The sequence below is a fragment of the Phycodurus eques genome, chromosome 13, assembly GCF_024500275.1.
Source record: "Phycodurus eques isolate BA_2022a chromosome 13, UOR_Pequ_1.1, whole genome shotgun sequence".
In the NCBI taxonomy this organism is placed as follows: domain Eukaryota; kingdom Metazoa; phylum Chordata; class Actinopteri; order Syngnathiformes; family Syngnathidae; genus Phycodurus; species Phycodurus eques.
Window position 1 is genome coordinate 10,963,419 of NC_084537.1, and position 127,273 is coordinate 11,090,691.

Here is a 127,273-nt window from a genome sequence, read left to right on the forward strand (position 1 = left end):
AGTCCACGGCAAAGGATATTTAGCTCGCCAAATACCACCATAACATCAAAATACAGTAGTGTAAGTCGGCCCTTAGTGGGTATAGTATTCATCAAAAGCAAGGCAAGTACAATGAATATTATTGTAATCCACTGTAAATTGATGCACATATTGAATATTACCAATGTGCTTGAATACAGGACAAAATGAAATAACCCTTGAATGATTCAATTAAATTATACTGTACGTTAAAAATTGTCCGTGAAAAAAATATTTGGAAACAGGTCGAAAAGATTAAATGCAAAATTATGGTACTTAAAAATTAAATACAACTAAACTTAAAAAATTACTGTACTGATTAAAAAAAAAGAAGTTCAAACCACTGTAACACAGCAGTTTGAACATTTAATTCAGTGATTTTTGTGTGTGTACCACTAGAGGGAGCCTTCGTACCAGCAGTGGTACTAGTACTGGAGAATCGCTAATCTCAACACCCATCCATCCATCCATTTTCTGAGCTGCTTCTCCTCACTAGGGTCGCGGGCGTGCTGTAGCCTATCCCAGCTGTCATCGGGCAGGAGGCGGGGTACACCCTGAACTGGTTGCCAAGCCAATCGCAGGGCACATAGAAACTAACAACCATTCGCACTCACAGTCGTGCCTACGGGCAATTTAGAGTCTCCAATTCATGCATGTTTTTGGGATGTGGGAGGAAACCGGAGTGCCCGGAGAAAACCCACGCAGGCACGGGGAGAACACGCAAACTCCACACAGGCGGGGACGGGGATTGAACCCCGCACCTCAGAACTGTGAGGCTGACGCTCTAACCAGTCGTCCACCGTGCCGCCAATCTCAACACCATGAGTCCAAAAAACACAACTGAAAGAAAATCTTTTTTTGTTGTTTATTGTTGCATATTCAAATTTCCACAACAAATCCAATTTGCATCCAAAGAACGATGAAGCCGAGGAACACAAAACACATCAGAGGTCACTTCCCAATACTGGTTTAAGGTGAGCTCTTCACTAACGTGCCCCCACAACTATACCATCTACTGACAAACAGCAACTTGGAAGTGTTCAGTCTTTCAACAACTCACGTCTAGTTACACCGATTTTAAGCATTATAAAAAAAATGTCTACAAGAAAATCAGAAACAGAAAAACGTTATGATGCTTTTACAGGGTCGTTGAGAAATTTGTGACTTTAAACAGACTTTAGCAGGAATGTAAAAATGCAGAGTCCAAATACATACAAATATACATTTCACCACTAATATTTTTTTCTCATCTTCATAGTGATGCCCATGATGTGTTTGGTTGTAAAATCCAACTTTGTGTTCTTACTTTTGTCATTACCTAATTTCTTATTTTTGTCATTACCTCCTTAAAAAAGGAGGCTCGTGGAACCCTAGAAAAACAATATGGCAGAGAGAGTGACATAAACCATCAGGGTTTATGTATATTTTAAGCTGTCCCTTTAACTATAGAAAACAAATTGAAAGCTGTGTTTATATCCGCTCTAATTTTTCACTCAAGAACTCCTCCACGCTGTCCGTGTTCCACTTGAGGATGCTGAGTTCCTCGGAGATGTTCCCGTTATCGTCCAAAAGCTTGAGTACAGGATCGGAGCCTCGCACGTACTGACAGAGAGTAGGCGGATATGAGGGGGGAAAGAAAAAAAAAAAAGTAAAATAAAATGGAGGAGGAAAAGGACCAGTTAGCAATAAAAAAATAATTTGTAGGAATTTCCTCAGGAGCTTGGTTTATCACAGAAGATTACAGTCTTCCTCCAACTATTTACGAATTTTCGTAGTCACAGATTTCTCACCTTGGACTATTCCAAAATAATAGTCCAACAAATGAAAAGTCCAATTTGATTATTTGAAAACTATCGATTGAACCATTAAGAGCGTACCTTGGGATGTTTTGACTTATGACTGACGCCGTTCCAGGTGGATCACGATACAGAATTGTTTTTCTTTTTTAAAATTGCTTACTTTAACGAGGATCCTTCACCTTAGCTTGGCCATGGGTAGAATCCCAAGTCTGTTTTATAGCTCATCTATGCCATAAATCCTCACCACCCGGACCAAACTGCTGCCTTTCTAGCTAGCATGGTGGCTAGCTCCACGCTGTGTTGGATCCACGTTCTCCCTTTCTCGCTCTTAAATCTGCCACCATGCCACTGCCGCCCCTCTCCAGCGACGGCTTCTTTTTTTGGGGTGACGCTTCCATGGTATGTGTGCCTGACTCCTTCAGCGGAGAGCTTTTTTTTTTTTTTTTTTTTTTAAACAAACATCATGGAGCCCTTGGTGAAGCCACAATGCGCAGAAGCTGTTCACAGTAAATCAAAATGGCGAAACAGAAGCATTGCAGTGCTTGTCAGAATAAACAAGTACATTGACACATTTTCATGTGATGGGAAAATTCAGATTCTGTGTTTTTTGTTTTGTACTCGTGAATTAACTCGACTTAGTCATTAGTAGCTATAATAATTACCATAACATCAATGCTGATTTTGTTAGCCCGTCAATGGCCTTTTGCTTTATATGTTGGCATTAAACTAGTGGACATTTGAAAATATTTGGTTTGGTTGAACATTTTGTTTTTTAAATATGCAATGTGCAATTCTCTTGTGTCAGTTTTACAGTTAACTTCAACTGGGAGTTACATAAACTGCTTAAAGAAAGGACGCTTTGCCTCTTATTTGGACAACTACTAGCAAGAGAGTGAGAACAGGTGCTAACAGTACTTTTAAGTGTGTTTTAATAAGTTTAAGTACTTCAATAAGTTTACATGTTTAAAGCACATGAGAGGGGCAAAACTATTTAAAAAATGTTTTCATATGGTGTCTATGTCACAGATTTTCAGCTATCGTGGTAATATTGCAATATGAGTGTGAAATGATAAAATGTTTTGGGATCATCGTTTGTGATGTATTTATGGTTAACCATTAATATAGGCAATTATAAACTTTTTTTGGTGGGGCAATTACTCGTCTTTTGGCTATGTGCAGGGGGTCTCGGTCCCTGTCACGGGATTAAATCATTAGTGTGAAAAGTGAATAGGCATCATCAATACTAATACTCACCTTGATCTGTAGACCCTTGAACATCTTCGGCTTGTCACCCCTGACAAAAGCTACAGAGATTTATAAAAAAAAATTAAAAAAGTTGCGTTAAGCATGTACCCATTAGTTGTTCTATTTTAGCACAGAGGACTTTAATTATTGACAGCTGCAACCCATCCTGAGAAGGTTGCATAGCGAGAAGACAGTTGAGGACACAGGATGGCCACAGCTGAAGTAAACAAACGAAACAAATGGCAGCCATATGGCACACGCAACGACATGGGCTTGAGATGCAGTTGATGATCAGTGTAACGAGACACTGAATGAAGCACAACCGTATTGAGTAGAGCTCGGGTGGTCCTCCGTTTAGAACAATGTTCCAAGCAGGGGTTTGAAAAGCAAGACTGAGGTGTTCAAGACCACCTACTGATCAATGAGTTTACAATAACAGAGACTTAGATGAGAATGTACAGTATATACTAACAGTATGCAGCTTTGTTCATCTATCTAAGCCTCAGACGTATAGCGACAGGCAGAACAGTTGACTGCTCCCCCACTAGATGGAAGAAGGTAACATTAACCTGTGTATTCACCTGTTGTCATTCTTACAAAAGAAAAATAACTTTGTTCAACAAAACAGTCAAAGAATTTACACCCAATAAGTAAATTTTGGAGTAAATTGAGATGAAATCATTATTTCAGCATATAGTGTTGCCTTGAGATAGGAGTTTAGTTCCTTCCATGACCACGCTCGTATCTATAACACTTCTCAAATCTTATATCCCCATTGAAGTGACTGAAAATGCCTTTAATTTGTTCCAGCCTCTGTAAATAAGAAAAAACAACATTTTTATCATGTGTATTTTAATAAGAAACTAGAACTGTATCATATTGTACTTTATAAAAACATACAGTAATTACATAATTAAATAGAATGTAATGAATTAAATATTTTTGCTTCAATTTGATGTTCATTGTGCTACTCCTGGTGTGTGTGTATTGGCCACCAGGGTAACTTATAATAAAGGCATTCATAATAAAGAGTTTCACAACTAAGTAATTCAGTAAGATGTAGTAATAATCGTCTTTTTTTTTTTTTTTAAGACGATAAAGAACATACGCATGTGAGTACAGTATCGTTATATTATCTATCTACGTGTTCAAATATCCGTTGCTTAAAGGGTTACAAGCACCGCAACCTGGATTCTAGTTTCGTCAGCCCGTCTATGATGTTTTGCATTATGTGTTTGCATTAAGCGAGTGAACTTTCGTAAGTTAAATGATCAGGTCACTTGTAAGTTGAAGTGCCAGTGTATGTTTAATTGCCATTAGGGTTATGGAGGCGTCTTTTTTTTTTCCCCTTCCCTCAGAGAACACATGACTGAACTAATACAGGGAGAGAGAAAAAATAAAGTCTAAATATGGTATACAAGTTTGGTCATGTTTCAAAAGAGAACTCACCTTGGACTTGGGGGAACCTCCCCAATTTTCATCCACACACCTCCAGGATGGCCCCAGCATAGAGCTGTTGGTAAAGAAAATAAAACATGAGCTGGTCGTTCATGAGGAGAAACACACAAACGCGCACGCACGAGGCACTGCCCACACACAGAGATAAGAGGTGGCCCTGCTGGTGGCAGGATGGCTGGCCTGCAGGCGTCTCGTGGCGATTGCTTGGAGTCGTCAAGCTGAGTGAGTGAACATGTATCAGAGTCAACAGATGGTAGCTTTGTTATGAAACCTCCGGAGGCAATGTTAAGCAGGTTGGAGGAAAATGGAGACTCACAGCTGCCCTTTGGAAAGGAGATGCTGTTACTCAAAAAAAGTTTGGGATATTGGGCTTTCGGGTGAAATTTCAGGATGAACATAAAATACACTCTACCCTTTACAGTTGAACTTTATTTGACCTCTAAACTTTTGAATCATTTGAGACTGGAGGAGTCATAGAAAGGCAAAGAATTGAACATCCTTGGAAGGGGGGAGAAAAACCAAAAGAAAAAAAAAACACCACCTGTTGTGAATTCTGACGTTCAGTTCCTTGAACTTCAACTGCTGATATTCTTCTGTTCAATTCAATTCTTATATTAAGTCAATTGGGTGGCGGCACGGTGGTTAGAGCGTCTGCCTCACAGTTCTGAGGACCGGGGTTGAATCCCCGGCCCCGCCTGTGTGGAGTTTGCATGTTCTCCCCGTGCCTGGGTGGGTTTTCTCCGGGCACTCCGGTTTCCTTCCACATCCCAAAAACATTACCTGTAGGTGTGCATGTGAGTGCGAATGGTTGTTTGTTTGTATGTGCCCTGCGATTGGCTGGCAACCAGTTCAGGGTGTACCCCGCCTCCTGCCCTATGATAGCTGGGATAGGCTCCAGCACGCCCGCAACCCTAGTGAGGAGAAGCGGCTCAGAAAATGGTTGGATGGAAGTCAATTGGGTTATTTACACACACATTGCCTTTTAGTTCATAGGTTAGATATTGATATTGGTAATAAAGAACCCCGAGTCAAATGTTCATTTTAGTCTATGTTGCGGGCTGCTAAGAAAATGGATGTTCATAATTTGTACAGCCTTTATTTAAACCATGCAAATTATTTTGACCCAGCCCCCTAGAAGAATCGGAATCGAGAATCGTTTGGAACCGGAATCTAAATAAGGAACTGGAATCACTCAAATTGAACGATGCCCAACCCTAGAAATGACAAGCATTTTGATTGGCCGTTACATCTGCGACGCTGTTCACCAAATTTTGGATCGCAGCAAAACTCGTAGCTGATGGTCATCACTCATGACAACTAGTTAAACTATTAAAAAACGTATTTATTTTTTTAACATTACAGATATTCACCTATTGCGGGTGGGTCTGGCACGTATCCCCCATGTAAAACGAGATTTCACTGTCGTGCATTTTAGCTTCATCTTGAAATTTCACCCGAAAGTCCTATATCCCCAACTTTTGGTGAGTAGTGTACACAGATGTTTAAGTTCTAAAGTATTTCTGTGAAAATGTAAAAATCTAAATTTTCCATCAATACAGAAGATGCAGAGAGAAAGATTGCAGCTAATAACACACCATTCCGTTGGGGTATTTTAGAATGTTCCTATATCTGTTGTTCACCAATACTGGCCACTCATGCCAGAGTAGCATCCGACCCATTTGCACACTGACTGAGGAGTATCTGCAACGTTTACACAATCAACGTTGTCCCAGATTATCGCAATACTCGTCACTTTAAAGTGCATACACTCCTTGAAGTCTCGGCGCCCTTTGCACAATGGTCATTGCACCGGACTATTGCGAGATTAGTCATTCGAACTTCTCTAAGTGCTAGATGACTGCATCTTTTTGCACAATTGTCAAAAAATAAATAAATAAATAAATAAATAAAAAATATTGTACCGGCATTACCAGATAACTAGCAACCCTTTATAGCTCAGTGACTGTTTTTCTCAATGTCTTTACGTCTCAAAAGTGTTCTGTCAATTGACTGTCTGTTGTCGTACTAGAGCGGCTCCAACTACCGGAGACAAATTCCTTGTGTGTTTTTTGGACATACTTGGCAAATAAAGAGGATTCTGATTCTGATTTCCAAAGACGACTCGATACACACCCTGTGCCTCAGCGCTTTTAATAGTCAAACACATTAAGAGTATTACTTCCTCATTAAAACCAGCCAAGTATAACATTCATGCAGCTAAGAAAAAGGTACGCCTCCAGCCTTCCACCCAGGGACAAAAACATACATCCAAGGCAGCCTGGTGATGTTAAATCTGTACCTCGGGTCCGTTGAAGAATGAGCAACACGCTAATTATCTTGATAGGAATCACATGTTTTGCCCTAGATCTGGGAAGTGTGCTTGCAGAAATAAGATCAACTTTAAATAACATAGATTCCATGGGCCTTAAATTTAAATCTCAAAAGATTTCCCCGATTTGTTGCTTGTAGAAAAATCAATTATTCAAAACATGCTTTTTGTCCAAAAAATACATTGAAATAACAAACATTGAAGCCATAATTAATGATTACAATTAAAGAGTAATGATTTTGTTGTGCATTTGAACAGTATGTAGAATTATTTTTATCCTATTACATAAAATACTGCCATAACTGTCCTCCATTAATGTTCTTGACATTTTAAAAATATGGAAATTTAAACAAATTGTTCTGGAAGTGAATCTATAAAGGTTGGCAGCTTGGGTTCCTCAATTTTGCCAAGAATTTTAATTTCAGTGCATCATTAGTATTTCTACCTTGCGCGCATCTAACTTGGCCTCCTGCTGGCAGCAGTGGTTGCAGTCTGGCTGGATCTTGGTGAGGCTGAATTCCCCAAGCAGGTCACAGGAACTGCACAGCAGGTTGCTGGAGAAGCCCAGCTCCCTGCACGCCTCCGACGACAGCTCAGAGCCATACGCCGACAGCTGGAGGGAGGGAGGAGAAGATGAAATTGAATATTTAAGTGCCCAACACTTAAAAAACAGGTATGAGAAGCAAAAAAAAAGAATGCAGCACCGATGTCATTGAATATTAAGCTATGAAGTTTGTCAAAATTAAGACAGAGGCAACAGTGGTACCTTAACACACGAGTGCTCCATCACGTTTTTCAAGTAACAAGCCATCACTTGATTTATTTTTTTTGCTTTTGTGATGAGAGCCCAAATTTGAGTTACGAGCGAGCCTCAAATACGCCATTGCTCACGTGAAGTGGGAGGGAATTTTTTTTTTTAGCAATTAACGTACTAAAATGTCCTTGCATGTGGCCAAGGAGAGCTAGTCACCAATGCACTTTCAACTGTTTATTGAATAGGACAATCAAACACACAAATACAAAATGAAACTACTCAAGGAGCTGCTCTCGGCCACAACTCACACCAAGATGCTCACACGCAGAGTAACCGACTCCAGCTCCTTACGTCACTCACTAGGCCATGCCTTTTAAAGGCGTGGCCTATTGAGTGACGTATCATAATTACACTTTATAAAATCAGCTGATTTCTTTAAATACTCGTTTATCATGTTTTATACAATACAATTTTTCTTTATTTAAAAAAAAAAAGTAACAAAAAATGGCTGACTTGAACGGATTAATTTGAATTCATTACAATGACAAAAATTGATTCGATATAGTGGGATTACTGCACATTTGCTTTTAAACGAGCTAATGTTACCTTGTATTCATGTCATTCATATTTGTGCTTTTTCCCTCATTGACAATGTTATCAAAATTTGACAATATTTGTTTCGCTTTGCTCAGTTAATTAATTCAATCTTAGACAAGTGGAAATCGTTTCGCTATTTAGTCAATACATTTGCACAGATTCATCAAATAAATGACTGGAGTTGTCGAGATTTTGAGTTAAAGCCACGTCATATCGGCGCTCGTACCGGTAACAACAGGATACGATATAAAACGTGAGAATGTAACACTAAATTGGGTAATCCGCCCATATTAAAAATACTTACTGCAATTTGGCGAAAGGACAAAAGCTTATATTCAACGTTATCTTTTTGAACTCACCGTTTGTAAAAGCGAAAGCAGCCACAAGAGATAGACTTCTCCCGACATTTTGGAGTCTGCCTGAAAAAACTACAAAGATGGGCCCCTTAACCTAAAGGAAGAAGTGCCCCAAACCCTGCTTGATATAAATTTAAAATAAAATGAGATTTAACTCATGTAATTTTGATGAAAAAAACATCAATTAAAAACTTCATTCATATTACAACTAGTCAATCTGTCAGGGACATTTATTTTATTTTCAATTTCATGGTGAAAAATGCTCGCGGATTAGGCTTTCAAAGGGACAGCATTATTATTTCTTCTTCGCTTGTAATTCTCATGGGTTTTACAGTGCAGGGAAGGAAAACAGCAATACTACAGGTCGACGTTCGCGCTCGTTGGTTATGTTCGTCCAATCCGGTGTGGACAGACAGCGATCGCTGACGAATAAGAGACTGCTTTACGGCGGGGTTCGTAGACATAAAAAAAAAAAAAAAAAAAAAATTAAAAAAAATAAATAAATAATAATAACCCCCGTCTTGAGTGTAGAGGCCCGTTGCTGCGTTACGTTAAATGCGTTCGCCATATTGGATGTGTCAGATCTGCCCGTAGACTAGGCGTGTCAATGGATTGAAGCGACCAACTGCAAAGTGCACAAAGTTAATGACACACACACGCACTCACACCTGCCAATATTTAGGGAAAATAACATAAGTAACGTTTGTTCTGTTTGTTCTGGTGATTCCAAATGTTTACTCCTTCTATTTTTAGGATGTTATAGGTATGCATGTGCCTTGACAACTTATGTGTTTTTGCAATGTTTTCACGAGTGTTTACAGCTAAGTAAAACTGTTACTGTGATGATGAATATTATCTGTCTACAATAACGTGGCACTAAGTTCTGATTTTGATTAATCGTATTGACATTCAATGATTTACATCAATTCAACGACTAATCATGTCAATCACTGGAGAGGGACTAGCAGAAAAACTTTCCCTTCTCACTGTTTCCCACTTTCTCAGCCTTTTGGCTTTTGACATAATATACACAATGAGAAAACTAACAGCAATTAGTGACGTCAGGACAATTTAATTGAATAGGAAATATTATGTTTGGAGGCTTGGTGTTGTGTGCATACGGGACTTTATAGTAGTAGCCATAAAGTCAATTCTGTTGTCAAAATAATGTTATAATAGCCAAATGCAATGGAAAGTCATTGATCTGACTTTGATTTTGAGTATGGGACTTTGATTCTTTAAAAAGTATTATTTTGATGTATTAACTATAAATAGAGTCGGGTAGTAGTAATGCGCTACACTTACTCTGTTACATTTACACAAGTAACATTTTCCATAAACTGTACTTGTCAGAGTACTTTAAATGCACCGTACTTTTTACTTTTACTTGAGTATTTATGTGAAGAAGAATCGATACTTTTACTCCGTTACAATAATAGACATGCCATTCGCTACTTGTATTTATTCATTTTAGCGTGTGCATGTCTATTTTTAGACTCCATCTTCGACTTCTACGTAGGTTGCCTGTTGCGCCAATCAAACGGGACCACCAATGTCATTTGACTCCAATTCACCAATCAGACGACATAAGGCAGACGCATGAACGCGCACGTAGCCTTCGCGAGCCAATCAAAATGACTCTTTTTTTTTGGGGGGGGGGGGGAAATCAGCCCTGCGACTGTTTATTTTACAGACTCCAAAAAACAACAGCTTTATCATGCAGCTCTTAAATTGTGACTGCTCAAAGGTGGATATTTCAGCCCACTTCTAACTTGAGAAAACACCGGGCGGTAAGTTGCAGATGTTTCTATTGTTGTTTTGGCAGTGGCAAATAAATGGCAAAATGAGCACTATCCCTATGGTGTCGCACACACACACACAATCACTATGTCAGCAAACAGCTTCTTCATGAAGTCATTTAAGGCAAAAAAGCAAATAATGTTTCTGTAGGGCCTAATGTATGTGTTGTTGGTTTTTGGAGAGTTAAAAATTGAAATGGTGGCAGGTGTGTGTCGACTCCCATATATTATTATTTTTTAATGCATTTGATGTTCATGTTCTGATTTAAAAAAAAAAACCATCAGAAGTTACTCACAAGTTGCTCTTTACTTGAGTAGTTTTTTTCATTGAGTGCTTTCTAACTCTTAATCAAGTAAATACAAGTACTACTTTTTACTTTTACTTGAGTCGTATTATTCTAACGTAAAAGTACTTGAGTACAATATTTGGCTACTCTACCCACCTCTGAGTATAAAATGTTTCTGAATTTTATTTATGTATAACTAATTCTATAACCGTGTGAATCATGTTGTACTCTCTGTGAAAAGTACTGTAGTACATAAATAAAACTGACTTACGTTTGCTAAATCTTCAAGCAACACATCAATGAATGAGGCATTTTCACCACTCATTTGCTCCACTCTGACACATCCAATATGGCGGCGGAATTGACGTCTCTTTCGGCGGCAGGGAGGGTGTAGCGGCATATTTCAATGTCTATAGTGGACTCTTGTTACTGTCCAACGGTCTGGGGGCTTTTGACAGTGTGGTCCGTGGAACCGTGCAAGTGAAGACGAGACGCCGGGGAACACTTGCACAGACGACGCATCGACGTTCCGGGGAAACCTTTTACGTAAACCGTGAACGTTGCCGTTCAAATGATGGGATAGCAAACAATGGGCATTTTGCATTGGGGGTGGATTTAAATATCCACGCGCGCAGCCGCTTTGTGCTCGCCGGTTGTCTGTGCGTGTTTTTCAGCGTCTCCTCTTAGCCGCCCCCCTCTCCTCTCCCCTCTTTTGGGCATGGACTGAACGACTCGTTCTCCGGATGATTTGATGGGGCTGCTCAGAGTCATGATGCCGCCTAAGTTGCAGCTGCTGGCTTTGCTGGCGTTCGCCGTGGCTATGTTCTTCTTGGAGAACCAGATTCAGAAGCTGGAGGAGTCCCGAGGAAAACTCGGTAAGTCCAAAAACCGAGGTACTGTGCCGTACCTCCAAGGTGCATGGGCATGAAGGTTTTAAGGGCGCGCAATGAATTGGTTTTGCGCAGCAGCGGTCACGCAGCACAAAGCGGCACGCTCAATTACCACCGTACTTACTGTTAAAATGTTGTTGTTGTTTTTTTTAAAGTGATAGGGTGCATACGAAAAGTCTACACACCCCTGTTCAAACACCCATTAGTTGCGATTTAAATTTTTATTGACTAAGCTAAATCATTTTATTTAACTTTCCCCACTATAATTATGACCTATAACCAGTACGACTCTATTTGGGAGGGGGGGGGGGGGGGGGTCTATATAGAGGGGAAATTCTCTGATTTCTATGAAAGCTCTCTGCAGACCATGGTTTTTGCTGCCTACTAGAAAAACTGGACTTCATTTGGGGTTATTCAGAGGCACTTGAAATAGTCGTAGGTCTGCTGGCTCCCATTGTACATGACTTTTAATGCGAGTGTTTAATTCTGAACACAGCCACATCCAGAGTTATAAGAGGGTGTGCACACTTGTGCAACCACATTATCTCCGCCGTTTATTTTTACTTCACCTTTTTAAAGTATTTAATTTGTTTCAATTGAGCTGGACAGGTTGGCTATATCACATTAATGGTGGAAAAAGGTTTTAAATTATGCATCTTATCCCTTTTTTTTATCTCACAAAAACCTGGCATTTGAACAGTGGGTGTGTGCAGATTTTTTAATATCCACTGTTGACAGAATATTCATTCCATGAGGGAAATGAAAGTGTCACAAGAGCAATATTCACATATATACATGCTATTAACAATATAGAAACAACACAACCATTAGTGAGAGTGAAATGTGCAGGGTCAGAAGCTGTAATGCTCTACCACGTTCCATCTGGATCTCATCCAGATTGTGCATTTGGCAGCGTTTTAAAGTGAACATGAAAAAAATTACTTTCACAATTTCAGGCACATTGATCTCTTTTGTGTCTATGTAGGATCTTTACAACATTTTGTTCCCTTGGAAATGATGGATTTGAACGAAACTGTACCTCTATTTAGCTATGAAGCGCTGTTTGAGCATTTATTCAATATCTTTCAAGATCGTTGCACTAGTACACTCTTTGTCCTCCCTAGTAAAACAATTCAGCTCACTAGTCACATGACTAAGCCACATTATTAGAGCAACTCTGTCTTACAAATAAAAAATGTTCCACTTCTCTATGACTTTTCTCCACAGTAGTAGGACACCTTTAGCATACTAATAGGACAATTGCATGTTACTAGTGAGGAAAAACTGTGCGCTAAGTTGACGTCTGCGTGCTACCCGTATGGCTCTTGAGCCAGTAGTAGAATTTTATATCACTGGTAGTACTAGTCGCACCCATTTGTCAACTAGTGCACAGTTTTGTGTCACTAATAACAGTAGTAGTTTTCCCACTAGTAAGGGCAAATAGCAGACTAATACATGAACCATCTGTGTCTTGGTAAAAGTCTGCAAAATTGAATTCACATTTATACAGTCATGCATATAATATAATACAATAACATAATCACAGCATATAATCAAAAAATACAATCACTCAAAGTGATTCTTAAATTTGGTCTGTGTACCAGTCTCAAAGACAACAAAATGTTTAGATCCATTCTAAATCCAAATTTAAAAATGTTCTGATCAAAAATAACCTGTTCTGCAGTGACGACTTATCAATTAACACGTCTATGGGTGCATTAAAAAAAAAAAAAAAAAAAAAAATATATATATATATATATGTGCCCAAACTCACACACTCATGTAGTCAAAGCAATGTGTTGGCATAGCAACCAGACAGACATCTGGTTGTGTGGCCTTGGAAGTCTTGAAACTGGAACACAGGATAGTTATCATAACTGCTAATGCTAATATGTGACTTTGTGAACCTGCAAACCAATCCAATGAATAGGGAAGCAAAACAATTACTATAATCAGATTATAGTGCCATTCATAGAATAGTGACTACGGTGGTGCCTCAAGATACAAGTGACTTAAACTTAACTTTTAACCGGATATTTGAACACAAACAGTGCAGCAACATATGTAGAGATAAAATATAACAATACTGTACCTAAAAGTACATTTTCTTTATCCTCTGCGAAAAACAGCTAATATTACTGCAGCTTATCGAGTCACTTGCAGTAGTTGTGAAAGTCTTCGTTTGTGTCTCCCTGGCTGTATGATAGATACTGGTGGGGAAGGGGGGGGGGGGGGGGGGGGGGGCAGAAAAAATGCAATTAATCATGATGCACAAACTTTTTAATTCTTTATATTCTATTTAATGATGTTATTACTACTGTATATGATTTATAAATAGATATACTAGTGCTATTTTCCTTATTAAAACAATTTTTGTTGTTGTTGGTTTCTTTGTAGAGGCTGAAAGGGATTGAAGGCATTTCCATATATTCAAATAGGGATGGCTGATTTGAGTTACGAGCGTGGTCACAGAACGAATTGAACTTGTATCTCAAGGCTGTACATTGTTGCCTTGGACGTATGTTAAAGTGATACATCTCAACTGCTTTCAAATCTTTGTATGTCGGGAAGGAGCTAAGTTTAGCCTGGTTTGTTAGCATCAGAACAGAATTTTTGCTGCATGTGTATGTTTTTGCTCTTCCAAGTGGCTATTAAAAAGTGAAATCAAATAATCTTCGATCCATTCATTTTTAAGGGTAATATATAATGAGATTGAAAGAAAGTGTTTTGGGATCATAGTTTAGGGTATATTTGTGGTTTGAACTTCATATTAACATAAACATTTTAAGTGGCTGTCAATCAATCACATTCTTTTGCTATTCGCGATCCTCATCCCCTGTGAATAGTTAGGATTACTTCATAGAAAATTATATATTTCCCATTTTTAATAATAGTGTAGTTAGTAATTATTTTTCACATGTGGGTATGCTATCATCATCATCTCAGACACATCCAATTGAAAGTTAGCAGACACTGCGTTCAAATCTCCCTACCACCTCCCATTAGGGGTCCAGCCAGAACCAATAAAGATCTGGGACACTGCAGGATTATCTCTCTGATGCTTCCACTGTGGCGGATTTTAAGGAACAGCAGACGCCCCAAGGGTTTGGCTGCCACTTCAGGGGTCCTTTTGCCGGGTTTTCCAACATTTCATAAGTCCGCCAGCATGGCAAGGACATAGCAGGGTAAGGACAGGTGTGCTCTTCTGACCATTCATGGAATTAAATAGGTCACATGGTCATTTTTATTGGGTTACCAAAGCAAATGTTTATTTCCCCCCCCCCCAAGATGCGACATTTCCTGTGTTTTTTTGGCCTGTTTTGAAGATCTTTGTATGTGGGCGAGGAGCTAAGTTTAGCCTGGGTTGTAAACTTGTGAGTGGAAGTTACTGAGCGTCTTCGTCAAATGTACAAACACACTTTGAGAAGCGGTTGTGGGGATTTTGACTACTTTCAAATGATTCGTTGCATAAGAAATGATTGAATGGATGAAAGGCTGAAACAATAAGCGAGATTAGGTTTTATTTTATCGTGTCGAAGTTGTGATCAAAATGATTAACTGCCCTTTTTAATTGAATACTCTCTTAAAGTCCCCGCTAAGTAGCTGGAGAGTCCAAAATATTGGCTGGGATGGACACGCACACACACACAGAGAGAGAGCGGGAAAAGCCTTTCCTCTAAACTTCCCATTATTTTTCAAATTTGTCAACTTTGCAAAGAAAGAAAGGGGGGGGGGAAAAACTCCATGATGGATGACAGGATGGAGCACACGTCTGCATGTTGGAGCTCCAAATTATTTGCTGCGTGGCCAAATAGTTGTGACAGAGGATTTCTGGAGGCATCCAGCTGACAGCCAGCCTCAGCTTGATGGTCAGGTGACCACCTGCTGATGCCCCTTCTGCCGTTCCATCCCATCAATGAAACACTAACAGTGGTGAAGAAAACAGGTGCCCATTTCATTGTCTGGAATCAATGTCAATTATCGATTCAATAAAATAATGCTTCATCTTCTCATAGCTCTTATCGCTATCACAATGAATACATATTTACCTCCAACCACCGCATTGTGTAAAAAAAAAAAAAATTGTAAAAATCTGTAATTTATGTACATGTTTTTAATAAAAAAAAAAAATGTAAACATTTTTTAAAATTAATTACATTTAAAGCCCCCGGCACGGTGGGCAACTGGTTAGCACATCTGCCTCACAGTTCTGGGGAGCGGGGTTTAAATCCCGGCCCCGCCTGTGGGGAGTTCGCATGTTCTCCCAGTGCCTGTGTGGCTTTTCTCCGGGCACTCTGGTTTCCTCCCACATCCCACATACATGAGTGGTAGGTTGATTGAAGACTCTAAATTGCCCGTAGGTGTGAATGTGAGTCCGAATGGTTGTTTGTTTCTATGTGCCCTGCGATTGGCTGGCGACCGGTTCAGGGTGTACCCCGCCTCTCGCCCGAAGATAGCTGGGATAGGCTCCAGCAGCCCTATTATAAAAACATGGAGTCATGAAATAATTAAATACCATTAAAAAGAATTAAACAGTTTTTGTCACACTTTCTCCTTCAATTGTGCTGCTCATTCTGTTGTGCAGGCCTTGGCCACCTGGGGGCAGTATACACCAGACGGACAGATAAACTGTTTATTGAGATAAACTCCTCACAGCTCATCAGCACAGCACTAATATTAGTAATATTATACTTCACATAGGATAAAGAATATATGACTGTTATTTTGTCTACATGTTGCTGCACTGTTTGTATTAGTCGAGTCACTCGTATCTCAAGGCACCTTTGTATTAGCATAGAGTCTAATCACTATTGACATCTATTTACGATTAAAAAAAAAAAAAAAAAAAAACATATTGCAAGAGTTAATTTTGGGCGAGCTGCTACGACCGCTCGTCCCAGCGTGCAATCCTGTTGGCGGCCACGAAGGTTGCACCATTTCCACCCATTTAGAGCCTTCCCTGCAGGGCAGACAAGCTGCGATTTGCTTCCAAGCTAATCGCGCTCCCGAGGTTTGGCCGAGGAGTCTCCTGCATCACAATGATGCTGCCATGCAGCTGTGCGTCCCGCTGTGGGCGTCATCCATTATTCTGACAGTAGTTCTCTGCGGCTGCTTATCGGCTGCCTCGACGGCAACATAGACTGCCTTTGCGGCAACGACACAATGTTCCGTGGCAACTTTCTCCGGGTCCTGTGCTTGCTTTAACAGCAACTCGGTTCAGCCGCTTTATTTTAAAGCTAACCTTGAGAAAAGATTCACACATGTCTGGTGGTGGTAAAAGCTGCAGTGCGGTAACTAAGCGGGAGATGGAAAAGTGAGTTTTTTTTGCAAAACCTGTTTCACTGGTAGGAAGCTGGGGTAAGTTAAGCATGGAGGGAAGTTGAACCACCCCTAGTTGCTAAGAAACTATTTTAAAAATCACAGTATGAGCTGCAAAATTGGGCATTATAGCTAGCATAAAAGTGCACCATATTAGCTATGGTGGATAATTGATTCAATATGGTGGCGATGCGGAAAGTTGAGCAATATGGTCTGGAGCAAGTTGAGCAGGTGGTGGCACTCATTTATTAGCGTATTTTGGATGTAGAACAATGTAATAGATGTTAACCCTAACACAAGAGAGTTGATCACTGTGCATTGTCACAACACATCGCCTGTCCCGCAGGGGTGCAAATAGATCGATGGGAAAAACCTTTTCATATGATGTGTATTCGGACCGAAGGTCCTCAGTGCTAATTCACGATTCGGTCCCCACTGAAGTCCGTGACAAAGGAGTCAAGGAAGTGAGAGAGGGAAAGCCTGTGTGTATTCTCCTGCAACCTGGACAAGTTGAATGGAAAGTGTTGGCGGCGGGGGTGGGAAATGGATGGAGAGAAGGGACCAATAGATGAATACATATACAATACATACTCCTTGTATGGAGGAGCGAGGGAGCAAGAAAAAGGATGTATGATGAGGATGAAAGTTTTCATTTGGATCATTCAAATGTTTACAATTGATGTGCATATTTACAGGGACACCTAGGACTCAGCTTTCGTGTTTTTGTTCAACCCGCACATCGAAGCATTCTCGAGCCAATGTCGAAAGAAAAGTTAGTAGTTTAGCTAGTAGTAGTAGTAACCTTATTGTTGAATTGTCTTTAATGAATAAATACATGTCAATAAGTGTTTGAGGGAAATGACTGATTTCGTTCAGTACAGACATGTATTGGAATAGCTTGATGTCACGGACGGCAATGCCGTAAGGGCAGATCCCAAAAAAGAGACTCTAGGAAAGAGGTCCGAACAATTTTAATTCAATGACAGCGCATGTGATGGCGAGACATACGAAACTAAAAGGACTCACCAACAGAGAGAATCAAAAAACAGATAACGCAGGGAGACACGACAAAAGGTCCGTGTGGTATAATCATATAGAACCTAACTTTTGACAGCGCTCAGAACGGCGGCAAACACGGGGCAAAACGAGTGAATATTCCGACGCCCACACACTGTCACGGTGCCCCCTAAAAAGGCTGATGATTACAATGCACGACAGGTGCGTCACCGATGTCAACGCCCACCTTTGCTCACCCAGACACTGTAACACAAAGAAAAACAATTTGAAACACAGGGCCATGACACTTAACCCAGGAATGGAGGGGAGGAAGGGAGAGGTGGAGGGAGGGTAGAGGTTAGCGTGGATGGTGGGGTCTTCTGAGTTGGGAGGGGCAGGAGGCGAAGGCTAAGGGAAGTAGGGAGGGAAAAAAGGAGATGCTCAACTTTCCCCGATCCTATGCACAGCATACACGAAAGACAACTTTTTTTTTGGACATGCTATATTACGGTGACACGGTCGTCGACTGGTTAGCACATCTGCCTCACATTTCTGAGGACCTGGGTTCAAATCCCGGCCCGCCTGTGTGGAGTTTGCATGTTCTCCCCGTGCCTGCGTGGGTTTTCTCCGGGTACTCCGGTTTCCTCCTACATCCCAAAAACATGCATGGTAGGTTGATTGAAAACTCTAAATTGCCCTTAGATGTGAATGTGTGCGCGAAAGGTTATTTCTTTCTATGTGCCCTGCGATTGCCTGGCGACCAGTTCAGGGTGTACCCCGCCTCCTGCCCGAAGAGAGCTGGGATAGGCTCCAGCATGGCCGCGACCCTTGTGAGGATAAAGCGATACAGAAAATGGATGGATGGATGCTATATTACCAAAACCTTTCTCGTCGCCACGCAAACCCCAAAAAATCAGCAAAGCGACAGTTTGTAATTGGAAAAAGTTGTTAGTTGGGAAACTTGTAAGTCAAGGTACCACTATTACACTGTGGCCTACTATTCAAAAAATTTCAAATCCAACTAACTTCCAATTTGAAACTTTTTTTTTCTCCTTTTGCATAATTAAAATGCAAATTACATTATTCAAAACAATTTGTACCTTTAGTTTTTTTCCTTGATACCAAACAAGCATTAACTTGCACCATCTTTCACAAAAATCATATAAATAAATGAAAACCTTTTGTTGCTTCCTTTTGGAAAAATGTCCCTTTTGTCAAAACGTACAGTACATGTAAAAACAATAAATGAACATTTCAAAAATATTCAATAATCATAAAATGAGCCATCAAACTGCAAAGCTCAGCTCACGCGTACTGTATAAGGTTAATAAGTATAATTAAATGCATAATAAGTTAATAAATAAGTGTGTTTACGCTGTTATCCCATGTAGATTTGTACAGGCGAGGCAAGGCGGCCTCAGCAAATTATTTTCTACATGGTGGCACATACCTCATACCTCAAAGGTTTTCAACGTGGATAATTAATTGCTTTTGTAATTAATGGGCACAATGTCTTCGGCAATGTTCAGCGCGAATGATTGCTTTCCAACTGGCTCCTATTTTGTCCACAAGAATACAATTATTTATGCTGTTTGTTTATTAGCAAGAATTAATGTTGCTTGTCGCTTTTTTTTTTTTTTTTTAATTGTCGCTAGGTAACTGTAACAGAAAGAAAAGTGATATGACAATGACAAAAACAAATCATGTATTCCCCACATTTCACCATGTCCAAAGATGGGTCTGTTCATTCTAGTCGTGTAAAATGAATTATTACGTATTAAGCTGTCACATATTTGACCTCTGTAACCTGTAATGAGAGCATATGACTCTTCATCCAGGTCACTGATGGTGTAGTGGTACACTCGCCTGACTTTGGTGCAGGCAGCGTGGGTTCAGTTCCCACTCAGTGACGGTGTGAATGTGAGTGCGAATGGTTGTCCGTGTCTATATGTGCCCTGCGACTGACTGGCGACCAGTTCAGGGTGTAGTCCGCCTTTCGCCCGAAGTCAGCTGGGATAGGCTCCAGCGTCCCGCGACCCTAACCAGGATAAGCGGTGTTGAAAATGGATGGATGGATGGACTCTTCATCCTAATGCCCTTCAGGCCATATGAGAACTCTCGTCAAAACTATTGATACTTTCTCCCTCATTATCGCCACTTTTTTATCTGCTGGCGGCTTTTCAACCTCACAGGAATCCAATTTCCAATCTGTTGCGTGGAGATATGCATTTCCTCCTGACACAGACATCTTTACGAGTTGTGTCTAATTCAGTGGAGTGACGGACGGGTATGCAGACGTGACACAAGATTGGAAAGCTTTTTTTTTATTATTATTTGTCACAGTCTGCCGCACCGCGGCTCGGGTTGGAATTGGACTCAGTTCTGCTGGCTACTCTTGTTGTGTGAGCCAAAGGACCCGAGGCAGAAATTTTCACAGGAAAAGAAAATCATTGCTGCCTCCAGTGAATCCTGTGATTCAAAAAAAAAGAAAGAAAGTGTTTCCCAACCTTTATTGAGCCAAGGCACATATTTTAAATCTGAGAAATAACACAGCACACCACCAAACAATAATGTTACAAAACATGTACACAAGCAATTGTATGTATGCTATAATGCCATTGCATTTTCAGCTGTTTATTGAATGCAGTGAAACAGATAAAGACAATGAGCACACTCACACAGGAGCTGCTGTCAGCCACAGTTCACACCCAGACACTCACGCAGACTCGCAGACGTCACACGCCCCCCGTCCCCCCCCCCGCCCCCAGCCGACCTCGCCTATATAATACGTACAGCATTTTGTAAACGTTTTATGCTTGCAATTTTTTGTGCGTTCTAATATGTTTGCAATGTGTTTAAGGAGTGTATTTTTTTAAGTTTAAAAGTTTGAAAGTGTGTGGGAGAGGTAAAATTATTCTTCAAAAGTTTTTATGTGGCCTCTTCCTTCTACATTTCTCGACTGATTCAAACCATTTCAAATTCAAAATGTTCAGTTTATTCAGGAAATATGGAACGATTTATCACATTCCACATTTCTCGACTGATTGAAGCCATTCCAACGTCAACCTGTTTAGCCCATTCAGGACATATATGGCATGATTTATCACATTCCCTAAATTTCCACATTTTCTCAATAAAATTCCCAATTTTTCGATTTTTACCTGCTAATTCTACATTTCTTGACTGATTCAAACCTTCCAACTTGAAGTCTCACATTTTACATTTCAACATTTGAACAATTCAGTTAATTCCACAGCATTTCATTTCAGTGTCAATTTCTTCAGAAATTGCATTCTGTAGTTGTTAATATCATTTTCCTAGCCTCTCTATGGATTCAGTTTCTTCAGTTTGCTTTGACCTCTCCGTGACACCTCACGTCTTCCCCGAGGGCTGTAAAGCCTGCACGAGTCATTTGCTTCCACTCTGCACGTTGGCATCTGCTACTTTAAGCAGCCAGTAGCCCAGATTAGCTCTGTCACTCTTTTGAAACATACCGGAGGAGCTGCTAATGGAGGGGAGCCCACTGTGGCGATGCGTGTAAGTGTCAGCGATAGAGTTGCGACGCAGTGGCGCGTTAACGGTTACGCCACGCTACTGCAGTATTGTTAGAAGCAGGCTTTGATTGGGGGAGCCAAGGATTTATTGCGCAGGTGTAAAACTCAAGACCCGCAGGCCATCCACATCATTTTATGTGGCATGCGAAAGCTTACCTCATTTTTTAATTGGACTTCTGTACAAAACTAAGCAGAACAAATGATAACCAAATGCATGGGCAGTTGTGTAATATGATGGGGAAATTATTGGAATCACTACATAGAACATATTAGGTAGCGGACAAAAAGTGTGATGGTTTCACGCCTAGTCTGTAAATGCAGTGCAGCTCAGTTTCTGGCTAGCAGACGTTATCGCTAGTCATATGTAAAAGAAATAGTGCAGTACTAATGCAACTTCCAGCAAGATTCAAACAGTCTTTCCCGGGCTCTTAGGATGAGGGTAAAGCAATGAAAAATGCCATTATTAGTGTTTTTTTCATTTTTAATAGCATAATAATTCACACTGGTCAGTTGTTACTGCGGCAATGGTCTGCAATGCAAATTTCCCCCCAAAAAGAATGAATGAATGAATTAATAGACTTTATTTGATTAGGGACGATACAGTTTAGCAAAGCAAAGCAAATTTATTTATATAGAGCAGTGATTCCCAACCTTTATTGAGTCAAGGCACATATATTACATTTGAAAAATCTCACAGCACATCCACAAACAAAAATGTCACAAAAAGTGGATACACAAGTCAATTGTACACGTTCTGACATCTAAGAGAAGAGCATTTATTTGTTCTGTCTGTCTTGATATGCCTCTGCCATAGATAGATGAACAAATACACATTATTTGCTGTAAATAAATAATATTTTGACCAATTAAGTGAAATTTGATATTTTCCCACGGCACACAAGAAGAGCACACTGGTTGGGAATCACTGATATAGAGCATTTCATACACAACGTAACTCAATGTGCTTTACATGATTAAAAGCATTTTAAAACAAAGAAAAAAAACAGCATATAAACATTTAAAACAAAGAGGGAAAATAAATGTACAATTAAAAGAGCGTACATTGCAATAAATATCATTTAAAAGTGGAAATGCTCTAAAATTATTTAAAATTATATGGCGCCTAACTGTGTGGTCGCCTCAGTTACGTGCTCGCTAAAATTGTCAATGTTTCTGTGTTTTTTGTTTGTCTTTGGAGACATTACGCAACTCACTTACACAAGGAAAGACTTGCGAAACATTTCACAAAACCGCTCAGTTTTTTTCTCTGCCTTACTCACCGGCACGGCGGCCGCGGTCTACGGCGCATGGAGGCGAAAGCGACGCCACAGAGGGAAACGAGCCGGAGCGCAGGTCAAGCTCTGTAAGAGAGGATTCTGAATGCCGCTCCCATCGATTCACCTCGCAAATCTACGCTCCCTACCCAACAAAACCCTTCTCACAAAGACCAGTAAGGGCTTTGGACGTTCCGCCGCCCTGTGGTTCACGGAGACATGGCTTTGTGAACGCGTCCACGATGGTGCCGTAATACGGCTATCCCGCACGCAGTTTGCCTTTATACTCGAGCGCAACCCATGCACGCTGTTTTGAAAGTGTGCTGCAGTTCTCCTCCAAGTCGGGGGTGTCGCTACGGCTGGTATTGGCTAGGTCGCCACAGTGTGGAGTTTCCTCTGCATTTTGTGGTTGCCGTTTTTCCTTTACTTTCCGTAACAAGGAACAAAACAAAAACAATGGCGACCGTGGAACAGAGTCTGCTAGGACAAATGCAGCTAGATGACCAGATGATTCGTTTAATTATGCTGTAAAATCGATCGAGCAGGTGGTGGCATAGGTGCTATGCGGAACCGGGAGGAACGCTGATTACATCATCACAGCATGTGACTAAAACGGACCAATCAGGAGACATGAGCCCCGCGGCATTCTACGCGCAGCAACTATTTTTTTGCCGTGTGCGCGTCAAGCTACGCAGAGGGGCCGCGCGGGCCAATTGATCGGTCACGTGATGCAATGCGAGTGTTGTTGGCCACGCAACCGTGGGAGTATACAGAGGCCTTAAGGCATTCTACTCGTGGATGTCTATATTCCTCCTCAAGCTAACATAAATACCATACTGTTAACGCTCACTGAACAAGTAAACGAACTTGAAAAAAAAGCACCCAGATTCACCCCTCATTAGTCTCAAGGACTCAACCAGGAACTCCCTAAATACAAGCAGCACATGGACTGTCTTAACAGGGAAAACAACATTCTAGACCACTGCTATACCACGATAAAAGACGCATACCGTGCGATCCCCCGCAAAGCTCTGGGCTCGTCTGATCACTGCTTATTTCACTTAATACCAACATACAGAAAATAACTTACTGAAAATGTGCGAAGCCTGTGGTGAAAACAGTGAAGAAGTGGACCAATGAAGCAAAGGTAGAACAAGACTGTTTAGACTGCACAGACTGGAGTGCCTTTGAAACTTCAACTGGCAGCCTGGATGAATATACGGACACTGTTCCATCCTATATCAGTTTCTATGAAGATATGTGTGTACCAACAACGGCATTTCGCACGTTCAATAACAACAAGCCGTGGTTCACTGCAAAACTTAAGCACTTCGGCAGGCTAAAGAGGACGGGTATCGATGTGGGAATAGAGCGCTAGAAAAAACAGCTGGCTAAACAAATTAACTTCACAAAATTATGCAGAAAAGATAGAAAAACAGTTTACCTATGTCAGTCTGGCGTGATTAACCAATCGCTAACCGACTACAAGCGACCATGGAGGGAACAATAAAGGCCTAGCTGACGACTTGAACACCTTCTACTGCTGATTTGAAAAGGACACTTTCACACCCCACACCCACCCAGCCGCACCACTGACCACCATCACACCTCTGACTCCCCCTCCTGCGTTGACCATCCACAAAGACGATGTGAGACGAATCTTCAAACAACAAAAGAACAACAAAGCGGCAGGGCCCAGACCTTGTGTTCCCATCCTGCCTCAAAGTCTGCACGGACCAGCTCGCTCCAGTCTTCACACAGATCATCAATAGATCTCTGGAACTGTGTGTTGTACCATCCTGTTTCAAACACTCCAGCAGTATCCCAGTCCCCAAAAAACCTACATTCTGGCATCTGAATGACTATAGGCCTATCGCCCTGACATCTGTGGACAAGAAGTCCTTTGAACGCCTGGTGCTGGACCACCACAAGAGCGTCACAGGTCCCCTACTGGACGCCCTGCAGTTTGCCTACCGAGCAAACAGGTCTGTGGATGACGCAGTCAACATGGGACTGCACTTCATCCTAGAACACCTCGACGGCACGGGGACCTACGCGAGGATCCTGTTCAAAACTAGCAGACATTCCAACAGCTTCTACAGTCTTGCCATTAACTTCTTAAACTTCTTAAACAGTTAACTTACAATTCCATTGTAACATACTGCCAATTTTGTCTTGAGCTTGTTGTCACATCTCTGTCGGGCCAATTATACATTATTCGTGCACTCACTATAGTAGTCTTGCCACTCTGCACTATTTGCAGATCTGTCGTTGATCAATACTCGCCACTTATGTGCTTGAGAAGTAGCTGCACCATATGCACAATTGACACTCTTCCAGATTATCGCACTACTTTAAACTGCTTAAATTTCTTGAAGTCTCTGTGCCATTTGCACAATGGTCAATGTACCAGACTATTGCTCTATTAGTCATTTCAAACTGCTCTAAATTGCTTGAGGACTCTGCATCATTTGCACAATTGCCCCCCCCCCCCCCCCCCCCCCACAAAAAAAAAATATTACCACAGAAAAATGTATTGCCACATAAAAAAAAGCATTACCACATTACTGGTAACCTTTCATTGCTCAGTGACTCTCTGTACTGTGTTTTTATGTCTCAAAGGTATTCTTTGTCAAATGGCTGTCTGTTGTCATACTATAGCGGCTCCAACTACCGGAGACGAATTCCTTGTGTGTTTTTGACATACTTGGCAAATAAAGATGATTTTGATTGTGAAAATTCTGAGAAAAAAGAACAGTTTTTAATCTGGATTTAAAAACATACACATTTGGGGCTGATGTCACTTCTGTTGCCAACTTACTCCATTTGTGTGCAACATAACAGCTAAATGCTGCATCACCATGTTTGCTTTGGACTCAGTGCTCCACTATTTGACCTGACTCTGTAGATCTCAGAGCCCTCCTGGGTTTATATTCCATTAGCATTTCTTTCATGTATTCAGGACCTAAACAATTTAGTGAGTTATAGTCCAGTAGAAGAACTTTAAAATAAATTCTAAAGCTGACTAGGAGCCAGTGTAGAGACTTCAGAATTGGAGTAATATACTCTGACCTCTTTGTTCTGGTCAGAACCCGAGCGACAGCATTCAGAATGAGCTGCAGCTTTTTAATGCTCTCTTGGGGGAGTCCAGTCAGAAGACCATTACAATGGTCAACTCTATTTGAGATAAAAGCATGGATGAGCTTCTCCTGGTCTGCTTGGGACATGCAAGCCTTCACTCTGGATATGTTCTTCAGATGGTAGAAGGCAGTTTTAGCAATTGATTTAATATGATTATTGAAAGTCAGGTCGGAATCTATCACTACACCAAGGTTTCGGACTTGTTTTTTGTTTTTTAAAGTGAGTGACTCCAGGTATTTACTAACAGCAATCCTATTTTCTTTATGGACAAAAACAATTATCTCAATTTTGTTGTGGTTTAATTGAAGAAAGTTTTGGCTCATCCAGTTATTTGTCTGTTTTACACAGTGACACAACACCTCAATTGAACTGTCGTCATCTGGAGACAGTGCTAGATATAACTCTGTGTCATCTACATAGCTATGATAGTCAAAATTAAAAGTTCTGAAGAATTTGTCCCAAGGGTAGCATATACAGTCTGAACAGGTGTCCAGGAAACATAGATACAGAGTGAAATTTGCAACTGATGCGTTGTCCGGAAGGCTTATAGCTAATGCTAGTTTTCAACCCTTGTCCTAGTTGGGCCTGCACAGAAAGATGATAGTCAGCACAAAATAATGCAAATAATCAATAAGCAACCATTACATTATACAAGCAAGATAAACTATTGATGTTGGCACTGTAATAAAAGGAAAATATTTAATTTTTAAATGTTTTGCATTTTGTTCTCTTACAGTACGCAGTGGGTATTACATTAAGTATGCTGTAAAAAAAAACAAACATGAAAAATGATCGTATGGACACAAACAATGAACCGTGATATAGCAGAGGAACACAGTATGTGATTTCACCATTAATACTGGCCCCCTGAGGGTATCTTTACCTATGATGTGGCCCGTGATGAATATAGGTTTGACACCCATGATTTATGGTGACCGGCGTGCTCTTTGTTTGACGGGGTGTGTGCTTTTTGTGCAATGTGGTGCAAAAGGCAGCAAGTCCTCCCACTGCTACTGCATTTGGCGGCTCCTGCGGCAGGGATGACAGACACCCTAATCAGAGTGTTACGGACAGCCTGCACCCCCCCACCCGCTTGCAACACCCCTTCTCTAATAGTAGCCGTCACTCCTCTTGGCTGGCATCTCCCCAACCCTTGCACACCCCCTTTCCTCCTTTCTGTCCCCTCTCTTTCATTCATCATCTTGCTTATGTCACTCTTGGCCAGAGGTGGCAGCTCAGTGAGCTCACTCTCCTGTTCGACAATGGACTCCTCTCACCTTGCACCAAAATCTCGCTGGCCTGTATTTATAGCATGCACGTGTCGGGAAGCTTGATTGACAGCTGATAATTGAAAAAAAAAAAACAGTATGGTTGGCGACGGCGTAGATAACGTGAGAAAGAAATGCCAGGAGTGAAACTGGAGCCTAAGTGCTAAAGTGACTTTTCACCCTTTCCTTTTTCTGGCTTCCACAATGTTTCTTTTTTTTTTTTTTTTTTTTTTTGCCATTAACACTGCATTGTCAAAGAGAGCAACCCTTTTTCAACACTTGTTTCCACCTGATAGTGGCAATATGTATGTATGTACGCATGTATGTATGAATGAATGATTTGTAGCATTATACTGCGCCTTGGTGGGCAACGTGAACATCCAAAGGGGCAGCACAATGTCTACTGAATTAAAAGAAAAACATTTTACAAAAGCGGATCAATTCCTTACATTCTATTTATGTTATTACCGTATGTTCTGTAGAGTACAATACTTTTTTAGAGTGCTACTTTTATTATTAAAAACATGTTACAAAAATGTATTGGTGTTTTTTGAGGGAGCTGGAACACATTAATGGCTTTTAAAAAAATATATTATTATTTCAATGGGCAATGTTGATTTGAGATAGGAGTGATTTAAGTTACGAGCGTGGTCACAGAAAGAAAATGCAACTTGTAAGTCAAGGCACACCTGTAACAAAAATACCACTCACCATTACGTTGAATGTAGGTGTGCTCTGTGCTTGTTTCTCTTCAATAAGCCGGTCGGTACCGTCGTGAGGTCATGGGAAAAATGGAAATAGAAGCAAGTTATTCAATACTTTTTATTGCAGTTTTGGCTTCATTGCCTTATTTAAAAGCAGTTTGACGTGTACAGAGGCACAGACCGATATTCAAAATAGAACTTCTTTCAGACTGTGAATCAGTGAATTTGTAAATAGCGAACTGACTAGGCAGGGGTTCACTCTCCATTGTTTTCAGTCTGTCTGTGAAACTTTCTATAAAACACAAAAACTTTCCCATTTTTACTAGACTGTTGCACAAATATGCCCTGAATCCCCACACTTTTTTTTTTTTTTTAACGAAGACAAAAGCTACAGGCTCAATACAGGACTCGCCGAGGCTCACACCGTGCCATGTAAGCCTGCGGCTTTTTGACAGATGATGACGCTCGCTGTTGTAAATACGCGACAGCAGGTGTCTGTTTCCACTTTTCCTCCCTGCTGAGATTGCTTTTTTTCATTCACCTCTTCCACCCTAATCAGCTCCTCATCAAATGGAGATAAACCCGCATCTGATATGAACTTCTAATGATGGCGCGCTCATGCAGCTCCCGCGGGAGTCGGTGGAACCAGCGTCTTCATTTGCATACATTCTCCTTTTACCTTGACTTCAGAGTTGAATTTGTTCCAAAGCCAGGCTCGTAACTCAATTTACCTTTAAAGCTAATAATTTTTCCCAATTGAAATGAACACAAATGCCATTCATTCTTTTCGGCCTCCCCAAACAAAACAAAAACGTTTTTGTTATGCTTTTAATAAAGAAGAAAATAGCACTGTATTAAAAAACATAATAAAACACAATAAAAGAGAATATAAAGAATTATTATTTTTTTAAGTGTAATCACTGTTTACACTATAATACAGTGTTGCCCTACCTGTTCGCAATTTTCTGTTTGCGAATTCACGTATTTGTGAATTTTATGGGGAACCTAACGTGTTTTTGCTCAGCCCAAAGCCCTATCTGATATAAGAGTATTGCTTTGGCACAATCTTTCGGCATCTCGGGGTCGAGGGATTATGTTGGAGTGAGGGGAGGAGCTTCATTTAAACAGGCAAACAGCCTGCCTAATAAAAAAGTAGTGATTTGTCACCATCTTGTGGCATCTGTAGGCAATCATAAAACGCGTCAATTATTTCTGGACTGCATCCATGTGTTGGATGTGTTCCTTTAAGGGGCATTGCCTAGTGTGTGACATCAGGAGCTGCAGTCGGGGTGGCCGGGTTCGTCTGCGAGTTGTGGCCTACAGCTCCTTGCAAGTGTCCTCATTTTTCAGTTGTATTTATCCTGTCCTGTTCAGGAAAGGGTGGTATGTGCATCGGTGACTGTCCTTGCCCACACGCGAGGGCATTACAGTACCTAAATTGCTAAATTTTTTGCCTCGCAGAAAAAAATCAAATGACGGCTTGTAATTCAGTACAACGGTATAGTATTTGCATCCGTCTTGTGTCTTACTAACCCCAATGGATGAGTATCTAAAAACATCCTGCAGCTGGGATTCCAAAATGAAATGCTCTCAATGTATGTAATGTAATGTAAGTCGAAAAAGGGGGAGCTGGGATGGAAATGAAAGAGATGATTTTAATTCTTTTATTGCCGCACACAAACATTTTCAGGCCACGACTGGAGAAAATTACAAGCACTCACAATGGATGGAATAAAGAAAGCAGGCATGAAGCTTTTCCCTGAGCGATTTCACCAAAAAGGATGGAAACATTCTACTTTACCCATGTTAGCCCACAAATTGCCCTAAAGCTGTTTTCTTTTCCTGTAACACTTCTAATCCAAATCCTCAATGGAAATGTTGTCTCTCCCCTCACTGATTGAGGGGGCCCTTTTTCCCTCTTGTTTGTTTTATTATTTTTTTCTTCCTTCCATCGATTTCTGCTCCATCAGTGAAGACACTCATTGATTGAGCTTTTTTTTTTTTTTTCTTCCACAGACTGATTGGCAATATACTGGCGCTGCCCCGGGATCAATATTGTGACCATCCCCATTTCGCCCTATGCAGAGAATCGACTTATTTAGGACTCTGCAAGACTAATCCTCCGGAGGCTTATGTATCAAATATGAAAGTATGCACTCTATGGACAAAAGTCTTCACCGTGCCGCCATTAATTATAATATATATTTATATAAATATAATTGTTATATTTATTATTATGACATTTATTTTTGTATACAGTAAACACCCCCTCCATTGCGGGGGGTACGTTCCAGAACCCCGCGATAAAGCAAAACAAAGCAACGCAAATTTATTTATATAGTGCATTTCATACGCAAGGTAATTCAATGTGCTTTACATAATTAAAAACATTTAAAAACAAAGAAAGAAATAGCTTATAAACATTTAAAACAAAGTGAAAAAAATAAAATAAAAGTACAATTAAATCAGCGTACAGTGCAAGCAATATTTAAAAGTGGAAATGCTCTAAAAAGCATGAGAAAAAAGCAGCGTTTTTAACCTGGATTTAAATACATTCACACTTGGGGCTGACGTCACTTCTGTTGGCAACTTATTCCATTTGTTTGCAGCATAACAGCTAAATGTTTGCTTTGGACTCTGCGCTCCACTATTTGACCTCAGTCTGTCGATCTCAGAGCCCTACTGGTATATATCCCATTAGCATTTCTTTCATGTATTCGGGACCAAAACTATTTAGTGATTTATAGACCAGTAGCAGAACTTTAAAATCTATTCTAAAGCTGACTGGGACAGAAACACTTATAAACACACATAAACACACACTTTTAAAACAATACACACACATTTAAACACAGAATATATTGAGAGAGAGAGAGAGAGAGAGAGAGAGAGAGAGAGAAAGCGAGTGCAAGAGCAATGGATAAAAAAATGGCGAACATATCAAAATTTATAACACATACAGTACAAAGAATAAGGTGTTTGCAACCCGGAGAGACTACCTGTACTATCAATTGCCTTAAGTGGTTTTAAAAAAAAAAAAAAAGCAATCTAGCGCGACCGCGAAGCGTGAACCTCGATATAGCGGGGGTTTACTGAATTATATTGTGTAATTAATGAATATCTATTATTTTATTCGAAATAATAATATTTTATTTTTGTATTTAACCTTTATTTAACCGGGTGAAAGACACAGAAGATCTCTTTTGTTGCTGTACATTATTTTATTTGAATGATGTTATTAATTATTCTTGTATATATTTATTTATGTTCATATATAAATTTAAAAAATAATTAATAATTAAATTATTTGTATTAGTTACCTAATATTGTTATATACAGTATTTATTAATTTTATATTTAGTTTAATGTATTCATGTTTATGAATTATATCATTACAATTATTTATAATTGTTATATAATTTATTATCTGATATGTGTACACATTATATTTTGTAATTAATCAATCTATTATTGTTAATAATTGTACAGTAGTAATAATAATCAGAATCAGAATCATCTTTATTTGCCAAGTATGTCAAAAACACACAAGGAATTTGTCTCGGGGAGTTGGAGCCGCTCTAGTACGACAACAGACAGTCAATTGACAGAGAACACTTTGGAGACAGAAAGACATTGAAAATACCCATACCCATGACCCCACACAACTTGCCATCGCTTTGGGTTAATGGGAAAGGAGGGCTCAGTTGGGGCAATGAGCGTCTTGGGAGTGGAAATCGATCCAGTATCACACTATAACTCCACATACTCCTCCGCAGCATCTTTACTCGATTGCTCGCGTGGCGATGCTCAATTCGATAAGACGCGAAAAAGTAGATGTAGAGCGTGATGGCAAGCGATGAGGTGATGATAACAATTTGAGTGCTTTTGATGTTACGCTGTTCTCTACAAGTGGCTTCTCATTCTGCAGCGTGTCTCTCCTACTCATCATTAACTCCATGAATAGCCGCTGTCTGCTCATTCTAATAGAGTGCCATGTTTCCCCCCCGACTCCTGTATATACATTATTAATCATCTCTTACGGGGCTGAGAGGCAGCGAGCGAGGGGGGAGCATCACGTTTGTGGGTTGTACCTTGCTACCGCATCTGAGTTGTTATGCAAACACCGTTTATTTGGAGCAAACCAGAGCTGCTTGGAAAGATGACGATTGTGTTTCATTTGTGTTCTCTGCTCACCTAAATGCAATCAAAACCACTGACCCATATTCACAATCCAAATCGAATATTTGAAGAGTTCAAAATGGGGTTGCAACTAACAGTGATTTTAATATTCACTTCATCTGTGGATTACGTTTTGGATGAATCGATGAATCAGAATTAAACTTGTTTTCATTTCCGTCCCTTTACTGAAATAAAACAGGACATTGTTCGTAATAGTGCAGAAAATGGGCAAACATAAATTGCTTATGATTCCGTTTCTGGTTTGGTCCGTTATCATGGCAGAAAAAAGGCAAACATTCTGATCATGCTTTACCAAAATAAAAGCAGATTTTTACAAATGTCTTATTTTGAATAAACACAAAGATAATTAGTCTTCTTTAATAGAGCACTACAACCATTTGAGAGTTTTTACTGTTGAGAAGCTGAAATTGCAAGGATATGGACAATTTTAATTTAACAATGGCTCTAAATGATTAATAGATGATCAAATTCGGGGTCGATTCATTTCATAATCGATTAATTGTCAATTCATTGATTAATTGCTGCACCTCTAATTCTGATGCACAAGTTGATGTCTCCATTTTTTAAATTGAGTTTTCCCAGGTTAAAGCTAAAAACATTTGAGTGTTTTCTAAGTTCATATAAATTCAGCAATTAAGAGGCTAATTTGGAAAAAAAATCGTTCGTTGAAAGAAAAAGTTCGTTGGAAAAAAAAAAAAGTTTGTTGAAAAAAAAACTTTTTGTGATTTCATCACAAAACCAGACAACTCCAAGAAAAAAAAATCGATAAAAACAGACAGTTCTAAAATTTTCGCAGAATTATAATATTACACTGACATGGTATGTATTGTGTTTTCTAAATGAAAATCAAAACCAGGTGATTTTGATTGCAACCAACATCGGCGAATGCTTCCTTGTAAAATCTGCAGACGTGGTTACTAACGCCAATCTGACCGATGGGTTTCGTGACGTCATCTCTTTTGGGCGGTTTCATGCGATTAACCATAGGCAATACAGTTGAAAGTCATATTTTACACTCACTTTACAGCATAATTGAAACTACATTACCAGGGGTTAGTGAGAAATCATGGCTGCAGACATTTTTGAGGATGTACGTAATGAGTTTGTGATGACATCAAGTCGTATGGGCTCGTGAATGGGTTTTAAGTAGATGACGCTAGCTGCTATAAAATGTGCGTGGCACTTGTCGGTTTAGTCGATAAAACCTTTTTTTCGACGGTTTTTGCATGGGAGTTGTTTGGTGTTTGCGGAGTTAGGGAAAGCAACATCAAACAATGCCGTGATAGGCAGTCTGCTGGTAGGCGTGGCTCTATTTTCGTCGAAATGGGACTTATCGGCTCGAAAAACTCGGAAGTTGGGGCACACATTGGTCAAGATACCACTGAATTACAATTAAATTGCTAGCCTAATAGTATCATTTCCTGAATCATTTTTAACTTAATAACAACAGCTTTTCATGTAAGTTTGAAAACCCTGCAAAATAATGACCACAATTTAAATAAAATTTTTAATATAAGCTGAAAATTTATGCAATATAGTAGTAACTACATAACAGTCTAATAGCATAAATGCCCAAGTCCTCTGAACTTATTTTCACAATATCAATAAAAAAAAATACCCATGTGTTTGCTTCTTTATGCCTGTGTAGAATCTCAGTCATCCAGGTCATGGTAATCCACAACGGTTGAATTGAGGCAACTGGATTCTTCTCTACATTGGCAATCATGCTATCCAATATACGCGCACCCTAACCTCCGCATTTGGCAAAACGGGTCTAAGCACTTCCTCCCGGTTCGGGTGAATGGCGATGGGGGCTGTGTGTGCTTAAAACATCTACAATGCCTTCTTTTTCTTTATTTTTTAACACATCACCACAGAGCCACCAAAGAGGACAACATTCGATGTTTAGGCTTTGTTCGTGTTCGCATATATCATATTTGTATAAATGATTGATTTCCATGTATTTAACTTTTGGCCGAAGTCACCAACCATTAAAGAAGACAACAAGTTGAGATTCAAACAATAATGTACTCAAACCATAGTCATGCTCATTAGACTAGCACACACAAAAAGTCAGCTAACCTGTTTTCCGGGTTTGGCCACGTGACATTCCACATATAGCGGATTTGGCTAACAAAATATAAAAACTTTTTAAGTCATGTTATTATATTAATATTGATTCTGAACTGCTCTCGATGATGCAGGTGACACAGTTTCGTGCTTTTGCATTTGTGTATACTGCAGTATTGATGGTTTTGATCATCGCGTTGTGATAGTAGTGGTATTCAAAGGCACAGTAGATTTAAGTCCCTACTGAAGGCCCGCAAACTAAATACACTGCCCACCGCTCAATGTTTCTCCCCTTCAAGTTTACACAGTCTTAACTGGGCGCATGCTCCAGGCTGCGGCGATGGCATCGCTTCCTCCTCCATTTAATAGCTCAACTCAAAGCCTGATATTTTCACTTTCCTTTCAAACACAAATGCGTCCCAAAAGTGCTGGCTAATTCCTGCTGCTTAGTCATGGAGCGTCTTTGCCAACATTGTGTTCAGCCCCTGTCCTGCTGCACAACTTGTCACACCCGCCTTTACTTAGCTCGCACCGGGAGTGATAGAATCTGCCATCTGTGTAAATTGCGCCATAATCTCATCTGATGGCTTGTTTCTGATCAGCGAGACTCGATGTGGCTGTCCTCTTCTCCCTTACAGACAGCAAGCAACCATTTTTCTGCCACGGACCGGTTTTACGTGAAGAAAATATTTGGATCCAATTTGTTCCGTGACCAAGTTCGAGTGGTAACTCAATCGATTTACCCCGTCGAAATGAATGGCAATGCCATTCAGCCGTTGAACAGTGTTTGTCATTTAGGCAGTGCTGCTTAACGGTCGACATCCAACGTGAACACTACGGTATGTATAATAATTCACCTTGATAAACACACTCTCACGTGCACTTTCGCTCTCACTCTCTAACATCACACACACTCACACCTAGACTCACACGCACACACACTTGTGCACTCTCACACAGTCAAAGTCACTCACTCACCCATACACTCTCACACTCTTACATACTCACATGATACATACACTCACACACACACACTCTTTCTCTCACACAGACACACGCGCACACAATCTATTTCTGTTTTCCCAGTTGCTATTGGCTCGCCTGTCGGGCAGCTTCGATCGGACAAAAGACGTATTAGAGGAGGAAATGACAGGTATAAGCGGAATGATTATCATCTCCGCCTCACCGGGATTCTTATCATTAGTCGAGAAACACGTCTTGCATTTGGACCAACAATTATTGATGGGCCGCATGCGCAATAGCTTAATTACTCCCTTTTTTCAACTTTACTCGAGCGTGCGTATATGAAAGTCACTAGTACTGTCACTCCAATTTTGGCTCGCAACACAAAGCAAAAAAATCGAGCAAGTGATGGCTCGAAACTCATAAGTTGGGGCACCCCGAAGTCAAGATACTTTTGTAGTTCATGAACCTTGCAGAGCAACTCAGCCAAAGCGTCCCCTTAGGAGACTTTTAACTCGAAAGAGGGCATTACAAAAACAACTACAATAGCATCTTTGTCCTTTATGACCCTCAATTAAGTAATTGTGGTCTCCAGGCCTGAACCGGCAACCACATGAACACTCCAACAGTGTTGTCAGTCAGCACTGACAAGACCAGCTTTGTCTCTTGTCTTACCAAAATGAAATGAATGTTTTCCCCAACCAATATGCTCTTGTTACCAGCATGCTGCATCTGTCAACAGGATAAAGTCATTTAAAAAAAAAAAAAAAAAAAATGTCCGTCAGTTGACCTTTGCATAGAATAGTGTTCCCTCGCCATAATCGGGATTCATCATTCATGCCTCTGCTATGGGGCAAATTTTTAAACACTTCTTTTTGTATGGCATTGGGAGTTTTGTTGTATGCTCTGTTCGTACGTGTTGCTGCGCCGTGTGTAGAAAGTAAAGTAGCAGTTGTTTAGCCTGTCTATGGTGTTCTAAGATAGCAAACTTCCATTAGACGAAATTATATGGTTCGGTTGTACATTTTCTCTTTTGTCAGTTTGTGTCAGTGAACTTCAACTGGGAGTGACAAACAGCTTGAAGCAGAATAAGAAGCATAACAAAAATAAAATTTCACCATATAACAATTTCTAATTGCTGTGAATTTAAGTTCATGATTGTGTTAAAAAATAATATACCCTTCTACACACATGATTGTACTGTAATATTACTATGTATGTAATGCTGCTGAGCATTTCATATTTGGGTGACTGTGCCCACTGCTGTTGTATTTGAGGGTCGCATTGAGTGGCGCACAGCGAGGTTAGTTTGTCAGTTAGTTCGAAGAAAAAGATGAGAGCGTGAGTTGCATATAGCAGAATGTACACTTTCTCCTAACTCATCCTAATGTTGAGTTCAGAAGGCGAACTGGTATGTGACCGTGTTTAATGTATATGTTATGTTATTGGGCTGTATTATATCACATAATTGTGTCGTATATTTTTTCATTTTTGGGGCTGGCTTTAACCAAGCACAGTGTTTAGGGGGGCGGTGGAACCGTAACTGTGGAGGGTGGTAGTGAACACAACTCAAATAATTTCGCAACAAGCAGCAGTTTGGCGGATAACAAACAGTTCCTCAAACAAAGGCATCGAGCTCGTCATTGCAAAAGGATTCAAGCTGTTCATTGCAACTCCTAGTTTAAGTTTACTGTCAAACTAAACATGATACAAAGACAACTACATGTTTTCTATTGAAAACAACAACATTTAGGAAAGTGCGTTCTGCTTAATGCTAACAAACAATGCAAAACTCAATAGATGGGCAAACGGATGGCATCGGTGTCTCTGTGTTATAACCCTTCAAGCAACATATATTTGAACAAGGCAGTGTAGCAACACATGTAGAGAGATAAAATAACAATATTCATAAGCAGATAATATTTATCCTCTGCAATGAATGACTTATTACTTATTATTATTATTAGTACTGCAGCTTACTGTGGAGTTGTGACCGTCTCCATGTACTGTATATCTATCTGTATGTCTGTTGATTGGAAGCAAAAAATGTGGCAAAACGTTTTAATTTACCTTCTAGTAAATGATGTTATTACTTTGTTTTTATGAAGTACAATATTATAAAGTGCTATTTTTCTCATTAAAACATTATTTTTTTGGGTGGTGGGGGGGCTTGAATCGGTTATTGGCATTTCCATTCATTTCCATGCATATAGATGATTTAGGATCTGAATGTTTAGATCTTATCTCAAGGCACCACTGTAGTAGTCGTCATCAGGGGCCTTGGAGCTCAGTGTCAAATGTTTTTCATACATCCTGCAGGCCACTAAAAAAATGGATGACGGGCCAGACTTTCAACACCCCTGCTTTAAAGTGACAAAGCCATTTTTGTGTGAGCATCTCTCTAAATCGCTCCAACAAAACAGCCTCATTTATTTGTCAGTTTTGCGCTGCAGCCGTCTGTTGTACGGAGGCGTCGCTCTCAAAGCGTGTTTGCTTGTCATCACTCGGATAACAATAGTGGCGCAGGTTCTGCTCTATTTCATTGGGCATTAATGCCCGTGTGTCATCGGACTTCACTGCCGCTTCCTCTGCTAATCCACAGACCCAGGATGAAAAAATGAAAAAAAAGGGAGGTTTAAACCACTGTTAGATTATGCCCAGTTTGAACATTTAATTCACAAATGTTTCGCGTACTTCTGTAGGACCATGCATTGAGAATCACTGCTTTACAGTATTTGTATTACTGTAGAAGCTATAAAAACCTATAAAAACAATGACAATTTAGGTAAAAAAAATAAAATAAACCACATATTTCCACAATATATCGTTTTAGGACTATAAAGCGCAATTAAAATCCTTAAATTTTCTCAAAAATCAAAAGTGCGCTTTATAATGCCTTATGTATGAATTCTGGTTGTGCTTACTGATCTCGAACCGATTTGATGTGGTACACGGCACTCAAAAATCTCTCAAAATGTTTTACTATGACTTTGGTAAACTACGAAGCCGGATTGTCGTAGCATTACGGCTACCGTAGTGAGGAGCCTCGTGGAGTAATACCGTAATTCCTCGTGTATAATGCGCACCCCCAAAGTTGACCTCAAAATTCTGGAAAACCCTTCAACCTATGAATCGTGCATTATTAGAATGCATGATTTTGCTTCTACCCATATGATCAAAACATGAAGTATTATCTGTATTTTGTTAGTTTGTTCAAATAATTATTCTGAAGTTAAGCACTTTATTTGAACACATAATACTTTGTTTTTATTTACTTGCTCCTATTTTCAAATTCACAGCCCTACTTTTATTTAGTAAATGAGAAAACACACATTTGTGTTCATATGTTTGATTACCCAGGCAGAATTTGTAAGATGTGTACAATTCTTTAAATAAAACATGAAGTACCAGACGGAACACATTTTATTTTAATGAGATTCAAATACAACTGTCGAGCATTTCAGAAAAGCATTATGATTAAACAAAACATAACCATAAAGTAATTAATGATGGTTGTTGTTCAGTCATCAGTTGTATTTAAAAAAACAAACAAACAATATTTCACAAATTCGGCCTGGGTATGTAAACTTATGAGCACAACTGTACATATATGCAGTCAAATGTACCCCTATTATATTGGAATGAAAGGCTACACTTTTTTCATAACCTCTAGGTGGCATACTAGAATGAATTTGTGCAACTTTTTCATAACATCTGGGGGGGGGGGCATATTGGAATGAAAGTGTACAGCTTTTTCATAACCTCTAGATGGCGGCATACATTTATAAAATGTGAAAGTCGTTTTCATTTTCTCCTATACCTATGTATATATAATGCGCACTATTGACTTTTGACAATTTTTTGGGGGAAAGAATGTGCATTATACACGAGAAATTACGGTACTTCCTGTGCTTCAACATAATATTAGGGTGTGTGTGCGTGTGTGTATGTGTGTAAGTGACTTATCTGACTGTTTTGTTTCGCTTGATGCGCCTTATAATCCGGTGCGCCTTGTGTATGAAAATAAACCCGTTCATTGGCAGTGCGCCTTATAGTCCGGTGAGCCTTGTAGTACGAACAGTACGGTAGTAGTATCTACATAATTTTAGCCTAATGGCAGGATTGCCTATGTCATTTTTAACTTGTCACAAAATACCAGTGTGCTTGCTTAAAAATTTTGTTTTCCTGTTGAGATTCTTAGTCACCAGATCACGGTAATTCGCAAAGGTTGAATTGAGGTAACTGGCCTCTTTTTGTTTGTTGAATTTGTTTTTTTTTTGTTTTTAAGAAACGTTCAAAATTGACTGTAATTGGCAATAATGCTAATGGTTTAATGATAAGTAGATATCTGTTCCACAAAAAAGCTGCCAGACAGCAGGGCTCCTAACACTGTAGCAGCAATTTTCCGACACGCTCCCATTATCCAAATGTTTGTCATGTTTGTCGTATAACAGTCCAAGACCGTGCAGAGGGATCCGCACAACCACCAGCATTCGATGAATGCCATTTTTTATAAAGCAGCCAGCCGGCCGGCCAAGTCTCTTCTATGTCATCCGTCATTGATTTTGCAATCCAGCGGCATCCGAGCAGAACGGGAAAAGCTGTGCACCTCAGTCAGGCCCCTGATAGCCAACCTCTATTACCCACCTAACCCAAGGCCTCGGTTCAAGGGGGCTAACCCTCTCCCGGGAAAGAAGCAAAGATGATAGATTTATGATCTTTTAGTATCCCATCACGAGTGACGCAGCAGCAGTTGTACATGACGGCCTGTCCCATTTTCGCAGATCTGGTGCCAAAATATGAATGATGACTCCAAATGCTTGTCTCTAATCGGCCGCGAAATTGCCTCAGTAAATATGTTCAACTACAAGCACTTTGTCTCCCTGCTGTCTCCGGGTGCGAATGAAAACTGGGGAGGGTAATAGGCTTGTAGTTGTCACAGTGTTTAAGACCCGTGTTGGATTCACGGTTCATAATTGGCTTTTAATGCACAGAGACGGCTCGAGGGGAGGAAGTGGCAGAAATGTGCAATGAAAGGAGGCCCGCTGTGTGGCCATAGTAATTCGGCCTTTTGTCGTCTAATTAAATGACCTCAGATGGGACCGCTAAGCTTAGTTTTGTGCGTATGTGTGCTGCCCCCTGATATGGAGGTTTGTGCCAAGTAGTCTGGTAATGAATGGGGCGTCTTCTACAAAGCCCAAGAAGCTGTCTTTGTCCTTCCCTGTTTGGAAATTTGGCACAAAAAAAAGTCTTTAGCGAGAGCTTTCGAGGCCTCTTAGCATAGTTTAGACGTTGTTGGTAGAGACACGGTTACCCCCGAGCTTTTCTCATTGTTCTTCGTAAAAAGTCTGGGATCCCTCTAAGACCTCTGAGGTTCGTGTTAATATGGATGGTCTCCTGTGTGTCCAGTCAGAAGAAAAGAGAAAAACTCAATTCATTGTGTAAATTATAAACATGAGAAACTTTTGCCCTCTTTTTATCTATGGTGTAAAATTCTTGACCTCTGTTTTGGCCTTTTTAAATCCTTTCCAATGCAAAGAGGCTGAATATGAGTTTGTTCTGGTCAGAGATTTAAATCATCATAAAATTTAAAGTATCTTTTCAAATCACTGCCAGCTGTTTTAGAGCAGTTTGACTGATCTTTGAAGACCCACATAATATTGTGTTCTGTGAAAATACTGTAGAAGAGTAGACTCTCTTCTTTCTTGCTTTTTCTGTGGAACATGGGTTTGTGTTACCAAAAGTCCCAGTTTCTGAACAAATAAAAAACAAAACGGTGAAAATGAGTTTTTTGCGAAAAGAAACGTCAAGCAAAACAGTGACTTTGACACTAATCTACTTGACTTTTCTGACACCTCAAACTAAAACTGAGAAAGGGCTTTTGATGACAAAACAATGGATTTACAGATATACAACTAGGAAACGCGCCGTGAGCGACGCTGACGTACCGCATGGCTCGAGTTGAACGTCAGTGACTTTTTTACATGGTGTTCCTCATTCACTCCATACATCACGTCATCTCTTCTCATGATCACGACACACGCTATCTAATACCTACCATACATACTCTGTTTATACCATGCATATACCATACAAACTGTACTCTGTTCGGGTTGAAGCTGCCTCAACTTGTGCGACTTCCAACGTGTTGGGATTTCTCTCACTCATAATCGACGGGAAAGGCGAGGTTCACCGCCTAATCTTTATCTTCCACTCAAAACCTGTGCTGATCTGAAATCCAATGCAATGCCGCCATCTACAGGGATCTGTTAGTCATCACAGTGGTTTACAAACCCTCTTCCTCGCCTACCAGTTGAAAATTGTACTTGGTGAATATATACAGTACGTGGGTGGCAGTAAACGGTTGGATTCCCGTATACGAATATGAACATCCACGGCAGTGAGTGAGTTAATAATCCCTGAATTACAAAATACACCCATAGAGCATTGAGGGTTAAAAACCAACTCTTCTGTTGAACAGGAATGAATGTCTCACATGTTCAATACTTTCATTTATTTATTTTGTGGTATTTTATTACACCTATGACCTGAACAGGAAGGCTTTCTTGACACGAGCAAACACAGTAAACCTAAAAAAAGCAAGCATATTTTGTCTTTATTTGAGATATTTAATCTTGGTTGGATTTTACTATTTGCAGTGTAGCATTTCCCAGTGTAACAATTTGAAATAAAATTGAAACCTTTCTTCACAGGCTTCAAATAATGATGACTGTGAAACAAACATGGCTATCATTGCGTTTTAATATTATTACATTTAAAAGTCTTTAGATGCCTTGTGCTCAACTGGCATTTAATATTTATTACCAGCATTGTTGCAGTTTAGACTCACTGCTACTCCTTTGACTATCACAGCCAGCTTTCCTAGCACCCCACTCATAAAAATAATCCAAGAAAGGATGCGTGAGCCCCAGGCCGTAAAGTTCGACCATTGCAACTGTTGTTGCTGCTGCTACCGATGTTGGCTGCCGTGTGAATGAATGTCTCCATTACAATTGTTGCTGTCAGCCAGACATCATTTTGCAGCCACCTGGCGTAACTCCACGTGTGCGCCAGACACGGGAGCAGTGCAGCTCCATCTGTAACCAGATACAGCTTTGATCAGGGGCAATATTTATAACTGCACAGGCAGGTGGAAGAGAAGGGGAAGTGAGGCAATTTTGTGCGTGGGGTAAGTGGTGGTAAAGTGATACCAAGTACAATGCAACTTTGGTTTTCATGTGCCCTCATTTTTGTACAATCTGGGCCTGGACTTCATTTCTGGGCTTCCCCTGTCAAATGGGAACACAGTCATTCTCACTGTGGTGGACATGTTTTCCAAAGCAGCACACTTCCTGGCACTTTCCAAGCTTCCATCTGCCAAGGAGACTGCCGAGCTGTTGGTCCAGCACGTTTTCTGCCTGCATGGCATCCCATCTGATATAGTCTCTGAAAGGGGCCCCCAATTCACCTCGTTTGGAGAGCGTTTTGCACAGCTCCTTGGCCATGTCCCCTTGTCAATGCTCCTTAGGCTACCAACCTCCAATGTTCCCATCGCAGGAGCATGAGCTTGCAGTCCCTTCAGTGAAGGCCCCAGACGGCCCCGGAGACCCCGGATGCACAACGTGGAAGTCCCGAGTGAGCGAGTCATCCACGATAAACGCAGACAGCACCCAAGAACGTTCCTCGGGCCTGTAGCCCTCCCAGTCCACCAGATATTGAAACCCCCTCCGACGAGACGACAACAGCCACCTCACAGTGAAGACAGGGCCCCCATCCACCAACCAGGGGAGAGGAGGGGGTCTGGAAGATGGAACCAGAGGGTAATTCCGGGCGGGCTTGAGCAGGCTGACGTGAAAAGCTGGGTGGACCCGCATCGACCTTGGGAGCCTAAGCTTCACGGTGACAGGGTTGATGATCTTTGTGATGGGGAAGGGCCCAATGAACCTGGGAGCAACCTTCCTGGACTCCACCCGGAGTGGAATATGCTTTGTGGAGAGCTAAACCCTGACCCACTTTGAAAATAGAGATGGTTGGTAACCATGCACAACGTGAAAAGGCGATAGACCAGTGGATGCAGAGGGGAGGGAATTGTGAGAGAATTTGACCCAAACCAGTTTCTGAGACCAGGATTGTGGCTCCTGTGAAGCGAGACATCGGAGCCCAGTCTCCAGGTCCTGGTTCAGCCTCTCGGTTTGTCAGTTGGTTTCGGGGTGAAACCCAGATGACAGACTGAAGGTAGCACCTATGAGATTGCAAAACTCCTTCCAAAATTGCGAAATGAATTGGGGACCCCTATCAGATACCACATTCTTGGGGAAACCATGGAACTTGAATACCTTATGTATCATTAACTCGGCAGTGTCTTTAGCTGAGGGGAGTTTCGGAAGTGCAATGAAGTGTGCCATCTTAGAGAATCTGTCCACGACTGTGAGAATGGTGGCATTTGCTTTCGAGGCCGGTAATCCCATCACAAAGTCTACGGAGATGTCTGACCAAGGACGTTGTGGTATTGGCAGGGGTTGCAACTCCCCAGAAGGAGCACATACGTGGCAAGCATTGACATAATTGGTAACATCCCTTCTAAAATTGGGCCACCAAAAGCGCTGTTCGACCACAGATTGAGTCTTGGCAATGCCTGGGTGACATACAGTCCGGTTAGTGTGAGCCCAGTGAATGACTCTTCCCCTTAAGGTCGGAACCACATAAAGCCTGTTTTCAGGGCAATTTTCAGGGCTAAGAGTGTTCTTCAGAGCATCCTTTACCACAGTCTCAATGTGCCAAACAAAAGCAGAAACGAAACATGACTTGGGCAAAATGGTTTCAAGGTCAGACAAATAATTCTCTACGCAGAAAATGCGCAATAAAGCATCTGGCTTACCATTTTTAGAACCAGGTCGGTAGGATAACGTGAAATTGAATCTTGTGAAGCCCATCTAGCCTGCCTCGCATTTAATCTCTTAGCAGACTTAAGATATTCCAGGTTCTTGTGATCTGTCCATAATAAAAACGGAGTATGTGCCTCCTCTAGCCAGTGCCTCCACTCCACCAAAGCCACCTTGACTGCCAGCAGTTTACGGTCACCAATGTCATAATTTCTCTCGGCTGGGGTCAGTTTTTTGGAGAGAGGATGTAACTTACTATCCTTGAGACATTTCTAGGAGAGCACTGCTCCTATACCGGCATCAGACGCATCAACTTCTACCACAAACTGCTGTTTGAGATCTGGCAAAGTGAGGATGGGAGCGGAGGTAAAGCTCGATTTAAGAGAACTGAAATTCCTAATGAACTTTCTGTAGAAATTAGCGAACCCTTAGAACCTTTGTACGTCTTTGCGTGACGTGGGAGTGGGCCAATTAGTAACGGCATCAATTTTGCAAGCGTCCATTTTGATTTCACCTGGAGTCAGCACGAACCCCAGAAAAGAAATGGACGCCTTGTGGAACTCACATTTCTCAGCCTTGACATAAAGTTTGTTCTGCAGTAACTGCTGCAATACAGAGCGGACATGAATGATGTGAGTCTCCTCATCTGGGGAGAATATCAAAATATCATCCAAATATACAAAAACGTATACATTCAACATGTCACGCAAGACATAATTGACAAAGTTCTGGAATACAGCGGGAGCGTTAGTTAGTCCAAAAGGCATCACCAAATACTCGTAATGTCCCGTTGGTGTGTTGAATGCTGTTTTCCATTCATCCCCCTCCCTTATCCTGACTAGATGATATGCATTTCTTAAGTCAAGTTTGGTGAAAACCTTGGCTCCCTCCAGGACCTCAAAGCCGGTGGAGATGAGAGGAAGAGGGTACCTGTTTTTCATGATTATGTTGTTGGGACCCCGGTAATCGATACAGTGTCATGTCCTTCTTGTCCACAAAGAAGAATCTGGCTCCCGCAGGGAGAATAATCACGGCTGCCAGTGATTCATTCACATACTCCTTCTGTGGGGTGGAAGAGATTTGGCCTTGGACTTGGAAAAAACGTCTTTAATGTCCTGGTAACAGGTGGGCACCTGAGATAAGTCAGGATCCCCAGATGGGGTCTGAGGATTGTCATTTGAAACATCGTCCTGAAAATCACATTGAGGCTTGAAACAGTTCTGGGCGCAATTGCTGCCCCATGACATAACCTGCCCAGAGGACCAGTCAATGCGGGGGTTATGTAATTTCAACCATGGATTCCCTAAAATAAGGTCATGATTCATGGCGTCAAAAACATGAAAACTAATGCGTTCCGAGTGGGAATCAGGAAATGTCAATGTGAGTGTTTGGGTGCGGTAAGTGATCTTGCTCATAAAACTGCCGTCTGCAGCATAGGTGTTGCGGTGCCGTTGTATTTGAAAGGTTCTATGGTACATTCGTCTAACGGGGAGGGAGTTGTGTAAGTTTGCGTCAGAACCAGAGTCAATTAATACAGGTGTATAAATTTCTTGATCAGGAGAGCATAGTGTCACTTTAGGAAGAACCCGGGTAGGGTCTTCCTAAATGAAATTTAGACTCACCGCTCCCGTGCCCTTGCTACTGGCACCGGCATCCTTGACATGACAGTTGCTCACGGAATGACCCAACTGCCCGCAGTAGAAACATCGCCCTTCCCTCAGCCGGCGTTGACGTTCCTCAGGGGAGAGACGGAACCTGTCCAGTTGCATGGATTCATCCGTGGTGATGCTAGTCAGTGGGTTGAGACCGGAAACAGGGGATCTGCCTCGGTTTGGCTGGTCACCGGGGCTCGTCCTCCAAGTGCGCGGCAACCAAGCCCTCCACTGAACTCTGTCCAGCTCGCGATCCAAAAGTCTTTTGTCGATCTTTACGGCAAGAGCGATGAGAGTGTCCAAGTTGGTCAGCAGGTCGAGCGGGACCAATTGATCCTTGACGGCGGGGTATAGTCCTTGGAAAAAATGCATCGAGCAGTGCCCTATTATTCCACTGACTCTCAGCTGCTAGAATGCGAAACTCAATCGTGTAATCTGACACCCTGCGCTTGCGCACCGGGTCTGAGTCTGCTGGGTCTATGTTATGGCCAGTTCGTTCTGTCATGAACGGAACAGAGGATAGGACCCAAAAATGCACGACTCCAAAACAAATGGACAGTTTCAAAAAGAGAGGTTTAATATACAGGCAGAGGTCGGTACACAGACAGGCAATCCAAAAAAGGCAACAGTATCCAAAAACGTGAGGCAAAAAGGCGAAGTCGAAAATCGGAACAGGGTCTAGTCTTACTGCGAGTCTGTGACGTGGAAACAAGGAATGCTGGAACGCGATGACAAAGTAGAACGAACTGACGACTAGAAATAATGAGACACGAGGTTAAATGCAAGGGATAATTAGGGTGAACGAGGCACAGGTGGTGAAGATGCTCTCAGGAGCAGGTTGGCACGAGACAGGGGGGAAACAACAACCGGAACACACACCCGTGACAGCGGGAGCAAAACTGAGTTCGGTTGTACTTTATTGAAGTATTTAACAATGTACTCACGTTATTTTGTTTATCAATCCTCATCCACAAATCCATCAAAGTCCTCATCTTCTGTATCCGAAATGAACAGCTGGGCAAGTTCTCAATCAAACACACCAGGTTCGAGTCAGTCTCGTTGCTGTGCGAAAACTCGAACAAGCATCCACAATCCATTCACAAATTGTGGCGTAACTCGCCGGGCGCTGCCTCCTAGTTTTAGTAAAGCTGTGTTCGCTGTCATCCTAGGCTCCCACGGCGCTCACTTCACTTTGAACGCCCTGTTTACACGGATGTCCAGCGGTTCGTCAAGCCTCACGGATTGATGGCAAGCCCAGAGTTATTGCACTCAGTCGAATGGTGACTAGAGACGCGTCTCCCGACTGTTCTTTGCTCATTAATCCTTTGCCCGAGTAGGTCTTCCAACTCGGGCCACCTCGCCTTGTTTCCACGTTTTGTTTTTCTTTTTTTTCCGCAGAAACTCAGCTTCGTCTTCTTGACTTGGCGAAGCTCGTTTTCCTGCTTCCTCCAGTTGTGAACCATGGATTCATTGATCTTGAATTCTCTCGCGGCTGCTCGATTCCAATGTTCCTCCGCGTAACTGATAGCTTGCAGTTTAAACTGTGCTTCGTAGGTGCTCTCATCGTAGATTACATTTTCGGGGGTCCTTAGCCAAACCGATGTCGTTTTGCACAATGCACACCCCGGAAATGCTCCCAGTCCGTCAAGCGGTTAAAAGAAAAAAAAACACCCTGGCACGGGGTCGTGGCTTTACCGTCCTCCTTCTCGCACCCTCCCCACGTCCGCTTTTCCTCTGTGTAACCAGCGTGTCAGCAGGAAATGCTAAAAAAAATAACAAAATAAAATTTAAAAAAACAAGTCAAGCGGAGCGCTCATCACACAACAACATTTATAGATGTTGGAACTCGGTGCACACATAAGGCGTGCTGCATTATAAGGCGCCCCGTCCATTTCGGAGAAAATTTAAGACTTTTAAGTGCGCCTTATGGTCGTGAAAATACGGTACATAAATGTACCACCACTAAGTTTATGGAGACCATTGCTGTGCCACAAACTGTGAATGCTGAGACAGTTGATGAACTTTTGGATAATTTCACCTGTAAAATCTCAAATGTCATGAATGCTGTCGCTCCTATTAAGACTAAGACAATCATGAGGCGACCTAGAACAGCGTGGAGGAGCACAATGATCGTAAAGACCTCTAAATCAAAGTGTAGGAAAGCAGAATGTAAGTGGAGAAAAACTAAACTCCAAATTGACTATGACCTTGACAGTCTTTCTAATTTTAACCAGGAGTTAGTCAGGGCTAGACAGCAACACTTTTCTGAAATCATCAGTAAGAACTTCAACAATACTTGCAATCTGTTTGCTGTGGTTGACAAGCTCACAAGCCCCGCCCCACCTCCCCCCGAAATCAGATTGCTACAAAACTCTGAACAGCAGATAAATGCAATGAATTTGCTTGTTATTTTAGTGAAAAAATACAATCCATCGGGTTAAATATCAGCACAAATCAGCACAATGATAAAATGATACTACTTCTGAAGCCACCCAGGAAATACTCTATTACCATGTCAGACTTTGATACAGTTGACAAAAAACTGTAGAGAAAACGGCTCAGCAGCTGAAACCATCAACGAGCTGTCTTGACCCAATACCATCTAACTTTTTCAAAGCTATTGCGAAGTCTATGCGAGCTGATTTGCAGCAAATAATCAATTGCTCACATCAGTCAGGCGAGTTTCCTAAAGCTTTCCTAAAGTTTCTAAAAGTAGCTGCCATTAAGCCTCTGCTAAAAAATAGAACGCTGGACGCTTCCATGTTAGCAAGCTATAGATCCATCTTAAATCTCCCTTTCATAGCCAAGATTGTTGAGAAAGTTATTTTTAATCAACTCACGAATTTCTTTAACTTAAACGGACTTTTTGACAAATTTTAATCAGGTTTCCGAACTCATCACAGTACAGAATCTGCTCTTATTAAAGTGCTAAATGATATAAGGTTGAATACTGACTCAGGAAAAGTGTCAATTCTGGTCTTGTTGGACCTCAGTGCGGCTTTTGATACGATAGATCATAATATACTGCTGAACAGGTTGGAAATATGGGTAGGACTAAATGGAACAGTCCTTAAATGGTTCAGGTCTTACCTGGAGGAAAGAAGTTATTTTGTAACCATTGGAAGTGTTCAATCTCCTCGAATGGCAATGACCTATTGGGTCCCTCAAGGGTCAGTTCTTGGACACCTTCTGTTTAGCCTGTATATGCTACCCTTGGGTCAAATTCTTCAGAACTTTAATTTGGACGATCATAGCTATGCAGATGACACACAGTTATATCTAGCAGTGTCTCCAGATTACTACAGCTCAATTGAGGTGTTGTGTCACTGTCTAAAACAGATACATAACCGGATGAGCCAAATGTTCTTCAATTAAACCACAATAAAACAGAGATAATTGTTTTTGGCAATAAAGAAAAGAGGATTGCTGTTAGTAAATACCTGGAGTCACTCTCTTTAAAAACCAAAGACCAAGTTTAAAACCTGGGTGTTCTGATAGATTCTGACCTGACCTTCAACAGTCATATCAAATCAATTACTAAAACTGCCTTCTACCATCTGAAGAACATATCCAGAGTGAAGGCTTGCATGTGTCAAGCAGACCAGGAGAAGCTCATCCATGATTTTATCTCAAGTAGACTTGTCTATTGTAATGGTCTTCTGACTGGACTCCCTAAAAAGAGCATTAAACAGCTGCAGCTCATTCAGAATGCTGCAGCTCGGGTTCTGACCAGAACAAAGAGGTCATGGCATATTACTCCAATTCTAAAGGAATCAATGCGCGTTTACCTGAAGCATTTCATACATTGTGTAAAAGGCTTCAACAGATGACAGGGCGAATTCCACAATGCAAGCTTTCATTAACAACTCAAGGCAATAATTCCTGCAGTCTGCTCTGCAACACTCGGACAACATTGGTGTAACATATTTTGTCAAAAGTCAGACCTTCAAAATAAAAGCACACAGTATAATAACACAATCTTTACACACTTTCTTTGTCCCCATAGTGGCTTATTTAGCAATCGCCTACAATAAACAAGAACAAAATAGTTTGTGTGACTGCTAAATAACCCACCATCGGTCCAAAGAAAATGTAGTGAAACCATTGTTATACAAATATACAAGGAATTTCTGTAAACAGGCCCTGAATGTTTAGGTTAAAATGGCAAGAAAAAAAATACATTACAATGGCATTTAAGGGTGCATATGGAAATGTTTAATTGGCGTGAGGGCTATGGGGAAACACTGAAAAGTTTTTCCACTGTCAGGGATCCCTGGACCCAAAATGTTTGAAAATCCTTGCTTTTAAGGTGGCAAGGATGTGACAGCTATGAGCTCCCACGGATATTAGGGGTTCCAGTGCTGTGCAGCATCTCTTCCTCACACATGCACAAACACACACACACAATCCAGTCCTTACTGCAAGCTTTTCTGAGCGTTGTCAACAGCAGTCAGTCTGCCATGAATTCAGATGAAGAAAAGCCTGCAGACAACAAAGGCAAGAGGATGCTTTTGTGTGGAATCCTTTCACACTACTACAGTTTACACACACCACCCTTCCACCCTCCTCATTTGTAGTGAATTGATGTCTTGTCCCATGTCCACTAGCTTTCAAATAACTGTCACTTACCTGTCAAACTGCCAACCTCTCACCTTCAGCCTGTCACCTCTGGCTCTCGTCTCACAGCTTTTTCATCTTTTCATCTCAACCCCAGTAGATAAATCTTGGTGGGGTAAATCAAGTCACACTATCCTACGCTGGGTGAATGAGATATTTGATCTAAAGTAGGACTGAACCATCCATCCATCCATCCATTTTTTGAGCCGCTTATCCTCACAAGGGTCGCAGGAGTGCTGGAGCCTCACCCAGTTATCATCGGGCAGGAGGCGGGGTACACCCTGAATTGGTTGCCAGCCAATCGCAGGGCACACATAAACAAACATCCATTCGGACTCACATTCACACCTAGGGGCAATATTTTCTCACGCACTTGTTCACAAAGAGGTGAACCTCGGCCCATCTTTGCTTGTGAATGAGTGAGCAATTCAGGGAAGTTTCTTTATACCCAATCATGGCACCCACCTGTTCCCAATTAGCCTGTTCACCTGTGGGATGTTCCAAAAAGGTGTTTGATGAGCATTCCTCAACTTTCTCAGTCTTTTTTACCACCTGTCCCAGCTTTTTTTGGAACCTGTTGCAGCCATAAAATTCTAAGTTAATGATTATTTGCTAAAAAACAATCAGGTTTATCACTTTGAACATTAAATATCTTGTCTTTGTAGTGTATTCAAATAAATATAGGTTGAACATGATTTGCATATCATTGTATTCTGTTTTTATTTATGTTTAACACAACGTCCCAACTTCATTGGAAGTGGGGTTGTAAAACACATTACAAACATTTTTGTTTTTTTGGGAGGCTGGAATGAATGATTGATTTTTGCCATTAATTTCAATGGGGAATGGTGATTTGAGATAAGTATGTGTGGTCCGGATCTAATTAAACTTGTCTCCAGGCACCACTGTACTTTGTTGTAGCACCTTTTTATTTTATCACAGCATTAATTTTGGGGGGTAGAAGTCTATCAGCATGGCACATTTGGAGTTAATGTCTGAGCACTCTTTCTTGGAAAAACAGTCCAAATTTGCAAGGCCATCCCTTGTGCAAAGCCCTCTTTCAACTCTCAACTGGATTTAGCTCCAGGCCATTCTAAAACCTACATTTTCCTCTCGTGAAGCCATTCTTTTGTGGATTTGGATGTATGCTTTGAGATTGTCATGGCGAAAGGTAAAATGTCTTCTTCATCTTGAGCTTTCAAACAAAATGCCTGACGTCTTTGTGACAGATTGCATTTGGAACTGTTCATAATTCTCTCCATCATGACTCGGGCTCCATGTGGAGCCGAAAAAAAGGCTGACGTTTACTGACTCTTTAACATGTGTTTCAATCTGAACAGCCCCACTTACTATATAAGCACACTTGCATAACCACGTGATTTTAGTTTTTGATTTTACATAGGTATATAGAAAGTTGTCTGAGTATGGTTTTAACAGGCCTTTGAGACATTTTGCACGCTGATGACCAGAATAAACAAAGAGAGGGAGCATTTGGTAGGAGAGCACAGGGTTTTTTTGTTCAGTGAGCCATTATGACACCTAATATATTCTGTCTTCTCAAAAACTAACATGAGGTCCACATGCACTATTTAATGCGAGTTTCCAACACCAGTTAATTTTTTTATTAGTATTATTATAGTATTTATTATTGTTGTTGCAATTTCCAATGGTGTGCTCTGCATAATACTGAGAGCTTCTACAAAATGCCTTGCTGAACTTAATTTTTCCGTCTGGTAAAAATGCGCACAGGCCCTGTTGTCGCAAGTTATTCTCAGCAGTCTCTCTGGTGTCTTGTGCCTTTTTTCCTCCACACAAGTACTGTGTGTCCTTTCCGAACAACTCAACTTTGGTTTAATCTCTCCACAGAGTAGCTCACCAGTAGCACTGCGGAAATAGTGTTGAGCATTCTGCACTGTGCTCTCGTAGTCACCTTTAGTCACCTTTTTAGCTCCAGTCTTCACTCAGTCTTCACTCAGATCTTCAATAGATCTTTGGAAATGTGCGAAGTTCCATCCTGTTTCAAACGCTCCACCATCATTCCAGTCCCCAAGAAACCTGCAATCTCGGGTCTGAATGACTACAGGCCTGTCGCTTTGACATCTGTGGTCATGAAGTCCTTTGAACGTAACGTGCTGGAACACCTCAAGAGTGTCATAGGTCCCCTGCTGGACCCCCTGCAGTTTGCCTACCAAGCGAACAGGTCTGCGGATGATGCAGTCAACATGGGACTGCACTTCATCCTAGAACACCTCGACAGTGCAGGGACCTACACGAGGATCCTGTTTGTGGACTTCAGCTCAGCGTTCAACACCATCATCCCTGAACTCCTTTCAACCAAGCTTCTCCAGCTCAGCGTCTCACCTGCCATCTGCCAGTGGATTTACAGCTTTCTGACGGGCAGGACACAGCAGGTCAGGCTGGGGGAGGCCACCTCATCCACACGCAGCATCAGCACTGGGGCGCCCCAAGGTTGTGTCCTCTCCCCGCTGCTCTTCTCTCTCTACACGAACGACTGCACCTCAGCGAACCCGACTGTCAAACTCCTGAAGTTTGCAGATGACACCACTGTCATCGGCCTCATCAAGGACGGTGACGAGTCTGCATATCGACAGGAAGTGGAGCGGCTGGAGCTGTGGTGCGGCCGACACAACCTGGAGCTGAACACGCCCAAGACTGTAGAGATGATCGTGGACTTCAGGAGGCATCCTTCGCCACAGCTGCCCCTCACGTTGTCCAGCTGCCTTGTGTCAACCGTCGAGACCTTCAAGTTCCTGGGAATTACAATCTCTCAGGACCTGAAGTGGGCGACAACATCAACTCCATCCTCAAAAAGGCCCAGCAGAGGATGTACTTCCTGCGGCTTCTGAGAAAGCACGGCCTGCCACCGGAGCTGCTTAGACAGTTCTACACAGCGGTCATCGAATCAGTCCTGTGTTCTTCCATCACAGTCTGGTTTGGTGCTGCTACAAAAAAGGACAAACTCCGACTCCAACGGACAATCAAAACTGCTGAAAGGATTGTCGGTACCCCCCTACCCACCATTGAGGACTTGCACGCTGCCAGAACTAAGACAAGGGCGTGCAAAATCCTCTCGGACCCTCCGCACCCCGGTCACCAGCTCTTCCAGCTCCTTCCCTCAGGTACGCGCTACCGATCAATGCAAACTAGAACTAGTAGACATTCCAACAGCTTCTTCCCTCTTGCGATCAACTTCTTAAACACCTAACCTATAATTCCATTACAGCAAGCTGGCAATTTTTTGACTTGAGCCAATTATGTATTACTCGTGCACTCACTGTAGTTGTCTCGCCATGCTGCACTATTTGCATATACTGGCCACTCATGCCAGAGTCGCATCTGCTCCATTTGCACACTGATTGAGGAGTATCTGTAACATTTGCACAACCGACATTGTCCCAGATGATCGCACGACTCGTCACTTTAAACCGCATACACTCCTTGAAGTCTCGGCGCCCTTTGCACAATGGTCATTGCACCGGACTATTGCAATATTAGTCATTCGAACTGCTCTAAGTGCTGGAGGGGTCTGCATCTTTTTGCACAATTGTTTTTTGTCAATGTCTTTATGTCTCCAAAGTGTTCTGTAAATTGACTGTCTGTTGTACTAGAGCGGCTCCAACTACCGGAGACAAATTCCTTGTGTGTTTTGGACATACTTGGCAAATAAAGATGATTCTGATTCTGATTCTGATTTACAGGACGACTACTCCGAGGGAGAGGAGCAACAGCGCTGAATTTTCATTATTTAGAGACAGCTTGTCTTACCATGGACTGATGAACAGCAAGGCTTTAAGAGATAGTTGTTGTTGCTGTTTATATAAAAAAAAAAACTTTTCCAATTTCATGCAAGTTAACAATTCTTAATTGTAGATGTTCGGAGAGCTCTATTTTGCGAGGCATGATTCACTTCTTATGCATAGCAAATTAAGTTTTTCAGAGGGCAGGGCAGCTTTAACCAATGCATCCAATCGGGTCACATTGATTGGACTCTAGGTTGGTTCACTTCTGACTCCAGTTACCTCTTGGATTAATCATTAGTCTTGGTTTTCACATACTTTTTAATACCCCACTGTGACTGTTTCTGTTGTGTTCAGTAAAAACAGAATCATAGACAGTGGCATCTTAAGATATGAGAGCTCTGACTTACACATTTTACGAGATACTAGCAGTGGTTGTGCTGATTTTTTTGCTTTGACTTTCAAGCAAAACTTTAAGATATGTGCGCTGTTTGGTGGCAGTGAACTAAACTCAACTCACTTCACAACAAGCAGCACTTTGGGAAATAGTGAAATTTGAACAATTCTTCAAAAAAGAGGCTTTAAGCTGTTTAATGCCACTACCAGGCTGCTGAGCTTAATGCTAAAAAAAAAGTAAAACGCTATAGAAGTGGTAACGAATGGCATTGGAGTCGCCGTCGCAGTGTTATAACCCTTTAAGCAACAGATATTTAAACACAAATGGTGAGGCAACACGTAGACAGACTATAACATTACTCAAAGGCATATATATCATATATTTTTTACCCTCCACAGAAATTGACAAATATTACTTTAGCTTACTGAGGAGTTTTGACTATCTCCTCCGTCTCCGTATATATCCATATGTCTGCATTTTACTGCCCCCCAGGTGACTAAGGTACACATACCGGAAGGAGCCGCACAGTCACAATGAATTAATCATCATGTGCAAACTGTTTAGTTCTTCACTTGCTATTTAATTATGTTATTACTATACTGTATGTTTTTGTAAAGTACAATACGCTCCGAGTTTCCTTGTTAAAAAACACATTACAAAAATTTTCTGTTGGGGTTTTTTAGGAGGCTGAAACGGTTTAGTGGCATTTCCATTAACTTTAATGTGGAACGAAAGTTTGAGATATATGTTTTGAATTGAGCGTGGTCACGGAACGAATTAAACTCGTATCTCAAGGCACCACTGTAATTGTTGTTAGTTTTATTAGTAGAATGTGTTCTTTCGTTGTTGTAACTTAGATGAAGATCAGATCCCATTTTATGACCAATTAATTTACTAATCGACATAATTCCAAAGGGTTTAAGTACTTTTTCAACTGTATACATTTTTTATAGCTCTACTGAACTGCCTGTCATTCTTCCAGAGCGGGCCATTGCTCGGCACGAGGTACGGGAGATCGAGCAGCGGCACACCCAGGACGGCCTTCGGGAGCGGGACTCGTTGTGGCCAGCTACATGCGAGAGCGACGACGAAGTGGTTATCATCTACAACCGCGTGCCCAAGACAGCGAGCACCTCCTTCACCAACATCGCCTATGACCTGTGTGGGAAGAACCACTACCACGTCTTGCACATCAACACCACCAAGAACAACCCCGTCATGTCCATACAGGACCAGGTCACAGTCTATTGCATTTTAAAGTAATCACACGTTATACTTAAGTAGAAGTATGGCTACTTGTGTAAAAAAAAAAGAGACTCTTGTAAAACCAGAAGTACTGAATCGACTCCTTCAGAAATGGCAAATCCTTACTTAAGTAGAAGTGCAGATACTACAGAGACTCTTGTAGAAGTCCTAATTCAACTCGTTCAAGTTGTGGCAAATAGTACTCACACGCTCCACTTAAGTAGGAGTACAGATAATTAGGTAAAAAAAGAGACTTGTAAAATTAGAAGTACTGATTCAACTCCCTCACAGGTGTGAAAAAAATCACCAGTTTAAACTGCAGTGGTACCTTGATTTATGAGCTTAGTTCGTTCTATGACCAAACTCGAAACTTCGAAGTTTACTTATTTCAAATCAATTTTCTCCTCTGAAATGAATTGAAATGCCATTAATCCCCCAAAACACCACTATTTTTTTTGTATTTAATATAGAAAAATAGCACCATATTATATAAAAATATAATTAAAAAATCATTTAAGTTTTACTAAGTTTAATTGGTGTACATACTGTAGTATCTGCATATTGCATGTGTGGCGCAAAGAGGCCTAGTGAGTGACGTCAGTAGCCGAAATCAGATCAGGCAGAGTCAGCTCAGCCGGTTAGTCTGCGTGTGAGCTTCTGAGTGTAAGTTGTGGTCAACAGCAGCTCCTTGCAAGTGTTCTCATTTGTGTGATTGAATGTCTGCCCCGTTCAATAAACGACTGAAAATGCATTGGCAACTGTGGCTCTCCTTACCCACATGCGAGGGCATTACAGTACCATAACTGCTCAATTTTCAAATAACAAAAATTTTAGATCGCAACACAAAGCAAAAAAAAAAAAAAATCAACCAAGCAGGAACTCTTAACTTGTGAAACTCAGAAGTTGGGGCACTCTTAAGTCAAGGTAACACTGTATTAATATAGGCTATAGATTTCAGTTATTTTGTATTATTCGTTGGGGTTTACTGTACACTGCCTTTGGATTCATATTCATTGATGGACTGCAATATATCATACAAATTAGTATTTTGCTTGGTTCAGGTGCGGTTTGTCAAAAATGTGACTGAATGGAGGGAGATGAAACCAGCTTTCTACCATGGCCATATCTCCTTCCTGGACTTCACCAAGTAAGAACGTGTGCAGTTGACTCCTCCTTGTGGTGATCCAGAGCTATGTAGTTACACAGGAGAGTGAGCCTGTTGCCTCTATGGCAGACTTCTGTGCTTAGGATGCCAATGAATAAGATGAGATAGATAAGTTATGCTTTATTTAGACCCAGAGGGGAAATACAGGTGTTAAACAAATGAGTACATTTTAAAAAATAAAATATTCCTTTTAAGAAAAACTATTCCTCTTGTTAAAAAACATGCACATTTATGTAAACTATGTAATATAGTGTAAAGAAATATATTTTTTGTGTAAAATTTTTGTATTGTATTATTTACAATAAATTAATTAATCAATTATTTGATGAGATAAATGAATATAAACAAGTAAAAGATTACTAGATCCATGTAAAATGTATAATGATTTATTTTTATAATAAAATATTTAATTCTCATGTTTTATTGTTTAGAATTAATTTAGTTAATCCATTATTTAATAGATTTTTTTATTTTGTGGATATATTTGCATTTTATTATTTATAATAAATCACTTAACCATGTTTTATTTCATTGACAATTATTTTTATTTTGATTAGCCAATTATTTAATAAAATACAAAAAGTAAATGTAAATGTACATTTTACCAAGTCACTGACGGTGTAGTGGTACACTCGCCTGACTTTGGTGCGGGCAGTGTGGGTTCAGTTCCCACTCAGTGACGGTGTGAATGTGAGTGCAAATCGTCAAATAGTGCATTTCAATATGTGCCCTATGACTGACTGGCGACCGGTTCAGGGTATAGTCCACCTTTCGCCCAAAGTCAGCTGGGATAGGCTCCACGCCAAGATTAAAAAAATAAGTAAAAGCATGTGGAATACGTAGTTCATTTTAATATTAAAATGTATTTTCAAATAGTTTGATTATAAAGAATACACCAATTACTTAATAAAACAATCTTAAATGTATATGTGATCTTTTTAAAAAAATATATAATTAATAATTGGTATTTTATTTCATAATTATTTACCAATTATTGAATTAGAAAAATAGATTTAAAATGATTAAAATGAATACATTTTAATTAATCAATTGTTAAATTTTAAGCTAAATTAATACTCAACTTAACTTTATTTATAGAGGTCTTTAACAACAACCGCCGCTGCAACCAAGTGCTGTACATTAGATTGAACATAAAACATAAACCACAATAAAAAAAATATAAAAATAAGAAAAGTTAAATAATGAATAAATATAAAAATAATTGATAAATACAGTAAATCAATGAATGAAACCCGTAAGTCAAGAGACCAATGATCTGTGTTCCGTTTTTCAAATCAGTTTGGTTTTTAACCTAAGTCACTTCTCAGGTTTGGAGTGAAGAGGAAGCCAATCTACATCAACGTCATCAGAGACCCTATTGAAAGGCTTGTGTCCTATTACTACTTTTTGCGTTTCGGAGATGACTACCGACCTGGCTTGAGGCGCAGGAAACAAGGAGACAAAAAGGTCAAAATCCAAAGACCCACACATTAATGAATTCATTATGTGTAAATGTATTAATTTCACATTTCTGCCGTGTTTCAGACGTTTGATGAATGTGTATCAGGTGGCGGCTCTGACTGTGCCCCTGAGAAGCTCTGGCTCCAGATTCCCTTTTTCTGTGGACACTACTTTGAATGCTGGTCAGTGGGAAACCCATCCATCCATCCATTCTCAACACTGCTTATCCTGGTTAGGGTCGCAGGGCGCTGGAGCCTATCCCAGCTGACTTCGGGCGAAAGGCAAACTACACCCTGAACTGGTCGCCAGTCAGTCGCAGGGCACATATAGACATGGACAACCATTCGTACTCACATTCACACCGTCACTGAGTGGGAACTGAACCCACGCTGCCCACACCAAAGTCAGGCGAGTGTACCACTACACCATCAGTGACTCCAGTGGGAAACCCAAAAAGACAAAACCAAACAAACTGATTTAATATCAGCGAAAGCATAAAAACTAATTTTGTCAGTGTCACATTCCGCTGTGATGGGAATCGAAATGTGACATTTTTGCATCAGTGAAATTTACCTTACCACACATACACTACTACTTTTTTCTTAGATTTAATTTTTAGTGTTAACCTTTGAGTAGAGTGAATTTAGCACATATTTCCATCACAGACAATGAAACCGCTCCTAATCCTTGCCTGTTTTTTTTTTATTTTATAAGCCTTTTTTCCCTAAATCTTATAACTACACAGAATTTTTCTTTCTTTTTCCTTACTTTTATACTAATCCTTCCCCTTGTTATCATTCCTCCTTTCCCTTATCTGGTCCTGTGAGCATTTCTCTGCCTGTGCGGGATTAAAAATGCAACGTTTTGTCTTTTGCAGGAACGTGGGTAGCCAGTGGGCTCTGGAGCAGGCTAAATACAACCTGGTGAACGAGTACATGTTGGTCGGAGTGACGGAAGAGCTGGAGGACTTTGTCATGATGCTGGAGGCGGCTCTGCCACGCTTCTTCAAAGGGGCCACTGATCTATACAAAACAGGTGTGCATCCAAACAACTCACCATAATTAATAATAATAGCAAAATTGTCTAAGTCATTTTTGAGAAGAGTCCAGTTGCCTTGATTCAATGTTTGCGAATTACCGTGACCTAAATGACTGAGAATCTTCACAGACAAAGAAAAAAACTACATTTTTAGTGTTAGTATTTTTATTTATTTTGTGATAGTTGGCTAAAAAACAACTCGGGCAAATATGCTATTAGGTTAATGAATTGCTACCTCTTTGCGTGAACAGCTCATCCCTTGATATATCGCAGATTTTTCACAGATTCACGTTCACACCTATGGGCAATTTAGAATATTCAGTCAACGTGTACCCAGAGAAAACCCACGCAGGCACAGGGAGAACATGGAAACGATTTTTGCTTTGTGTTTCCAGCCAAAATTTGAGTTGGGGGTCAAGCTTCAGATACGCCACAGCTCGAGTGAATTGAGAGAGGGAAAAAAAGAGCAATTAAGGTACTGCAATGCCCTCGCATGCGGGCAAGGAGAGCTGCAGTCGCCGATGTACTTACACAGTCAAATACACAAATACAAAATGAGAACACTTGCCATCTAGCTTCTGTAGGGCACAACTGACGTCCAGATGCTCACACGCAGACGAACCGACTCCAGCTCCTGACATCAGCCACTAGGCCACGCACCTTAATGGCACACATCAAACACACACACTACAGTACAAACAGTAATTATACTTTATTAAACCACGTTCAAGTCACTGATGGTGTAGTGGTACACTCGCCTGACTTTGGTGCAGGCAGCGTGGGTTCAGTTACCACTCAGGGACGGCGTGAATGTGAGCGTGAATGGTTGTCCGTGTCTATGTGTGCCTTGCGACTGACTGGTGACCAGTTCAGGGTGTAGTCCGCCTTACGCCCGAAGTCAGCTGGGATAGGCTCCAGCGCCCCGTGACCCTAACCAGGATAAATGGTGTTGAAAATGGATGGATGGATGGATAAACCACATTCTATTTTATGTTTTAATACCATTCATTTCTATTTTATTTATTAAAAACGCAAAACAAAAAATTGCGGGGTTTTTTCAGGGCTGGACTGGATTAATGGCATTTTGATTCATTGCAATGGGAAAAATTGATACACATGTAAATTGATTTACAAGCTTAGCCACAGATCACATTAAACTTGTAAGTCAAGATACCACTCTGACACCACACATCTCACACCATGAGATACCATCAGATGTTGTGCACGACCCTAAAAACACATTTGCATATCAAGGTGTTGTCTTGTTTATAATGTGACTAATTATTTAGGTAAAATTTTACGTTCAGTAATATAACCTTCTATTCTGCATTCTCCTCACTTGAGTCTTGTGATTGATTTAACTGGGGGCACTACAGCCTCAGATCACCTCAACTCCAATAATTGTTAAGCACCATCCAAATATAGACTTTTTTTTCCCTTAGTATAATAATAAAGAGACATCAGTGTATAGGGGTGGAGCGAGAGATGAAAACAGTGACAATAGTGAGCCTGTAAGTAAGTCTGCTTCATGCTCTTGACCTTATTCCCAACACCTTGACGAATCTTGTTTAACTCATTCACTGCCAGTCCTCCATGTTAACGTGGACATTTGAATTCAACACCCATCAATGGCAGTGAATGTCTGAGCAGATCGCAGCAATTACCAATCACTCAATGAACCTTATGTTTTCCCTTAAGCGTGTACTTGGTAAGCCTCATTTAACAAAGACCGAGCAGAAATGTTCTAGTTTTAAAACTCATGCATACGTATGGTCAGATTTGAGAGGGCATGAGAATTAGTCAGTCTTGTCCTAATGTGGTTGCACAGGTGTGCACACCCTCTTATAACTGAGAATGTGGCTGTTTTCAGAAATAACCAATGACATTGAAACAACACACACTTGCCACCATGTAGGGTGAATAAGAATAACCCTGAATAAGTGTCAGCTGTTCTATTAGGCTTTTCTTGACATTGTTTTTTGCTTTCTAGCAGAAGCCTAAATGTATTTTGCTAACACTGACTGTTATTTAGAACTGTTCATAATTCCCACATGTGTGTGGAAGATTTTGTTATGGTCCAATGAAACCAAGGTTGAACTGTTTGGCCATAATTCCAAAAGGTTTGTTTGACACAAACGCAACACTGCTCATCACCGAAAGAACACCATACGTACAATCAAACATGGTTGTGGCAGAATCATGGTTTGAGGCTGTTATTCTTCAGCTGGAACTGAGGCCTTAGTAAATGTTAAGGTGAGAAATCAATGGCTCTTTAAATGGCGGTAGGTCTGTGCTGACTCCCATTTAACATGACAGATCAATTCTGAACACAGCCACATCCCCAGTTAGAGGGTGTGCCACCAGATTGTCTCAGTTGTTTATTTCTACTTACGTTCTCGAAAATATTTTCAATTGAGTTGTACAGGGTTGAGGTCACATTAATGGTGGAAAAGGTTTTGAAATAATTTATCTTGGTCTAATTTTTTTAAATCACAGAAATCTGGCATTTGAACAGGGGTGTTTAGACTTTATATCCACTGTAGTGTACATATTCGCCTAAAATCAGACATTAATAGTTTAATGTACTCAATCCACTTACCGGAAATCTGAAAAGTGCATCTTTTTTGTGCTGTTTGAGGGAAAATTACAGCCTGTTTTAAAAATCTAAATACAAATTTAAGTTTAGCATGGGTTGTCAGTGAAGTTACTGAGAGTCTTCGTTGCATGTACATGTGCACTTAGGGTGCTTTTTTTTTTTTAATCAAATAAATTTTTAAGGGTAATAAAATACGTAAGTTTGAAATAATATTGAAGTGGTTTGGGATCTTAGTTACTGAATTTGTTGTTGCTTTAAAAAGCTTACTCAGTTCCGCTATTAGTGGCATGGCTTGGTCTCTGTCATCCACAAATAGTGGGGGATTACTATGAAGATTTTTTTTAAGCCCAAATTGTCTAAGGGCAGAGCAGCAGCTGGTGATCCTCCACTAATTTTGCACTGCAAAGGGGAAGTAATTAGTAGCCACTTTTACCCAACTCCCAAAAGGTTCTTTGAAAAGTGCACAACTACATATTACTCCTACTGACTTTAGGTGCATAAAAACTGATAAATAAATCACTCAATGGTGTCCTGAGCTCATTCGCTAGCTCCTCTCATTAGCACAATGAAAACATACTGAGAATTATCATTGTAAAGCGAGAAGTTTGTACTGTCTCGTGCTGGGATCTTTTGAGTTGAATGTATGTGTCCTATGTGTAAACAATGATAGTTAATCTCGCCGTCAACTTTGTTGCCTTGATTCATCCTCTTTCTTACGATCACAGGAAAGAAATCCCACCTGAGGAAGACCAGCGAGAAGAAGCCGCCCACCAGGGAGTCCACAGCCAAACTGCAGCAGTCGCCCATCTGGAAGATGGAGAACGAGTTCTACGAGTTTGCCCTGGAGCAGTTCCAGTTTGTCCGGGCCCACGCGGTGCGGGAAAAGGACGGTGAACTCTACATGTTGGCTCAAAACTTCTTCTACGAGAAGATCTACCCCAAAAACTAACAAGGGAGGGGCATATCCTCAAAGAAATTTGGGGCGTGATGAAGAGAAGACAACGGCGAGATGTCCAGTTGTCCAACTACTTGACCGAGTTGTGTTGTTGTGAACATATGATGCCGCCGTAAACTGTGAATAGTTGGTGTTGCTCATGTACGTGGAGGGAGAGCTCGGGTTCCGTCCCAATCCCTGAAGGTCAGCGGCTTCCTTTCACTTCCATGCCAGAGATCAACCTAGAGTGGAGGGCCGGGGAGGCCTATGGCAGCACATGACCAGAGAAGAGCAGACGCCCAGTCCTGATTGGCCGAGCATTACTGCGACCTCAAACAAAATATTTACATTTGCGATGTGCTGTTTTTTGTGTTTAGCTGTTTGAACTACAGTGTTCACCCACTATATCACAGATTGTTTAGCCATTTATTTTATGGGTTTTAAAGGTGAACTAAACCCCCCCCCCGAAAAAAAAAAAAATTGAAAAGATACTTGTATGTGCCACTACTAGTCTAAACACAGTATACTGATTGATACTGTATTACATTTGTGGAATAAGTATTCAACAGAATAATTAATAATTTTTCATTCATCTCAGGGGGTCACCATGTTTGGCAATATCGCCTTCTGGTGTTGACCAAAATTATCGTCACAACTACTCTCCAGCATGCATTGCGAACATCAGGTGACCAAACCCGGAAAACAGGTAGTGGACCCCCTGTGTATACTGCAATAAATAGCATAACTACGGGTTGATGACATACTCTAATAGTTTAAACCCAAACTGGCTAAAGTTTAGTTCAAACCATCACGTCATCCTGTAGTTATGTTAGTTATCGCAGCATACACAAGGAGTCCGCTTCCTGTTTTCCGGGTTTAGTCAATGGTCCCGTGACGTTCACAACGCGATGTGCGAGAACAATTGTGACGTTAAATGTCGGTCAACAGCAGGGGGCAGTACTGCCAAGCATGGCAGACCCCTGAGATGGATGAAAATTGATGAGTTAATCTGTCCATCCATCCAGCCATCCATTTTCTGAGCCGCTTATCCTCACAAGGGTCACGGGCATGCTGGAGCCTATCCCAGCTATCATCGGGCAGGAGACCGGGTACACCCTGAATTGGTTGCCAGCCAATCGCAGGGCACACATAAACAAAACCATTTGCACTCACATTCACACCTACGGGTAATTTAAAGTCTCCAATTAATGCATGTTTTTGGGATGTGGGTGGAAACCGGAGTGTCCGGAGAAAACCCACACAGGCACGGGGAGAACATGCAAACTCCACACAGGCGGGGCCGGGGATTGAACTCCGGTCCTTAGACCTGTGAGGCAGACGCTCTAACCAGTCGCCCGCCGTGCCACGAGTTAATCTGTTTCATACTTATTCTACGAATGCAATATTTATCAGAATACTCTGTTAAGACTAGTGGGGGCATATATAATGTATTCTTGACACAAAAAAAAAAAAGTTTAGGTCCCCTTATACAGTACAGTAAACCCCCGCTCTTTGCCTCGCGATAGGGACCGAGCCTTGCCGTGAATAGCAAAAATCAATGAGTTAATTTATGCCGCCCCTAACAAGGTTTATAATTGACTATAGAGCCCACGAGATGGAGGCAAAGTACTATTTTTGTCCAAATCAATTACTCTAAGTGGTATGGGGAAATGCTCAAACTGTGAATAATGTGCAGTGGCATAACCTTTTTTTTATTATTATTTTTAATCCAGTACAGTAATTTTTTTAGGTAGAGTCCATTTGTATATAACCTAAGTACAGTACATTTACATTTAATCTTTTAGAACTGTTTCTTTTCAAATAATTTGGTAAAATTTGGATTGAACATTTTTGTGCAATACATTTTCATTGAATTCCTATTTAAACAGTTTTTATTTTCATATATTTAAATGCAGTATCAATGCCTAAACATTGCGTAATGTTACTGTGGCGTACAATAATATTGAATATACTTTTTAAGAAATAAAACCTCTGTCTCATTTTAAGATGAACAACTAGGCCTACTACACTACAGTATTTTAATGTTTGTCATTGTGGTAATACTTGGACAGTCAAATATGTTTTTTTCGAGGTGGTACTTGGTGTAAAAACTGGTCACTGCTCACCACTGGTCTAAATGAAGGTCTTCATTTCACTTCTTGACACCAAGTTGTCACAAGATAATGCCAGAGCAATAGTTTTTTTTGCTTTGGCTTGAGCACAAAAACAGATTTGTTGTTTTCAGTTTTTCAGAAAATAACGTAGGATAGGTTAAAAAAAATAAATCTTCCAAACAGCAAGTATGTGTGGGTTCACTGATTACAGTGGTATCTTGATTTATTCCTTTCCATGACCAACATCCTAATTTCATTTACTTGTATGTTAAACCAAGTTTCCCCATTGAAATTAATTAAAAAGCCAAACAACATTTTGTATGTGTTTTTAATTAAGAAAACAAGCACTGGATTAAAGAGAATGTAAAGAAATAGACCGGTTTTATGACATGTAATTGCAGTACATGCTGTAATTTTTATGTCTTGGATGCGTGCCTTAAAGGGGTGTGGCCTAGTGAGTGATGTCAGTAGCTGGAGTCGGGTTACCCGGTTAGTCTGCGTATGAGCGTCTGGGCGTGAGTTTTGACCTACAGCAGCTCTTTGTGAGTGTTTTTATTTTGTATTTGTGCTTTTTTTTTTCATTTCACTTAAGCGGCGGCATATCTGAAGCTCGCTCGTAATTTTGGCTCGCAACACAAAGCAAAAATAAATAAATACAAATATCAAGTGACAGCTCGTAACTTAAAAAACATGTAAGTCAAGCTATCATTGTCTGTACTACTTTCCTATTAGCCAGTGCTTTGGTGCCATCATGTGACATATTAGGGCATTAAAGAAAGATTGCAAAGAATGCGACTGGATTAGGTTTCTGGCAAATAGGTTGTAAAGAAGCAAGAAAACCGCAAATATGTGAAGTCGTGAATAGCAAACCATGAAAAGGTGGGGGTTAACTGTACTGTTGACTTTTGGATGTGAACATAGCGACACGACGTCTGCCATGCTTCACTCAGACTTGAACAAAGACTTGAGGTTTTTATGAAATTTAAAAAAAAAAAAGTGTATGTTTTGTACTGTGTGTTTCCATTCGCTCTGGCAAGTGTGCCGCTTTAGAGAATCGCTGCTTCATGTGCTTTGATTACTGTGTGTATGGAGGAACACAATGAAGATGCTGCTTGCTGTAAATATAAATGACATTTTCAGAAAATTACTCTAAGGTGAGATTGGTTCCTGTTTGAAATTACCTTGGTTTGTTTATACTATATATATATATATACATATATATATATAATTAAAACAAGTCTGTGCGTCTGTAATTATTCAGTAAATTGTACTTCTGTATATAACGGATTTTGTTTGTTTTCCTAAAATTGCCAAACACCTTTTGGAAAAATACTAATAGACATCTGCAGTCTGCAACAAGAATTCACGACGAACTTTCTTGTAGTCGCAATCACAACTCATTTAATTATTTGAATACAAATAGGTGGTAATTTTTCTTGTGTGCCTTCCTTGTGCCCAAAACAGTGCTGCAGCTGTGTCCAATACAAAATAAAGCAACATGGCTGTATTTTTCAAAGTGGTTTTTTTTTGGGTCAGTATTAAGAGGTGCTTGAATTTTCTTAGGAGAGTATTCCTTCAGTACCCTAATTTCTCGTGTATCATGCGTACCCATGTACAACCCTAATTCCAATGAAGTTGGGACATTGTGTTAAACATAAATAAAAACAGAATACAATTTTTTTTTTGATTTGCAAATCATGTTCAACCTATATTTAATTGAATACACTACAAAGACAAGATATTTATTTTTCAAACTGATAAACTTTATTGTTTTTAGCAAATAATCATTAACTTAAAATGTTATGGCTGCAACAAGTTCCAGAAAAGCTGGGAGAGGTGGCAGAGAAAGTTGACTGAGAAAGTTGAGGAATGCTCATCAAACACCTGTTTGGAACATCCCACGGGTGAACAGGCTAATTGGGAACAGGTGGGTGCCATGATTGGATATAAAAGGAGCTTCTCTGAATTGCTCAGTCATTCACAAGCAAAGATGGGGTGAGGTTGACCTCTTTATGAACAAGTGCGTGAGAAAATAGTCGAACAGTTTAACTATATGCTACTAGTAATGAAAAACTCTGCACTAGTTGGCATTTGTGTGATATTAGTACTATTAGTGAAGCACTAGTTAACTAGCAGAATTTTATCATGTCTAGTAGTACTAGTAGCACACAGATGTCAACTAGTACCGTTTTGCCTCACTAGTAACAAAATGTCTTACTAGTGAGGACAAACAGCATACTAGTACATAGACCTTAAGCTGTAAATCAAGGACATTGAATAAATGCTCTTTGTCCTCACTGTTTAGACAATTCGGCACACTAGTAGAACAATTAGGGCACACAAGTAGAGTGACTGTGTCTTAATAGTAATGCTTTTTCTTATGTGTACTGCCTTCCACGACTGTATGACATGTTTGCACACTTGTAGGACAACTTTGGCACACTAGTTGGACAACTACATGTTACTAGTGAGGCAACATTGTGCACTAGTTGACATACCGTATATGTGCTACTACTGGTACTATTAGTGAAGAGCTAGATGTGAACTAGCAGAATTTTATGTCACTCATAGTACTAATAACAGCTGCCAAGTAGTGCACTGTTTTGCCTCACTAGAAACATGTCTTTGTCAACTCGTTTGCCAAAGTTGTAGTAAATGATTGATTGACTGATTAGTACTACTAGGACATTATAAAATGCTACTAGTTAACATAGTGCTTCATTATTTGTACTAATAGCACACAGATATGAACTATAGTTTTAATTATGTATTAGTTGGCCCTAAGCAGAATTTTTTTTTTTACTAGTAATATAGTCATTCTACCAGTGCGCTGAATTGTCCTATTAAGGAAAAGAAGAAGAGTGAGGAGTACTACAAAGAATGTACTAGTTCATGGACCTTAGACTGGATATCTAGGATTTTATGGAAAGCCGTTTGATATCCATTTTAAGGTTGGACTAATAGACCAAAAGTGGAACTAGTAGTGGAGAAAACAGTACTAGTAAGACACAGTCATTGTACTAGTGCACCCTAGTCGTTCTACTAGTATGCTGAATAGTCTTGCTAGTGAGGACAAAGACAGTACAAGTAGATGGAACTTATTTTTTTCATTGTATTTTTTTAAATATCAATCCTTAGGTTAGTAGGACAAACGTGCCACTGTTAGTGGGGAAAGAACACATTACAAATAAGACACAGTCATTCTACTAGTGCGCCCTAGTCACTTTACTAATGCACTGAAATATCTTACTTTTAAGGACAAAGCGTACTAGTACCTTAAAATGGACATGAGCAATATTGAATAAATGATCAAACGGCAGGTGGCACGGAGGTTAGAGTGTTAGAGTGTACACACACACACAATGGTAAAGATTGTATACATGCATTCATTTGTGTTATTTTTAGATGAAATGCTACAAAAAAGCAGTTTTAAGATGAGAAGAGTAATAGTATATGAGTGAAGTGAGGCCAAAGACTTTATTTCATCTGGCCTCATATAATCCCTGGCCAGTCATCAATTGTGGGACTTAATCTCATATTGTAGTCCTGTAAATCTTCCGGGTGGTCCAATGACACACATTAATACTCTATGTCCATCCGTACTCACAGTCTTGATGTTTGAGCTGTCTGTTGCAATGAGAGCATTTATTTGCTTTAGTTTCAACGGTCAAAGTGATCTTTTTTCTATCATATGTTTAGCATTCAGCTCCACTCTGTGTTGTTTTTAGCATGTGAAATTTGAAATTTGTATCCAAAATGTTTGAGGCTAGAATTCCATTTCCCAATAGCATAGCTGTCACATAATGCGGTGGCTTTGAAACGAAATTTTACCCTCAAACATGTTTTGATTATGAGGTTATATGCTTGGGTCCTTTGCATGGCCGTCACGCGAATTGAACCTCTTTAAAATACTGTGGGAATTTACACCTTTCCAAAACATGTTCAACAGCATTTTGAGTGACAACATATGGTTGAAATTCCTGAAAAACCAGGGACGCCACAATGTCACGGGGAGGCTCCAAAAACTGTCTGAAATTGCCTCGAAAACCACACATTTTCAGTTTAAGATTGAACATTCATTACTCTGCTGGAGCAACAGCAGTTTCCTGCCAGCCCAATTAAACTAACCAAACATTACATTACTCGTATCCAAAGCAATAATCCATTTTATTGTGGCATGGACCAAAGTGACTGTTGAGCACATGATGTCACTCATTACTTGTAGACTTCAATTCCTCAAGTAACCATTTCACACAAGATCAAGCCTTTTCCAGAAGTGATATTATTAATCCATCCATCCATTTTCTATACCGCTTGCCCTTTTCAGGGTCACAGCGACTTGAACGGTATCCCAGATGACATGGCTACACTCTGGACTGGTCACTCGTCAGTCACACTGAGTGCGAGCTGAACACATGCTACCTGCCCTGAAGCCAGGCGAATGAACCAACCAGAACACTGATAGCGGCTAAAAGTGATAATATTGCAATGCTATTAACTACATCAGTGATTCTCAAAGTGTAGGGTGTGACTAATGGTACACATGTTCTCTATGGTGGTATGCAAAATAATCACTCAAGTTTACAGTGGCTTCAACTTGTTGTTGTTGTTTTTAAATCCATCCATTCATCCATTTTCAACACCGCTAACACCGTTAGGGTCGCGGGGCGCTGGAGCCTATCCCAGCTGACTTCGAGCGAAAGGCGGACTACACCCAGAACTGGTCACCAGTCAGTCGCAGGGCACATATAGACATGGACAACCATTCGCACTCACATTCACACCGTCACTGAGTGGGAACTGAACCCAAGCTGCCCGCACCAAAGTCAGGCGAGTGTACCACGACACCATCAGTGACCGTTTTTAAATCCAATGCAGTAAATTTGTTAAATACAATTCAATTGTATTTAACTTAAGAACAATACATTTGCATTTATCATTTTATCATTTATTTCGGTGAAAAAATTTACTTTTAACGTGCAATACATTTTAATTGATGATTATTTTTTCCCTATATTTAAGCCCAGTGTTGATGTTCAAACTATACATATTACAGTGGCTAAGAAAAATATTTAACATACCTTTTAAAATAGAACCTCTGCTTCCTTTTTGATGAACACTTGGGCTGACAACGCTCTTCTACTTTAATGTTGGTAGTACTTGGAAAGATAATTTTTTTTAATATGATACTTGGTATCAAAAAGTGGTTCAAAAACCACTGTACTACATGTGAGACCACGAGCTTCTGGCATTCAAAAATTCACTATCCTGTCTCAAAGACACAAGTAAGATCCATCTAATCTGAATAAACATACAAGGTGTATCTCTTCAGTTGCTACCATTAGCTAATTTAGCTTTTTTTGTTACTCAATTCACAATGTTACCAAATCTGTTGGAACATGTTATGATAGCATAAAAATCGAGCTGGCGCTTCAACAACAACATGCTACATGCAGATGTGGGTAGAGTAGCCAAATATTGTACTCAAGTAAGAGTACTGTTACTTTAGAATAATATGTCTCAAGTAAAAAGTAGTCATCTGAATATTTACTTGAGTAAGAGTAAGAAAGGTGGCACGGTGGCCGACTGGTTAGAGCGTCAGCCTCACAGTTCTGAGGACCGGGGTTCAATCCCCGGTCCCGCCTGTGTGGAGTTTGCATGTTCTCACCGTGCCTGTGTGAGTTTTTTCCAAGCACTCCGGTTTCCTCCCACATCCCAAAAACATGCATTCATTGGCGACTCTAAATTGCCCGTAGGTGTGAATGTGAGTGCGAATGGTTCTTTGTTGTATGTGCCCTGCGATTGGCTGGAAACCATTTCAGGGTGTAGCCCGCCTCCTGCCCGATGATAGCTGGGATAGGCTCCAGCACGCCCGCGATCCTAGTGAGGAGAAGCGGCTCAGAAAATGGATGGATATATACCGGGTGATTAAAAAGTAACTCCTGATTTTTAAATACTTGTAATTTATTTCTGAACTATAATTCTTACAAGAAATGAACATGAGAAGAAAGTGTATTGCATGGAGTTTTATTTAAAATTCGATATAGGTGCCAGCATTAGCCACCAGTTTCTCAAGCCTCATTAACTGATTTCAGTGGGATGGAAGACATAACTTCTCGTATTCGCCCTACAAGTTCTTACAAAGTCGTTGGTTTGGTAGAATAGCTCCTTTAATCGTGGAACATACACAAAGAAAATTGAGAAAAAATATTACAACATATGAATAAATTATTAGTATTTTAAAATGGGGAGTTACTTTTCAGTGATTGAAAAGTAACTCTGTATATGGGAGTCAACATTAAAAATTTTAACTGCCAAAAAACCAACAACACATGCATTCGGCCCGACAGAAACATGATTTGCATTATTCACTTCATGAATTATGACTTCATGAAGAAGCTCTTTGCTGACCAGACTTAGTGATTGTGTGTGTGTGTGTGCTAATTTGGTCACATCCACTGCCAAAACAACAGCAAAAACATCTGAAACCTAGCGCAAGGTGTTTTTTCAAGTTAGAAGTGGGCTGAAAAAAACAAATTTTTGCTGTCACAATTTAAGAGCTGCATGACAAAGCTGTGTTTTTTTTGGTCTGGAAACACACTCCCGTGGCTGTCCCCCCCCCCCAAAAAAAAAAAATTGTCGTTTTGATTGGCTCGAGAAGGCCACGTGCATGGTCATGTGACTGCCTTGTGTCGTCTGATTGGTGAACTGGAGTCAAATGACTTAAGTGTTCACGTTTGATTGGCGCAATGGGCGTCCTATGTGGAAGTCGAAGATGGAGTCCAAAAAAAGACGCGCACACGCATGAATGGATAAATAAAAGTAGCGAACGGCATGTCGATCATTGTAATGGAGTAAAAGTATCGATCCTTCTTCACATAAATACTCAAGTAAAAGTAAAAAGTACAGTGCATTTAAAGTACTCTGACAAGTACAGTTTATCAAAAATGTTACCTGAGTAAATGTAACAGAGTAAATGTAGCACGTTACTACCCACCTCTGGCTATATGTAACATATTTTTTTTCTTGCTCTCACTACGAGCCCTATGTAACTTAATAAAAGAGTAAAATATTTTTTTGAATTTTGCTTTTAGTTGTGCCAAGTTATCAAAACAGGTATTGTATATAATTGACATTAAAAACTCATTTTTACTTTTATACTTAAAGTCCTTGTAAAGGGAAAATAAAAATGTCTGCTAAATCTGACAGGATGAGAAAAAATCGGCAACTGTGTAAAATGTGACTTCAAAATCATGTGGGCGTGTCCGCTGAATATGTGAAACCACACCTCGCTGAAAAATGGAAAATATTGGTACTTCTTCTAGCAGCTTTCTTATGCCTACATATCCTTTCATGTATGAGCGGAGAAAATATATCCTCGTTAAGGCTCCGGTGGCTGGAATACTGTATATAACATAACGCGTGGCTTTTCACAGTGCAATTAGAGGCAGTAGCCACCACCTAGCTCCCAAGCTAACAGGCTTCCAGGGCTCCTCTCAGCCAGCACGCTTGTCCACCGTGTCACCTCCTCACTTGTTGAGACCTCCTCGCTTTTGAGTTTAACGATACTATATTGTTCTGGAAATTGTGGCATCCACGAAAGATGAATTTTCGGGAAATGGTCTTTGCAGGTTTTCAGCCATTGTCTACAAACGTATAAAGTATTTAGAAACAAATTAATTTAAGTACAATAAATAGTGAGTACTTTTGCCACCTCCGATGATTGCACAGTAGATGCTGTTAAACCTGCTGATGCCTGCAAAATGACGGTTGCGCCAAACGAGAGTTGCCAAGCCAGCTGGATCAGGAGGAGTTGCTATGACGAAACCAAAGGACAAGCGCTTAAGTCGTGTCCTTTGGGGCTGCAACATGACATGTCACACCTCGGTGAGAAGACTAACTTGCCTCTCTGCATTATCTAACCCGCTGCAAAACTGCCATCACATGCCTGGAACTGGAAGCTCTTTGTGCTCGTGCTGCCATGGCTCAAATATGTAATGCTGTGGAAAACAACAACAACACCATGGTCTCATAAGATGACCGTTGTCCTCTTAAGCGGTTTTGTCGGGTAGACGTATTTACTTTGCGCATCCATCCAAGTCTATGATAATGTCTGTTTTATTTTTGTGTCTCCATGGTGACCAGCCTCAGAGTCTGATGGGGGGGACAGGTGCGCCGGACAGCATGCACCATAAATCATCATGATGTAACAGCCATACATCACTATCATGTTCACAAAGTGGACAATCTGCGCATGATGCATTATAATCAGAGGTGGAAAAAGTCCTCACAGTCCGTATTTAAGTAAAGGTACTAATTTAACTCCTCTACAAAAGTTGGCTTAGCCTACTCTTTAAAGAAATAAAGACAACAAAGTGATACTTAATATAAATGAATGTATTTGAATTATTTCCACTTTGATGAATAATTTAAAAAAAGGTATTCAGAACAAAATAATTAAATCATTGGCTGAAATATTTTTGGACTATTAATACAACAAATGTTGAGTAAATCCAAATCAATTTTACAGGGATAACTGATTAATATTTACTAGGTTGGCCAATCAAAAAGTAAATTAGATACACCAAATAATGATTTAGATTGACTAATTTACATTTACTAATTATCTAGATGAAATGGATGTCTCTTTATATATAAATATTTATATATATATCTATTTATATATATATAATATCTGGATCATATTAATTTATTATTATTATTACTGTATGGATGAACTTAAAGCTATCTTTTTAAATATCTGAATAAGACTGATTTGGGCGGCACGATGGACGACTGGTTAGAGCATCAGCCTCACAGTTCTGAGGACGCGGGTTCAATCCCCGGCCCCGCCTGTGTGGAGTTTGCATGTTCTCCCCGTGCCTGCGTGGGTTTTCTCCGGGCACTCTGGTTTCATCCCAAAAACATGCATTAATTGGAGACTCTAAATTGCCCGTAGGTGTGAATGTGAGTGCGGATAGTTGTTTGTTTCTATGTGCCCTGTGATTGGCTGGCAACCAGTTCAGGGTATACCCCGCCTTTATGTTGATAGAACTTATTTTACTGAATGCATGGCTTAAAATCTATTTGTTATTGATTGTGACTTTACTGTCAATTATATAAACCTGTACTGGATATACTGCACACCTGTTTTGGTAATTTGACAGAGCCCAAAAAATTAAAAAACTGCACACAAAATAGAGGTTGGGAAACACTGGAATTGTACCTTCTGCCATCTAGTGGAAGGGCATTTAATTGTTCTGCCTGTCACTTTACATCTGGCATAGACAGATGAACAAAACACTTGTAGACATTCATGGTAATAAGTAAATAAATAATGCTTTGAACCATCCATCCATCCATTTTCTGAGCCGCTTCTCCTCACTAGGGTTGCGGGCGTGCCAGTGCCTATCCCAGCTATCATCGAGCAGGAGGCAGGGTACACCCGGAACTGGTTGCCAGCCAATCGCAGGGCACATACAAACAAACAACCATTCGTACTCACATTCACACCTACGGGCAATTTAGAGTTGTCAATTAACCTAGCATGCATGTTTTTGGGATGTGGGAGGAAACCGGAGTGCCCAGAGAAAACCCACGCAGGCACGGGGAGAACATGCAAACTCCACACAGGCGGGACCGGGGATTGAACCCCAGTCCTCAGAACTGTGACGCAGACGCTCTAACCAGTCGTCCACCGTGCCACCTGCTTTGAACCAATTAAATGAATTTGGATCTCCCACAGCATACTAATGCGCACAGTGGTTGGAAATCACTGCTTTAGTAGGTAATAATTTACAACCCCAATTCCAATTAAGTTTAACTTTATTGTTTTTAGCAAATAATCATGTACTTAGAATTTTATGGCTGCAGCACATTCCAAAAAAGCTGGGACAGGGTCATGTTTACCACTGTGTTACATCACCTTTTCTTTGAACAAATTCAATAAACGGAGGACACTAAATTGTTGAAGCTTTGTAGGTGGAATTCTTTCCCATTCTTGCTTGATGTACAGCTTCAGCTGTTCAATAGTCCGGGGTCTCCTTTGTTGTATTTTACGCTTCATAATGCGCCACACATTTTCAATGGGAGACAGGTCTGGACTGCAGGCAGGCCAGTCTAGTACCCGCACTCTTTTACTACGAAGCCACACTTTTGTAACACGTGAAGAATGTGGTTTGGCATTGTCTTGCTGAAATAAGCAGCATGAAAAAGACGTTGCTAGGATGGCAGCATATGTTTCTCCAAAACCTGTATGTACCTTTCAGCATTAATGGTGCCTTCACAGATGTGTAAGTTACCCATGTCATTGTCACTAACACAGCCCCATACCATCACAGATGCTGGCTTTTGAACTTTGCTTCCATAACAGTCCGGATGGTTCTTTTCCTCTTTGGCCCAGAGGACACCACGTACACAATTTCCAAAAACAATTTGAAATGTGGACTCGTTGGACCACAGAACACTTTTCCACTTTGCATCTTAGATGAGCTCGGGCCCAGAGAAGCCGGTGGCGTTTCTGGGTGTTGTTGATAAATGGCTTTTCCTTTGCATAGTAGAGTTTTAAGTTGCACTTACGGATGTAGTGCCGAACTGTATTTACTAACATTGGTTTTCTGAAGTGTTCCTGAGCCCATGTGGTGATATCCTTTACACATTAATGTTGGCTTTTGATGCAGTGCCACCTGAGGGATCGAAGGTCACGGGCACTCAATGTTGGTTTTCGGCCTTGCCGCGTAAATGCAGTGATTTCTCCAGATTCTCTTAACCTATTGATGATATTATGGACCGTAGATGATGAAATCCCTAAATTCCTTGCAATTGTACAATGAGGAACATTGTCCTTAAACTGTTTGACTACTTTCTCACACACTTGTTCACAAAAAAGTGAACCTCAGCCCATCTGTCCTTGTGAATGACTGAGCAATTCAGGGAAGCTCCTTTTATACCCAATCATGGCACCCACCTGTTCCCAATTAGCCTGTTCACCCGTGGGATGTTCCAAACAGGTGTTTGATGAGCATTCCTCAACTTTCACAGTCTTTTTGGCCACCTGTCCCATCTTTTTTGGAACGTGTTGCAGCCATAAAATTCTTAGTGAATAATTATTTGCTAAAAACAATAAAGTTTATCAGTTTGAACATTAAATATCTTGTCTTTGTAGTGTATTCAATTAAATATAGGTCGAACATGATTTGCAAATCATTGTATTCTGTTTTTATTTATCTTTAACAAAACATCCCAACTTCATTGGAATTGGGGTTGTAAAACAAACAGCTTTTGTTCCGAGAGGAGTTTTCACAACATATTGTTGGTAAGTGTCCACGGTGCCGACGTGATTAGCACGAGACTACTGTGTATTATTCTGTACTTTTTTTTTCTTTTTGGGGGGTGGGTGTGATTAGTTTGGAGGTGGTCGGTGCTTGTTGGCGGTGGCTCTGCTCTTGCTGCTCTTCTGGGCGGACGCTTCCACCCTTAACCACCGCCTTTCTCCAACTGCACTGGGACAGCCGTTATTCTTCACTTTTTGTAACCAGCGAGGACGGCGGCGCGGGCGGGCGAGGTACAAGACAGCCATGGGAAGTTTATCTTACCCGAGATGACCGAAAATCGACGTTTGTGTCGGGAAACGTCCAAAAAAAAAAGTTGTTTTCGCAGTTCCACCTTCCCTCCTCTCTCCCCGTAGGATTTGATTCAAAGGCGACAAGCAAGATGGCCGCCGACTCTGTGCAGGTAGGAAAAGTTGACAACTGTTCAAGAAAAAGTGAAATAAGTTACTCAGGGATTGGGACAGAAAGCCAGAGGGGAAAGTTTGACTATTTTAGGGCTTTGTCGATTAAGCCAAGCTGTTTGAATAGGAGGTGCGCCTGGAAAAGTTTGTCTGGTGGGGGTAATGATCCAAGGATTTGAGGCCTGGAAAACAATTATCCAAATTTGACTACTTCTCCATAAAATATCCCACGTTTTCAGCCATTGATGTTACATTCATGTCATGGCCACGGTTTAAACTTGTAGGGTCACTAGTTCCACTTGAGTGGTGGTGAAACTTTAACTTATAAGGATATTTTACAAACGCAAAGTACCTTCCCCCCCCCTCCCTCCGTCTTTATTCTTGCTATATTTAGCATTACAGTATTGGCAATATCGTCAACTTGTCTTGGCCACGCAAATTGAACACAACACATGGACATGTCACTTGTAAATGGATCACTAGCTCCGTTAATGGTGGTTAAACGTTAACTTACAGGATTATTGCTAATGTTAAGACGTGTTTCTCTAGTTTAATATTTGATATATTTAGTATTATTGCCAATATTGTGAACTTGTCCTTTCTTTGCCACGCAAAGTGTACACAACACATGGACATGTCACTTATGAAAGGGTCACTACTCCCCTCATTGCCTATCGAGGTTAAACGTTAACTGATTTTGTGTTTTACCGTATTTATATTTGCTATATTTAGTATTCCTGATAATATCCTCGACTTGTCTTGCCATCCAAATTGTACACCACAGATGGAGATGTCACTTGTAAGAGGGTCAGTTCAAACGTTTTAGGTCACTATTCCACTCCAGTGGTGGTTAAACGTTAACTTGCAGGAATATTGCTAATGTAAAGTCATTTTCCCGTCTTTATAGTTGCGATATTTAATTGACATTTTGAACTTGTCTTTGCCATGCAAATTGTACACAACACATGGACATGTTACTTGGAAAAGTGTCACTAGTTCCCTCCAGTGGTGGTTAAGCGTTTATTTACAGTGATATTGCCATCGTTAAATTATGCTTTAACGTCTTTATATTTGCTATATTTAGCATTATTGTTAATAATGTGATATTGTCTTGTCTCTACCACACAAATTATACACAACATATGGACATATCACCTGTGTGACAGCAACCCGCCAACCACATGGACACATTAAAAATGCATTTTGTTGCCCCTTTTACACTGAAAAAGCAGTGCAGTTCACAGATATTCCCTGGCTTTTTGTATTAATACAAAAACCATAGAGTCATGACTGAATGTGGTTTCACTTGAGTGACGTCACGCTAAAGGTGGCGTTCTAGAATAATAAACTGCAGCTGTTACATAAAAACATGAGATATTTAATTTTGAGGCCGCTTAGGCTTCAGGTGTTGAGAGTTTTTGAGTATTGGTATGAGTGTTTCATTCTAATATTTTCCAAGGCTACTGTTGACTGGGTCAACGGGTGGTGATGGGTCAGTGTGAATGTAAAGAATTATGGGTGTTTACCTGCTTTTTATTCTCATCCCTATACTGTATATGAGATGACTTTAAAAACTGCTTTGACTAGTTTAGCTGGATATACTGTAAATGTAAATCTCCAGAGGTGGCTTAAGTACTCACACTCTGTACTTAAGTAGATGTAGATATACTTGTGGGTAAAAATAAGACTCGTAAAAGTAAACTTAAATCTACTGGTTCAATTTCTGTACTTAAATGCAAAAAAGTACAGACCGACAAAAAGTAAAAATGAAATTTTACCATCAATTATATACAATACTAGAGCTGCACAATTGTAGCCTAAATGATAATCCAGATTATTTTTATTTATCAATATTGTAATCACGATTATTAATCATGATTATTCCTCATGTTAGCATAGATAATTTTACACTTGAGACTATGTGAGTCCCGGGATGCACGTCATGGAAACGGGTCCCTTCCCGGCAAGTATGAGTCCTTGCAACTTATCATCACGGAATACAGAAACAGTAATCCTCCGCTATATCACGGTTCTTGCTTTGCGGTCCCGCTATATTGCAGATTTTTATTACAGTTGGTATATAAAAAAAAAAATATATAGAATAACGTTTGTACAATATATTGTGTTATCCATTGTTGTTGCTCTCTTTCAATATATATGTTTAGGCCTGTCACGATAGCACATTTCTTAGGACAATATATTTTGCCAAGAATTATTCTGACAAACGATAGTATCATTGTTTTTTTATGCCACTGATTTAATGATATTAGAGTATAATGATTCAAGTACATCCTTTTTAAGAAGTGCAAAGTAGTAGGGTTGGGCGATTAATCTAAATTTAATCGTGATTTTAATTTTGGCTTCCAACGGTCATAAAAACGTTATAATTGAAGAAAACAATTAATGTGCAGCGGCGCGGGTTATATATGCAAGTTCATGCGTTGTAATGCACCCTTAACCCACCCTGTGTTGCTTGTCGCAAGCTGTGTCGCATGTTCTTGTGCCTTCCCTGAGTGTGCTGCAAGCTGTTTGACACCCCAGTAGAAGTTTACATTAAAACTAAAAGCACAACAAAAAGAATTACTCACATTGAATATTTAAATACAAGACACGCATCCATCCATCCATCCATTTTCTGTACCGCTTATCCTCACTAGGATCACGGGCGTGCTGGAGCCTATCCTAGCTATCTTCGGGCGCGAGGCGGCGTACACCCTGAACCGGTTGCCAACCAATCGCAGGGCACATATAAACAAACAACCATTCGCACACACATTCACACTTAAGGGCAATTTAGAGTCTTCAATCAACCTACCAGCCATGTTTTTGGGATGTGGGAGGAAACCGGAGTTCCCGGAGAAAACCCACGCGGGCACGGAGAGAACATGCAAACTCCACACAGTGGGGTCCGGGATTTGAACCCCGGACCTCAGAACTGTGAGGCAGATGTGCTAACCAGTTGCCTACCGTGCCGCCTAAGACGCGCATCGTTTTGGACATTACGTGTTTATGCTATCAGTCAATGGAAACCCCTATTGACGGGCTAGCTAACACTGTGAGTAGATCATGGGAGGGATTTACCTTCAAATAAATATTTACACACAAATGCCGTAGTACCACATACAGACAGAAACTATAACAATAGTCTCAGTTATATAGTCTTCCTAATCTGTGAAAAACAAGTTTAATAAAGTTTTATTGCGACTTTCTTATTCTACTCTTTCTTATCTTACTTGTAATATGCAGCTCCATGCATGCATCCCACCACACTGCTCCAAAGAGGCCAAGGCCCATACAGCAGGAACAGCAGATACAGTCATGGCTTTGTATAAAAAGACACAAACGCATTTTCCCCCCCTGACTGTCTGACATGAAGTTTTCCATTTTTTAAGTCAATTAGTTTTACCAACATTATTGCTATTTGCTAAATGCCAGAATATTGAGATGATTTTTAAAAAATATATAATAGGCAATACAGGTGTGCCAATGTTTTTTTTAGACATGGCTGTATTTATTTTTTATTTATTTATTTAATATATTATTATCTTACTTGTTACTAATTTATTTTCTGGCTGTTGTATTAAGTTATATTTAATGTAGAGTTAAGTTTCTAAATCAATGAATAATCACATTTATTAATCAGGTTTTCAATCAAAATAATCATGATCATTACTTTTCCCATAATCACCCAGCCCTACAAAGTAGCAACATTAATAACACAACAAGTAGATCAAAGCAACATGTTTTGATTCAAGATTTGCAGCCTATCTTTAAACACTGCTTTGTTGTGTTCAATGGCTGCATCTCTTACAATTGTGAGTAATGCTATACTGTATATAATGTGAGCATACGTGCACCATATACGCTGTCATTTTTGTGTTTGCATTGTTTGGGCAAAGAGTTCCATGACTACCAAGCTGACTGGAAACGGAAAATGTCCCACTGTGTTTTTTCTTCCCAGGTGAAGAAATTGGATGGGATGGTTGTGTTTAAAATGGATTTTGTCACGTTTAGGTTTTAAGTCGTGTTGTCTTTGTTGCGACTTCGTACAAATTCGACATACCAGCTGGTTGGTAGGAGCAGGATGGCTGCGTTCATCTGGCTTTAATCCAAAATGTTACCACATCATCGCGGTGGCGTTAGTCTTTGGAACTAATTCCATTTATGCCGCTCAACTTTCTGTAACTGTGCAGCTACCGGCTCACCTTTAGAAAATTGTTTATGCTGGCGCACGCATTTCAAAGACAAGCAAGCCGGAGTACTTTAAGCCATAGCTCTGCGTCCTAAAACACAGATTGATCGTACTTCATGCGTCCCTGCTAGTTTTTGTGCGTTTCAGACGCAGGACGCACATCAAGCGAGATTCCTCTGTATTTCTATTGCAGTACTTTTCAACAAACTATGTGAACAGTTTGCAGTACAAAATGAATCTTTAAATAAGAATAAATTATAGATAAAAAATATAACAAAGAATTTCAAATTTACCAAGGTGAACCGCATATGCTCCGAATATGCTATTACAGGGTGCAATCACAAAGTGGAACTCAATGGAAGCTCATACAGTTTATACATAAAATGCAATAAAATTAGGCTGCAAGCACAGACTTATCGCTTGAAAAATCCCCGTTAATATAGTGAATTGTCAAGGACAGGTACGACTCCATTGTTCTGCTTGACCAGAGGTCAGTCGTGGTCGCAAACTGCAAAGAACTCTACAGGTGTGATTTCCCTCTCTATTTACTCCCTGCTTTTTTTTTCACTGCTATCAGGCCAGCCTCCAGTCGAAAAGACGAAGTCAAGCCATCCGCCACGATTGTTCATACTATGCATTACAGTAACTCGCCGCCAAAATAAAAAGAAGAAAAAAACAAAATAAAAGCCTGAAAAAATCATCGGACATCAATGCTATTTTAGGCTTTTATTTTTAAATTGCCCTCGCATCACTTTGGCGGCGACAATTTATTGTCATATATCAGATGCAATCATAAGAATAAAAAAATGCCTTTTTATTGTCACAACAATACAGAAGTACAAAGAGTTTGAGATGAGATGCAATGTATAAATGTACTTTATTTGTTCAATCAATACTGTTGTATTGATACTCAAACTTTTTTTCTTCTCAAACTTAGTACACAGATTCAAATAATCATTTATTTTTTTAAACAATATAAGAATGGGAGATCATTCCTATTGTTTATTTTAAAACATTTGAATTCATGGCTGGGTGAAGACTGCCGGGGATGGCTGTTGTGTGTTTTGATGTTAATTCTATTTGTAGATGATTAAATGTATTATCCAGTGAGCAAACGTTGCAAAGGAAGATGTGTAGGAGCGGTGTTCTGCAGGAGTTACCGTTCACCTTAGCTGTTAGCCCACTGCGACAGCCGTGCTTCTGCATGCAACCAAACCGCCCCAACTCGGTCCTCTGTTGGCTTGAGTTGCTAAGCGAGTCCGCTGATTTGTAGGCCGCTGGGTCTTGCTGAGAGCTGCTCTCTGAAGCACACACGCGTCGTAGTTACGAACTCAAAGTCACTAAATGCTTGTGATTTCAGCAAGTGCTGGCAAACATATGCTAATTTAGAGGATGTTGACTATTTTTGCTGTTGTAGGTGAAGAATTTTGGTGAAAATAGCCATGACTGTCAAAAGCCAAAAGAAACAGCAGCCGCTGGCAACCAGAGCAGCACTGAATGATACTGCGCTTGTTATCGGTGCAGTTTTCAGTATCGGATCGATGAGTGTGACATAATTTTTTTCCCCCAATATCGTGTGTCCCTACTCCTTCTACCTTATTCCAAAATAATAGTCCAACAAATTTCTCCAATCTCCGAACTCCAATTTGATTATTTGAAAACTATCTATTGAACCAGTAAGAGAGTACGCAAGCACATTTTGACAGATGTTTTAGCTGCCACGTCTCCGTACAAAAAGTTTTTTCTTTTTAGTTTGAAATGGTTTACTTTAACATGATCCCTTGCCATACCTTGGCCACAGGTAGAATCCCAGGTCTGTTTTGCGCTCGTTGTTGCCATAAAGCCTCACGCCTTTCCAGCTAGCTTGCTGGCTACCTAGCCACTCAACTCGTCTTTCACGCTGCTGTGTTGGATAAACTTTCTCCCATACAACCTGCTGTAGTTGCCCTCTCCAGCGAATGGCTCCTTTTCAGCTCATTGGAGCTAAGCTAGCACAAGACTCCTTCAGCAGAGAGTAAGGGTTGAACGACTTCAGTTTTTTTTGTAATTCACGCTAAGGTGATGATAGTCGAGTCGATGTCGACTGATTGATGAGATATTTATTTTTCTCAACTCGCGCACCAATGGAGGGAAAAAAATAATAATAATTTCGCTGTGCGCTCAAACCTTCTCCCTCACTCACCCATTGTCTGGCTGCGTTGCCGAAGACAGACCCCATCCCCCTGCACGGTAATCTAATCACATTCAGATACATTTCAGGTACTGTCGGAATTTATACCCGTTATACTTCTAGCAACCATTCATGTAACACAACAGGATCGCTACTTGCTACAGTCTATAGGAATAGTATGAATTTTAAAACCAAATAAAAAAAGGAGAAAAAGGATTTCAACTGTATTTTAGCAAACCTTCAGTTGTGTTATAGGGAGTATTTTTTGCAAGAGCTTAATAAAATCTGACTTTCTTTCATAGTCAAGTGCTTATGAAATAATATTTTAATGCATTTAAGTTACATGGATGCTCCTCTTCTCTGGACTCACAATGTACCTTGTACAAATTTGCCACACAAGTTACCATTAATAGTGTTCAAGACCTATAGGTGACAGTATACATGGATCGCTCCCAGTGTTTGTTGCCACAGGAGAGCCAACCGTGGGATGGAAGGTGACCGAGATGGGTATCGTGCATTAGGGAAGACGCCGGAAGCAGAAGCAGAAGCAGCATAATGGGCTCAACTTTTCCATTGTCTTATTGTTTGAATGAAGCTCTTGTTTCAGGACTTTGAGATTTCCAGATATAATGAACAACTTAGTCTTGGACCTAATATTACCCTGCCCCTCACAATCTCCTCTCATGTACTTTGACAGATCAGTCAAGTTGGACATGTGTAGGTAACAGTTGTTGATCTTTTGTAAGAATGGTATCATTCAGTCTGTACCCTTGTGGCTGTCTGCAGGTCAATAATAGCTATATATTTTTAACAGCTGCTACAGCATGTAGGTGGCTGGTATTGTTTTCACCGTGTGCGTGCGCTTAAGGCCTCTTTATACTCCCGCGCAACCGACAACGCCCGCATTGCATCAGTTGTCCGACGCATTGGCCGCGCGGCCCCTCTGCGTCCTTTCACTTGCACACAGCAAAAATTGTTGCTGCGCGTAGAATGCCGCACAGATCATCTCTCGTGATTGGTCCGTTTTAGTCACATGCTGTGATGACGTACTCACCGTTCCTCTCGGTTCCACATACCACCTACGTCACCGCCTTCTTGACTGATTTTGCAGCATAATTAAACATGTCATCTAGGTCCGTTTGTTCTAGCAGACACTGTTCCACGGCTGCCATTGTTGTTTCTTTGTTCCTTGCTACGGAACGGAAAGTAAAAACGGCTACCGGAAATGGCCAAAAAAATGCAGAGGAAACTCCACCGAGCCAATACCAGCCGTAGCGACACCGCCGACTTGGAGGAGAACTGCAATTTTTAAGTGAAATGCCTTTTTTCTTGTGTATTCCTAACTGGTCTTTATCCAAGCAAAAATATAATTTATCCAGATACTCGATTATTCGATAAAATTTTTAGTAGGATACTTGAATACTAAAATATTAGCTCCAGCTGTAGTCACATAAATATACTCTGTCTGCAGCCTGGTTGGCATTGCAAATGAGAATTTTCTGGTGTTAGTTTTGTTGTGGCAATTCTCAGAACACATCTGAGGTGTCTTGCCTTACCTGGTAAAAGGATTAGGGTTAGGTTTTAAAGGTATCAAAGATATTTTAAACTTAGATTAAGATATAAAATAAGATTAACTTGAAAGCTTGAGTTGCCTGCAATTATTTTTTATTTATTTATTTTATTTTTTTAAATGAAGCATGTGTCAGTAATGAGCAACACAGTACCTCCAACATACGTCACCTCATTTGGATAAATTAGCCTGAACTAATAGCTGCGGTGGACACGCAAACCACATGGACCACAGGAACCTTTTGCTACCAGAAACACAAAGTTCCTGGGCTGGTTGGTGCAAAATAGGCTAATCTAGTTTCTGTTGTTTGATGTTGAATTAAAACACATACTTTTGGACGTTTTACTAGTTCATTTATTTCCGTCTTATCTGATTGGCCTTTCATGGATTTCCGTGCATTGTGGCTCAGTAAAATAGGCCCTTCTGGGTGTCCTCACGCTGTCCTCATTCAAGCTGCGCAAATACAGCTATAGTGCAGAGCAAATACGTTTCACAGAGCAGCAAGCTTTTTTTCACATCTCCATTCTTCTCAGTTCCTGGAGTTTTGACCTCTAGTTCACCTATGAATCATCAGGAAGACCCTTGAACAGGAAATATACAAACGATAGCTTCTAAGTTGCATACCTATGGTTACAGTATGTTTCTCAATGGCATGTCAACACGTGACTACACACATCGAAATCCTGTACGATACCAAACTATAATGATAAAAAACTTTTTTCCTGCCCCCAAACATCCAGGTGTCTATCACAAGTAAATGATTACAAGGTTTTACTACAGATAACATACGGATGATCGGTTAAGTTCGACGATGAAGACCCAATTAATTAAGTATAAAGGCTTTTTTGACCTGTAAAACTTTGAGCATTTGTTTTAAATTCATTTTGTTTTTTGACACGTTGCCCACCTCAACTATAACCTGATTTGTATGGAGCCTTATACTTCAATTTGAATCGGGTTAGAAGCCCAAACCGAATCAAAATGCTCCATATAAACACCTCAATCGGAATAAACAGGCCAAATCCAAATGGAATTACAGTTAGGATTAACTGGTGTGGAATATTCCTTTTGCCGAACTGATCAGAAGTAAAATTTCGTCGTGTAAACCATGAATCGGAATGGTGATCTTGACGTAAATGTGTGGTGATGTCATCGTTTATGCACTTGAAAATCTTACCACAGGTGTTCTGCAACAGACATGCTTTAATCACTTTTAACTTGTTTTATCAATCTGTTGCTTTAATAAAAGTGTAAAAATAATCACAATGAATGTGCTAAATAGACAATTGACCTCCATCTTGATAAATCGATCTGTGTATGTCACGTGTCTGTAAAACGGCTGTTGGAATTTAAAGGTGTAGTACATGTATGCACCAGATCAGAGTAGATCACATCACATGTAAACAGTTGACCAGAGATCTTAATTTGGAATGATTTCAGTCATCCATCTAGCCATCCATTTTCTGAGCCGCTTCTCCTCACTAGGGTCGCGGGTGTGCTGGAGCCTATCTCAGCTATTATCGGGCAGGAGGCGGGGTACACCCTGAACTGGTTGCCAGCCAATCGCAGGGGACATAAAAACAAACAACCATTCGCACTCACATGCACACCTACGGGTAATTTAGAGTTGTCAATTAACCTACCACGCATGTTTTGGGGATGTGGGAGGAAACCGGAGTGCCCGGAGAAAACCCACGCAGGCACGGGGTGAACATGAAAACTCCACACAGGCGGGGCCGGGGATTGAACCCGGGTCCTCAGAACTGTGAGGCTGACGCTCTAACCAGTCGTCCACCGTGCCGCCTGATTTCAGTCAGAATGACAAACAAATCTGCATGTAAACCCGGTTTATGACCGAAGTAGGCAACCCTGCAGTTTAATTCCAAGAGATGTTACTTCTTGGGGTGGGCATGATAACCAATTAATCAAACATTAAACATTTGGTTTAGTGTAAGGAGTTTATTTTTGAGCAATTGATTCAGTCCCAACTCGTTTGCAGTATTGGGGTTTCTCAATTTACGGTAGAGTCACTATGACACCGACCTGATGGTATTTTCTGCCCAGGTCGGAACATATGTAGTCTCTATCACTAACCACTAGTATAGGCTAAAACATTGGTAAAGTCCTAACAACAGTAAATATTTGTATGAAAAACTCTTTGAAGCCATATGTATACATCCATCCATCCATTTTCTGAGGCGCTTCTCCTCACTAGGGTCGCGGGCGTGCTGGGGCCTATCCCAGCTATCATCGAGCAGGAGGCGGGGTACACCCTGAACTGGTTGCCAGCCAATCGCAGAGTTGTCAATTAACCTACCATGCATGTTTTTGGGATGTGGGAGGAAACCGGAGTGCCCGGAGAAAACCCTCACAGGCTGGCTGATTTTTAACCCGGTCCTCAGAACTGTGAGGCAGACGCTCTAACGAGTCGTCCACCGTGCCCATAAGTATACAATGATTTTAAAAAAAAATAATAATAATTCCCTACCTTTACTCCTACGCTTGGTTTGAGAGGAGCGCAAACTATTTCATTGTGCTGTTTGTAACCACAAACCAGCGAAACAAAATTAATTGACGCCCCCTCAAATGCTTGTAATTGCCTATATTAGCAATAAAAACATTACTCTTAAAAATATATCTCTTACAGATTAGTTAATTTTGAAAAAGCTTGTGTCTTAGTGGAACTACAGCATATCACTTCATCATAGTTCCTTGACACCAATTCCTCGCAAATGAAAAAAACGCAAATGAATCTGTGAACCGTGAATATGTGGGAGATTTGCTCTGTTATTCTGCTCATTGCTAGTGCCAGTAATTTTCCCATCCCTTAAAAAATAATGTTCATACAAGTAATTAATTAGTTTCCCCCACAGCCAATGCCCATCACTATTTTCTACAAACTTGTTTTGAATAAGCACCTTAATCTGTGTTGAGATTTGAATCTGTGCTGATTTGAACGGCCCGCTTATCAGCAGGGTGAATTGTTATCATCTGCGTGTAGTTTAAATAGTTGTTTGTAGTATTTGTTCCTCTCTCGTACCAAACCAGTTTGGAAGGTGATACATGGCCAGTGTTGTGCTTTTAACTTGAGTTAATTTTAGCCACTGGAGTGAGATTAGGTCCCATTCCAGGCTGCTCTGACCTCACAGAGTGAGAAGCTAATAGGGATTTGGCTGTCAGACGGTTTATCCTCCCCAGTTTATGTCACTGGCGCGTGTGAGAAAGACAAAATGAGACGGCAGGAGGAAAATCTGGTGGAGTTAATGAATGAAAGTGGCTTTGAACTGAGCCTCTTCCACCGGTGATATACTGTAGGGTTTATAGTGGACGTATTCTTCATGCTTTGCAATGGCAGAACTTCAGTGGGGCTCTTGTGAGGACGATTTACCTTGTCAACACAACATGCATGGGATAGTTTGGTCATCGGTTCTCGAGATTGAGTTGACTGAAACTGATGATGCCATGGTAAGGTTAGGAAACTCACAATTGTGCATTTCTGAACACTATTTGAGTACTGTCTATCATATAAAGGTCATGTTGGGTTAAAGCTGCAAAAAGATGTCTGACATGCTTTTTTCTTTCTTGTCACAACAAACTTTGTTTGGCTGAACAAACACTTTGGGGAAAATAGCATGTAAATGTATGGCCTTTATAACAATTCTGGCAAATATATCTGCTGACTCTTATTATAAGAGCAATTATTTTTTACTAGTAAATAATGACACCCAAAACAATAATCTCTGATTGAACCAGGATTTATAATTTATTTATTTATTCAGTCTTCGGTTGAGTAGCCACAAAAATTATTGCAGACTTTGGGTCACCACTACGAGAGGGTGCCAGTTCAGTTTCTGGTGTGTTTTAATTTGCCAGTCGCCAATTGGAAAATGCTCCATCATTAATAAATTGTTTTGTAACATTTCTTCGTATACACTGTACATGTATGTTATGGAAATTCATGACATTTAAACTCCCTGTGAAGTGAAATTGAATTTTATTGGCAAGTGTATATAAAGTGAAGTTTCAAAATCATAAAAAAATCACTCCCTTCTCTCCGCTCACAGATGCCGGGGGCGTGTCTGCTGAATGCGCTGAAACCACTGTCAACTGTCAATGAAATACACTGGAACCTCTGGCTATGAATTTAATCTTTAATGCAATTAATCTGTTCCAGCCACAGAATGACGTTATATTTATCCTAATTTGATCATTAGCTGGGTTTAGATGGAGCCTTGTATTCTGATTAGAATCTGGTTAGAAGCCCAAACCGAATGAGAATGCTCCATATAAACATCTCAATCGGAATAAACTGGCCAAATCCGAATGGAATTGCATTCAGATTCACAGGAGTGGAATATTCCTTTTGCCAAAAGTATCCAAGGTCATGTATACGGTTCAATTGGAATAGTCAGGCTGGGTCCCTGTTTTCTCCGGGCACTCCGGTTTCCTCCCACATCCCAAAAACATGCGTGGTAGGTTGATTGAGGACTCTAAATTACCCGTAGTTGTGAATCTGAGTGCGAATGATTGTTTGTTTCTGTGTGCCTTGCGATTGGCTGGCGACCAGTTCAGGGTGTACCCCGCCTCCCACCCAAAGATAGCTGGGATAGGCTCCAGCAGCCCGCAACCCTAGTGAGGATAAGCGGTAACGAAAATGGATGGATGGATGGAGCCTGGGTCCTGTCTGCACATCCTCTGTCTTGACGTAAATGTGCGGTGACGTCATTGTTTTCGCACGTAAATATGGTGGTTTACAACCAGCGCTCAAATTAGGGTTGAGCGTCGAGAACATTTTTGGAACCGAATGTGTCTATTTACATGGCTTGTTCATTTATTGTGCATACTTGTATACTGAGTACTGTACCTTCAAAATGATCCTCTAGCATTTTAGACAAAAGTTAAAACATCAATGACCTCTAGGGGGCATTCAAGGATTGGCCACTGACATAAGTTTAGGTCAAATCAACATTACAACATGACAGAAATAATGGGTGCTAACTTACTGTAGTAAAATTACTTGAACAAATACTGTTAGACATGCTTCCTCTAACTTTCTCACTGTATGGACGGGTGTTGTCCAGAGTTTCCGTCGGTTTGGTTTTCCTTTTTTTTTTTTTTTTTTTTTTTAATTTATTGGCTGGCAACCAGTTCAGGGTGTACCCCGCCTCCTGCCCGATGACGGCTGGGATGGGCTCCAGCACGCCCGCGACCCTCGTGAGGAGAAGCGGCTCAGAAAATGGATGGATATTTTTTTTTTTTTACCCCCTACGCTGCATTGCTTGAACGCGGCAAGCTCCACCTTGTGTACATTCTTCGGGTACCCGATCAAATTAGTTGTTGAAGCGTTTAGATGACGTTCCCCACGACATACTTCAGTTGTGCACAGACTGCAAATAACTTGCGTGTTGTTTGTCTGAGACACCGCAAAATAGTCCCACACCGATGACGTGTTTTTTCACCGACAAGATTGAAAAACTTTATTGGTCGTCAGATAGTTACAGTACTGCACCACAAGACGCGTGACAAGGCTAAAAAGAAACTAGCTTTTGGATTCATACGCGACGAAGACGCAAAGTTAAATCTCTTGTGCGGAGCCGATCGATGACGTCATTGATCGGATCAGCGAATTATGACATCAAAGCAGATCAGCATAAAATGCTAATTATCTGCCCATCACACCGATCAGATCGCCGTAAAGTCTAGTTTCAATTTGTTTTTATCAAGCTCTTGTTTTAATAAAAGTGTAAAAACAATCCTGACTGCTGTGCAAATATTTGGCTGTCCTCCATCTTGTTGAACGACATGTCTACATCGATCTGCGCACGTCACACGGCTGTTCCGATTAAATGTATCCATCCACAATTAATCAAATCTTAATTGTGATCACAATTTTGGCTGCCACAATTACATGAGCCTGATCGTCAGTGATTTTTTACATTTAAAATGCGGGCACTACTGCACATGAAAGTTGTTCATTTGTAGCAGTGCTTGCAACCTAGTCAGCTGCCACCAGGGGGCGAACATTTGGGTAAGGCTTCATTAAGGGCCGGCACCGCGCTCCGTGGCAAACTTCAAAATAAAAGCTTAAAATAGCATTGGTGTCCAATTTAGTAATATATGAAGCTTTTATTTTGAGTTTGACCCTCTCAGCACATTGGCGGACAGTCGCCGTCTCAAGATAAGACACTATTAGCAATGGTTGTAGCGGCTGCCTTGACTTCAACTTTTCGGCTGGCCTGACCGCAGTAGAAAAATGCCAGAATAGAGAGGGAAATCACAACCGTCGAGTTCTTTACAGTCTGTGACTGTGCACAACTAACCAATGGTCAAGCAGAACAACAGAGACGTACCTTCTTTGACAATTTACTATATTGATGAGGATTTTCAAATGAAAGGTCTGTGCTTACAGCTTAATGTAATTGCGTTTTATGCATTAACTGTATTTGCTTCCATTAAAGGTATAAGCTCCTATTTTGGCGCCCCCTACTGCTGGAATTCAGCATTACAACAAAGCGCTTCGATATGACTTGGGCTGTGCCGAGTCCAACTGTCCCCGTCGCCCCCTCTCCCAACCGCTCGTGGTTGAATATACACCAACGTAGTGTATAATAGAGCTGTTGAAACCTTCCCTCGAAAAGAGGTAGATGTTGTTCATTTGCGGCAATTTTTATTATTGTTTTTGTTTACACAGTAATTATCGTATGACTATTTTATGCTACACAAATGCAAAATAATATTTTTAGTGAGCATTTTACAACTACGCTCCGCTCATTGCTTGGTAAAATGCCTCATTTCCATGCCGTCATTCCCTTCAACGTCATTTTCGGTGCGCCACCAACAGGGCCAGCGCGGGAAATAAATCAGGCATTCACTACATATAAAAAAATAAACTATTGAAGAATACAGCAAGATGATAGAGGAGATGACAGGCTTAATCAGCATTTTGTCATCATCTCTAGTATTGGCTTGGGTGAAAATATGTTTTTATGAACAATAAAAGTTGCGGATTTCATTTTTAAGTTGCAGTGCGTGATTGCACTTTGTAAAAGCATAGTTATTCAGTAAGACCTAGGTAATGTAGAATTTTTGGGGGGTACATTTATTTATTATTATCTATCATTTATTCTTGTTCAAAGGTTCATTTTGCCCTGAAAACTGTTACATATTGTTGAAAAGTATTTCAATAAAAAGAGAGATTTTTCCCTAACATGAGGAATAATTATGATTAATAATCGTGATTTCAATATTGGGCAAAATAATTGTGGTTATTATTTTGGCCATAATAGTGCAGCCCTATCTTTTGCCTTCTCTCCATGACGTGTGCACTGAGGCGCTCCAAAGCATACACGGCAGCTGACTTTCCACAGGGAAAATGCATTTTTGCTAACTGCACGTCGCAATTGCGCTGGATAACAGCTAAAGTGAAAAATCCAGGTAGTTCTTATATAGTAGAGGAGGAGGGACTCATGCTGGAGTTATCTTTAAACATCCATTTATTTTCTACCGTTTATCCGGGTCGGGTCGAGGGGGCAGTAGCTTTAGCAGGGACGCCCAGACTTCCCTTTCCCCAGCCACTTCATCCAGCTCTTCCGAGGGGATTCCGAGGCGTTCCCAGGCCAGCCGAAGGACGTAGTCTCTCCAGCATGTCCTGGGTCGTCCCCGGGATCTCCTCCCGGTGGGACGTGCCCGGAACACCTCACCAGGGAGGCGTCCGGGAGGCATCCGAATCCGATGCCCCAGCCACATGAATAAACATGAAATAATGTGTTTCGAAACAAATCGCTGAATTAATTTTACAGGGTCAGTAAATTTGGGGTCCTGGTGAGAAGCCAATTTCTGAAAAGGTTTGGGGTACTATTTTATTCTTTCACTATTCTAAACACTACTTTGATTAGTCATAAAAGGGCTTATTGTCAGATCAATCAGCAGTGAAAATAACTTTTGCAACCTTGGGTTAATGGGATCGGCTAGTAGCACGTCACCACTGTTTTGACACAGTAAAGGAAGTTGCCTCCTAATCCCTCAGTGGCCAAGGTGAAGGAAGGTGGAATCCAGGTCTATGCTGACTGAAAGCACTGATTCAACTGCAGAATATTCACATTGACCAAACGGTTATGGAACCCTGACCCTAAAATTTTATATCTGATACAATGCTTGTCAGTCTTAACTCTTCTTCTTCATCGCAGCAGCTTGTCTCAAGACATTCAAAAAGTGTTTGGAGCAGTGGTTCTTAGCCTTGTTGGAGGTATGGAACCCCGTCAGCTTCATCTGGAGTTCACGGAACCCTTCCTAATTTGAAAAATAAAATATTGTTTATTTCAAACTCAACAGCTACATATTTTATTATCTGTGTCTATTCCCAGTCATCCAGGTCATGCACAAAATGAACCACGCATCAGTTGCACACAAAATCATTGTGTTAAAAGAACAAACCCAAACTTGAATTTCCCACAAAAAAAACCAAAAAAATTTCAATTCAATTAAAATTTACTGTAAGTAAACGTGTATTTTGCTGTTGCCACTCTCATGACAGAGGAACGGAATTTGTGAAAATTCACAACAAAATCTGTTCATTTTCTTTGTTAGTTCAAAAATTGTTCATAGGTAAGAGTAAATTTTTTTGGGCTCTTTTTTTATTATTGGATACGCTGTCTGACGCCACAGCAATGCTACTCAACTCGTGTATCGTTGAAATGTTGTTAAATACAGAAAAAGGCATTTCAACTCGAGGCGCAGCGCCGCAATGGGAAACGCCCACCTTGACGCAGCGTTGCGTTTTGAAAGCCATGAACACGGCATTGAAAATGCAGTTTAAAAAGGCTTTTACGGACACATGCAAGTTTGCATGTTGTTTTTTTTTCACATTTTATAAATGTATGCTGGCATCTAGAGGTTATGAAAAAGCTGTACACTTTCATTGCAATATTCCACCGCCACCTAGAGGTTATGAGAGAGGTGTACACCTTCATTCTAATATGTCACCGTCACCTAGAGGTTCTGAAAAAGGTGTAGCCTACACGTTCATTCCAATATGGCAGAGGTACGCATGACTGCATATTTGTACAGTTGTGCTCATAAGTCTACATACCCTGGCAGAATTTGTGAAATATTGTTTTTGTTAAATTACTGATGACTGAACAACCATCATTAATTTCTTTATGGTTATGTTTTGTTTAAAGATAATGCTTTGCTGTTAATTTAAGGGGGTCTGAAAACTTTCCGTACCCACTGTACTTGAGCGGTGTAAATAATTATTTCTGTGTGAAGAAATTATTATTATTATAATTATTCTTTTGCCTTATTGTACTCTTCAGAGTCTTCCAGATTGCTTAAATTATGTTAAAATCAAATAAATTCTCTGCGGTGGCCCGGGGGATCCCCCCAGTCCTCCCCTACAATGTTTTTGTTTTGTTTTTTTGTCATCTTTTTCATGCCTTTGGTGTTTGCATGTCTGATTAGGGGGATGCCAGGGGTCACCTGGTATCAGAGCGGTTGGGTCTGGGCAACAATCTGGACCTGTCAGACACCATGGTCCAGCAGAAACTGGAAGAGATCAAGGAGCAGATTCGGCGTGAGATCCGAAAGGAGCTGAAGATCAAAGAAGGTGCAGAGAATCTGCGCAAGGTACTATCATCACTGTCAAGATCAACAGTGTTCTTACACCCTAAAATGTACACTACTCCCAAACGTTAGAATATTGGGTTTTCAGGTGAAATTTCAGGATGTTGTGGATTTTGCCATTCAGCTCCTTGTTGAGAATAGCAAGTTATGAAACACTGAACAGTTGGACGTGCATTCAAAAGTTAAGAGGTCAAATTAAATTCACCTTTAAAGGTTGTAGTGCATTTTAGGTTCACCCTGAAATTGGTATCGAAAGCTGACTATCTAACTTCTTGTGAGTAGTGTATAGAGAGTACATTATATGAGAGAAACTTTGTCATGATTGGACTTTTGCCAATCCTCCTCAGGTCACAACAGACAAGAAGAGCCTGGCTTATGTCGACAACATGCTGAAGAAATCTAACAAAAAGGTTGAGGAGCTTCACCAGGAGCTCCAGGAGCTCAACGCCCACATTGTGGTTAAAGACCCAGAAGAACTGCAAGGTAACTAAAGCAGTGTTCCCTCTCTGCAAATAGTAATTATTGCGTGAGACAGTTTTACCCCCATATAATTTTGATAGACCCTTAAATAAGTAATTTACGCGTGTTAAGCAGCTCTGTCTGGAAGGTCTTGTCTTGGGAGCTGGAGGTTGGCTAGCTCAAGACCTTAGCTAAACAAGAAAAATGGGCCTCGTGGCTGGAGAGTTGCGCGTTGGCTTCCTGAATTCATCTTAGGTGCCTCTGAGGATCAATTACTCTATTTATTGTATCACTGCGTTAAAGGAAAAGGTTATTTCAATCTGGTATTAGATTGTATGTAGAGAATATACTGTATACTCTATTTAGTTTTTGATAGTTTACTCTGTGCTTCAACTAATCTTCTTGCTTAAGGGTTTGGCTACTCTGTTATTTCATTAGCAACAAAGTGTCTCTCATTACCGGGTACTTGAACGCCAAGTATCACATAGTAAGTAATTTTGTCAGCGTTGTGTCAGAGCACACCAGTATCAACATCAGCACATACATGTATACAGCCCCAGCCAGTATTTGGAGGTGACTCACACTCGAGAGACTGACATTGTTGCATTCCACCAACAGTTACAATGAGATGACGATTGTTCCCCTCCAAAAGCTGTTGAAAGCTGGCTCCCGTGCCTCTGTCAACAACAGTGAAACTTGAAAAGGGTCAACCATAACAGTGGCGTTTGTTCAGCGTGCTCACTTTACACCGGCGGACTGATGAAGCAGTTGTCGGGAGCCGAGTGGTCACATGAAAGGAAGTGAAGGAATGGTGTTTGTCTGCCTGCTGGCGTTGACAATCCCCGATTCAGTTGACGTTAGGAAGTAAACGAAGGGGGCCGTGTGTTTTGGGGGAGGGCAGGGAGTTGTCCCGGTAAATGGTTATCTTGAGTGGGAACAAATTTAGCCTGACTCTGTGACCCTCGGTCTGATGAACGAGGTCTTTCTTTCTTTCTGTGTGACGTGAGGCCACCGGAATGTCGCTGACCACGGTGAAATGACGGGAGAGCTGGGAATTTAGTGTGTCTCGGCTCCGCGGTCGTGGGACAACCTTTTGACACTCGGTCAAATCTTGAACAGCGCTTCTTTCCCAAATGGCAGTGTCAGAAACAGTCTCTGTGTCTCGACAAGCAGCCAGAATGGGTGGGTTTTGTTCCCTGACAAGGATGGGGGTGGGGTGTCTGCTTATCTTTTCTGCTTGGTCGAGGTCACAAACGAACTCTCTCAGGCACTGATCCAGGGTCACTGTCAGCGTTTATGCTACACATCCGTCCCTTTTGCACTACAGTGGTAACTTCACTCACGAGTTTTTGTTTCGCAACCACGCTTGTAACTCAAAACATCCATATCTCAAATCAGTTTTCTGTATTGAAATGAATGGAAATGCCATTAATCCGTTCCAGCCACCCAAAAACGTGTCGTAAAATTTTTTCAAATAGAAAAAATGGCACTCTACAGTATTGTACTTTATGAAAACATACAGTAATAACATCATTAAATACAATCTAAATAATTAGTTTGTGCATTATGATTTCATGCTTGGAGCTCCTACACATAGAATGGATTATGAAACACAGAAGACCATTCCACTAACATTCGTTGTTTTTCAGAGGATAAAGAATATGTGCCTGAAAGTATTGTTGTATGCTTTTGTTTGCGTGTTGCTACCGCTTGTGTTCAAATAAGTTGTTTTACAATTTAGAGTGGCAATAAACAGCCTGAAGCAAGCACTTGGCCTCTTTTGAAGAATTGTTCCCAAACTGCTGCTTGTTGTGAAGTTTACTGCCACCATCTCACACTCCTAACTAAAATTTTTGCTCGCCAGTCAAAGTGCAAAAAGGAGGACAGGTCTCATCTCAAATTGCTGCATGAGCTCATACACAAGTCAAGGTACAACTTTGTAGTGTTGCCTGCAATATCAGGATTCATCGGTCACGCCCCAGTTATGCCACGGTTTTTAAGCCACTGTTTTTTTTTGTTTTGACTTATGTACTGTAGTGCCCTCATATGTAGGAAAACAGACACAGTCACCGATGCACTTTTCAGCCGTTTAGTAAATGCCGGGTGAACAATAAAACAGTAAACAGCTCATGCCTCTTAGAGGCGCGCGCACACACACACACACACACACACTATGTTACGTTCAGTATTTTCTATATATTTTGTTTGCAAATTTTTTTGTGCATATTCAGATATGTATACTTGGTGTGGGACGGTACAGATTACTGATGGTACGGTCCGTACCTTGGCTTTAGGGCCATGGTTTGGTACATTTTGGGTGCATGTTTTGTGCATAAAGAGAACAAGACAAGATATTTAATGTTCAAACTGATACATTTGATTGTTTTTAACAAATAATCATTAACTTATAATTTTATGGCTGCAACACATTCCAAAAAAGCTGGGACAGGTGGCAAAAAAGACTCAGTCATTCACAAGCAAAGATGGGGCGGGGTTCACCTCTTTGTGAACAAGTATGTGAGAAAATAGTCGAAACGTTTCAGGACAATGTTCCTCAACGTACAATTGTAAGGAATTTAGGGATTTCATCGTCTACGGTCCATATCATCATCAAAAGGTTCAGAGAATCTGGAGAAATCACTGCATGTAAGCGGCAAGGCCGAAAACCAACATTGAATGCCCGTGATCTTCGATCAAATATAGGTTGAACATGATTTGCAAATCATTGTATTCTGTTTTTATTTGTTTAACACAACGTCCCAACTTCATTGGAATTGGGGTTGAACATACAAACAGGCAATAACAATTCTCTGACATATAGTCTTCAATCTCTGTGAAAAACTAGCGATATTAACAATATTCGATCGTGACTTCTACTTCTACAGCAAATATCTTATTACGTGCACCACTTTGTCCCTCAGAGGCCAAGACATGCACAGCAGGAAGCGCGATCCCAACAAGGCACACACCAAGACAGCTAAACACCTCGAGGCTCACTACATGATTCATATCTGCCACGACATTGTCAAACAGTAACAAAATAAAAACGTAATAAGGGCTTTTATACGCAAGCTGCTACGTCCATAACTGACGCCCAGCCATTTAACGTGCACACTAGCTGTTAACTTAGTGGTCAGTTGACAGCTAACTTGAGCTCACCACAGCCAACTCTACACTCTCGATGACTGACTCACAAGGCCAGGCCCCACCTTTTCAAGCCACATACACTCAAAGTCACAGATATAACAGTGTGGAATTTGAGGATGGTGACCCCAAGTGGAAAACAATAGTACCTGTACTTCACATCCACATTCTGTTATTTAAAGGTGCCATATTTTACCAAACCAACTTTTTCTAGTATTTGGGATGTACTGTAATTTCTCGTGTATAATGCACACCCCAAAGTTGACCTCAAAATTCTGGAACACCCTTCTACCTATGTATAATGCATTTTTACAATGCATGATTTTGCTTCTACCCATATAATCAAAACATGAAGTATTATCTGTATTTTGTTATTTTTTTTCAAAGAATTATTCTGAAGTTAAGCACTTTATTTGAACACATAATGCTTTTTATTTACTTGCTCTTATTTTGAAATTCACAGCCCTACTTTTATTTAGTAAATGAGAAAACACACAGTTGTGCTCATATGTTTGATTACCCAGGCAGAATTCGGGTACAATTCTTTAAAGAAAACATAAAGGGCCAGGCGAAACACAATTTTATTTTAATGGCATTCAAATTAAACTGTCAAGCATTTCAGAAAAGCATTATCATTAAAGAAAACATAACCATATAGAAATTAATGATGGTTGTTGTTCAGTCATCAGTCATATTAAAAACAACAACAACAATATTTCACAAATTCTGCCATTGTATGTAAACTTATGAGCACAACTGTACATATATGAAGTCGTGCGTACTCCGGTCATATTGGAATGAAAGTGTAGGCTACACCTTTTTATAACCGCTAGGTGGCAGTGGGATATTAGAATGAAAGTGTACACCTTTCTCATAAGCTCTAGGTGGCGGTGGCATTTTTCAATAAAAGTGTAGAGCTTTTTCATAACCTCTAGATGGCGGTATACATAGTTTATTTTCCATCTTCCCCTATACCTATGTATAATGCACACTATTAACTTTTGACAGTTTTTTTGGGGGTAGGATGCGCATTATACACGTGAAATTACAGTAATATTGGCTCTATGGTGCCTCAGTAAAGGTGAAATATTAATTAAAATTAGAGTTGGGCTTCAAGAATCGATTAGAACCGGGACTAACATTCCGGTTCTCTCGGGGTCGTTCAAATAAAAAACATTTGGTTCCCAGTTTTGATGCTTACAGTCCCCTGACCCCCGAATAAGAAAGTGGCGAAAACCAACGAAGAAGCGGCGAAAACCAACGAAGAATGCGCACAAAGCCGTCCTTGTGCCCAACAGCAGCGGCGAGCAAAAGATTTAACTATGTTAAAATAAATGACCAGTCAAATCAGTGCAACACTTGGATTAAGATTATATTGTGCAAAGGACACGTTCCCTCCCGTTCCGAGCCTTGGCCGACACCGCGCGGAACGTTAGTCTGGTCAGTTGGGTGAGTGAAACAATTAATTACGTCTATGCCAACATTAAGGCAGCTAATAAGTTAAACGTTGGTTTGCACTCTTGCACTGATAGTTTTTAGCGTTTATTTTACTCTTCAAACAAACGTAAGAGCAGATGACAGACAGAAAATTTAAATAAATTACTTTATCATACTGGAAAGAAAGTAGAAACAGTTACATTACAAGCTTAACGGTGAGCTAAAACTTCACCATAGGTCAAACTAGCAACTTTACATCACAATTAATTGGGACAACATTTACAAAAACGTTGTCTCACAGTATCACAAACACTAACCTTGTGTCTCATTGGTGTCGTGAAGTCACTTTTCATGCCAAAAGGCTGAGTTCCGGTGCGTACCCTTCAAAATAGAAGGCTACATGCTTAAAACAGGAAGTCAAGTTAAAACTTGCACATATACTGTAAACCATGTGATGTGATTAAACAGTCACAAGTAACTATTTTAAAAATGCTGTATCTAACTTTTAGCTGAAACAATAATTAATGAATATTAAGTCAATTGGGTTAGTTCCATACACATTGCCTTTTCGTTCATAGGTTTGATATTGATACTGGTTATAAATGTCAAATGTTCATTTTAGTTTATGCTGCAGGTTGCTAAGAAAATTTATATTTTACCCTTTATTTAACTTTTTTGACCCAGCCCTCTCAAAGAATCGAGAATCGTTTGGAACCGCAATCGGGACCGGAATCGCTCAAATTCAAACGATGCCCAACCCTAATTAAAATCGTCCACGCATTCATGAGTTCAATGTTTTTCTGCCGAGAGGCCTAAAATCAGGTCATTTGATTTTTTCAGGCTCCAAGTCCATGTTAGAGTCACTCATTTCAGGTCTAAATAGCCAAAACATGGGACCTTTAATAAATAATGCAAAATACATTTTTACCCAATTAATTGAAGGCATATGCGTTGACATCAATTCTAAATAGCTGCAGGTCCAATATACTGTCGATCCTCTCCACTGTTGTTGTTTCAGGTTTAGATTATTATATCTATTAAAAACAGAACTTATTCATATCGTGGCCAAATGTTCTTACTGAAAAAAACATTTTAGTTAACCAGCTGTTTTTGAGTGGAACCTCCTTTTTTATGAGGAGTTCTACCATGACACAGAAACTGAACTTGCAAATCGTTTCTGGAGAAGTCAGGCCAGTTTTGTTGCAAAATGTGCGTGCGTGCGTGTGTGCGTGCGTGCGTGCGTGCGTGCGTGCGTGCGTGTGTGTGTGTGTGTGTGTGTGTGTAAGGAGGTGTTTTGCTCTGTTGGGGAAAGGTTTCCATGCCCGTTTCACGTACACCAGTGACAACCTATCCTTTGAATAGTTTTCCGTTGTTCACAGATTTCGAGAAATATTTTTATGTGATGTATTACGCTCAGAGTTTGGTCTGTTCAAAGTTCCTGTCTTGATTCAAACAAGCTTTTGTAAATACCATTCACCCTCTGAGGTTATTATTTATGACACGTGAGGAAGATTCTAATTTCTTGTCTCCTTTCTGTTACAAATCTTCATGTTATTGTCTTTGTTCTAAGAACAAATTAAGTTCTGTAACTTACTCCAGTTGAGCTTCCTGAAGCTGCTACCTGGCAGCTTTTCTGTAAGCAAAGTTATAATTATTCGTGCTTGGCTGTAGGATTATTTCGCTAACGTCAACATGGCTGCTTGCCAAAAATAGTCCATACAAGCGGAGTTCAGTTTCAAGTCTGTGACAAACTCCAGCAGCAGTCATCTTCTGTAGCAGTGCTTGTTTTACAAAATGTCATGAGGCCCTAACACTTCCTTTATATCTTTCTCCTCAGAATTTCCCCTGACCCCAGATACCCCTAGCAGCGAGAGCCGAATGTGCACAAGCAGCAGCCGGCTAGCCGCCCTGAAAAGACAGAATGACATCGAGCTCAAGGTCAAGCAGGGTGCAGAGAACATGATTCAGATGTACTCCAATGGGCCATCAAAGGTAGGCTTTATACATATACATAAATTTACATAAACTGTCCATTGGATAAAGTCGGATGACAGAACATATCAATCAATCAATCCAAACCTTTATTTAACCATAAAATAACCCATTGAGACTGAGCTATTTTTATCAAGACTCTGCTCCCCCTCCAACTCAAACAAAATGATTTTACCGATTATCCCATCGATTAATTGGGCAATCAGATAAAAATTTATATTGCATTATTGAACAACCAAATCTGCATACAAGGTGCTGGTATTATTGTTGTCCACTTGAGGTTACTATCCTCACATTCCACACTAATATCTGTGACTATGGCTGTGCGTGCGCGCGTGCGTTCGTGCATGCGTGCGTGTGTGTGTGTGTGTATGTGTGTGTGCGTGCGTGCGTGCGTGTGTGTGTGTCTTTAAACGTTGGGGCCTGGCCTTGTGAGTGATGTGGGAATCAGCCAATGAGGGTGTAGAGTTGGTTGTTGTGAGGTCTAGTTAGCAGCTGGCTTGTAACTGGCTAATCGTTAGCCAATCTGCGTGTTAAATGCCTGGCCGTCAGTTGTGGCCACAGCAGCTTGTGTATGAATGTGCTTATAATGTGTTTTATTTTGTTAGTTTGTTCAATAAAGCGATTGAAAGTGCACAGGCAGCCAGGGTCCGAAATTAAGACTTACCAGTTGTCAAATGTAACTAAATTATCCGTTTGGCGAGAAAATATCAGAGCCCTCCTCGCCATGTGGCAAGTGAATGCCTGTACCCACGTACACAAACATACACAAATCATAGTGGAGCAGCGCGTGTCTTGGTAATATTGGAGCATGGCCTGCCAGGAAAGTGCGCGGGATTCCTCATAAGGCCGATCTCAGTTATCAGCTGTGTAGGTATTTCCTTGATCTAACATGATGGAATGTGCGTGACAACAGCCAATCAGAGATGTCCTTTTCCTGCTCCACTTCCGTTTGCAAGTAGTTGGGTTAAAAAGAAACCGCGCCTTCTCGGCCAGCCCGCCTGTAGCGACACCGACTTACAGTAGTCGTCCTCGGAGCCTGCTGAGTCAGCAGGCACCCATCCTTGCCCCAGCTACAGGGCCGACGTCGGTTGTGTAGCATCGTCTCCAAAGCGACATGGAGAAATGCTGTTAACTAGCCGATGTATAAGGTATGTCTGCGCCCTCAAAAATGGACAACACTGTGTTTATTAATTTGAAGAAGTACCACTCAAGTGACAAATTTGGACAAATTATTCTGGAAGTTATTTTTTTATACGTTGGCAGCTCTGTAAATGTAAATTAAACAGAATCACACTTGTCAGGGAGTATGATCCCACAGAGGCTGTAATTCTGTTGCACGAGGACTGTGTGAGGCCAGACTTTATGAATGTTAAATAAAACTTTTTTTTTTTCTTGTTGTTGTTTCATGTTGCTGTGACTTATTTTCTCAGTTTGCATCCAACACAATACTGTATTATAGAAATAAGTGTAAAATTAGGGCTGCACACACATACACATTTTGCACGTGCCATTATCTCGATATTTTTTCGATATATTGTGCATAAAAAAAACTCCTTTCAAAAGTATACAAATTAATCTCAAGTACTAATTTAATACACTTACGAGTCGGAAAATGGGAGAAAGGGTTGGGACGTGGTTCGCATGTGCGTTGTCTCGCGGTGCCTCGGGAACTGTGCCTATACCTCGTCGATGGGGATCGCCGTTTCATGGCATTTGGTTTCATCCATTGAAGGGGAAGGGTAGAAGGTCACCGGTGCCGTGTGGGGTTGCTTTTCGTTTTGGTGCGTCCCCTTCGGGGTGGGCGGCTGTTGACTTGGAGCCGGAGGTCGGGTTGGGGCTTGTGCGTATGGACCATTTGGCGTGGTGGGCCAGTCCCGACTGGCTGCATTGGCAGTGCTGTACATGACTTTTGACTGGGACATCAATGGGTGGGTGTCGGTTTGATTGGGTTATTTCCGCACGCATTGCCTTCTGGTTCGTGGGTTTAATATTGGTGCTGGTTGTGGGGAGGGTGTGTGTTCGTGGTTTTGGCGACCCCTTATTTGAGCCGTGTGGGTTTCTTTGGCCCGGCTCCTCTGGGGGTGTTGGGGTCGTTTTGGGCCGGGGTGGGGGGGCCGGTGTCGCTCATATTTAGGCGATGTCCGGGCCAACTTCCCCCCCAAAGACAAGATTCAGTATGGACTATTCAATAACAAGACAGTGAGTCGCTTGAAAGCTGATTGTTTCCCGGAATTAAAAACAAGACACTTCCACTTTGCAGATGGCAAAATAATTGCGTTTTTTTCTTTGCCTGCTTCTCTGCAGGAGGAGGACACGTGCTGATACATGGTGTGTCATGTTCACAGCTGTTTGTTCACAAAGCTTTTACGGGCATTGTTGCTTCTGTCATGCTCAGAGTAAGATGATAAGCCATAATTTAGCTGGGGTGTGCATGTTTGATTCACCAGTTGCAGATCATCCCACCTGGTGTCAACTAAGCTAAGGCCTCACTGATGCTAAAACAGAAGTAAGAAACTAGACAATGCAATTTTTGTAGAAATTGCGTGTGAATGCGGAAAAAGTGACGATGATCTGATATGCTGTAGAGTTAACAAAATTTTGAGAGTTTTCAAAATGGTATAATATATAAGTATAGTATAGTAAGTATAATATAAGGAGTATAGTATGAATGGTTTGAATCGGTTGAGATATGTAGGAGGATTGCAAAATGTACACTGCATTCATTTTGTAATGTTGTCATGGAAACTGTGGAATACTGAAAAATGTGTGAGGTTTTGGAATGTGAAAATGTGTTTCCAAAATGTCACAAATGAGCTGAACATTTTGAAGTTTTAATGGTTTCAATCTGCGATTGACTGGCGACCAGTTCAGGGTGTACCCCGCCTTTCCCCCGAAGAATGCTGGGATAGGCTGCAGCACGCCCGCGACCCTAGTGAGGATAAGTGGAATGGAAGATGAATGAATGAATCAGTCCTGAAATGTGGAAGGTTTAGAACGACATGAAAGTGCGGAGAGTAATTATAAATGCAAGGGTGTCTTGAGATACGAGTGACCCGATTTATGAGTTTGTCTAGATAGGTCACATCATTCGGCTGTTTTATTTATTTTTATTTTTTTATTTTTTTTAATGTAATCATTTTTTTGCTTTGACTTGTGAGCAAAAACTTTAGATCAAGCACTGTACAGTGGCAGTGAACTCAACTCACTTCACAACAAGCAGCAGTTTGGCAGCTAGTGAACGATTCTTCAATAAAAGAGGCTTCCTGCTGTTTCTTCCCGCTATACTGTGCAAAATTATAGAAATATTAATGTAGACCAGGGATGGGCACCTTAAAAATGATCTTTTAAATATGTGCATTTTTTTTTTTTTTTTTTTTTTTTTTTTTAAAACTGAACCAATGTATACCACAGTCATAATATATTTTATGCTCAAATGCATGTATAAAATATCCTCTCTGCAACAAAAAAGGTTTTGAAGCAAACAACAAAATAACCAGTGACCACATTTAGATTTTTGGGGGGTTTTTTTCTATTTTTTTTGGGTTTTCCCAAATACAAAGCACTCTTGTGTACAGAACTGCTGAACAGCAAACCAACATTCAGTGCAAAAACTTCACCAAAATCAACTCACTTAAAGATTTTTATGTTATACTGTGTTGCTGCATGTCATTCAAAATCCCCAAATTAATAGGCCGATTTACTCACTTGTATGCCACAGTGCAGTTTTGTGCACAAAAGTTCACTCTGCTTTGTTGAAGGTGCCCTGGCAGTGCGTCTCCCCTGCATGTCGCTTGTCCACCATACACGTTTGCTACTCTATCGGTGGTAACAGAGGTCCAATGTTTTTGGTGGACACACAGGGGACAACTCCTCCTGCACTTTAAACGAACTTTCAACGGTTCTTGTGAACTTTTGTTGAGATCTGCCGCTCATCGGTTCCCAGCATGCATTGTGGCATTCAATGATGAACATTTTTCCATAATAACAACGTTAATCATTATCGTTTAAGTATGTCTCTCTTACCTGTAGGTCGTTGAAAATTTGTCCTATTTAACTGTCAGGTTAAATTTATGTTGCACGTTTTTAACACGAAACTGTGGCTTGTGCGCGTTGCAGTAACATCCCGGTGAGTTATATCGATTCGTAAGCAGAAGTTAGTTACCATTACGCGGCATCTCACCTGGGTATGCCAGCATGCTCTTTCTAGTAATAACATGAAAAATTGTCCTTCTCCGTGATGGAGTTGGTGCTTCATCAAGCGACTCACCAGCGCCTCAGAAAAATCAACTAGGATTGAACGCATCTCTTCATTCTTCCTCTCTAATGGTGAACAACCTGTGGAAGCGCTACTAAGCGATGTCTGCCATTGTGATGGACATTGTAACTACAACTTCAAACCGCTCATGTATGGTGGAGGAAGCCTTTATATATTATTTCAGAATTAATTGAGGGGTCAATCCACTGACAGGCCGCCAGTTGCCCGTCCATGATGTTGGCCATATCCTACTGGCGGTTTCCACAGAAAGTAGGGATATGGTGTGTCACGCAAGTGTCTCTACTGTGTCTGTGTGACTTTGCAAGGTCACAATGTTTTGTCTTTAGACAGACAGACCGACACAGAGCCAGTTGGAAATAGTCCTGTCGTGATGTCAGAGAGGAAATTCCTGTTAGAGAGAGTTATTTTCCTCCGGGCGCCGCCATCAGTGACCTGGAGTTAAGTTCAGAGGAATTCTCGTGTGTCTATGTGCGACTTGCAGGAGTAAGAGTGACCAGTTAATACGCACACAAAGCTATTTCTTCTTTTTAGCAAATAAAAATGTACTTGTGATCACAGGTTCATTGAAGTCTGAAGGGCAACCGTGTTTTTGTTAGTTTGTTACATGCCCGTGACAGCCAAACCAGTTTTTTTTTTTTATAGTTTTTTTAATGTAAAATCTGCTGAATTAGGCTTAAAGTATTTGTGTTGTTTTGCAGTTGTCATGAGCAGGTCCTTCTAGCAGACTTTTAACGGTTTGATTGTACCCCTAGGATCGCAAGTTGCTGGCGACAGCGCAGCAGTTGCTTCAGGACAGTAAGATGAAGATCGAGTTCATCAGGATGCAGATCCTCAAGGCGAGCCAGGCCAATGAGCTGAGCTTCGAGAACAACGACGTGATTGGTAACCCGTGCTTTATGTTAAATGACTCAAGTCGTAAACCAAAAAAAAAAAAAGCATGAGTGAGTCAGTTCCTTTATTGTACTCCAGACAAGGCCATCATCAGCCCTTTGGACCTTCGGGTGGAGGAGCTGTGTCACCATGCCAGAATCGAGTCTGCAGTGGCGGAAGGAGCAAAGAATGTTATGAAACTCCTGGGAACGGGAAAAGTCACAGAAAAGAGAGCACATTTAGAGGTAGCACCTCTAAAAACTCATCAAATTTCAGAGTAGATTATGTATAGCAAATATAAACAATGTTTCATCTTTTTTATTCCTCATGGATCTAGAATTATACAGCAAACTGCTACTATTCATGATGCATGTCTGTCTGCTCTTACCTGATTTATCCACCGACTGCATCCTCCCACAAAAAATGTGGCTAGTTAACACCTATAGCTACCAATACTAAAATACAAGTATCTTATGATGTTTTCATGTTAGGATCAAATTATTTGTGGTTGTATTCTCTCTTAATAGTATAGTAAGTCTTTGATTATGTATCCTGTATTATATTGTCTTGTAGATGTATTTTACTGCTTTTTTACATCATGGCCAGGGGACTACAGATGAAAACTAGCCTTCTGGCTAATTCTGGATTTTTTAACCCTGGTACACATGGTTAAAAAATCATGTAATTTAAAAATCATGTGTTTTATGAAATTGCATTGTCCCCTTTCAAATAAACTGATTAACCCTCCTTCAATTCAGGCCCAAGCTCGCTTTAATGAATCCAGCCAAAAGCTCGACCTCCTGCGCTACTCCTTGGAGCAGCGCCTCAGCGAGCTGCCTAAGAACCACCCACGCAACAGCAGCATCGTGGAAGAGCTGTCACTCCTTTCCACGCCAGTCCTCAGTCCACGATCTAGCATCATCTCCACACAGAACCAATACAGCACGGTGACCAAGCCCGCGGCACTCACAGGTACCACAGGACATGATTTGGAATCAAACGTGTTAACACTTAACAGACAACATACTTTAATTAAGCTTAGTGGACCTGACTGTATTTGAAGGTGTATTTGATCAAGAAAGCACTTGTAACTGGATTACTGAACAATTAAGACAAATATTGTGTGATATTTGCCACACTCCACTACCAGGCACCTTAGACGTCAGGCTCATGGGCTGTCAAGACCTTCTGGAAAATGTTCCTGGCCGCTCCAAAGCTGCATCTGTCCCCCTGCCTGGGTGGAGCCCTAGTGAAACCCGCTCATCCTTCATAAGCAGAGCTAACCGAAACCGCAGCGTGAGCTCACGGAACATGACAAAAAGCGAAGAGCTTTCTAGTAAGTACATCTATTCAACTAGACAATAATACATACTGTTAAAAGGAATTGCAGTGGTACCTTGACTTATGAGTGCCACAACTTTTTGCGAGCCAAAATTTGAGTTATGAGTGAGTTTCAGATATGCCCTGCTCGAGTGAAGTTAAAAAAAAAAAAAAAAAAAAAAAAAAGAGAGAGAGAGAGAGAGAGAGCAATTAAGGCACTGTAATGCATTTGCATGTGGGAAATAAAACACTTATTAAACAGATAAGAATAAGAATACTCCCAATAGGTCACACCACTTAGTTATGCATCCAACTTACAAATACTACAGTACAGACACTAATTACGAGGGCTGCAACGGCCGCAAGTGGTCCAGGATAGACACAACCGCCAGTGCACTTTCAATGGCTTTATTGAACAAACAGAGCGTGAGGATTACCACCCCAAGTGAACAAAAATAATACCTGCAGCTCACATGCACGTTCATGTTTTATAATGCAAAATCATTTATTTGATTAATCAATGGGATAATCTACATATTATGCAATTCTAAAAATATTTTATAGCTACAACCTTAGTAATTTAGTAGACTTTAAAAACTTTTTTTCACATTGTCGTTAGTTTGTATTATGTTTTTATACAATTTTTTTTTTTTTTTTTTTTTTTTTTTTTTTTTTTTAAATTGTATTTTATTTTTATTTTTTTAAGTGTTTGGGGTGCCGGAATGGATTAATGGCATTTCAGTTAATTCCATCAATCCCTCCATTTTTGGTACCGCTTATCCTCAACAGGGTCGCGGGCTGCTGGAGCCTATCCCAGCTATCTTCGGGCGGGAGGCGGGCCACACTCTGAACCGGTCACCAGCCAATCGCATGACACATAGAAACAAACAACAATTCGCACTCACATTCACACCGACGGGGAATTTAAAGTCTTCAATCAACCTACCATGCATGTTTTTGGGATGTGGGAGGAAACCGGAGTGCCCGGAGAAAACCCACCCAGGTACGGGGAGAACATGCAAACGCTACACAGGCGGGGCCGGGATTTGAACCCCGGTCCCCAGAACTGTGAGGCAGATGTGCTAACCAGTCGTCCATCGTGCCCAGTTAATTATAATAAAGGACCATTTATTTTCTATATGATTGAATTGAATTACAAGCTTGGTCACCGACCAAATTGAACTCGTAAGTCACGATACCACTGAAATTGATTACATGAAGCAAGTCCAGTGTTTGTAAGCAGGGCCTGTGTTTCCTCAGATGAGATTAGCGCAGTTTTGAAATTGGACAACACGGTTGTTGGTCAGACCAGCTGGAGGCCGGCCAGCAACCAGGCCTGGGACCACAAGTTTACATTGGAGCTGGACCGGGTAACAAACATAAGCACATACTGTATACACTGAATCTACATGTCTGCTTTTGGCTCGTGTTTGTCCAACATGGTCTAATGTGGTTATTTCTTGCTGTCCCCTTGTAGTCTCGCGAGCTGGAGATCTCTGTTTACTGGCGTGACTGGCGCTCACTCTGCGCCGTCAAGTTCCTGCGTCTGGAGGACTTCTTGGACAACCAGCGTCATGGAATGTGTTTGTACCTGGAGCCGCAGGGGATGCTGTTTGCTGAGGTTTGTGCGCACACAGAAACAAATAATTAACTCCTAAACTATTCTAAACCCTTACTGGTCAGAACAAACAAATGAACAAACTTGCTTAACCATTACTGCTATTTATTATGCATTTATTAATTTGATCATGTGTGTTGTTTAGGTAACATTTTTTAATCCCGTTATCGAGAGACGACCAAAGTTGCAAAGACAAAAGAAGATTTTCTCGAAACAGCAAGGTAAGTAGTCTTAGTTTCACCTTCTTTTTTGTTAAAGAAACCTCAATATCTCTGATTTTAAAGGCGCAGTTAATTTTCATAGCTTTGGGCCTTTTATTTTTTTCACTGAGCTGATCAAACAGCTAATCCTTTCTATGTTATGCCTCTTTCTGCCTCCTCCTCCCGTGTCACCAGGTAAGACTTTCCTGCGAGCCCCTCAGATGAACATCAACATTGCTACATGGGGCCGTCTGGTGAGAAGAGCCATCCCGACTGTGAGCACCAACTCCTTTAGTCCGCAGGCTGCCGAGACCGGGTCCAGCAGCATCCCGGGTTCACCCACACCCAGCAGGCAAGCGAAGGCACCTTTCGCTTCACATCAACCTAAAAGCACACGACACTTGACTTGGTTCTACAAGATGGCTGCTATCATGTCTTAACTGTATCCTCATCAACAGTGACCCACTGGTGACCAAGCTGGATTTTGACAGAGAGCCCACACCAGGACCCAAGTTCTACCCAGCACCCGACAGCATCCAAGAACCACCGGAGCAACACAACATGCTGCCTGACAAGGAGGAAGTGCAGGTATTGAATCAAGAATTTTGCTGATAAGTGACGTTGAATTGATTTAACCAAAAAGAAGACCACAGAGGTCTCCTATTGGTTGTAAAAACTGAAAAACAACATTACAACAGATTTGAATAATTTAGATACAGTAGAATCTCTAACACTGCTAATGCAGCCCTATGGGATGCACAAGTCAGTGCAAACTGTAGGCCGGTCCCAAGCACGGATAAATGCAGAGGGTTGTTGCGTCATCAAGGGTATCCGTCTTAAAACTTTGCCAAACAAATATGCAGTTATCCAAAGAATTCTATACCGGATCGGTTGTGGCCCAGGTTAACTACGTCCGCCACCGGCGCTGTTAATCTACAGGGCACCAGTGGAGATTCAGCTACTGTGGGTCGAAGACAAAGGAGAGGCAGAAACAGTAATACAATACATGGAGATGCTACGTAGGGCGAAGGTAGAGGTGGCAAAGGCCAAACAACACGTCCCACCGGAAGGAGACCCCGGGGACGACCCAGGACACGCTGGAGAGACTACGTCTCTCGGTTGGCCTTTGTCCGCAGGTGGCCGAGGCACACACCACAAGGAGCAGCACAATGTCCATTGAATTGAAGCAAAACATGTGGCTGTTTATCTTGATATTCTATTTAATTATATAATTACTGTATGTTTTTATGAAATAATAATAATAGAGCATATTAATAATAATAATATTTTTATTATGAAATAATAATAATAGAGCAATTTTCCTCGATTAAATTAAAAAAAAGAAGTTTTGGGGGGGGGCTGAAATGGATGAATGCCATTTCTATTCATTTCAATGGGTAAAGATAATTTGAGATACAAGCGTGGTCACAGAATTCATTTAACTCAAAGCACGTGTTATGAGTTCCAGGGTCACTCTGTCACCATCATAACAACTTTATGAACTACCCAGGTAGTCGTTTAAGTAACATTTTAACATTCTTAACTGTCATACAGGTATTAAAAGAAGCTAACCGGTGTTGATCTGTTGATTTGAATTGTCAAAAGAACAAAACAAATTACTGTAACTCTGTGGTTGGTGACACTAGACTAAAAGATGCTGGAAGCTTCCACCATAGTACTAATTTACAGTACATTACTTTTCAAATATGCTCCTAGTTTGTCACTGTACATAACCTTGTGTAACCCTACGTAGTGCCAGCAGTTAAGGTCTGGCGCGTCATTGTTCAATTAATAATTTAATCACATATCTGCTTAATTTAAAGCCATTGGTGTCACTGAATAATTTCACCTTATTTCTAGCCTCTCGGTCCCTCCCTCCAGGACGCACTCGCCTCATTCGACTTCCTGAACAAGAGGAACAGCGTGGCGGTAAAGCCCAATCTGGACCTGGTGGCCGAGACAGAGCTTCAGCATCCGGACTTGGAGCTCACAGCCTTCCCGAAAGATGCGGAGATAAGGTAGACTTGGAACTTCTCTTTGGAAAAATACCCAGAGTGAAACGGAAGTTGGCTGTAAATGCTTGACTATGAATGGAGTTTGAATTTCAAACGCTCTTATAATAAAACTGTTCTGTTTAATATAGCCGTATGGGGAAGTAGCGGTTACTGTGTCTGCATCACATTTCAATTGAAAATTCTAAATTCTTCATAGGTGTGCGGTTACTGTGTCTGCATCACATTTCAATTGAAAATTCTAAATTCTTCATAGGTGTGAGTGTGGATGGTTGTCTATTTGTGCCCTACGATTGGCTGGAGACTAGTTCAAGTCCCCTCCCCCAAAGTCAGTCAGAATAGCTTTCAGCTCATCCTAAGGAGGACAAACACTATCGGAAATAGCTGGATAGAAAATATACTCTTGGTACCTTTTTAACAACTGTCAAATTCGGTGTTGCTCTGGCCCGTTTGTCACACTAGTGTACAAATGGTACCCCCTGCCTTTCACTGCTCGTGTCGTTTTTGAGTTTGTATTGAGGAAAATTATTTAAGCCACACCTGGAACTACGTGATACTTTGTAGTAATGCATACTCAAATGTGTTTTTCAGGGAAGAAGAGCAGTTTCACTTTAGCCTCAAAGACTTCAAATGCGTTGCAGTCCTTGGACGCGGCCACTTTGGAAAGGTACATTTTATGTTTCCTGGAAAGAACTAGTGTTGTAACACATGAGACCGGTCTTGAGACCACATTTTGAAGATCTTGGTCTTGTCTCTGACTCGACTTCCAAAAGTCTTAGTCTTGTCCCTGCCTTTGACTGGTCGGGATTTTCCGTCGAGACCAGCACTGATCTGCTATTCTTCAACTTCATTGTCATAATAAGGAGAAACACTTGGTAAAACTGCAAATATCTTCAATTAATGTGTTACGAACCCCCACCATTCCGGTAATGACTGCAACCTTCGCGGTGTTGTGGCTGACTGACTGACTGACTGATTTAAAAGGAACTGTTTTTTGTGGTACTTCAAAATAAAACTTGATTGCTGCCCAACAGTCATCAAGGAGCCTAACTCGAGCTGCAGTGTTACTTGGCAATGTGCTGTAGAGAATATTAATATATAATCTATATATATATATATGTCATGTACTTGTTATTGGGTTACAATAATGCTTTTCCTCGTTCAGTTTATATGAATGCTTTTAATTCGTAGATACTGTAGGATATGACTTGTTGGTCAGCCAATAAGATGTTCCGTAGTGTATGACGCATCGCTAGACTAGTAGATTACGAAGCTCGACCTGAACGTGGATGCATTATTATTTTTTCTGATCCAAATTGCCAAATAAATACCTTTGTGGCTAAACCGTACATGGACGCGTGTTTACTCCTGGACGTGTTTACTCCTGGACGAAGACAGTTTTAACACCCTAGCTTAACAATACGATATGTATATGTATGTTGCATATCAACGCCCTCTTAAAATAATGGCCTGAGTCATTTTTTGACATTTTTCAGAAAAGACAAAAAACTGCACCAAATAAAACATAACTAACAAACTAACTAAACATAATGCTGAGGATGTATGTGTGTCTCCTCACTCCAGCTCTTTGCTGGAGGTAGAAGTTCTTGACTGATGCCACAAGTTCTTGACTGAAAAACCCACTTTTTAAGTTTGTAACAGTATAAATAAATAAGACCAAATTGTCTGAATTCAGTAACAGTCACCAATTTTGGGGTGAGAAGTACTATCAGGTTTGCTTTTTCGGGCAAAATCCAACATCTCCTCTGACTTTCTTTCAGTCATGGAAAAATTATTAGACCACCGTTGTTTCTTCAGTTTCGTTTTAATTTTTAATGCCCGGCACAACTAAAGGTACATTTGTTTGGAAAAGTATAATGATGACAACAAAAATAGCTTTAATTTAAGAATGGATGTCTCTGCATTTTCCATGGTTTTCTTGATAGTAACCAAAATCACTGGGAATAAAATTACTATAATCTTAAGAATGACAAATAGGACAAAGTATTATGGAATCAGCTGTTTTTTTTGTCTTATTCATTGTATTCTTCAGGTAGTTGTTAGGTTAAATATGTTAGCGGGCTTATTCTGGTATTTACGGCAATCACGTTTACGAGGGAGCGCCGAGTGATGACGTCTTGGGGCGGGAGTGACCTTTTTTTGGGGCTGGAGTGAACGTGCTGTTGTGTGAAGTTGTTGAGAGCAATAAATACATGGACAAAACAACGTGAATGTGTATTTTTATTGGAAACTAACAGTAATTACCGTTGGTGGTATCAGGCATTAAAATTTGAAAGAAATTGAACAAACAAGGGTGGTCAAGTAATTTTTACCATGACTGTACATGTAGTCCGCGTCGACAGGCGCCTGTTTTCGGACAAGTCAACGCTGGTTCTCTTTTGTTTAAAAAAGCCACACCTTCGACGGCTTTGGTTTTGGCATCGTATTAACACTTGATACCCATGCTAATTGGTTGCATCACGTGACTTAAGCCGCATCAAATCAGAGGGCAAATTTTTAAAGTGGCACTGAAACGAGTAACCGAAATTTGTGCTGTTATTTGAATGTGTCTGTCGAACATATAAGAAGCAGTAACATAGTTGTACAGAGTTTGGTGCCATACCCTGCAGAGAATCAACCACCTTTATCTTAAATGTATCTTGTGCTTGTCTGAAGCCTTTCTGTATTTTACAGGTGTTGTTAGCGGAGTATAAAAGTACAGGCGAAATGTTTGCCATCAAAGCTCTGAAGAAAGGCGACATTGTGGCTCGAGATGAAGTTGACAGGTAACCGCCTACAACCAATAAAGCTCAACGATGTTAAAGCGTACAAAAGAGCACAAAACACTGACTTTGTCTTCTTCCAGTTTGATGTGCGAGAAGCGGATCTTTGAGACGGTCAACAGCGTGCGCCACCCGTTTCTGGTCAACTTGTTTGCGTGCTTCCAGACGCAGGAGCACGTGTGTTTTGTCATGGAGTACGCGGCGGGAGGTGACCTGATGATGCACATCCACGCCGACGTCTTCTCTGAACCGCGGGCCGTGTAAGTGTCTAATTAGGTAATGTGTCGCTCCCAACTGCTTTAAAGGAGACAAATTAGCACAAAGGACAACAAACATTAAATGGCAAACAATATTAAATTTAAAAAAAAATAGCGGAGGGGGGTTCATTACTCAACTGACATTTAGTCCACATATACTGTACATCAATATGCTCATATGAGCATTTAAATTCCCTCCTTTGTGATAAGGTCTGAAAATAAGCCTATAATAGAGACACGTTATGGATTTACAGTGGACCCCGCTTGGACTGGGCCCAACCGCGAATAGCGAAAATTCACGGATAGTTCTTGAAAAAGCAGGGATATACTGCCAGTAAGTGTTTTTGGAGTTCGTTCCCCCAAAAAAAGAGACTGGGGGGGGGGTGTAAAATTGGGGAAATGTATGCGGGGGTCCACTGTATTGCCTTTTAAATTAAACATCAGCAGCTTTAGGAAAGTGCAACATAGTTTTCTTCTTGGTAGGAATTAAAGGATGGAGATGTGCAACCGTTTAAAATGTCTGAATTGGGATGATTTGTTTAGGGCTGCAACTAACGATTATTTTTATAATCAATTAATCTGTAGATTATTTTTTTACTTGATCAATTGGATATTAAAAAACCTTTTTATTTCAGTCCCTTTACAAAAAAAAAAAAACAGGACATTATTTCAAATTGATGGCAGAAAATACACAAACTCAAACTGATAATGATTCAGTTACTGTTTTGGTCCATGATGTCACAAAATAGGCAAAAATGTATATAATTGTTGAAACAGGCGGCTCCTCAGTGTTGCCAATTTAGCCACTCTTCCACTGCAAATGAATGGCGCTTGCACAAAGCTACCACTGGGTAATTTAACCCTCCTTGGGCAAATAACAAAACATTGACTTGGTTGTTTAATTTCACACTTAATCGGCAGGCGGGCACTCTAGAGACTCAAGTATTTGTTTACAAACAAAAAGTCAGTATTCCCATATGGCCCCGCTTTAATTGGATTTAACTGATTGAGACTGTGGTTTTCCAGATTTTATGCCGCCTGCGTCGTGTTGGGATTGCAGTACTTACACGACCACAAGATTGTGTACAGGTGAGCCCTTTGGGAGACATTTCATGAATATAGTTCTGTTGCATGTTACATTTAAAAAAAAAAAAAAAAAATTTAAAAACATGTTTTTGTTTGGCAGAGACTTGAAGCTGGATAACCTGCTACTGGACACTGAGGGTTATGTGAAGATTGCTGACTTTGGCCTTTGTAAAGAAGGTGAAATGAATTAAAAATGGAACAGTGTGCTGCATTTTTTTGAAATCATATAATATGTAAGCCATTTATTTTTAAGGGTAATAATAATGGTATTGTTGTAAAATATGTTTGAGTTGTCATATGTCAGACCCTTTCCAAAAAATTAGAATATCATGGAAATGTTTATTTATTTCCATAATTTCATTCAAAAAGTTAAACTTCCATAGATTATTGATTCAGGCCCCATAATTTAAACAATTTCAAGTATTTGTTTATTTTTACATAATTTGGGCTTCCAGCTCATAAAACCCACTTTTTTTTTTAATTGGGAACAGGTAGGTGTCATGATTGGGTATAAAAGGAGCTTCCCTGAATTGCTCAGTCATTCACAAGCAAAGATGGTGCGAGGTTCACCTCTTTGTAAACAAGTGCGTGAGAAAATAGTCAAACAGTTTAAGGACAATGTTCCTGAACGTACAATTGCAAGGAATTTAGGGATTTCATCATCCACGGTCCATAATCTAATCAAAAGGTTCAGAGAATCTGGACAAATCAGTGCATGTAAGCGGCACGGCCGAAAACCAACATTGAATGCCCGTGACCTTCGATCCCTCAGGCGCCAGTGCATCAAAAACCGACATCAATGTGTAAAGGATATCACCACATGGGCTCTGGAACACTTCAGAAAACCAGCGTCAGTAAATACAGTTCGGCGCTACATCCGTAAGTGCAACTTGAAACTCTACTATGCAAAGCAAAAGCCATTTATCAACAACACCCAGAAAAGCCACTGGCTTCTCAGGGCCAGAGCTCATCTAAGATGGACTGATGCAAAGTGGAAAAGTGTTCTGTGGTCCGACGAGTCCACATTTCAAATTGTTTTTGGAAATGGTGGACGTCGTGTCCTCCAGGACAAAGAGGAAAATAACCATCCGGACTGTTATGGACGCAAAGTTCAAAAGCCAGCATCTGTGATGGTATGGGGCTGTGTTAGTGCCAATGGCATGGGTAACTTACACATCTCTGAAGGCACCATTAATGCTGAAAGGTACATACAGGTTTTGGAGAAACACATGCTGCCATCCAAGCAACGTCTTTTTAATGGACGACCCTGCTTATTTCAGCAAGAAAATGCCAAACCACATTCTGCACGTGTTACAACAGTGTGGCTTCGTAGTAAAAGAGTGCGTGTACTAGACTGGCCTGCCTGCAGTCCAGACCTGTCTCCCATTGAAAATGTGTGGCGCATTATGAAGCGTAAAATACGACAACGGAGACCCCGGACTGTTGAACAGCTGAAGCTGTACATCAAGCAAGAATGGGAAAGAATTCCACTGACAAAGCTTCAATAATAATAATGTCCTCAGTTCCCAAACGTTTATTGAATGTTGTTAAAAGAAAAGGTGATGTAACACAGTGGTAAACATGACCCTGTCTCAGCTTTTTTGGAACGTATTGCAGCCATAAAATTCTAAGTTAATGATTATTTGCTAAAAACAACACATTCAAACAGTTTGAACATTAAATATCTTGTCTTTGTAGTGTATTCAATTAAATATAGGTTGAACATGATTTGCAAAACATCATATTCTGTTTTTATTTGTTTAACACAACGTCCCAACTTTATTAGAATTGGGGTTGTAATATAGGGAATTCTAAATACTTTTGGGGGCTTTGTGAATTACTTGCTTTTCTTCCTGTACTACAATTGTACTTGTCGTCTTAAGGAATGGGCTTCAGGGACAGAACCAGCACTTTTTGTGGAACGCCGGAGTTTTTGGCCCCTGAGGTTTTGACTGAAACGTCGTACACCCGCGCCGTGGACTGGTGGGGGCTGGGCGTGCTGATCTTCGAGATGCTGGTGGGAGAGGTGAGTGCGCTTTTGGTCAGGATGCTCTCGCTTTTGTCGCAAGACTTCATCTTGGCGCCGTCTTTAAAGTACCCGCCGTCCCTTTCAGTCGCCGTTCCCCGGTGATGATGAGGAGGAGGTGTTTGACAGCATCGTCAACGATGAAGTCCGCTACCCAAGATTCCTCTCCACTGAAGCTATCTCCATCATGAGGAGGGTATGTTCTTAAATAAATTGGTTTACAGTGGACCCCCACATACTCACGGTACGCCACCCATGGATTCACCCATTCATGGATTTTTCCCAACCAACCACCAAAGAATTTATTCGATAATTTTTTGGGGTTAAAATAATTTAAAAACAATTCCAATGCAATTATGATGGCTGTCAATTATCGACAGATTTTGCGCTATAGTGGGGGTCCACTGTTACAGCTACAGTCGAAATGCCAGATTTTTGTGATATAGAAATGAAATCAAGATGAATCATTTCAAAACGTTTTCCACCAATAATGTGATCAATAACCTGTGCAACTCAATTGTAAAAAGATGTAATCTTTTCGAGCACTCTTTCATTGGGGGCAGCCGCACACGCATCTGTGCAATGCTGCCTAATCAACATCTAAATATGTCACACCTGAGAGGTGGCTGACTTACTTTGGCAATGGAGAAGTGCTCACTAACACAGATTTGGACAGATTTGTGAACAATGTTAAAGATAAATAGGGTTGCTATTTTTGTTTGTTTGTCTGGTTTTTTTTAAGTTCAGATCATGAAAAATATTAGCAAAAACAAATAAAAAAATTTTCAGTGTATGTGCCTTGGTTCAGTAAAGGTTTGGGAAACTGATTTAGACTATCATGAAAAACGTTTTTCCTATCAGTAGTTAAATAGAAAAAAGTGAAATTCATAGTTTTTTAAAATATATATATATATATATATATATATATATATATATATATATATATAGTCACCACACTTCACAAAGTGAAATATTTCATGATTTCTTTTTCTTGGGATAGGCTCCAGCACACCTGCAACCCTGGTGAGTTTAGGTGGTACAGAAAATGGATGGATAATTACGATTATAGCTTACAGATAATGAAAATTTCACCATCTGAAGAGATTTTATATTACATAAAAATGAATTAAAATTAGTTTTACTATAGAAAATTAGGGAGGACTTGGCATTCGGATACAGTTGTTTTTTGAATTGAACTTCTGAAATACTGTATATGAACTACGATATTCACTTTTTATTTTATTTTAGTTGCACCTGCATACAGTATGTACTGTACATTCTTTTTGACATTTGCGTTCATATTTCCTATCATCACTTGTGTGTTCAGCTTTTAAGGAGAAGTCCGGAGCGTCGTCTTGGAGCAGGCGAAAGTGACGCGGAGGATGTCAAGAAACACTTATTCTTCAGAGTAAGGAATTCAAATAAAATGCACTTAAAATATCTCCTTCGAATCAAAGTATACTAAAAACTCGACTTAAAATCCCTGTATGGTGAGTAGGGAATGAGTGAATGATACCGGCCAGAGTCATTCGCTCATTCCCTAAACCCTCATCATTATATAAAGATTTTTAAGTGGACTTCATATGGAACTATCTGGTACAATCACCCACTCTCTCACTTTGCGTACAGAACATGGACTGGAACGGCCTTATGTCCAAGAAAGTGAAGCCCCCGTTCGTGCCCACCATCCAGGGCGCTAACGACGTCAGCAACTTTGACGACGAATTCACCTCGGAGGCGCCCATCCTGACCCCGCCCAGGGAGCCACGGGTGCTCAATTCGGACGAGCAGAACATGTTCTCTGATTTTGATTACATCGCTGACTGGTGTTAGCGCCGCACATGCGACGACAACGCTTATACGTGATTACAACCTTTCTGTACAATAATGTGTGAGGGATCAAAGACGCTTCCCTGAGGAATCCCTATTTTTTTAAAAATCATGAAGAATTTTTTTAACGGAAAAACAAACTTGTTGGAGAAACTAGAGGAGGATGGAGCATGCTGTCTGACCACTGAGAATGTTTTTCATATGAACTCTGAGACTGGAGATGGCAATCCCGATCATTTGTTGACACTTATTCATGGTCTCCTTTTGTGTTTTGAATGTGTACAGTTGGTTCAGTGGTATATTTTATTGCAGTGTGTTCATGCTCAAGGATTATGATCTCCTCTGTCAAAACTGGCATTCAGTCAATTTAAAGGAAAAAGTGCTAAAAGCACCACTGAAGCCCAACAACACATCTTGACTACTATTTTTTTTTGTCCAGTTTTTTTTTATCTTATGAATTCAGCAGCTGTCCATCCAGTGTTATGACACACAGTTAAAAAAAAAAAAAAAATCCTTCATATTCTTGGATTTTAATTTTTTTTTTTTAAACTCCAGCTTGGGAATTGAGAGAGTTGAAATGATATCATTAAAAAAAAAAAGCCTTCGGGTTAGTGGTTCTCAAACTAGGGGTCCACAAAATAATCAGCAATAAATGTCATATTTAAAAAATATAAATAAATAAAGGGGGCATACCTATATATAAGTGCACCAGTAATACAAACATGATGAACCAATTAATTACTCCTCCCTACCTTAGCTTTGGCCCAATTAAAAGCTCAGAAATGATTGTGAGGTCTCGTCGCGTATATTTGACATAATTGCAAAAAATCTTTTTTCTTTTTTTTTTTTTTTTTTTTTTTTTTAAAGAACTAAAAGCAGATTACAGGACTAGTCTTACTTTAACAGAACTGTATTTTTCCAAGAATAATCCTATGTTTTAGAGAGTAAAGGTGTCATTTCTGGAATCAAAAGGTATAGGAGAATACATTTGTACTTTTGAAATTCACTTGTTAAAATATGGCTTTCATCCCCTTTATACTTTATTCTCACAAGATTACAACTTTTTTTCCCAACACAATATTGTTAGCCAAGTAGCATACTTGTATGTTTTGATTGTTTTTGGCAAACTAGAAAAAAATCATTCTACAAAGTCCAGTTGCCTCCATTCAACCTTAGCAGATTTACAAAAACCTAAAGAAAAAACTATTTCTCGCAAGTGCATTGGTGTTTTTTGTTTTATTTAGATCGTGGCAGTATGTTAAAAAATGACGGCAATCGTGCTATTAGGCTAACGGTATGACTGTTGATGTAGTGTGGCATTACTTGGGGGGGGGGGGATTCTTAAGCTGTGACAACTTTCGCTTACAAATATCAATTTATTGTAACATTGACTTTTTTTTCCATGAAGATAGGCAACTTTTTAAATTCCTATGGCATTTAGGTACACATGGTAGTTATGTTTGATTAGCATCAGGATCATGATGGGGGTCCTTTGGAGGGAAACAAAAAAATCCCCTTGGACCCTAAAAGTTCGAGAACCCTTGGCCACATGTGATCCAAACGTTTTTTTTTTTTTTTTAAATTAAACCCTGTGGGTGAGCAGAGTTCCGTCAGCTCTGGCCTGACAAAATTTTTCTTTGTTACCTCAGTTAACATGACTCACAGCTATTCCACCAAATTACCGTATGAATTTTGTATGTTGTACACAAATGCTTAAGACCAATCAAGTGGAAACCTGTTCAAATGCTTCCCTCACTGTCTGGGGACGCATTTGTCAATTTGCATGGTTCCGGCGTGTGTGTGTGTGTGTGTGTGTGTGTGTGTGTGTATATATATATATATATATATATACACACACACACACACACACACGTTTGTCCACAATGAAGCTGAAAGCTCTAATTCTATCAATAGCCTTAGATTAGTTCTTAATGGAAATAGATTGTACAGTTATTTTTTTCTTTTTACTCCTTGTCCACGTTACCAAAACAGATACAAATGGTACATCAATATATATTCAAGTCACAACTGATGCTCTTCTACCTGGTGTAAAAAAAAAAAAAAAGTTATTTTTGCAGTCATTGTGTTGCCTATCATAAATGCACAAATTAAACAATAGTGGAATTATGTGAATATATGTTTCCCAAAATTTGAGCAAGGGCATGTTTATTTTCTACCTTGAAAAAATCTCATAGCACACCACCGAACCAATGTTACAAAAAAAAAAGTTATTTGTAGTACATACAGTCGGGCAACAAAGTATTTAGTCAGCCACCAGTTCTGCAAGTTCTCCCACTTAAAAAGATGTGAGGCTTGTAATTTTCATCATAGGTAAACCTCACCTATGAGAGACAAAATGAGAAAAACATTTTTGAAATAATTAGCAAACTATGGTGGAAAATAAGTATTTGGTCAATAACAAAAGTTCATCTCAATACTTTGTTATATACCCTTTGTTGGCAATGACAGAGGTCAAACATTTTCTGTAAGTCTTCACAAGGTTTTCACACACTGTTGCTGGTATTTGGGCCCATCCCTCCATGCAGCTCTCCTCTAGAGCAGTGATGTTTTGGGGCTGTCGCTAGGCAACACAGACTTTCAACTCCCTTTAAAGATTTTCTATGGAGTTGAGATCTGGAGACTGGCTAGGGCACTCCAGGACCTTGGAATGCTTCTTACAAAGCCACTCCTTCGTTGCCCTGGCGTTGTGTTTGGGATCATTTTCATGCTGAGAGACCCAGCCACGTTTCATCTTCAATGCCCTTGCTGATGGAAGGAGATTTTCACTCAAGATACATTCTTTTACACTGAGCAGTCGTTCTGGTCCCTTTGCAGATAAACAGCCCCAAAGCATGATGTTTCCATCCCCACGCTTCACAGTAGGTATGGTGTTCTTTGGATGCAACTCAGCATTCTTTCTCCGCCAAACATGAATTTTTACCAAAAGGTTTCATCTGACCATATGACATTCTCCCAATCCTCTTCTGGATCATCCAAATGCTCACTAGCAAACTTTAAGGGGCCTGGACATGTACTGGCTTAAACAGGGGTACACATCTGGCACTGCAGGTTTTGAGTCTCTGGCGGTGTAGTGCGTTACTTAGGGTAGCCTTCGTTACTTTGGTCCCAGCTCTCTGCAGGTCATTCACTAGGTCCCCCGGTGTGGTTCTGGGATTTTTGACCCCACGGGGTGAGATCTTGCGTGGACCCCCAGATCGAGAGAGATTATCAGTGGTCTTATATGTCTTTCATTTTCTAATAATTGCTCCTACAGTTGATTTCGTCACACCAAGCTGCTTACCTATATTTTTGTTTCTGGCATCCTTTGACAGCTCTTTGGTCTTGGCCATAGTGGAGTTTGGAGTGTGACTGTTTAAGGTTGTGGACAGGTGTCTTTTATACTGATGAGTTCAAACAGGTGGAAGTTACAGCTCTGTGAGAGCCAGAAACCTTGCTTGTTTGTAGGTGACCAAATATTTTCCCACCATAATTTGCTAATAAATTCTTTAAAAAATCAGCCCCGTTTTTGTCTCTCAAAGGTGAGGTATACCTATGATGAAAATTACAGGCCTCACTCATCTTTTCAAGTGGGAGAACTTGCACAATTTGTGGCTGACTACATATTTTTTTGGCCCATTGTAAATATTTCCCAGAATCTGCGATTTAGCTGCTGTTCAATCCATAGAAAAAGGTGATCTTTAGTCTCAATTCCAATGAAAGGTTTTATTTTTTTTTTAAATTACAGTTCAAACAAAACAGGAGAACACTTTCCTACAAAAAATGGATGTATACAGTATGAAAGCAGCCTAAAATTGCAAGCACTTTCCCCACTTGAACATGTCCGTCAACGGGTACAGTTCTTCTCTCACAATCACTGGAATGTGTGTGTCCACGTGTCTGCTGTGAGGGTGCCTTGACAAAGGCTTGAAATTTTGGGTACAAGAAAAACCAACGACAAAAAAAAAAAGAAAAAAAGGAGCAATGGTGAAAGTAGCAGACAATGTCGTCCTGCTGGAGGAGATCATCTTTTCACAGTTGGGGCAGCTTGTCGACAGGTGTGTCGAATTTGAAGTCCGGAGGGAAAAGTTCTGCGGCGCGAGGGTAGATGAGCCGGTACGACTGTCGGATAGTGACGTCTGCAACACCGGCGATGTCTCCAATTTCTGTGGAAGCAAAAACACTAATTAGGGTGATTACCTTCTATGCATGTAAAGCTATTTATTCAATTGGGTACGCCAGTTTTCCTCAACCTTTACTGAGCCAAGGCACATATTTGACATTAGAAAACTCACAGCACACCACCACACGAAAACGTCCCAAAAAAACTATACACTGAACTTATCTCGTCTAGTGAACAAGCATTTAATTGTTCTGCCTATCACTATACTTCGATAGCATAAATAGATTGAATAAACAGTCAATAAAAAGTCAACCCCTGCCTGTTTCCATTTTTCTCGAACATGCTATGATGCCACAAATGCCCCAGCAAAGAGGAAAGTAGTAATTAATTTCAAGGAAGTATGTTAAAATCAACATCAACAACATTTACCTATAAGGAGAACTAAACTAAAAAAAAATATTTCACAAACACATTTTAGCAAGTTTGGGTTCAAACCATCAAGTCATCAACCTGTGGTTAAGCTAGTTATCACAGCATAAACGGAGTCCACTACCCGTTTTCTGGGTTGCTCACGTGATGTTCACAATGCAAGCAGGAGAGCAGTTGTGACTTCAATTTCGGTTGACAGCAGAAGGCGATATTACAAAACATGGCGGCCGGATAAAAATTGAGGAATTCATCTGTTTAATTCTTATTTCATAAACACAATATCAACGTATTCTTGCAGGGAAAAACGGGAGGGGTGGCACCCCTTTAAAAATAAAACGCTAACGAGTTGATTGTGGGGGGGACAAAATGCACACACAAATGCTGTAAGGAATCTCTGTAACAACCCATACTAAACCTATCTTATCTGTCGAGATGTAGCCCTTCAATATACAGTAGCTCCTCAACACCAATTACGACTTTCATATTAGCCAAGGCTTTGGTGTCACCTTGAGGCATCTTGGAGTGTTATAGAAATAAAACAAATAGGTAAAGGTGAATAGTGAACCCCGAGGAGGTTAAATGTATAGTTGTTACCTTGACTTGTGACCCAAACTTACGTTTTTCGAGAGACAACCCCTATCGCTGACTATTTGTTTTGTCTTGAGTTGTGAGTAAAATTTTAACTTATGAGCACTAGATTGTGAGCAAACATCACAACAAGCACCAGTTTCAAATATAGTGAAACATCCTTCAAAAATTGGCCAAGTGTTTGTCTCAAGCAATTTATTGTCACTACCAGTTTAAGTTTACGGGAAAACTACACATAAATAAGAACAATTACATAACCTTGTCTTTGTCTGACGAAAGACTGTTAGCCTAATGCTAACACACAAACAATATGTCAAAGGAGCTAAACAAAACTACCATCCCATGTTGTTAAGAAAAAATAAAAATAAAAAAAATACTACTTTACCCTTTTTGAAAACTGACTGCATGACTGCATAAACTGTGACTATCTTTGTGTATTTACATATACTGTCCTCTGGTGGCGAAGACGCACACACCAGGAGTCACTCTAATGATTTTAAGCATGAAATCATGATATACAAACTGTTTACATTCGTACTTAAGTCATTTCTGTTTTTAAAGCGTACAATACTGTAAAGCATGATTTTTGTCATTAAAAACAAGTTACAAACGTTTTTGGAGGGGCTAGAACGGATTAAAGGCATTTCCATTCCTTTCAATGGGGAAAGATGATTTCAGATACATCTTCTGAGTTACGAGCGTGGTTAAGGAACAAATTAAACTTGTTAGTCAAGGCACCACTGTATAGTTAAATAACGATCATCTCATCATTAATTTTTTAGTATAACGCCAGTCCAGGCCCAAAGCCATACGTCACCTTTCTGCGTCTTCTTCTCGGCGGAGGCCTGCGAAGCCATGTAGATGGCGGCGGCAGCCACGGAGATGGGGCTCCTGCCGGGCACCAGGTCCAGCTCCACGGCCTTCATGGCGATGTAAGTGGCGGCCATCTGCACCTGCTTGGGCAGGCCTAGGTTGGAGCAGAAGCGGGACATAAAGTCTCCAGTGGTAATCAGGTCCACGCTGGTCTCCAGGGCCTTCAGGATCAGCTTGAAGCAGCGGCCGATCTCCTTCTTGGAGATGCGGGACACAGCGCAGATCTCTGTGGACCAACACGGATGCCATGATAAATAAAACATTTCCATAGGTAATTATTTGTGCATTTCTACTAATAAAACCGATATTGAATCAAAATCAAACAATCTCAACCTTAAGAATCGTAATCGAATCGTGAGGTTCTTAACATTGCCCAGCTCTAATAATGCTTTCGCGTTACACTGCTTAGCATGTTGCTAGAGTTCTGTTATTTCCGACTATCTCTGGGGCAGCGAATGTGCCAGTGATTTGTGATTGGATGAGTGAGTCAGGGGGCAGGAAGCAGGAGGAAGAAGAGCTTGAGTGCGTGAGAGAGATAAAAGCTGACGATTGAGGGAAATACTAGCAATGTTTATTTTGTTGTGATTATGGCCATTTTCAAAATGTAATTTTCATTTTGCAATGAAGAGGTTGTTGATTGCCCAGTGCTCGCCCTCGGCTATTCATTCAAGATGCTGCTACAATAATTTATGTAATTTCCCGTATATAATGCGCTCCACTCAAGTATAATGGGGACCCTCAAGACAGACTCCAAAAATCAGGAAAATCCTGTGTATAATGCGCACCCATGACATCCTATCCATTGATATATTTATATGCCATAAATGTATGTAATGATCCCCTCCTAATATATTTATCTAATTAAGTCTGATCAGTTTCATTCTTAGTACTAAGACTGGCTTGTGCTTTAATACTATATGTATTACTGTGACGCACCCTAGTGCTTAATTTTAACAATGTAGCTTTCCAGAGGTATTTTCCAAAAATACAATGCTAAAAATTGGTTTGTACGCGTGAATAACTGTTGACAATGATGATCAAGAATGTTGACAGCACGAGCACGGGAAGCGATGCACCGGTCAGAATTAGGCTTTACACCAGTGGTCCCCAAACTACGGCCCGCCTCCACATTTGGCCCGGCCCCCTGAACAATACCAGAGACGTATTATGATTGTTTTTTTCAGTCTGGCCACGCGATCAAGACTAATACACAAATAGAACGTGACATTCTATTCCACCCTTCTGCAGTCTGTGCCCCTATCTGAACCCCCCACCCCCAGAAAAAAAAATCCTAGACTCGCCCCTATCAAACAGAACAGAATAATGGCGAAAAGGTTAGGAAAGAGAAAAATGTATTCAGAATGCAGGGTATTTAACCTGCAGTGGACAAACTATTATTATTATTTGTTCAATGCAAAGAAAAGGCTGTTTGTCTCATCTGTCGAGAGGCGGTGGCGGTATTCAAAGAATACAATCTGCGCCAACACTATGAATCCCGTCACAAAGACAAGTATGATAGCTTGCAAGGTCAAATGCGAGCAGGTAAACTCTCAAAGCTAAAAGGTGGACTGTTAGCTCAGCAGAATACATTTTACGTATTTCCTGACTTTTTTTATGTGAAGATCCGGAAAGTGTTATTAATATTTGGTTATGTGTTGCTTTCTGGAAAACAAATGTTTTCTGTTTAGGGATCCCTGCGATCGCCACGCTTTTTCTGTTACAAACTGACCCCGGCCCCCCATCAGAGAAGGGAAAAGTTATGTGGCCCTCTCAGGAAAATGTTTGG

The 127,273-nt window shown here is 40.6% G+C and overlaps 4 protein-coding genes across 6 annotated transcripts in view; 2 read left to right on the forward strand and 2 right to left on the reverse strand.

The window, feature by feature from the left end:
- Positions 1-864: 864 nt before the first annotated feature.
- On the reverse strand, positions 865-8,662 carry selenof (selenoprotein F). The gene is made up of 5 exons (XM_061693899.1): positions 8,560-8,662; positions 7,295-7,462; positions 4,512-4,575; positions 3,072-3,121; positions 865-1,620 (listed from the first exon to the last, which is right to left on the reverse strand). Exons 1-5 carry the CDS (start codon positions 8,605-8,607, stop codon positions 1,489-1,491), a joined length of 462 nt encoding a protein of 153 aa, XP_061549883.1. The 5' UTR covers positions 8,608-8,662; the 3' UTR covers positions 865-1,488.
- A 2,448-nt stretch (positions 8,663-11,110) lies between these two features.
- On the forward strand, positions 11,111-66,336 carry hs2st1a (heparan sulfate 2-O-sulfotransferase 1a). The gene is made up of 7 exons (XM_061693923.1): positions 11,111-11,517; positions 55,310-55,563; positions 56,634-56,719; positions 58,066-58,204; positions 58,283-58,380; positions 59,076-59,233; positions 62,558-66,336. The coding sequence occupies exons 1-7, from the start codon at positions 11,394-11,396 to the stop codon at positions 62,779-62,781; spliced, it is 1,083 nt and encodes a 360-aa protein (XP_061549907.1). The 5' UTR covers positions 11,111-11,393; the 3' UTR covers positions 62,782-66,336.
- A 9,990-nt stretch (positions 66,337-76,326) lies between these two features.
- pkn2a (protein kinase N2a) lies at positions 76,327-120,276 on the forward strand. 3 transcript variants are annotated; one of them, XM_061693094.1, is made up of 24 exons: positions 76,327-76,443; positions 76,567-76,613; positions 94,003-94,167; positions 94,512-94,647; positions 101,042-101,196; positions 106,228-106,357; positions 106,445-106,590; positions 107,104-107,317; positions 107,496-107,681; positions 108,926-109,035; positions 109,143-109,286; positions 109,429-109,504; positions 109,679-109,835; positions 109,942-110,071; positions 111,344-111,501; positions 112,087-112,162; positions 114,190-114,281; positions 114,362-114,538; positions 115,562-115,624; positions 115,722-115,798; positions 117,505-117,647; positions 117,736-117,843; positions 118,975-119,055; positions 119,277-120,276. In XM_061693094.1, exons 2-24 carry the CDS (start codon positions 76,593-76,595, stop codon positions 119,478-119,480), a joined length of 2,949 nt encoding a protein of 982 aa, XP_061549078.1. In that variant the 5' UTR covers positions 76,327-76,443; positions 76,567-76,592; the 3' UTR covers positions 119,481-120,276. The 3 variants fall into 3 exon arrangements, with proteins under 3 accessions (XP_061549078.1, XP_061549076.1, XP_061549077.1); XM_061693092.1 differs by lacking the exons at positions 76,327-76,443; positions 76,567-76,613 and adding an exon at positions 87,766-88,008; XM_061693093.1 differs by lacking the exons at positions 76,327-76,443; positions 76,567-76,613 and adding an exon at positions 87,766-88,008 and having other exon boundaries at positions 111,365-111,501.
- Positions 120,277-123,174: 2,898 nt separating this feature from the next.
- gtf2b (general transcription factor IIB) overlaps positions 123,175-127,273 on the reverse strand; it is a 19,601-nt gene continuing 15,502 nt past the window's right edge. Inside the window, exons 6-7 of the mRNA XM_061693095.1 lie at positions 125,432-125,713; positions 123,175-123,640 (exon numbers count right to left, since the gene is read on the reverse strand). Coding sequence (XP_061549079.1) covers positions 123,507-123,640; positions 125,432-125,713 — 416 coding nt within the window. The 3' untranslated portion in view covers positions 123,175-123,506. The remainder of the gene's footprint in view (positions 123,641-125,431; positions 125,714-127,273) is intronic.

Bases quoted from the DNA above. Each gene is read 5' to 3' on its own strand.
- pkn2a (XM_061693092.1), top strand. From the start codon at position 87,892: ATGGCAGAACTTCAGTGGGGCTCTTGTGAGGACGATTTACCTTGTCAA. The intron at 109,505-109,678 runs GTAAGTAGTCTT...CCGTGTCACCAG, and splicing joins GATTTTCTCGAAACAGCAAG to GTAAGACTTTCCTGCGAGCC. The intron at 114,539-115,561 runs GTAAGTGTCTAA...GTGGTTTTCCAG, and splicing joins TTCTCTGAACCGCGGGCCGT to ATTTTATGCCGCCTGCGTCG.
- hs2st1a (XM_061693923.1), top strand. From the start codon at position 11,394: ATGGGGCTGCTCAGAGTCATGATGCCGCCTAAGTTGCAGCTGCTGGCT. The intron at 58,381-59,075 runs GTCAGTGGGAAA...TGTCTTTTGCAG, and splicing joins GGACACTACTTTGAATGCTG to GAACGTGGGTAGCCAGTGGG. The intron at 59,234-62,557 runs GTGTGCATCCAA...TTACGATCACAG, and splicing joins CACTGATCTATACAAAACAG to GAAAGAAATCCCACCTGAGG.